Below are 113,569 nucleotides of genomic sequence, written 5' to 3'. Positions count from 1 at the left end.
CCCTGCCCCACGCGGCTGCCCTCTGCCCGCCTCTCGGGCTGACACGCAGCCCGGGCTCCATTTTAGCTCGCGCCGCCGTGCGCTGCCTGCCGGGCTCGGCTCCGGCGCTGCGCTGCCCCCGCCCGCGGGTTGCGCCTCGGGCTCGCCGCGGCCCCGACCTCCTGACCGCCGCGCCAGGAAAAGTCGCGGCCTTCTCCGAGCGAAGGAACAATCGCCTGCATTGTGCGAAGCGGGCGCCGTGTTTATTTTGTTTCTTAAATGTACGGCCTCATTTGCGGTTCTTTTGGAGGAATTTTTTAGTTCAATTCACAAGAGGTGTTTTTTTTTTCTGATGTGTGAAGCATGCTCGCTGTGTCCCATGCTAATGCTACTTCTTAGTGGGTTGTATTTATTTAGATTTATCCTACAGCTCGAATGCATTGAATTAAAAGCTCTCCTTTGACAAAAATGTGGTAATAATATGTTGGATAAATAAGGAAGAATTGTAGGAATACAGATGGCCTGAAACCCATTGCACTCAGTATGCAAATGCTATAAATAGTGGGTTTGGGGTGTTTTTTTTTTTTTAAAGCAATGTGTTTCTTTAATGGGCGTTTTGTGTTTTAAAAAAAAAAATCTTATAATTCCTGGAGGTTTTAGCCATGCTTTTTTTTTTGGTTGCGTATACTCTTTGTTTTTAAATGTTAACAATAGCAATAGAACGGGGAGCATGCCGTGCATATCCACAGGGGGATGGCTCGGGTTGTGTTGAGCCTTAGCTTTGCCCCGGCGTGCGTATGGCACTGTGCTTCAGTCCAGAGCTGTGCCACAGGTTGGTGCTGGTGTGGGAGTGCTCAGTGGTGCACTCAGTGCTTGTGTGCCTACTTTTGGCGCGTATGGCATCCTACTGCACCATCTCCTGATAGTTTGGATTCTTTTGCAATGGCTGGGGAAGCAAGTAAACACTGTTACAATAAGCAACTTAGTAATGTGAGAGTATAAATAGGCCAATGTGTGACATTGTGGACTCTACAGGAGCTCAGGTAGAAAGTGTTGTAGAAAGGTTTCAGGATATCCAGGCCTGATTTCATTTCTTGTAAGTTGTTGCACTGTTGCTCAGTGTGGCCCTGATTTTACATTTCTGTATATTAGACGCTTCTGTCTATTGGCTTCATTGGATAATTTCTGTAAATTTTGAGGTGATTTCCCAAAAGAAGATGATACTACTAAAACACCTGTTCCAGTAAAGAAATTTTTAGAATTAAGAATTTGCTAGAAATGCAAGAGACTATTGTAATGATGTACCTTAGTTTCAAGGGAGTTGCAGGATGCTGACACTTAGGTGGTTGGAGGAGAAGAAGAGTTGATTTCATTAGATGCATTAATACCGTTTGCTTAAAAGGGCAGAGTTAAGGTTGAGCTCACAGTCACTGGAGTTGTTTACAATGCGGTTCAGTTTGGAAGGGTCCTTTGGAGGTCGTCTGCTCAAGCTCCCTTCTCTCAGCAGGGTGACCCACAGCTTTCGGTTGGGTGGGCGGGCCATAGGAAACTCTGCTGAGAACATGAACTGTAACTGGAGATTCTGCTTGCGAAGAAGTATAATTTTCTGAAATCTTCAGTCACGGATGCTAGTGGATAGTCTTCACTCACATTCTAAAATACAAGTGAAAGTGTTTCCTTTTTAACTTAAGGTACCAGTTCGTGAGGTCAGAACTTCAGGAATTCTTGGATAGACAACGGCCCTTTCATATCTAAATAAAATACTGGAGCGGCTCACCTCAGTTTGCACCGAGAGAGCTTCATAAGTTAAAAATTTACTCAGCGCACGTGTGTATCGTGAGTACTTTTGGATGCACCTAACTCAGACAAATCAATTCATTTTCATTAGAATGCTTAAAGGAATTTTATTTGTTCCTTACTGTGTTGTAGACAGGTTTTTTGGTGTGTTTTTTTCTTTTCCATTTCAGCTACTTCAATGCTTGGGTCTAAATAAATATAATTTTTCTTTTCTTTTCAGTTAGAATCTTTAAAAATGCCTTTAATCTCTTCTTGTTATCCTGATCACCTTACATTCCATCCTACCTCACACCATTACTTCCTTTTCTGAGTTCCTCACCTTACAAACGTGACTTGGAAGAGATCAGCCTGACAAGTAAAAGTTTTGGGAAGTTTTGAGGTAGCAGGTAGACGTTTAGGATCTAGATCACTACATTGTCTTAAGCATAGCAATGAGTGCTCCTCGAGGTTTGCTCCAGTCTCAGAAGTTTGCGCGCAATGCAGTTCATGAATGAATGCCACATACCATTTATACAAAGCTTGTGTTTGTTACGTCAGACAAGCAGAAACTGTATTCACTACTTCTTTTTGAAGGATGAACTTCTGTTGGCTGTCTTTTGTTGAAGATGGAGATAGTTAAACTAATATTATATCAGTGCTCTGTCAAAAGCTGTATTTGTGATTATGAGGGGATATAGCTCTTCTTGGTTTTGTGGTCAAGTTTGGTATAAGATATTCCAGATACTGTGTTGAACTTTTCAAATGTGTCTATAAAAAAAAAAAAAAAACACAAAAAAAACCTAAACCCTCAAAACACTATGAAACCTTTTATTATATGTCTTTTATTGCAGGATTGTATCATCAGAGTGTAAAGTAAATACTGATAATGAGATAAATTAGGAGAGATTTAAAGCTTCCTCCTTTTTTTCTGCAGCTTGCTTCATTTGATACCTTCTGATAGCAAGAGAGGGTTTGGGGATGGGTTTTTCAAAATACTTCCCAGTGTCAGAAAGCCCTCGCCAGCATTTGAGAGTTTCCTTTGAGACAAAGGGCTTTTATCAGGAACAGGAATCTCTCTTTTAATAGTGTTTATTATCTTACTAGCAGGCATTGCATGTACAAGGGGAAGCTTTTAACGTATTTTCTATTTACTATTTTTAACCTCTCACCACTGCAGGGATCATGATATAGCTTGTTGTTGACAAGAGGATCCACGTAGGGAAAATTATTATTCTTAGTATGATTAGGTTAATAATTTCATTGCTATTATCATCGTTGTCCTGGTGGTACTGTAATGTACCTCCTAAATGAACAGCGGCGTTTTGTTGGATGGAGCAGCATCCACATTACTCCATCTGAAAACACTGTTCTTATTTTGTCCCGCTCATTGTAGCAAAGTCATTATAGACTTTTCAGAAATAGCTTCTCTCTTTATGGGGATTGTTTCTCGTGCCTGAAATCTCTGTCGCTTGTATCAAGTCATTCGATGGTAGACTCGTAGTGTTGTCTGATAGTACAGAATATTAATGGATCGCACTCGGGTGTGAATTGGACTAGCGAAGAATTGATGTTGTGCTCATTAAGGTATTTAAGTTTTTAAGCTCTTATGGATTAGATTTTGTAGAGGGCAGAGGGACAAAAAAGTGTAAAACACAAACACAGACTTTTTAGTTGGCAAAACAGGAGAACCCACAGGTAGAGCAGTAGAATGGAAAATGAAAGAACATGTAGACAGAAAGCATTTTTGATTTTTAAGTTCTAAAATGGACAAAGAAAGAGCACAGCTTTATCTTTGTAATAGAATGATTATTGTCTTTTTCATATGTAAGAAGGCAGAAGTAGGAAGAATTAAGTTTAACAAAAAAAAAAGAAGAGCCAGGAGGAGCTGGCTGTTCAAAGTGAAGTATTAGTAATTTCCTATAATTTAATCAGACGGGATCCCAGAGCAAGATAATGAGAGCATGACCTACAAAAGAGGACTTTTTGGAAGTTAAAAGGGCTTCTAACATGAAGCTTTACTAGGTATGTGATTTGTCATGAAGCACCGTATAGAGAGGACCATTCTTCTTTCGCGTTGCAAAGCAATCATAATAGGGATGTTAGTTCAGATGGTTAGGGAGAGCTAATTTGGCTTGTGTCCAGAATCCTTTTGCTGTTAGAGCTGTTAAACTACTCCAGAGTCTTACTTGAATAATTTATCTTCTAAATAATGTTTTGTTCTTGTTCCTGATGTATCATTTCTTTTCTTGCCTAGTTTGCCAGGCATGATACTATGATTTGTGTAATTCAGATTTACATATATAACCCCCCTTCATGGCATACGGAGTCTGAAGTGTCATGTGTTTCGTGAAAACAGTATGCGGAAATCCTGGAGTTCAAATTAGCTAGCACTATGTAATGGACATCAGTTTTCAAGCAATTCTCTTTTTCTGTCCCCCTGACATTTTATTTCATATTTCAAAGTTGTTTCTATGAAGAACAATAAATGATGTGGCTCAGTATGGGCTGAAGGAGTAACAACCTCAAGAAGGTTACTATCCCTTTCCCCAAGGATTTCTTAAAGAATTATTTTAATTTGAATACTAAAACTCAGGCTTAACCCAAACTTCAGTTCAAAGGAATTGTGTTGCAGGGTACAGTCAGCATAACTACACACCTGTGCATGCACACGTGTGCACCCCCGCAATTGTGGCTAATTTAGTGCAGGATTCACTAACGTGTATCCAGAAGTTCACAGAAGAGATTCTCTTCCAGATTTTGTTTTTGGAGACTAACTCGGGGTCATAGTTACGGAACCCTTATGCTCCCAAAGACAGTTTTTCTCACGTGCCTTCAGTAGTGTTTACAACCTGGGACTCTATTTGGCCTAGACAACAGACATGTTTGGTCTGAGCCTGTAGGCTTAAGTAGTTAGCTCTACTGCTTAAAGTTTCTCCTGCCTTTCCAGGGATTTCATGTTTGTGGTGTAATTACAATGAACAGGAGAACCCCAGCTTAAGCCTAATGCTCAAACTAACCTGTTACATTTTGCAGGTTTAGAGAAATTTTTTAAGAGTTCACATGGAGTCCAAGTTCAATTAACTGGGAATCATGGAAGGGTTATGATTTTTTTTGAGAAGCATGTAGTAAGGGGAGAACAACCGGACTGCATAAGTAGTCATTTCCCTCATTCTAGGAAATAAGGATGGAAGTTGGGGCTGAAAGGATGGCTAATGCTGATGGTGTGATAGACCAAGAAAAAGAAGTTATTAAGCAAGACTACAGCTTTAGCTGCTGCTTAAAATATGTTGCATTAAAAATGAAAGGGTTACCAAGCAGTAGAGGTCTTGTAGTGCGTGACTTAACCAGTTGTTTCAGAGAGTGAAGTTAGGTTCCATACATCTGCACTGTTTAGTTTGTATCTTTTGCTTGGGATACTCACTAGGATGGAAATAAATTATTCAAAACAACTCGAAGCAAGCTCCTGTCATCATCCCTTTGGATTCTGCATGGTTTTACTTGTGGGGACTCCCTCCCTCAAGAAGGGTTTGTAACTGCAGGCCCTCATCTGAGATTTGCTGCTTGAATGTCTTTTCTGCTATGACAGGGCTTTCTAAGCAGGTACACAGAATTCTCTGCATGGTCTTAAACGAGGAGGACAGAAGTTTTACCAGAAAGTTTCTATAGTGGAGAAGATTTGGTAAAGACTTGCTTTAAAATTATAGCTTCCTATTTTAAGTGGGGTTTCGGATATGTCCTGGATCTTGTTAACTATTAGAGTTTGTAAGATGCTGTATCAGGGCAAAAGTGGGAATTCTCTTGAGTTCTTAAAAATAAATGTTGAGTAACTCTTGGAAAAATGCTCTAAAAAATTGATGGTTTTAACAAGTGTGAATTTTGCTTAATGGATGATCCTCATATGTGACTTTATTAATGAACCGGAATTCTTTGCAAGCTGCTTCATTTTGACTTGTGCGGTACAAATAAGCAATGATAATTCATCTTAGGTGACTTTATTTTCTCAAAAATTAAAATAGTAGCAGATCTTCTACATCCTAAATAATCATGGAGTCAAGAGCAGGTAAGGGAAAGAGAGTGATGGGCAAGTGGATCCAGCTAGCAGCAGGTGTTACGGCTGTTTGAGTTTGCTTGCGTTCCTGAGGCACAGGCAGAATTGCTCTCCTTATGGGCTGCTGTGTCAAATGTAGACCTCACAGCTAGTGCCTCAGGACTCATTTCATCTGTGTTTGAAGCAGATTCTCCACTTGTCTACCTTTGTATTTCTACCGCTTTGAGGCCACAAGGAGCCCTTCTTAGGCACCAGTGTAAGCAGAACAGCCTAGAGTTGCTCTAATTTTTGCTGCCTACAGGCTCTCATCCTGCTCCTCCTTCTGGAGGGGAAGGGCTGGCATTATCCTTTTCTCAATTCTGTGTTGCCAGAGGCAGTTCTGTGCACAGAGAACAACTCTGAAGGGGGCTCTTCTGCCCACCTTGAGGTACTTTTACATTGCCCATAAGGTATAAATGGACCTTGCCCTAATTGCTTATATGTCTTCCTGCACAGTGCTATGTCACATTGAGATAACAAAGCAAGCTCTAATAAAGCTACCTTGTGTATGGGAGGCAGTTATCACAGCAGTCTACTCAGGTTAATTCAGCTATAATACTTCTGGGTATTCTCAGGCCGGTTCAGATATCACTACATAGCACTGTGTTATTTAGTATAGACGTACTCTCATGAGAATCAGAGTTGCTGTCTTTGAAGGCATTTACTGGCCTGCATAAACTGTTGGTAAAGTCCACAGAGTCTTCAACCAAGGAAAAATCAAATCCCGTAATCCAGTAATGGACTGGAAGTAGATGTGAAACATCCCTTTCTCTTCCACCATTCCTCTGAATTTTAGGTGAATTTTTGAGCGGAATATAGAAATGGGCCGTGCCTTAAGTAGCCATAGCGTTAGTTTCTTCTAAAATGAGTTTGGGACAGAATCCTAAATCTCCTTAAATAAAATAAGCTTTGAGGAAGGTTCACTCTGTATTTGGTTCTCGCACAAGAATTGTGTGATCACTAAGTTTTCTTAAGGTTGAAAGCTGAGGCGGTGCCTTAGTGCGTCAAAGAGTAAGGAGTGCCTATTCTACATGGGAAGAACTGCTTCTGTGTGTTAGCCTACCCCTACAAGTAGCTTTCTAATCCTCTCTTGTTTGGCTTTGCTTGTTAACCCCAAGCAATCCTCTCAGGGGCAAAGAAAGCAGCTGTCTTTGGTAGCAATCAGCATGACAAAAACAGTTCTTGAAGCTTCCCTTAGATACCGTGATATCATCCTTGTGGGGGGAATTAGAGAAACAGAGAATATCATTTGCCATGTTTTAATCTGACTTTGGGAGAGAGGAAAGAAGTAAATTATAGGGAACGAGATTCCTGTGGCATTTATAGGAGGGAATAATTTCGGTATCTAAACCTTAAACCTTTTGTTTCTGGGCCAGTCAGACAGCTAATGTGCATAAAGCACTCCATTGAGTAATGGAGCAGAGTAAAACTTTAAATCGGGGGCACGTTATTTACCAAAAAAAAAAGATCTGGAGAATCTGCATGTATCAGAAATAAACAGAAATTAGTTAAAAACAAAGGACACCTTTGTTAGATTACCTGCTGTGCTTGAGCATTGACATGCATACAGTTTGTGTGCTTCCACTTTGTGACTCCCTGGCAGAGGTTGTAAACACAATAGGGGTAGTTGAAGACATTGCAGCCACTTGATCTGAGGCTTCCTTGGTTTTCGTTATTGCAGCTTACATACTGTGGTAACATAGGAATTTCTGATTGATTTTGTTGCTACTGATGAACAACCTTCATAAATGTGTTCTAAAGCAACAATTAAGTCTATTTTAACAGCATTATTCTAGGAGTCAGTGTTTTGAATAGTTACCATAAGGTCTTCTCTTTCTATATTTTATAAAAGGGAAATAAAGTTCACAGTATTTGCTGTCACAACCTTCCCATATTCAATGTTTATAATAATCTAAGATGACTTCTCTGAGTTCCATTTAACTTAATTTTGAAAAGCAGAGTTTAGTGCTTCTTATCAGCAGTGGACCACCTTTGTAGATTTGCTCTGATTGTAGTGTTGGGGCGGTGCACGTGTTGAGCAAGTTGTCTTGGCCTTCCCAGACGGGGTTCTCATTGCACAGGGATGTTCCTAAGGGGAAATAATGCTGTTGTTTCTTACATTTGAATATCACTGAAACTTAAAATAGACTGTGAATCAGTGATGAAAGGGTCAGCGATGGAAGCAGAGCTAGAAAGTACGCAGACATAGTTATTCTTAGTTAACAATCATTTCCAGCTACTGTTGATGAGCCAGTTACCAGTTTGTGTACTCAAACACAAGGGAGAATCTGAGAGCTGTATTCCTCCTTTACCATGTTCTTACAGTGCCACATAAGAGAAAATCTGGTCCTGGATGTAGACTGAACAGAAGCAGCTGGATTACTGAGCATGTATCTGTAGTGACTCTTCTCAGCTGAGTGGAAGGATTTGCTTTTGCCTTTGGGGCTGTTGAGAAGTTGTCTTATTTGTAGTCAGAGAAGGAAATACCGAGCTGACCAAAAAGTCAAAGCAAGCACAAGTCAAAACGTACAACAGAGGCTGGTTTCTTCTTCCTTCCTGTCATGGTTTTATGATTTTTGGTTATCGGTATTCCACATCATAACATCGTGTAGTGCATTGGAAGTTAAAGAGTTAATGCTGCGGTTCCGTGGATCATGGATAGTTCCGGGTACCTGGCCCTCAGAAGAACTACATTTCCCAGTGGACTTTGCTGCTCTGTTACCATTTCCGTTCAGAGGGAAAGATAAAACTGTTTGCAGATCACAAGATGCTCTCTTCTCATCACGTCTCTCGTCCCGGCAGCATCTTGCTCCCCAGCCGTCTCTCCTTCAGCAATTAGAGTAAAGCCTACTTTAATTTTGGACAATTTTTCTCTCTGTATTGGATTTATTAGCTTAAATTTTAATTATATTGTGTTATTTTGCATTCCGATATCTTATTTAGTAAGTTAGTTTGTTTCTCCTCAGATCATTGCCGCTATTTTGTTTTTAGGCCCATCTCCCTACCCTTTTCTCCCTTTTCCCTTTCCTGGGGCTTGGGTCCGTGGGTCCCCTGCCCCATTTGTCACAGAACCGGGCCGTACCAGCCCTTAAACCATTGACACTTCCTTAGAAGCCAGCTGGGTTAATTGTGTGCTCAGGACATGAAAACCTGCCTTTAGCAAGCAAGAATTCTTCTCTTGCTGTTCTCCTGGTGTGTATGTTACAACTATATTGCTTGTAATGGTTTTTGTATCTAAGAGATCTAGACTCCAGTGATGGAGTTTTCTGGATTGTTTCATGTTTGTGATGGTGTATGGAGGCTCAGTGGGATGGTTTACAGACAAAAAGTGTTCAGCTTTTTGGAGTTCTTGCTTCTTCCTTTTTTTTCCCCTTTTTTCCTATAGTTTAACAAGAAGTTCTCTTCAGAGATTCTTCATACCTGTTGAAAGAGAACTTCACAGACATCTCTTTTTTTTTTCCTCAGTGTAGCACTACTACATTGATGAGGATGAGTTTTTCTCCTTTTTCCTCTAAACCACATGTGATGTAAATCACTGCTTTGATCACTGATGATTCTTCCTTTTTTTTTTTTATCCTTTGCCAGTCTGTATTTATGGTAAGTTTTCTTGATCAGCTGGAGAAGATTAGTCGGCCTTTTCATGTATGCAGAAAGGTAGAGGAATATCCATTTTTCATTTTGGTAATACTACTACTTTATCAGTGTTGTTGCCTGAAGACTACTGATGATTGCAGAATATAATGAAAAGTTACTTGGAACTGGTTCAAGAGAAAACATGCTATGCCTTTAACCCCTTGAAGACAAGAGGAAAAGTTAATGCTGCCATTTGTATTATTCCAGATATTGGTGGCCTTGCTTGAGATATTAGAGCCAGTGGTCTTGCAGAAAGCAGACTAGAAGTAGCATGTTTTTCTGTTGGACTCAAAGTATTCTTTCACTGTTCTGTGGGCGTCTGCTGGATTTCTGTTTACTACAGTAGTGATGAGACATCTGAAGGTGCTCTCAAGAGCTACCTTGTGCATGAGAGACAAGGAAATACTGTTTCCTTCTCTTTTCTTGTATTGATATAGTACATAGTAGTACAAGCCAGCCAACCTGTTGTCTTCAGTATACGTGGCCTGACAAAAATTAGTTTCAGCCTGAAAGCGAGCTTCTATTCAAATTAGATGTATTGTAGGAAAGATGCATATAGCAGTTTCTCAGGGAAACCCAGGCACCAGTGGCTGAAGTCATGCATGTGGATAGCAATTTTCCCTCTAAGGAAGCGGAGGTAAGCAGAAAAAAGTAGAAAGCACGCTTCTTGAAATGGCTAGGTACATTCTGAATGTTGCTGTGTGTTTTTTTGTGGTTTGTTTTTTTTTTTTTTCAGCGATTTCAAAACCTTCTGAAGAGCTTTCCACAAATACTGAAATTATGCTGGGCTTACACTGTTATATCTGGTGGGATTTCTCTCCTTCTCTATTTCAAAACTTGACTATGTCTTTGAAAAGATACAGGAAACCAGATCTGTTGCATAGTCCTCTGTACTTAATAACTACTGTATATAGAGAAAGAGCGTAATACCTCATTTTCATTTTGGTTTCAGCCTCTTGTGTCTTTAGTCAGGTGTTTTCTGTTCTTTTTTGGAAATCTCTTGCTATTACCAGTGAGAGAAGAGGTATGCAAAGGGAAATTTTACCTCAGATCACATGCATCCATCTTGCTGTAGATTTGGTACTCTCTGTTGAGCCTAAATGAGCTCACTGCTTCTAGGCAAGAACAGTGGCCTTCTGTGATTTTCTCATGCTTTCCTTGCACCTTAGACGTGTGGATGTCCAACCTCTTGACTTGCCTGGGCCCCGTTTAAAGAATAGAAATTGTCTCGGCCTGCATATACATAGACCACTCCAAAAGTAATGCCTCCTATTTATTTATGTGGAAATGACAACGGATACAAAGAGCAAGATAACACTGGTTGATAGATCAAATTCTCAGCTACAGAACACTGTTTTTCGGCATAGTCTCCACCATTAGCTATGCATTTTCGCCATGATGAACAGAGCCTGCATTTCCATGCTTATAACAGTTTGCACCAGCAAAGGTGACCCACTGGCACTGCTGCTGAAACACATCACCCACTGCCTCACTGTGCTCACATCCACAGTTTGGTCTCTGTAAACATTCAGCAAGCGCCACTGAATGTCAGTGGCTGCCATTTTTCTGCATGGAGGAGTTCAGTGACACACCTTTGCTTCATACGCGCTTCCATGTCGGACACTATTTTGTCAGACTGCCCCTCTGCTGCCATCTGTCACACAGCGACAACGTGTAATGAGATGTTGTTGAGAAGGTTCAACCTCTGCTGCCGTACCACCATTATCTGCCACTGATGTTATGGGCCAACATAATAATAATAAAAAAGCATTACTTTTGGAGCAGTCCTCTCAAAATATCTGATCTCATTCATATATAAGTAGTAAAACAATTTAAAATATTTCTCTTAAAACATTAAAATTGATATGTTTATATCAACTGAAAATGGTCTTGCAAATATAAATTTTTTCTTTATTTGACAATCTTGAAACCCTAAGCTCTGGGGTGCAGTCAGTGCGCCTGAGGGATGAGATGCCATCCAGAGAGACCTAGACAGGCTTGAGCAGTGGGCCTCGGAGGACCTCATGAGGTTCAACAAAGCCAAGTGCAAGGTCTTGCACTTGGGTCAAGGCAACTCCCACTATCAATACAAGCTGGGAGACGAAAGGATTGAGCACAGACTTCCTGAAAAGGACCTGGGGGTACTGGTGGATGGCAAGGTGGACATGAGCCAGCAGTGTGACTTCGCAGCACAGAAAATCAACCATACACTGGGCTGCATCAAAAGAAGCGTGGCCTTCAGGTTGAGGGAGGTGATGCTGCCCCTCTGCTCTGTGCTGGTGAGGCCTCACCTGGCGTACTGTGTCCAGATTTGGAGTCCTCAATACAAGAGAGACATGGACCTGTTGGAGCGTGTCCAGAGGAGGGCCACAAAAATTTTCCAAGGGATGGACCACCTCTCCTGCAAGGAGAGGCTGAGAGAGACAAGAAGTGGTTTCAAACTTAGAGGGGAGATTTAGGTTGGGTATAAGGAAAAAGTTTTTTACAGTGGTGGTCATGAGGCACTGGAACAGATTGCCCAGAGATGTGGAAGAAGCCCTGTCCCTAGAGACATTCAGGGCTAGGCTGGAGGGGCCTCTGAGCAGCCTGATTGAGCAGTGGATGTGCCTGTTCATTGCAAGGGAGTTGGACTAGATGACCTTTAAAGGTCCCTTCCAACTGTAAGGATTCTATGCTTCTGTTTTCAAATTCCTTTATCAAAGCGGAAAGCATGACAGAAGTAAACATGGAGTCACTGGCCTCAAATAATGATAGTGGGGGAGCTTTATTTTTCTGGAGTTTTGGCTTTGCTGTTCAGAGTCTTTTTTTTTAAATAAGACTGTTTTAATCTTATTTGTAGTAATTAAGGATTTCCTGCTAATTTAAACGGTTGGTTTTGGCATTATATAGATCGTCTTCTCATATGTACTGGTTATAGTAATGAAAGGTTAAAAAATCTACACAAGAGTAAGAGTCAAGGAAGCAGATAATTCACTGATTTATCAACCTTAGCAGACTTTTTTTTTGTTCTTACAGCATAGTGGTAGCTATGGTAAATTTACTCTGGATTGCTTAAGGGTACCGATTCTATATGGTGTGTACAACACATGAGGGCACCTCTTTAAAATGAATGGGTGAAGGAGCAGGTAATCAGCCAGTGTGGCTTTGGTGCCTCGATTAGCCTTTTGGTCAATGGTTTATTCCTTAGGAGAGTTTGAAATTGCCCTGCGCAGCACAGCTGAGAGCATAGCTGCTTTGTGGATTTTCCTTGGTGCTTCTAGATAAATTTCAGTCTTTTAGGTGTTTTGAGAACTTTTCGTAAACTTAGCACCATGTGTAAGCAATAATGCTAAATTACTGTTGTGATCTGGGAGTTATTTATTTTGGTGGCACATTGTTCATGTGCAACAAAGTGGCATGCTCGAACACTTTTCTCTCTTTGGTCAGCCCATTTTGCAGGATGAATTGGCGCTTGCAGCTTCTCATGCACTTCCTTTCCAACTGTAAGGGTGACTAAAATCATGTTGTTGTGGTGACCTTGTCAGTTTTAAATGAATAACCATGCTAAAATGAGCTTACATATTGAAGAGTAAACCAGTGTTATAATAATATACACCATAAACCGATCACTTTATTCTTGTCTGCTCAAAACTGCTAGGAACATGTAAAGATTTTTGTGCGTGCTTTGTGTTGCTGTGGTGGCGTCTGTGCTGAGGCTTGCAGTACATTTCAGGCAATGAAGATGCACTCTGCTGCAGTAAAGAATTGAGACAGCTATCACTGCAGCCAGTTCTGGGAGGTGGCAGGTCAGGTGCAGGCCTTAATTAAGATGAATTGTTAGTTGATGAAGGCACTGAGTGAATAAGAGCAGGCAGTTTATAGATCTGATTCAAAAATGAAGGACACGGATATGCAAAATAGAGTGAGCCACCAGTTTTATCTGTTACCAAGTTAAATGAAGATTAGAAAGCAAAGATTTCCAGCCCTTTTGGGCATCTAGATCTTACATAATATGATTAGAGAAACTGTGCTATTCGTGCTTAATGTCCTACTTCAGTTTTGCTATAGCTACTCGTGCTCACTGCATAAAGGTGACACTCATAAGGGTGCTTTTCCGTATTTTCTTGTTTGCCAAAACCTTGTGGATACCACTGACAACCAAGAAGTATAAAACTGCTTTAAGATCATAGAATCCTTGGAGTTGGAAGCGACCCTTAAAGGTCATCTGGTCAAACTCCCCTGCAATGAACTGTGACTTCTACAGCTGGATCAGGTTTCACAGAGCCCCATCCAGCCTGATCTTGAATGTCTGCAGGGACGAGGCATCCACTCCCTGTCTGGCAACCTATTTCAGTGCTTCAGTACTCTTATTGTAAAAAAAAAAAACAAAAAAAAAAAAACCAAAAAAAACCCACCTTTTTCTTACATCCAATCTAAATGTCCACTCTTTTATTTTGAAACCATTTCCGCTTGTCCACTGCTAAAGAGTCTGTCCCCTTCTTTATTGTAGCCCCACTTTAGATACTGAAAGACCCCCGAGGGTCTGTACTCATCACTGATCTACGTCCAGACATTGAGCCACTGATGACTGCCCCCTCAGTATGATCTTACAACTGGTTCCTCATCCATGAGTCACCTATTAAATCTGTATCTTTTCAATTTAGAGAGAAGGATGTTATGGGGGATCATATTAAAGGCCTTACTGAAGTCCATATAGATGACATCAGTATTAGCGGACTCTTTCCTTGTCCGCTAATACAGTTAAGCCATCATAGAAGGCCACTGGCTCGGTCAGGCAGGACTTGCCCTTGATGAAGCCATGCTGGTTGTCTCATATTAGCTTCTTGTCTTCCATGTGCCTTAACATAGCTTTCAGGAGGATCTGTTTCTTGGTCTTTACCAGCACCGAGAAGAGGCTGACAGGTCAGTAGTTGCCTGGGTCATTCTTTCTACCCGTCTTAAAAATGGGTGTGACATTGCCTCTTTTCCAGTCACCGGGTACTTAACCTGACTGCCATGACTTTTCAAATATCATTGGGAGTGGTATGGTGATGACATTGGTCAATTCCCTCAGGACTCTGGCATGCATCTCTTCAAGATCCATAGACTTATGGATGTTCAGGTTCCTCAGGTGGTCACAAACCTAATCTTTGCTTACAGTGGGAAGTATATTGCTCCCCTAGTCCCCACCTTCTGAGCCGTTTGCTTCAGGGTTGTGTGAAGAGCAGTTGCCAGTGAAGGTTGAGACAAAAAAGTTGAGTATCTCAACCTTCTCCTTGTCGGTTGCTACCATCCTGCCTGTATTGTTCAATGAGCGAGAGGGGGGAAGTACAGCTATGTAGACTTTTCTGGTTGATGTACCTGTAGAAGTCTTTCTTGTTCTTCTTTGCATCCCTTGCCAAGTCCAGTTCCAAGTGGGCTTTGGCCTTCCTGACCCCAGTCCTTCACAGCCTAGCAGCATTCCTGTATTCCTCCTAGGCTACCTGCCCCTGCTTCCACTACCTATGCATTTTCTTATTGCTCTCCATTTTGACCAGCAGGTCGTGGTTTAACCATGTTGGTGTCTTGCCATCCTTTCTTGTCTTCCTGCATCTCTTAAAGATTTGCCAGCTCTGCTCCATTCCCTTGTCCTTGAGAACAGTTTCCCAGGGGGTTTTGTTGACTAACTCCCTGAAGAGCTGGAATTTGGCTTTCCTAAAATTAAGCATCCTGATTTTACTCTTTGTCTGTCTGATATCTATCAGGACAGTGAACTCCACCGCCCATGATCTTTACGGCCCAGGCAGCCTCAGAACCTGAAGTCACTGATCAGCTTACTTGTGTTGATGAGCAACAGGTCCAATACTGCATCCCCCCCTATTGGGGCTGTCTATTACTTGGGTCAAAAAGTTGTCCTCAATACATTTCAGGAGCTTCCTGGATTGCCTACCATTTGGTGTGCAACTTTTGCTGCAGGTGTCAAGGTGGTTGAAGTCCTCCTGCAGGACAAGAGCCTGAAATTGCAACACCTCCTGTAGCTGGAGGAAGAAGGAAGGTTCTTGTCTTTCATAACACCTAAACAAAATTGTATGATGATAGGTTTGAGAATGCTGATGTATTCCAGTGCTTGAGCTCATGGTGATCACTTAATCTGACCGTAGTTTTCCCTCCTTCTCTCTTTTCTTTTGTGAGGCAAGAATAAGTGCAGCCTCATATCTTGTCAAGAAAAAGGTGTATCTTGATTGTGGTGTCTTCAATCTCAAAAATACAACAGAACTCTATACCCTACTACAAATCACATTAATGACCTGTCAAAGGAATAAAATCTCACTCATGGAGTTAATTTTCATTCTAGGATGGCTATAAAATATTATGGATTCCTATACTGACCATTTGGCGTTTGTGTGATTATATCCCACAATAATTTGGTCTTTCTGAGGTAGGCTGGTGCGGTAGGCCTTGACTCTTTATACGCTAAGAATAATATAAGCATTAAGAATAATGTTTAACTCTTCTTATTTTGGATGTTTCAGCATCTCAGTTACCTTTTGGTATTCAGTACTTTCTCACCGAAACAGCCTATTGCCATAAACATCTATCTAGAGCAAAACAAATGAACAAGCAAATGAATTTTTTCCAACTGGAAATAATTGTAAGGAATTTTAAAACTTGCTTATAACTAAGAAAAAGTAGAGTTTGTAATCACTGTGCTGAACTTACCATGTAAGTGAGCTCACTGAGGTAAATGTGTGCTGAAGTAAATGGTATGCGGCCATTCCAGGTGCAGGAAATGTCTCTGGGTAGGTTTGCTCAGGGTCCACTGGAACCATCAAAGATTATTAAAGCTGATTCCCTTTTCAAATACAGCTGTGGAATGACAGTTGATCTCTTGCATATTTAGTTTGTCCTCACATTTGTAATACTCTGTCAGAGTCTTACTCTGGTATCATGGTTGTTTTTAAAACATACACGAAGCCTGAAATTCGTGATTGAGGGGCTTTTGAATCTGACTCAGAACCTGGTGGCTAAAGAATTGCTTAGTTTTTTAGCAAATGCTTTATCACAATCTCTTTTTCATCAGAAAAAAGAGGTGTATTCCTTAGATATTTTAATGTGTAGACTTTAGGTTTTCAGTTGGCCATGCTCCTTCAGTGTATAAATCAGTGTGATCACAATCTCTAGCTTTATGAAACGTGTGTTTACCCTCAACTACAGGTTATTACAGGATGTTGATGAGGGGCTGTGGAAGAACCTTTCAGTAAGGCTGGCTGTGGTACTTTGCTTAGTCTCTGTAAAAGTGTTACAAGAACATAGGTACCATAAAATATGTTTTGTAACGAACGTGATTTTCTGTTGTTAGACTGACAATTCATGTGCTTCAGGAATGTGTCTTGGGGCTACTAACAAAGCCTTTGCAGAGTAAGCTGTCTTCAGGAGTATTTGCTTCTTCTAAAAACCTCATTTATCAAAATCAATTGTCTTTGTCTACAGTCTCTCCAGGAGTTCTAGGTATTGGTCAAGTCAATGAAAGCTCTTTTCTGGGGGTGCTGCTTGAGAAATGGTCTTCAAAAAAGGTTCCTTTAAAAGCCACGCGTGTTCCATTCTGTTTCGTCCACACACCTTGAGTGCTTTAGCTCACTGAGCTTCAGAGAGTGGGGAAAATCCAGCTAAAACAGTCATTTTAAATTGTGAGGAGACAAATATTGCACATGCATAATTATACGTATATATGTATTATACTTACGTGTGTTATTGTTATATATTAACGATGTAAGACATGTTGTTCTGCCCACGTACTTCTCAGGGTCTTCTGATTACTAGGCCTTACTGTTAAAATATTATTTTCAGGTCTTTAAGGCTTTTCTTCTCTCACAAACACATTACAGCTCAGTTCTGGAGATAAATGTTTTTAGTTAGTATTAGAATAATCTTTGGTGGGTGGCTCAGCTATAGATGTCCCAGATAGGACATTTGAAGCAGCCTTCATGAAACTGACTGCTGTGACTGACCTTCTCACAAGGACCAGGTCCTCTCTGAGAAGTGTACTGTGAAGATTTGTGATGAGAGGGAGAATTCTCTGATGTTTTTTCTTGACAAAACGTGATGTGTTTTGTACTGCAAAAGACCTCAGGGAAGACATGGCTCAGATTATTGTCTAGTGTAAGTGCTTTCAGGCCACCAGCTCCAGTTTGACTTCCACATTCCTGCTTCATTCATGTAAGTTTTACTCCAGCTTCTCGGCAGACTGAGTACTTTTCTGCCAGAGTAAGTGAGTTGAAACTGGCTCACCAAGCAGTCAGATAAAGAACTGAGCAAATGTAAGAGTGAGCACAGGACCACCATTTCTGTCAGTCATGAGGTTTTGTCACCTTGACAGTGTATTCTGACTGCACTCTAAGGCAGTGCCTGTTGATTTGGTGTTTAAATCTGACTCCTGTTGGATGCAACGCTCCTCAAACCAGATCCTACAGCTAATAACTATAACCTCTTGCCTAGAGCAAAAGAATTGTGAATGTTGGGGGTAAGATGAACTAGCAGTAATCTTCTGAAGAACTTGATGTTTTTGGGAAGATCAGATTTGCTACCACTGTAATGTCCTATTTTGTGGTTTGTCAATAGACCGGAGAGCCTTCATTAAGTGGTGACAGCTCACCTCAGGAGAAACCATCTATTTCTGTCCTTTTTCATGGATACCTAGATAGTAACAGAAGGATCTTTTTTTGGCAGGTAATGAAACCCATTTGACACACTTATTTTAGGACATTAGCCTGAAAATAAAAGGTTACTGTCCGATTCCCATCTGTGACAAAATCCTTCTCCTTTGAGGGAAAGGAAATAAAAGTAGTTTTATGTTGGCTATGATAAGCTTTTTCGGTAATACATCCCAACTCCCTCTTTCCTTGGAGTCCATAACACCAGGATTCTGTCTTCAAAAGGAAGTTGTGCTGTGCATACATTCCGACTTTCTGGAGTTGGAGAGAGCAGCTGGTAAACCTGGATTTGTGTACAGTCACTGTTGTTTGTGCATAAGGGCAAAGCATCTTGAACAGTTCCAGTTACTGTGAGGTAATTAACTTGTCTTCCTCTAATCTTTTTCATCCCTGAGCCTTTTTTTTTTTTAAGTGCTAGCGAAATTGCTGGATGAGTATTCTGAGATATTTCTTGCAAGTACATTTTTTTTAAATTCACTTTAAGTTAGGGATGAAAGCAGAGGATATATGTCCTGTCTTTAAAGGCTGTGCCTTGCTTTTCCCCTGTTCTCCTTCCCTCCAGTTAGGTAAATCATTATTTCAGGAGATGTGGAGATGAAATAGAGAGCTCTACCTAGGGCTTCTTTTCCTGTCTAATTGTGTGAATATTTTCATACATCTTAAACACAGGGGTGAAGGACAGAACAGAAGAGTTATCGCTTTTTGGCAGTTCCTTCTTGCAGCTGTGCTGCTCTCTCTGGGTCAGCCTGCAGTAGAGAAATTTGGTTCAAGCACCAGCAACACTGCTAAACCATTTTCTGATGAGGTCAAGAGTTGAATAATCATCCCGTTGATAAGTGAGCGAGCCAGAAATTCTGTTGAAAGAGGACAGTGACTTACTGTGCTGCTTACCTATTATAGGTCACAGAAATGATGAAGGGAAAATAGGGGACTGAGGGCACTGTAGCACATGACTGTTTATGTAACTGTGACTTCTAAGTTTTATTTGCTGCTGTTGATGTAATAAAAGAAGTTAAGGTAGGCCTTTGTGTCTTTATTAGAATCGTGATTTTCTTGCAAGCATCCCCGTGGGAAAATCAACAGTGCTACTGCTCTGGATGTATAGCCTAATCAAATGTGGCTGTAAATGCATTTTAGAGGTGGAGCTTTGGGTATGTCAGTGCCCAGCGCACCCAGCTTCTCTGAAGTAGTCCTACAGACTGAACTTCTACGTAACCTGGTGGGTGTGGGAACCCACAGTTTGTTGAGACCAAAGAAAAGACAAAAACACTTCTAAAAAAATTAAAATTGAAATGTTTAAAAAGAGAGCCTGTGTACAAAAAGGGTAGTTTGTAGGGAACTGGATGGAGTGATTTGTATAGGGCACACCAGAATCGACTTCCCAGATATGGCTGCCATTTTAAAGCTTGTCAGTATTGCTTTGGGTACTACCTGACTGTGTAATCAGCGAGGATTTCTGTGAATGCGAGATGATGTGAATTAGAAAGTTAGGTGATACTAGTAAGTGATCTCTTCTCATTATTATTTCTTTTCAGTTGCTAAAATGATGCACTTAACACAGTGTACATAATTTACCTAAAGATATTTACTGTATTCAGTCCTTAGCACCTTGATTCTATTTTCAGGTCTACACTAAATTCTGCCATGATATTTTTGTGGCTGGTTGTTCTCATTGAATATTCTGTTAACAGTGAGGACTTCAAGTTCCTCTTCTCTAATTTTATCCTGGATCTTCTCCAGTATGGCTTCTACTTTCCATATTTCACTAAAACCGTTCTGCCCAGGGTGACTAGCAACCACTCCGACAAATTTCAGGTTTCTTTGCCAGTGGTACTTACTCAGTTTGGCTGGAGGAAGAGAGCATCCTTATGTACTCCAATTTTAAAGGGCTGGAGTATGTAAGTCAACAGCTGATTGACTGTTGCAGAGCTAAAATGGAGACTTGGTAGATCTGCATTCTCCTCCTGAATGTGCTGCCATTGTATGATGGGGAAACTCCTCTTACTTGGATATGATGCTGGTGGTGATGGTTGTGATGGAATCTGGATTGTGGCACCTGTGAAGAGTGTGTTTTGCAACGGACTGCCAGAACTGTGCTGTTTGGCCTGTGGCCCAGTCACTAATCCTTGTTTGAGGGATCTGAGAAAAGGAGACAGGAGAGAGTGGGACATGGTGGCAGTTGAAACCTTCGTGGAAGCCAAATATGAGCACAGAAATTTACTTTCTGTCTCACCTCTTCCTTGTCCTTGACTAGATAACTGCCTTTAAAGTTATCTGTGCCTTCTCAGTTCTCAACTGCTTCTCCTCCTCATTATGTTTCTCCCTTTTCTTGCTGTTCTTGATAGAAGGCACATGAAGCCAAACTCTAGATTGTTCAGTTGTTGTTTGTTTTATTAAAAAAAAAAAGAACTTCTTTTTTATTTGACTACTCATTTAAGTCACTCTGTGGTTCCATAGAACTCCTCATGGATGGCTTTCTGATTTGCTTAATGCAACCCTGTAAATTCTTTAAGCATCTTGCAGGGTTGCTCAGTCCCCTAGCGTATACCTATAACTTAATCCTACTCGTTCAGTAGACCATGGTATAGTAGTTAAGATAATATATAAAATGGTTTATGATAGGCATTACGGATGGAACAAGATATGCTGTTAAACTACTGCTTAATCTAGCTTCAGTTAGACTAAACAAAAGCTGCAGGGGTAGGAAGATACCAGAACCAGAAGTGTGTTGGAGCAACAAACTAGGAAGATTACCTGGGTGCCAGATAGCCAGCAAATGCAACTGTAACTTTATTTAGACTGAGACAAACTTGAACGATCATATCTGCAATCTTTATATACATCAAGATATTTGATATCAAGACAATAAGAATGAAGTCTTCTATCGCTATTAAGTCCCAGGTCTGTAGACTCCCAGACTTTTCTTGGAGCATAACTACTGAAGTTAAGGCAATCTTACCTAATCTGTCTCATCGGCAATTTTCCTGTGAGCATTTCTTTGAAATGATTTGACATCTACCTTCTTTTATATTTGTTTTAATTTTCATTCTGTAATCCCATAATTACGACTTCCATATGTTTTGTGTCACTGTAGTGTATGGAGGACTATAAATATCCATATGCAATGTTAATTCTGTATTGAAGTTCTGTTAACTTACTCATTGCACTGAGTGATTAAAGTGAAGTTATGTCCCTGTTACAAGGAAAATTCAGACTCTTTGGGGTAGATTCCTTAGCTGTAGCCATTTTTTCAGATAATTACTGGTGGTCCACATGGTGTTCCTGTAATCATGCTTTCACTGCTGACGTCTGTCCCTCAGTGCCATAACTTGAAGACTCTGACCTTTTCCTTGCGTTGCGTAGACTGTTCCTACATGTAGCCTGCTGCATTCATATTTCTCTGCTCCAGGGCCATACAAACTGCCATTGTGGAACACTTGCTGCTTTTCATGAGTTGCACCTGTACCATTACGTTACTTTGTATAAGGGATAGTTAGAGTTTCCCTCATTTGAGTTGGATGGCTTAGTATATAAATCAGTGAACATGTTTGGTTTTTTTTTTTTCAGTTTTCAGAGACAAGTAGTTTGGGCAGTTAATATTTACACCATTATTGATATCACAGTCAAGTTCTAATCAAGATTCTATGTAAAGGAGCAGATGCTCTCAGTGTGAAATAACATAGTTTGGGATTAATAAGATTTGTGTGTCAAACTGAACTCTTGAAGGAGGGAATAGAACTTCTCTGTATTTGAAAACAAGCAAATGAGTAGGCAAGCATGGGAAACTGGCACTTCTTCAAGCAGTGCTTTTGCACACATTTATGACTTTGCCAGAGATCGTTTGCTATTGGGCTACATCAGTGGCCCGGCAGTATGTTGGTGCTTTTTGTTGATGCTGACAGGAGTGGAGAATACTTGTTTTGAGGTTCCTGGGTGCAGTGTGATGGTGCATTCCTGAAGCGTGCAGGACACCTGTAACTGTACCAGTCTCTGCTTGAGAAAAGTGATTTGGGAAGCAGATCTCCCTCACAAACTGCTATGGAAATCAGGAGAGAGAAGTGCTGACAGGTCCTGACTCTCGAATCATGTTGAGAAGAGCCAATCCGAGGAGCAGTCACTAGCTAAGTGTGTTGGCAGGATTCCCAGCAAGGTCTTGTTCTAAATGAAGTTGGTGAGAATGTGTCCCTAATTTTTAAGCTACCTTTCCCTATTTTGCAATTTCCATGTGATTTCTTACCCACGTTTAGCATTTCAGACCTAAATAAGAATTAAATGTTTGTAGCTGAGCGTCCATTAAGTGATTGTGTAATAACAAACTGTAGTATGTTTGTTGTGGGGAGAAGAAACTTAAATGTAGGGTTGCATTTCTACTCAGCTTGGCTTCTAAGCTTTCAAGAGCTTCTCACTGGAGCTCCTTAGTTGTGTTGCAAGAGGAGGGAAAAAAAGTGCCATGCAGACCTTTTGCTACCAGTGTGAAATTCAGCTGAAATTTCTTGACAAGCACGTGGAGATTGGCTCTTGTTTCGGTTAGACTTGGTCTGGGTGTCCCATGAACTCATCCCCTGAGTTCTGAGGAAGGTTTTATTCATTTTGAAGGTATGTGAGTCGATGGGTTGGGCTGACTTCTGGAGTTCTCAAGCTTGTTCAAAGGCTTGCAAGTCTATGTGAATTGAAGTCCTGCCCTAAAGACCTTGAATGGTAACTTTACTTAGAAGTGAAATTGCCAGGCTGCACAGTTATGCTTCTAAACCAATTCACTAGTGTTTAAAAGGGGACTTGAATGAGTTCATGATAAGACACTGATGCTGGCTTTTTCAGCATTAATCTTATAGCCCTGAAGTACAGTGGACTTGATACTGCAGCTATAGTGGGAATTACTCAGGAAAAGAAAATTAGAACTGTGTCAGCAGTTAGAGGCCTGGTTTTTGTGTACTGAAAGACACTGTACTGGCAATGGAAAAAAAAAAGTCCAGCTGGATTTTGGGATAGAGATGCTGCAGAGGAAACTTGCCCAGTTTTTGTACAGACCACTTGAAGTTTTGAGCAAGCTTGAGTAGATCCAGGCAGATGAGCAACAGGAGGGGGAGCTCTCTGTGCGCTGCACAAGGCGAAGGGAATTTCTGGCCTTGGTAACAACCCCTGAAGTGAAGAAGGTAAGAGCTTCACTCCTGCAGCTCCGTGTCAATAGCACGTTGGTGGCTGCCCTTACTGTGGGCAAGACCAATGGAAAACGTGTACATCTGGGAAAAGAACGAGTTGTGTTACTGTCCCGACTGCCTTTGCTGTCTTTTTTGGTTTCAGATATTGTGTAGTTGTGTTACTGTCAAAGAAGGCTGTATTGCGGCCCTGCCAGAGTAGATGTAGTTCCTCACCCCACATCCTTACTATCAATTTGCCAGTGTCCCTGCTGTGCGTATTTCCTGGGTTATCAGCCGTAGAGAGGAGAACAGATAGTGAAAATATATGTGGGATGTTACTTTTATGATTAGTGCAAAAACTGATGCAGGTGAGAGGGAAGAAGTAATTTCCAGTGCATGTAGAATGAACAAGACTTTTAAGAATAGTGTTATTTAACGGGTGTTTTAAGGGACTGGTTGCATCTAGGAAGCGTCAACATAAAGGAGAGGTACATGTCAAGGAACAGAGAAATTTGGAGGTTTATTAAATAGGAAATTTCTCTTAAAAGAAACCTACTTCTGGTATAAAATATCCCTCAGACTGTAATTTTTTGATGACTGAGTGAAGGGAAATGCAATGCTCCCTCATTATTTATGGACAGGGAATAGACACAGAGAGAGAGGTTTTTGTGTGGAGAGGATGTTGTAGCACAGGCAAATGTAAACATACATGAATTTAAGTGGTAGGATGGAGGCAGGCTCTGGCTCCATAGCTGTGCGGTGGTGTCAGCTCTGTGCTGTGCCCTTGTCTTGGTCTGTCAGGTCAGGGAAAGTGCCAGCAAGATGCTTTCTTGGCCCCCAGTCCAGAATTTGCTTGTGTCAGGGATGGGTGGACAGATCTCTCCTCAGGCTGCACCCAACTCTATAGATATCCCTCAAGTTAGTTAGTAGCACTCTCAGGATGAAGAGGGAACACGTTCAGTTCTCCTACAACCTGCCTTGAGTGCTGCTCAACTGTTTAGCATGTATCTTCTTCATTTGAATGTACCTGCTACTGGCCTGTGTGCCTAAGCTGTTGTTAACATTGCTGTGTCTGTGATGTTAACTTGGCTAGTATCAAAATAATTTCAGATAAGTGCTTTGGGTTTTGCTTGGCTTTTGTTTTGAATAAGAATGATGTTAACCCTCTTCTACTTAAAATACTAATCTAAGGAAATGGAGTCATTTCTCTATGGGGTCTTACAATGGTGAGGAAATTTCGAGACCTTTTGAGTCAAAGAACCTTACACTAAGAGGCACTATTCCTCATATTGCATGTAATGCTTAAAAATAAATAACTTTGCCTTCAGATTGTATGCTGTTATCTCTACATTTAAGATGCAGTTGGCTGGGTTTTTCCTTCTTACATTCATTGGATCAACGTAATAATATAAATATAAGATTTTATTTATCAGCTTCTCTCCAGGCTTTGTAATTTGCAGGAATTAAATAAGGAATCTGGAAATAATACATGATTGCAGGTACAATACAAATAATGCAGGTTTATTTCCAGAATGTCAGTGGAGGGTTATATTAAATCCTTTTGTTTTGCTGTAGTGTGATTACAAAGATTGTTTTGTAGCTAGGGCCACTGAGTCTGAGAGCAAGAAATGTGAGAGGTATCTGGCAAGAGGTGATAACACGAATTCAATTCTAGCACTGCTGTTGTTCTTGACTATGTTCTGACTGGCCTGCAAGATCTGCAGAAAAAAGGCCTAAATTACTTTACATACGTTAGAGGAAGAAGAGCAACCTAGCGACACAGTTCTGTAAACACTGTCAGTTAGGTCTGAGGAGAAACTGCATGTGTTGCGGTTACCCAGAAGAGAGAATATAACTAAATGCATTGAGACTAACACTTTATATTTAAAAAAAAAAAAGTTTGGGGTGGTATTTGAAACTTTTATGTAGGGTGTCAAGCAAATGAAAAACAAGTAGTGTAAAAAAAATAATTTTTTTTTGAATACATGATATTCCTCTCCCAAATAGTTTGAGAGATGGGAGCCTTAGCTGGCATTCATGTATTAGACATCTCAGCTATTCAGAAATGAAGCGTGTATTATTGGTACAAATTTTATTATACTTTAGATAGGGGTCACTGCAGGATTGGGCTGAGATTTAAAGTCTCTGGAAGAAACTTCTTTGAATAGCTGTACACCTGATCTGCTTTTGAAGGCATGCCTATGTTACCTGTACTGAGACTCAAGTATCCAGTACTTTCTGGGCCTATTCAATCCCTGCTTTATACCACAGAGTTTGTAACATTTTGCAGGATGTGCAAAAAATTAGAAAAAAACTGCAGTGTATGAGTGGTGCCATGCTATATATTGGTGGTATATTTATATCGCTGCAGTTTTAGCTGTTTCAGTCATGCTGACTGAAAGATGACAAGCTTCCATGGTTTTGTCTTCAAATGAACCCTTTTTCATTTTCAAAACACTTTTTCCTGATCACTTAATCCAGGCTGATGCCAAGTCCATGCACTTCAGAGGGATGTTAGGTGACTATTCAGGAGAGTTGTGCAGAGCCAAATATACTCTACATTAAAGAGTTATTTTGCACAGATTTGGAAATAATACTGTTATTCTTGGTTCCACACAGATGGTACCAGACAGGAAGAAGTGGAAGGAGAACTCAGTGAAGAAGAACGCTGGTTTGGAAATTCTTCAGAGACTCCTTCAGAAGCATCATATGGAGAAGTCCAGGAGAACTTTAAGTTGTCTCTTGAAGACAGAATCCAAGAGCAGTCCACTTCCCCAGATACTTCTTTGGGAAGTGCAACTCCTAGCAGCAACGCAGCGGAGTTGGGAACCATTGAAAATGAAGCACTAAGAGAGACGTTACAGAGCAAAGAGCACCTTTCTCCTGATGCATCATCTCTGTGTGAGGAAGAACCTCCTGGTTCAAATAAGCCACTGAGTAGTAACCTGAGGCGGCTGTTGGAGGCTGGCTCCCTCAAGCTGGATGCTGCGGTTACAGTCAATGGCGGAGTTGAGTCCCCTGTAAATCTTGGCTCAAATCTTTCCTTCTCTCCACCTGCTCATCATGCCCAGCAGCTCAGCGTGCTTGCCAGAAAGCTAGCTGAGAAACAGGAACAAAGTGACCAATACAATGCAAGTAGTCACTTCATATGGAATCAAGGTAAGTGGTTGCCAAACTCAACCACCACCTGTGGTTTGTCCCCCGATTCAGCTATCCTGAAACTGAAAGCCGCAGCCAATGCTGTTCTGCAGGACAGATCGCTTTCAAGGACTGAAGATAATATAAGATTTGAATCCTTTTCCTCACCTTTTAGCTCTCAGTCTGCCAGCTCTACATTAGCAGCTTTATCAAAAAAAGTGAGCGAAAGAAGCATGACTCCTGGGCAGGAGCACCCGCCTCCGGCTAGTTCTTTCCTTTCTCTGGCTTCTATGACCTCTTCAGCTGCCCTGCTCAAGGAGGTTGCTGCAAGGGCTGCAGGCACCCTGTTGGCAGAGAAGAAGAAATCACTGGTTGCTGAGGATCCCCTGCAGCTTTCAGAGATGAAGCAAGAGAAAGCAACTCCACCACAGTCTTTGGAATTATTGTTACTGCCGGTCCCTAAGGGAAGAGCATCCAAACCCACTAGTACAGGTATGGATATGCTTTGAGCAACTAAATAGAATGTGTTTGTTTTTCCACAGGCTTATGTAGCATCTCTTCAATGGATCTGGATTTGTTTTGCTTCCATGTACTATGAGAACAATAATTAGGTACTGTAGGGAAACAATAGAAAAGCTTTTTAAAATACCAATTGAAGACCAAACTGTCACAAATGTTTCCATTCTTTGAAAGATATAAGGGTCCAGTTCAGTTTTTTTTTTTTAATTTCATACAATGGCATTTCCCCCTCTCACCACGTTCAAAATAAATCCACAAAAATATTTAATGGAGAAGATCAAAGAATCCCTGTTAGGGAGCTCACAGTATCAGTGAGCATATACAGAACTAGTGCTTTTGAAATTCTGGACAAGGAAGAATTCTCCCTCCTGCTGTCTCTGTCACAAATGGACTTTTGTATAATCGCTCACTACCCTGTCCTAATTTACCAGAGTATATTATTATGTTGCCACTTTTCATTAAATTTTTTTTTGCAGTGTGAACAAATCTCACATGTTCAGTCTTTTACAAAGCTTTGTCATTTAAAAAAAAAAGTGAACTGCCTTTCTCTAATTTAGCTCAACAAGAACCATTTCACACTTTCCGTCCACCAGTTCCAAATGTTGGCATTCAAGGAACTCGGCTTTTAGGGAATAAGAAGAAATAGTCTTGGTAACAAGCTTTGAAGAACTGGTAGACCATGCAGGAGAACTTAAATTATCCATCTTCAAAATAAGGAAAAACAAGATTTCTTTCACCTCTTTTTATAAAATGTTCACATCAGTAATACATATTTCTAGTAGCAAATGCACGCTTTTGGTGTCTGATATCAGTGTTCTCCCTGCAGTGGTATTCTCCTGCAGAGGATAAGGAAGCGCATCAGGTATCTTCACAGGGTGCTCAAAGTGATTCAGTACATTAGAGTTGTGTCAGACTGAATTTGTCTGGAACGTTAGCCTGACTGCACGAGTGCAGCAGATCAGCTGGGGAGCCTGGCACGGGCATTGTAGGGAAGGGATCCGATGAGGTGCAGCTGAGAGCGGTTTTTTGCTGTGAGGTGCGAGTGTTCTACAAGGGCTTTGCTGGTATATTTTGCCAAGGCAGTTAAAGTGGCAAACTGTTTTTGCAATGGGTCTTGGCATAAGATTTCCATGAGTTGAAATAAAGTCCTTTTCAGAGTAATAGGAGCTAAACCAAGAAAAGGCCCCTTTGTGTTGAACCGGGAGTACCCACACTGGCTACACCGATGTAACTGTGGGCATTAATTTAATGCAACTTTCTGATACAGACTGGTCTTCATACTGGAAAGGCAGCTATAGGAAGGAGAAAGGTTAAAATCAGTTTGTAGCTATTAGTTTGTTTCTTGCTGGGAAAGAAGCCTTTCTCCCTTTTCACAAGGGAAAGGTGAATAGTTGTAATAAAATCCAGGTTCTGCGTTCAACTAGCAAACCGTGCACTTAGTGCAGCTTATACTAGGGGAGTGCTCTGGCATGTGTAAGTGCTCTGGTAGTACCAGCACTTCATAGACTAGCTCTGATGCAGCAAATTCCTAGCAACTGTTCTCTTTGCTGAAGGCCCTAGCTCACTGTACTGCTGAAAGATAACAATAGGGGCCGACTGCCTCAGGTCCTTGGTAACCGAGGAACAACTATTCATTTTTTTATAACATATGGGACTAGGATCCCAAGAGGAAGGGTGTTTCCTTTAAGTTTATATGCGCTGGGCCAGTGCCAGTTGGCATCCAAGCTGACTTCATAGTGTAATGTTCATAACAAAAGATCTTCTAAGTCCATTTTCTTATACACAGTTAAGTTTTTCCTTTCTAAATAATTAACCAACTGAAAACAAAAAGCAAGCTGCTGGTTAGCATATCTGGATGTTGATTGCGGGAAGCCAAATTCCTTGTTTCCTTTGGCCATGGAGGAATGCAGCTTGCAGAAAAGTCACTGTTAGTCAAAAAGATCAGAAGTGACCTTTGATTGGAAAAGTCTGTAAAAGTTGCGTAGGGCAGCAGAGCATGTATATTTTTACCACAAAAATAAATGTCACACAATCTCAATTCCTTTTGCATTTATGACCTTATGGCACTAAAAGCAAAGAACCAATATTTCACTTATAATGTTGTATCTGTTTCTGTGTGTCTGATTGTTTCTTGAGACATGGGGTTTTTGGCTTGTTCCCAGAGTTAAATATCTCTGACCAGTAGGCATAGATTTTGCTCCCCTTTCATGCTTAGAGTACTTAAGGTGCTGGTGACTTTACTTTGTTGTTACAAATCTGTTTTGCGTACCCACCAGCAATGTGTAGCTTTGTTTATAAGATCAGTATTCTGTAAGATTAATTAGATGTTGACATGTGAGAAACAGCGAAGATGGAGGCTATTTAGAGGCATATGTTAAGAGTATTCCTGCTGCTCTTTTGCCTATGATTTTGAGCTGTTTGGTCAGAATTATTTCAGGCAAGAAGCTGGAGCTGTAGCTTACAACAACAGTATCACACTGATGATGTTGCAGGTCAGGTTTGGTGGGCTTGACCATTGCTTGTATGGATTGGAGTGAAACGGTAAAGAGAGGGCTAACTTTTTGTTAGCAGCTAATTTGCTAGTATTGCCAACTTTATTAAATGCTTACGTGTTTTGGATGAAACTTAAAAGGAAGTCTGTAATCTCTGTTAAAATTCTGATGCCATTTCTGAAAGAGTATAGGTGGCAGACTCTTTTTATTGACTGAGTACTTGCTTGGTAGTAACTTTTTGTCTGCGATGCTTGCAGTTTTGTTCCCGAATTTTCTTCCTGGCTAATTCTCTCTTCGCTGTACTTGCTTTTTCCAAGTAATTGATGCTGTGTGACATAAAATAGATGTCACTGTAAATGGAGGAAAGCTCAAGATGCCATTTTTTTTCATTTGCTAAGGTATATGAAGTATAGTAAAGAACTAACATGGCAGAGCTTTGAACAGGGTCGACGTAATTCCCATTTGCCATTAATTGACACTATTATTGGTGAAGTCACAGAATTACAGAATCTTAGGGGCTGGAAGGGACCTCTGAAAATCATCTAGTCCAATTCCCCTGCTAAAACAGATTTCCTAGAGCAGTTTACACAGGAAAGCGTCCAGGTGGGTTTTGAATATCTCCAGGGTAGGAGACTCCACAGCCTTTCTGGGCAGCGTGTTCCAGCGCTCGTTAACACTCAAAGAAGCTCTTTCTTATGTTTGTATGGAGCTTCCCGTATTGAAGTTTGTGCCATCGCCCCTTGTTCTGTCACTGGGCACTGCTGTGAAGAGCCTGGCCCCATTCATTTGGCTCCCGGCCTTTAGGTATTTATATGCCTTGAAAGCCCAGAAGCTGAAGGAAGGCTGAGGTGGGCTGCTGCTTGCCAAAGGTGGTATCTCTAGCACACTCGAGCCACTCAGGACACCTAGTAGCAATGGTGGGCTACCACTTGGCTTTACCATTACTCACTCCCAAAAAAACCACACATAGTACCGTATCTTTACAACAGACTGCAACTCCACTGCCTGCCACCATGCCCAGCCTCCGCTCCTCACCCTGAGGCCTGCTCAGGGAGCAATGACACGTGCACGACCTGCCTGCCTCCCTTCTCACCCAGCCACTCAGCCCCTCCTCACGCCACTCAGGAAGCAGAAGGCATTTGGTCCAGCTCTTTTGCCAAGTGCTAAATTGCTGTTGGTTCATCTTGGTTGCAGATTTATTTTTAATGGGCAGGAAAAATAGTAATACAAGGCTTGTTACACATTTCTTTTCTGAATCTTTTGTGGTAGCCAGATGCTGGAGAAAAGATAACGAGAGAAGGAAAATAAATGATAGGAAAAAATGCTAACAATGTGTATTTCTTTGTATTGTCTTTCTCCCGTGTTTTGTGAAGAAGTAAGTAAAAATGCTAAAAAAAGTCAAACAGGTAATGACAGCACTGGTTTTGGCATGCTCTTTAGAGATTCAGAGAGGGAACACTTTGATAATAAGTTGAGTGTGATAGAAAATTTCACGAGTAGAATTTCTGAAATTGCAAAAGTACATGCTTTGACAGTATCTGTTTTTTTGCACTTAGATAATGAATACCTAATTGGTAGAATTATAATCTTTGTTTCCTACTTAATAGAAGGAATTATTTTTGAGGATATGATAAATCTTTCTGGAGGTTTTTACTACTTATTTCCTCATCAAGGGAATTTGGTGCTTGCTATATTCTTATCAGTAGGAAATAACTGATAAAAATGAGGTGAAATATTCTGAGAGAAATTCCAGATAACAGGATAGGCGTTGTTGAGTTCTGGATATTTGAAAACAGTCTGGAAAAAAGGCTTCAAATTCTGTGGTAATTCTAGGCTTTTGTAATAAGCAGAGGAAGCTGTGGTGAGGGGAAGAATGGATGGTTAGTTGCGTATAGTCAGCAGCAAGGAATTTCTCTTTCCATCAACCTTGAGATGGTTCCACACTCGGTGGACTAACCATATTTACTTGACAAATGCCACCAAGTCCTTATCATAGAGCAGTAAAGCAGAGTGAAAATGTGTAGGAAGGCAGTGGATTTAATGCCCTGATAGCTAGCAGAGTAGAAGGAAACCCATGACCCTAGGACTCCTGATGGCTGAAGTTGCGGCAGCATCTGCTCGGGCCATAGTTAAACAATTCTCCTCTTAAGTATATCTGAGATGCAATGCCAACAAGCTTATTGGTTAAGCTGTAAATTTCTCTGTGTTTTATATCCCCCAAGCTCTCCTGGCTAACCACTGAATATGGGAATGGATCATTTTTGAACAATTAAGCGTATTTCCCATACCCAACTACAACTGGCATTTGATAGGAAATGAGGCTACAGAGTGATGATTATGAGAGACATCCATCTCAGTTCTGTTAAATTATAAGGAGCATTAGCACCAGGTGAGGCAGAATAGCATCCCCTACTGATTAGCCAAGGGATGTTTGGGACATTAACCTTTATAAAAATTATTGTGACCTTTCTTAGAGGGAGAATAACTAGATTAACTGGGAAAGGGACACGCAGGGGGAGGAACTGAAATTTCTGGTACGTGTTGTTGTTTAACTGATGTGTCCCTTTGCAGATGAAATTCTAGCATTGAAAAATGGTATCTTGAGTACAAGAGAAAAGCGTTCAGCAAGTGTCTGTAAAGGATCCTCTCTTTTTCTTCCCCCTTCTGCTAAGCCTCGGAAGAAGAAGGAGGAAAACCTTTCCAGTGTCCAATCTGTGGTTTGGTTATCAAGAGGAAGAGTTACTGGAAACGGCACATGGTGATTCATACAGGTTTGAAAAGTCATCAGTGTCCACTCTGTCCATTTCGCTGTGCGCGCAAGGACAATCTCAAATCACACATGAAGGTAAGGGAAGTGTTTACTGACTGTCAAAACGTTTGACTTGTCAATCAAAAAATGATCGTGCAACAAACATACTTCAGTGGCATTTGCAAGAATAAAAGTTCACTGTCAGTACTACAGTTATGTATTTAAATAAAGACACCATAAATAGATAAAGAAATAAACTGTTTTCCTTTGCTTGTCTTTCTATTTTATGTCATGTGAAAATTGCCATGGGCTATGTCCACTTGGTGCAGCACAGGTTCTCTGTGATGGATTTAGTTTTGGACCTGAAACCACCAGAAGCAGGGATGTTAGCTGAGATGTGACACCGTGCAGCAGTAGTGCTGCTTTCAGGATGCACGCTAATATCTCTCTGCCATTGCAATACACTAAGTGAGCATAGCAACTTGGCCTACACCTCTGCAGTTTTAGTTTTATTTTTGCCATGGTTTTTAACTGCAGATACTCCAGATATGAAGCATCAAAAATGGTGAAAAACAGGTTATGCTGTAGTGTTTTATTTTGAAATGTTTCTACTAAACTTAAGATATGTTTTTAACTGAGCCTACAGTTTAGGCTTCAAAAGAAGGTGAATCAACATTTGTGTTGATATGGAGAAATATAAAAATGTAAAAGAAATTTAGAAAAACAAGTCTATTTAGCAGAAGTACTGCATGACTGGAAGATACAAAGTACCTGATCTTTGCATATGGCCGGGCATACTTGGTGAAGTAAAAACGGTACCTGGCTCATTAATCCATGGATGAAGGAGCTGAGGGGGTAAAAAGTTCACTTTGTTAAAGGAGTTGAGCTATTATACTATCAATGAAATGTTTTATTACAGTTTGTATTTTGTTTGTGTTGGAGAACAGGTCTCACAGTGTAGGGGTGGGGACAGGAATGTTGGTTCAGCATTTATATGCTGCTGTTGCAACACCTGAGATGGCTGGACAGGAGTCCTGCCTTGCTTAGGCTTGAGTAACTGTTAACTTAAGTATAAAATCAGATGATTCCATTGATCACAGTAGCAGATCGTGCTGCATTTCAGGTCCTTGCTAGGTCTGAAATCATCCTCCCAAAGTCTGAAAGCTCACTGCTTACTCCTCCTAGTGGGAATTGGTGCACTGTTCACAGGCATCCTTAGTGTATTATAGTGTATTATGCTGAACCTTACCAGTTCCAGGTAGGTTTGGTGTTTGCAATTTTTTTTTTTTTTTTAGGACTTGGTGCTCGGTGTTGACTAGAGGGCTCAGGTGGCATTATTAAGTAGCAGACAGGAAAGAATGAGAACTAAGTATAATAAGAGAAGTTTTTTCTTTTCAGTTGTTGACAGTCTGCACAGAGGCATGCATCACCTGAAAGTTTGCTCTTCTGTGGTAGAGGCCTGTTATTGTTCCCTGTTTTGTGAAAGACATCCCTGTTACTCCCTGCAGAAATTCTTGATCTCTGCATTTTGTACCTTTTTGCAATTATTATTTACAGGGTGAGGGCCTATCCCTTACTTTTTCACATGGTGATTTCCATAGGGGGTCGTAGGTAGGATGCTGGAGGAAATTGGGACCTTTTCCCTGTCTCTTTGTGCTAGCAGATTAGTGGCTCTCTTGAAGCCCTTGCAGTCTTTCCTGCTTCCTGCCTAACATATACCCCTTCATTAGCTGAACCCGTGTTGTCTTAAACTCCTGGTAAAAGCATGTAACAGTAGTATTTATTATTTGTTAGTGTGGTGATTATTGCTTATTTTGAGCTGATTTTGAGTCTCCTTTAGACTTACTGTGTAGGTAAGATTCTAAGTCTCCTCAGTGAATGCAGTCTAATCATGCAGGTCATGATGGACTCAGGTCTTTGCTAGTAAAACTGCTTTATTTAAGATGAAGCCAACTGCTTTATAAAATGAATTGGCCTGTATTTGGTCTTTTAGTCTTGTTACAGTCTTATGGATAGATGCACAAGAAATCACAAGTACAGGAATTTGTAAGATAATATTTTACCTTAATTTCCAGGGGTTTCATACACATTCCTCATTCAAGTAGTCCATTCATAAAAACATTGTCTGTCAGGTCAGAATTTGTGTAAAATTGAAATATTTGCATAGTAGTAGATGAATGAAACATAGACATTTTAGTCATTTGTTCAACAGTACCAGATATATTTTGAGTTCCCTTTGATAAAAGTATAAATTGGTACCAAGGCTGAAAATAAAAGAGCTTTCTTTTCTCATCATAAAAATGTGCTGCTTTTAAATCTGTATGTAAGTAAACATGAGCTTTAAAGGCGTGCGCGCGTGCACACACACACATATATATATATGCTAACAGTGTTCAAAATTGAATGATTGTGCATCAGAAATAGTATGGCATAGCTGGGCTTTAGGATGTAGTGTTCTGGCTACTTCAGTTGCACATTCCAGTTCTCTTCATTGTCCCCAAATCCTCTGGGAGCTACCTGGTCTTATCTCCTTCCTGGCAGGAATCCCATGAAGGCAGAATTGCCTTTATCTCTCCACTCCTCTCTTTCTCCCCATGAGTCAACAGCAGCTGCAGGTGAGACTGCAGAATTACAGTGCTAGGATGGTGTTTGTCATTATAAGTCAAATTTTTACTTTACTATGTTATCACAAGCTAAGCTTTTTTTTATGTTGCTTTTTAATTTTAGGTTTTATGTTCCATTTATCAGGATGACAGATAAAACCTGTTGAGATGTTTTGTCCAGTTGGAGTCTTCCAAATCTGATAGTATTGTCTTAATTTCCTCTCAGGCAGCATAGCTCTGAGCTGGAGTACCTCCTCTTTTTTCTATGTTCTTGCAGGCATTTTCCTGAATTTGAGAGTTTAGAGTTTAATTTCCATTAATGGTTTGTGTGTGTGTTTATATGGGACTTCGTATTCTGTGTATATTTAGGTTAATGAATAATATCTACGTAATATAAATAATCCGTTATTTTCCAGCAGTTATAACACACCAAACCCATTGGCCAAGAATATAACATTGCTAACATTTTTGATATCTTGTCTCCTGCTGAAGAAAATCTTAATAGAGTTAGAATCATAGAATCATAGAATTAGCTAGGTTGGAAAAGACCTACAAGATCATTCAGTCCAACCATCCACCTACCACCAATAACCCCACTAAACCATGTCTCTCAACGCTATATCTAAATGTTTCTTGAACGCCTCCAGGGATGGTGACTCAACCACCTCCCTGGGCAGCCCATTCCAGTGCCTGACTGCTCTTTCAGAAAAGTAGTATTTGCTAATGTCCAGATATCCAGAGTTGGATAGATTCCAGCCCTGACCATACTCAGATCTACATGTGCTACCCACCATGTTGATGAAAGCTTTCTTCCAGTAAGGGCACTTTGCCAGGACCAGCTCACAACTGGAGGTGAGGAAGTGAAAGGCAAGAAGGGAAGCGGAAGGAATGTTTCCATGCAGTGAACAAGAGAGACTGAGTGAATTGCCTTTTAAGGCATGTAGTTTTATCTATAATTGTTATATGGTATTTAAATTCCACAGTGATAGGCACCTTAGAAAAGTCCTAAAATAGACATAGTACAGAATTTTATTAGTCTGTTTTGGAGACAAATTATAGTACTTGCATAACCACAAATTTTGGCCCTTTTTCCTAGGAATCTGAGGGGTAGCATCTCAGGAGTTGATTCTGGTATCATAGTGTGGTTTCCTGCGGCCCAAGGAATACTGAAAGTGAAGACAGAAAAAATGAACGGGCATCTGAGAGAGGTGTCCTATCCTGGCAGGCAGTAAGGATTGTCTATGAGTCTTCCTCTCCATTTATCTAAACGTGTACTCAATTTGAGCATGTTACTTTCTTTTTGAGTGAAAAAATAACTTAAATGCTAATTCTGAAGCTGCAGAAGGCAACAGAACGGGGTGGTGTAATTTAGCAAGGTGTTTTCAGGCCTTTCTGTTTTTACTTGGGGTGAAGTAGGAATTAAATTTACCTCAGAGCAATACCACAAGCATCAGTCAGATTTTGGCCAATTAGTATCTCTGGATCATGTACATATCTTCCTCCAGCAATTGGTGGAAGGTTAGGCTGTGAGATCATACAGATACGTTCCAAGAAAGCAACAGGATATTAGCCTGAGTACTTGGAAAGGGGAACAAGGAAGAGGAGCATATGGCCAAAAATAATACCTATAAATGTTCCTTGTGCTGCTATATAGACATAATGCAGAAATGGTTGAGCCAGCTCTTCTAGCAGTGGAAAAAAAGTTTGGTGTTGTGAACATGTGCTGAAGCGTGATGTTATGACAGAAAATGAAGAAATGGAAGATTAAGCTTAACAGAAAAGGCAAATGCAGTGGCAGGCAGATTGTGAGATGCTTGAAAACAGTGTCTTCCTGCTTCTGTTTCTTGTGAAGGACTATGCAGTGTGATCTAAGATTAATACTTCTGACATATTCAGAAGATTATAATCAACCTGCTGATTAGAGGGGCTCTTGATTTCACAATAGTGGGAATTAGGAAAGACTGAAGAATATAAACAGGTCCTTACTACCCTTCCCCTCCCGCCTTTCTGACTTGTTTTTCTCTTTTTCTTTCTTAGAGAAGTTCAGAAAACAGAAGGAATATTCATAATCCATTTTAGTGAAAGACAGAACAGGTTACTTTAAAGCATCTTCACCATATTGAGGAGGAGACTGGCTGTATTTTATGTGAGAGTTTTCTGTTTAGTTTTGTTTAAGCTAACCTTAAAGAGCCACAGGAGGCTGCTTTGATTCCATTACCTCACCTCAGGCGAGGGGAGGTAATACAAACTTGCACAGCTTTTCAGCAACAGAAGTCTGTGCCCTGAGACCAGGATATATACCAAGTTACTTAAAATACTTGCCTTTTAATCTTGTCACTTTTTGCATACAGTGCAAGAATAAGACATGAAATGCATTGCTGTCTTAAAATCTTACAGATAAAATAATTTTATACATGTTATATATGTATATTTATATATATGTATTTAATATGTAGTCCAGTCTTGCAGAAAGGCTTTTTTCCTTCTTTTTTTTTTAAGCAAAGCAAGGAAACAGTTTCAAAAAGAAAGTACTTTATAAATAGTGTATGTATCCTGAGGTGAAGGATCGTACCAAAACTAGTGTCTTTTAAATGAACTTTTGAAAATGCAATATTTGGAAAATGAAGGAGCCTATCAGAAATGAAATGGTAGGGAGCATTTGATTGATGCAAAATATAGACCTATCAAGCTTACCTGAATGCAGGCTTAGTAGAAGGCATTTTGCTACAGGGTTTGATAAAGAACCAACCAACCTACAACAAACAAATAAAAAAAAAAATAGGTGGGGAGACAAGTATGGGTAAATGGCCAGGTTGTAGTTGGTGTTGGCTATAGTGGTTGCTTAAACAGATATCCCTCATGAAAATGTTAGTTTGTATCGAACAAAGTAAGTGAGAAAAAGAAAGCCTATAGGAGGTATAGTCAGAAAGTAAGAGTGAGTAGCCAGAAGCAAACATTTGTGCTCCCTCGCTCAACATCCTAATTTTGCTTAGGGATTAATATTCATAGGAAAATATATCTTCTTATTCCAAGTATGGGAGAAAAAAAAACCAACAAAACAAAAAGCAAAAAAACCTCGAGTCCTGCAAAAGAAAGATGAATGCCAAACCTTACCTTCTGTGCTTCATAAGTAGAAGAGAGAGTCTGTGCAGTAGCATTACCCCAAATTTAAGGAAGGAGACAAGAGAAAGATCTACCTGATGGGTGCTAAAAAATCTCAGGAGTAGCCTGTGTTGCTGTGTCCCTCACCCCTACTACCTGTTTTTCAGGTGGGATCACATCACTTTAACTGGCTGGTAAATTGGCCAAGATGTTGCTTTTAAGGATGAAAAGTTGATTTAACGAACTGCTTATGATACCAGAAATATTAGTATGTTGACAAAAAATGTAACAAAATATACAATGATATGAATGATGTGATATGATAAGGACACGTGGCTTCTGTAAAAGAAAATCATGTACTCTTCCACTAAGATGTTTTCAGCGTGTCAAGAAAATCATGGACTTGAGAATCAGCTGAGATTTATTTGGCCTTTACAAAAGCCTTTGGCAAAGCTTCTCACTGAGACGCTGCCAAATAAATTAAGCAATGCGATGTATTGTGGCAAATTAGAAACTTACCAAGAGATGGTAAAACAAAGGGTAGGAAGAAACTAGCAATGTAAAGCATGAAAAAAGGCTAACAGAGGGGTGTTCCATTACTAAAAGTGGAATTGTGCATATTTTAACAAATGCAATCTGTACAAAATGATGGCTGTGGAGTAAGAGAATTGTAAATGATAGAACCTTATATACGTGAATCAAGATTAGAAAAGGCAAAACTTGAAAGGGAATGAAAAGAACTAGCTGGCAGACAAATGCAAGGGCAAATGAAGTTATTGTTGACAAATACAAGGTAGTGCACCTTGGAAACAGCAGTCTTAAACTAATCATGCACTTGACTGTCTTTAATATAGTGAACTGTAACTACTCAGAAAAAATAGCTGGATATCATTGCAGACTGCTCAGTGAAAGCCTTTTCTTGGCATATGCAGCAATTGTTTAAAAAGTATGTTAGATATTCAAATATGCGTAGAATAGAACAGAAATGACACTGAAAATATTACAATGCAATTATAAATGTATGGTGTGCTGCCACTTTTGATACTCATTTCTGATGCACATAGTGTATCAAAAAGATATATTAGTGTTAGAAAGGATTTTAAAAGATGGCAGTGAAATGATTAGTGGGATGGCAAGAACTTTCTTCTCCCTTTGAAGAAAGAAACTGAAAAGAATGGGACTAGCCGGTCTAAAAAGAAGATGTGGTCAAAATAATGCATGTGGTAGGGAAGAGAAATAGAGGTGGCTCTTTTTTATCATTCTTAACATGTGAGACTGAAAAGGCAGCAAGAGAAATTAAAGAAACAAACAAGATTTTCTTTAACCAACTTGTACCCAAATTTCCAAACTACGTCTAAAGTTTGTAAGAACTGTGTAGGCCTTACATCAAGTACACACAATAAAAGCTGTAGAAACACAAAATATCGTTTGAGACTAGGAAGACTGCAAGGTTATAATAAAGATATACTTTGCACAGTCAAGGAGAATATTACACAGTTAAGTGTGTAAGTTAATTACGCAGTTAAATGAAGTAAACTCAGAAGGTAGAAGTCCATCAATGTTTTGACATTGGGACTCAGATGAAAACTTTTCAGCTGCCCTCATGTCCTCTTGCCTGTAGTTCTTGCTGTCATCATGGGGCAGGAGTTGGCTCAGGATGCAGTGATTATCCATGTCAGAAGTTATCCATCTCCCATTGCAGTAGCGCTGCCACCACTAGCAGTAGCCTAGTTGAGGCTAAAAAGGATATCTGGTGGCTTGGGTAACATTAGCGTAGTATAAGAGCCATTTGCTGGAGGGAGAAGGCAGCCTGTTGGGCTGTGTGGCCTGGATCTCTCCAGTGATTGTCTTTCTGTGTAGCTAGCTCTACACGGTTTCGTACTTATTCTGCAACAAGTGGTTGCTGCCTTGACTCTTATCCTAGCACAGGATGGCAATTCTTGGCTCTTTTAGCTGCTTTTGAATGAGAAAATAAAGGGTAGATTTTCTTCAAAGGAACTTACTTCTTAGTTTCTATTTCTAATAATGTTCTTATTTTAAAATAAATATTATTTCATATTGAAATTAAAAAAAAAAAAATTCTATAATGAGTGTGTACCCAGGACATTGAGGGTTAAATACTGTGACTTTTATTGTTTCATATGTTTTGTCTTTTTGTTTGTTCGCTTTTAAGGTCTAAAACTCTTCAACATTCTAAATCATAGAATGGTTTGAGTTGTAAGGGACCTTTAAGATCATCTAGTTCCAACCACCCTGCTGTAGGCAGGGACACCTCTCTCTAGACCAGGTTGCTCACAGCCCTATCCAGCCTGGCCTTGAATGCTTCTAGGGATTGGACATCCACAACCTTGCTGGGCAACCTGTTGCAGCGTCTCACCCCCCTCACAGCAAAGAATTGCTTCCTAATATCTAGTCTAAATTTACCCTTTTCCAGTTTAAAACCATTTCCCCTTGTCCTGTTGCTGCCTGCCCTTATAAAAAGTTCCTCCCCATCTTTCCTATAGGCCCCCTTCAGGTACTGGAAGGTTACTATAAGGTCCCCCCGGAGCCTTCTCTTCTCCAAGCTGAAGGGCCCCAGCTGTCTCAGCCTGTCCTCATAAGGGAGGTGCTCCAGGCCTCTGATCATCTTCGTGGCCCTCCTCTGGACCTGCTCCAAAAGCTCAAAAATCTTTGGTTTTGAATTCTGTCATTCCTTGGCTACAAGCTATAAAATACTTCACTACAGGAGAAGTTTGTCGGTGACGCTGCTATTGTCTTTGGACAGGAGAGAAATCCAGTTCAGATGAATAAGTCTCCCCATGCTCATTGATTCTCAAGAGATATTGCAAGGTGTCATGCCAGGCACCTGGGAAGAGAAGGTGGCTCCCACACAGACTTTTCCACCAGCTGCAGCAGTGACAGCCTCATGATGGCATCATATTGATGGTTCTGATACAGGGCCTCCAAAAGAGGTGGTTAACTATGTAGGCAGGGAAATGTTGATTGGTGGAGATCCTGGAGACAAACTCTGGCACACAAGATCTCGGTGGGTGTAAGAGAGAAAGTTGCCATGGTGAGAGTGCTTCCTACCATTAGTACATCTTGGTGCTCTTCGTGAAGGAAATTGCTTAAATACTGCTGTGCTTACAGACCATCCAGTTTCCAGTAGTGTGGACGGTCAATCTGGTTGGCATTTCCATTGTAATTTATTAATGTTTAGAAATTATTGTGCTGCTGTTGTTCTGCAAGTTTATTGCTGTAAAAGCTAATGCTGACCTAAGACAGTTTTAATTTTTTTGTTGTCAGGTGCAATTTCAAGATTCCAGAATTACTTTGTGTAAGCATGACATTTACAGACAATAGTGAGAATGTCATTCTATAAAGAGACAGACCAAAAGAAATTCTCTCTAGCTGTTTGTTTAACACCTAATCTCCAGAGCCCTTGAGGGACCACTGAATGCAAATTTACAGAGCACTAGTGAAATATGCTTTCACTGAATGCCAAGAAGACTAAAAGAAGGTCTCCCAACTTCACATTTTTGGAGACCTGTGTTCAAGTCCGCTGTGTGTAGAGCTAGGAATGCTAGATGTCATCTTGTGACTGAATTCCTCTTACTATATAAAGAATTAATCTGGCAAAATCTTTTACTGTGGGAAACTTCTTCCAATCAGAATTTTGACAAAGTTGTATTTGGAAAATACTACAGCTACGCCCACAGCCTGCACCAGGACTCTCAGGATATTGGTCTCAGCACTGTGGGAAACTAGAAAACACTGAAAGCCTTAACTAGAGCTAGGCCTTCCAGGCTCCCTCAGAAAGCTGAGTTTTGATTGGAGCTCAAGTTCTTAGGGCTTGTAGACTCCTAGACTTCAGCAGCAAGCTTTGATTCTCTGGCATGTCTGCCTTGAGCCAAGCCCGGAGAGTTTAGAATAGAGTGCCACCCAGCAAGGTAGGGAATGATGTCTGATTTGCTAAGGGTTCATTGAAGCCTTCCGTGTTTCAGGTGAAATATTTTGCATTCAGCAAATAGCCATTTTCCAGCAAAACTTCTGTCTCATTGAAATGTTTCCAGCCATCTCAAGTCACGGGTGAAAGTGAATGGAGCTCAGTCTGGTGTGGAACTCAGTCTGGTGCCAATTTGTCCTGATAACGTGTCATCTGTTGGTAAGGGACAAATACCTGTATTTGCCGGTCTTCCTAGAGGGAGTAGCCTTGAGCACTGCTGTGAAGGTTTAAAATTTATTTCTGAAGCTATGGAGAAAACTTTTCCATGCATCAATCGCTGTTACGCTGAGCTCAGTTATTCCTTTCATTAGTACTGTGCTAATCAGAAATCGTGTACTGTACAATTGTTTATACGTAGTTCATATTAATGAGTGTATCTGTTTAAATATGAGGGATGCTCCAAAAGTAGTGCCTGCTATTTATTTCCTTGAAAACTACAACAGATAGAAAGAACACAACAACGCTACTTGATACAGCAAATTCTCAGCTACAAAAGGCTATTTTTAATGTAGTCACCATGATTAGCTATGCATTTTCACCTGCAACGAACAAGAGCCTGCATGCCACACTTGTAAAGATCTGCACCAATAACGACGATCCACTGTCAGTGTCGCCACAACTGAAATGCACCACTCGCCACCCTAGTGTGCTCGCATCCACTGTTTGGTCTCCATAAACATTCACCAAGCATCACTGAATGTCAATGGGTGCCATTTTCGCTGTATGGAGGAATTTAGTGACACCTTTGCATCATATTTCCAGCATTCCATGCTGGATGCCTTTTTGTCAAGCTGCCCCTCTGCTGCCATCTGTCACACAGCAAAAAAATGTAACGAAGTATTGTCAGGGAGCTTCAGCCTCTACTACCATACGACCAATATCTGCCTCTGATGTCATGGGACAATGTAATTAATAGTAATAGGAGGCATTACTTTTGGAGCAGCCCTCATAGATAATACATAAACCATTGCAGATAGACGGATAAAGTTCTGTTTAACAAGGTATCGAGATGAGGCCTGAGGATTCTGGGCATTGTAGAGACCGCGTGCTCTTACGTGACTACATGAGGCAGAGCCTGCAGTCAGAATATGAGGACGGTGGGATTATCTGGTTTAATGGATTGATAGAGTTAACTGACAAACACCATCTCTCCTGTTTGTATTTTATCATAACAGAGCAGTTTATTTTCTAGTAGAATTAATTTGCAGTTAGTTCAGTGGTGCCTAGGTATTGCCAAGTGTTGTTTTTTTTTTTACCCGAACGATACATAAATTGATAGTGGATGTTGCTGTGCAGATGGATGGTTTGCTGGGTTACTCTGAACAGTTTTTATTTATAAGTTACACAGAATGACCATGCTTAGCAGTACATGTAATAAATAGGTTCTTCTGGAGTTTCTTTGTTTAGTTTTGTTTTTAATCAAGGAAGTTGCTAGTTATATTTTGAAAGTTAAATACTGACAAGTCATCGGGATCTGTTTCACCCAAAGCAGGCTTCATCATTTCCATGATACAAAAACAGGTGTTTCTTACTTGCAAAAGAATCCTACTGTTCTTAGTATCTGACCTCTTTCCAAGTGCTCAGAATGCAGAGTTCGCTCATTAGCTAAATATTCTTGTTTTAAAACAGTGAGGAGTATGGAGCTGAGATTTCTATAATGCTAGTAAACTACTCTGCTTAACACATGCTTTTATCTTTCACCTCTTGAACCAGGTTCATCAGCACCAAGACAGGGGTGAGACCTTTCAATGCCAGCTATGCCCTTTTACCTCCTCCCGCCACTTCAGCCTGAAACTCCATATGCGTTGCCATCAGCATTTCCTCAGGACAGAATCCAAAGTGAAGGAGGAAATACCAGAAACTGAGGTGAAGGGGTCACCACAGCTAAATAGTGACTCCTGCCCGGGACCACAGAGGGAAGGAGTTGGACCTGACCTTATGGGATCAGCATCTGTATCTAAAACATCTGATGTGGCTGGGCAGGCTAGTGGAGGTATTCCACCTTTACTAGTGAAAGAAGAGCCCAAAGATGACAATGGCATCTCAGCTGCACCTTTTGCTCTTAGCACTGTTGACAGAGCCCCCAACAACACAAAGCTGAAAGACTCTGACTTTGTGGCCAGTACAGCATCAGCACTATTCAGCCAAGACATCTCTGTCAAGATGGCATCAGATTTTCTTATGAAGCTGTCAGGTAATTGAGCAGCAGCAGCAGCTGCTCCTTCTGTGGGCTAAGAGACCCTTTCCCTTGGGTTTGCTAAGTCATTGAATTTCAGGGAGCAAAGCGTTGCAACTTAACTTGTAATTTCTTGTTTCTTTGGATAAGAAGAGAAGTGCATGATGGAGGGAAGAGGGGAAGAAGTGGGAGAAGAGAAAAAGAGAGGGATTTTCTGTTTATTGAAACCTGGAACTGGGAATGAGAACTTCTTTTCCAGGCTTTGATGTTCACTGACAGTTATCTCAGCAAATCTCATTTGGTGTGTTTTTCAGGTATGCTAACTACTCGTAGTTCTGGTTTAAAATCACTGAGGGCCACAAGCACCCAGCGTGTTAGAAAATTCAGCTCTTAACTTCTTCTCTGCCTTACCCATCTGTTAAATAGGAACAGTCTGTGAATGGTGACCTTTCTTTCAGAGTAGCATAAGATATCAAAATAGTCACTGCTTGTGAAGTATGAATGTTACTGAATTTTTTGATTATTAACATAAAAAAGGTAGTCCTAGAGATTCGTGATCAGTTTTTAATTTTTTTTTTTGCTATTCTAATTGAAATCCATGTCAAATGCGGAACAGTTCTTTTTCTTTGGTTGTGTTTTTTCCACTGTCAGTTTATTGCTATGAGAATGATATTTGTATTTGAGAGTCTGAAGAGGAGAATGTGTTTAGGAAAAATCTATTATACTTTATGTGCTTTCTTATTGATTTGACTGAATTCAGAATTATAGACATCCTGTTGTTGATGGAGTTGGTCTACATATTAAATGTTTTATTTTAATTGGCCTTTAATTTTTAAAGAGAAATCAGGAAAAATGTCACTGAAGAAACTTCTGTTTGACAAGGAGATGTCAGTCCATGCTGCAAGTTCTAGACTTGGAGATAGAAAATACCCTTTTCAGTAGGAATAAGTGGTCACCTTTTTCCTTTAAATTGAATCTAAGTTGCATTCTAGTAAAAATTTTTGTCAGATGCATTAGGAAATTAGCTCTATTCTCATTCCCCTGTCAAGGTGAAACAGCAGCATTTTGTTGTGGTAGAAAGGTTTGTTATCCTCATCTGCCCAGATCTCTGGGATAATAATGCTGAGGGGAATAGAATAGAGTGGAGAAACAGCAGAAATCAAGCTTGAGGCTTCATGCAGCCAGGCACAGAAAGAAAAAAGAAAGGACTGAGGACAAGTAGGAAGTACAGTGGGTTAGTGCAAATAGTGTCTTGAGTGGTTTGGAAGAAGCCACATAAACCTTTCCTTTAAAAAAAAAAAAAAAGGAAAAAAGGAAAGAAAGAAAGAAAAGTGTTGGTATATTATTATGATAAAAAAAGAGCAAGGATGAGCCTGTATGTTTTTTTTAGTTGAGTTTCAAATTTGGACCCTATGAAATCCATTTCTGGTGTTTGACAGTTGTCCCCTATGTTGTCCTTCTGATGTCTATTAAATTTGTATTGTTTTACACTGAGTGACTCCGCGTCACCTGCCCTGATCTGTGGATGGTAGTGCACATCAAGGCTGCATGTAGCAAGAGTGAGAGCAGAAAGCAGGAGAGAGGAGGGGAAAGCCTGAATGCTGAAAAAACATACAACATTTTGATGTGCTGTTTTTCGTGTAGCAGTTGATGGGGAATTGTTTTCAGTTTGGCAGACATTCATGTTTTCAGTGTCTGATCTATTGGCATTAGAAAAAGGATATAAATGTACATTATTCATGCAAAAGACCTGTGCCGCTATTTTATGGTGACTTACTAAAGGTCTTGAAACCTGACTTGTATGCACTGTTACCTAGCAACATGTTATAAAGTCACTGGGGGAGTGAGATGTATCTGTAATTTTGTATGTGTGCATATTTGGCTGAAAATGTACTGCCAGTCACCAAGTTTACTACACAAGTAGAGCAATGTTAAAAGGAAAAGAATTTCTTTTCTCCTGAGATTTATATTGTTTTATACATTTAGCTCATGCTTTCCTCCATAGAGTGTCCATAAATTTGAAGTAAAAGTAATTCTCTTTTAGCAAGTTGGCTAAGTAATAGCTGCATTTTTTTAACTGCTTGCTGTGCTGAACCAAGTTCCTTTGAGTGATTTCTTTATTATGACACTCTCTTCTTAGGCCCATCAGAACTTCAATTATTGGCCTTACCTTTTCGTCGATATAAATCTTTTGACATCACAAATTGTATATGCCAATTCTAACAGCCAACACAGATTTGTCGAGACCATATTATGTCAAAACAATCTAATTTTCTTCTCTGACAGGCCTTGTGGCTAAAAAGGAAGCAGTAGAAAGATATCTAGGTTTTTAGAATTTGGCATTTATTCTTATTGAATATTGATGGTTTAAATGAACATTTATTTTTCCTTGCCAATGGTTATTGCCCCTCCTCTTCTTGGTTAGTTTGAGTATGTACATCTCTAGTTCCGTGGAAAACCATAGGGAGCTGGTTGGGTTTCATTTCTGGGCAATTTAAGCCCCTTTTCCAAGTGTCTGTCCTGGATGCGTGCTTGCCCTCCCTTCAGAGCCAGAGTTGTGTTTTCCGGTGCTATCTCAGAGCAGAAATTTAACTGGTATGTCTGAGATGGAAGATGGTACAAAATTGGTGCTTATTAACTATTCCTAATTTTAAAATTGAATCTTTGTAGGTGTGTATATAATCATGACTCTTAATATTATTTCTAATTGTGCAATGCAGTACTTTTACAGTCTGTGAAGCTGGTATCAGATGACTGGAATACAGTTTGTAGAGAGTAGGTTGCAGTCAAAAGACAAGGGTCACAGACGGAAGAGGTCCAGAAGAAATGGGAAGCTATTCAACAGACAATTGCAAGAGTACTCCATCAAGAATGACTAGCTAGTGAACAGTCTTGTAGGAAAGAAACAGGAGTTAATAACACCACGCTGTTGCTCAAATGTTGGTCGTTTGACCGGGACGTATAAGGAGTAAAAGAGCCCCAAAGAAAGGGCTGCTCTTTTTAGTCTTGCTAAAGAGCATGGACGATTAGAAGGACTTCAGAGGAGAGCAGCAGAACTGACTGGCGGTTTGGAAAACATGTCTAGGGAGGATGGGTGAAAGAGAGTGAGGCTGTGGAGCCCGTCAAGAAAACTAAGGAGAGTCATTAGTAAGCCTTTACTGCATTACAAAGTTTGTTGAAGGGGGGAAAGAGGAATAATCTGTTGGTGATTCATGATGACTGGGACAAAAAATAACAGGTTTATATTACAGTAGGTTTTACATTGTCATTAGGAAAACCTTTCAGAACTTGAGGTGGTTAAACGTCCAACTGACTGGAGAGATTGCAGCATCTCCATCACTGGAAGTTTTTTTAAAAGATGGTTAGATAACTTCCAATTAGATATGGTTGGTCAGGTATTAGGCAGTAGTGAATTATACGAAGTGAGAAACAGTTACAAGAAATTCAAGCTGAACAAGTAGTGAGCTGCAGAGAAGCAAAGGGGGGAAAAATATACAGATGTTCAAAGTTGGATCTGATTTTGAGATGGCCGTAAAAGAACTGTGGTGATAGTGCTCAAAATAGCTTCTGAGTTTTCATTTAGAAAGGCTTAGGGGGTCTTCAGATTCAGAGAGGTAGAGAAATGCCAGTATAAGTGATCTGAGATCTTTCAGCTGTATTTTTCTATTTTTATTTTTTATTTTATGCCGTTACTTGTCACAAAAGTTTTAAGATGCATGTTACATGAAATAAAGCATAACAAAAATCACAGATTGCTGATCTAAAAATAAAAACAAACATAGAAATCTTTACCAGATTACATTCTTTGGGTCCTACTTTAAGGTAGGAGATGCTTTTACATTCACAAGCAATTTAAAAGGGTTCTCTGAAATTCTGTTCAACTTTGAAGGGGTTACTGCTTGCTTGTAAAGAGAATTAGCTGATTATTTTTAATGTAAAACCTTATACTAGAAGAATATTCAAGCATGGGCATATCATTATGTTTAAAGCTCCCCCCCTCTTATTTCAGTAGGATTGCCTGTATGCTTTAAGTTGCCCTTTGCTGTTTCAGTGCTTTGCCAGAACGTTTTGTTCCCTCAGTCCACAAATTCTTTGTAACCACATTCATGTCTTAATTTGCACAGTATTTGCTTTTCCTATTTTAAAAGTTTCAGCGATAGACTTTATACAGCACATCTCTTTAAATTCTGATGCCCTTCCACCCACTTCTAAGGCTTGTTTTCTTTTTAAATAAAAAATAGCTTTCACTGTGATCCAAATTACCATGCCTGCTGTACTCAAGTGAAGCTGTTACTGTGCCTATGTTATGTGCAGCAGTTTCTTTTCATAACATTCGAAAATAAATGGAACCCATCAAAATGAATGTGATTCTTACACTATTGATCTCGAAGGAGTTCTGTGTGGAAACAGTAATTGTAAGGCATACTTCATTCCCAGCCTTTCTCCCCAACTTCTCTGTGTTCAGGAAGTGCATTACTGTGGAAAGCACATCTCTTCATCTTCTGACGTTGTGTGTCATCACTTGTGCCCCACTTCTACCATTCTTTTTATGTTCCCCTAGTTACTTGCAAAGAAGAACTTTAATATACAAAGGCAGAAGGAGAGAGAATAGGCATATTGCATTTGGGACTGTCTGTGTTAAGCAGTGAGAAGCTGTGGTTTCTCCTAGGTTAAGTCATGTCTGATGTCACTGTTGTGTGACGAGTCAAGTCTTTATTTTGGAAAGTAATGCTGCCGTGGGATTTTGGTGACTGTCCAAAACACTTAGATTCTACATTGATGTTTTCTTAGCTGACTCCATTAATGGTGCAACAAAATTGTAAATCATCAGCTACGTACAAAATATTAGTAGATAATGGATAAACTGATTACTTAGTTTATGTTTGCCTTTTGAAAAGTACTGCGTTCCTTAAAGGTAACACAAGTAACTTGAAATGTTGCAGCACTTGTCATTGCCTGAGCTGGCTGGCTTGAAGACTCATGTCATAATTGATGTATTTGTGTAGCAAGTTCCAAAGAGAAGGCCATGCTGCCTATTTTAGGATTCAGTTTATGCCAGAATGTAAAATTTCAATTAGATTATGTAAGCGGACAGGACTGGCAATTATTCAGCCATATCCTTACCTTACGAATACTGCAAATTCCATAATGTTGCTATTAGAGCAGATACCCCTGATGTCATCAAGATCTCCTTGAAGTGCCTCTCTCGATTAGCATTTTCATACGTTTCTGTATGGACCTTTAATTTAACATAAAACTGAAAAAGGACAATAGTACAACTAATTAAAACCTGGGCAAGTAAAAGCTTGTACTAGTCTTTGCCACTGATACATCAGCAGTTGCTGAAAAGGCATGATGGTGGTCTTAATACCACAAAATTCATGGATGTCTTAAAATCATATGCACCTTATTTCATATATTGCAGAAATACTTACAGTTTAGGAAGATAAAGTGTTGTAGACTATAATTCAGTTGTTTAAAATACAGTACAACAAATTGCTTTTATTTTTCTGGGTACTCAGCCCAGTACAGCTTAAAAGAAGACGTGAATGTGACTGGACTGGACCAGTTCTGTGCTTACAGTTTTGTTTTAATATCTACACAAACTTCTGTATTCAGGGACAGTTAGACTGATGTGTCTTTTGCTTTCCTGATTGCACCATTACTCTGGGCTGAAGTCTTAGCTCATGAACCTTCCTGTGAGAGCTATCTAAAATGGGAATTGATGACATTAGTTCAGTCATCTCTGATTATTTGTTTCATTTGTTTGTTTTTTTTAATTTTCTTAAACAAATATAAAGGCCATTCTGGTGGCATTTCTCTTTTTCTCTGTTTCTGTTCCTTGGTAGAGAGAAGAAATTTCCATAGTGCAAAGAATTATTTCCTATCAGCAACAAATTTTGCCTTGCTCTTCCCATTCTGTTCCTTTTCTCTTCTCCTGCTCCCCCAGGAGTTTACATATTCTGCTGTTATTTGGATTTTTACCCAGAAAGGAGAACGTGGTCTTAGATATTGCAGTCTTGTTTAGCAGGTGGGTCTTTGACTGCCTGGGGCTGTGCTCCTATAGGTACTACGGCAGTTTGCCAAATTCCTCCATTCCTCTTGGCCTAGGACACTGTAATATTCTGAGGTGACACTAACAGGTCTGGTCTTTCTCCAGTGCTGCGTCTCATTTTGTTTGACTGTAGTTCCGTAAATGCAAAGCAGCTTTAGAGAAGATCAGGATTGCTAGCTGACCTTTTCTGAACCGCTGCTTACACAATTTCAATATACTTAAGGTAATTTGGAAGACCTCATATTTAAGTGGTCTCTAGGAGCCCTGAGCTGGCAAATCTTGATATCGTCATACTTCTCCTGATCATCTATTCTGCCATTCCACTGCTTTGATAAAAAAGCAATGCTGAATGTCCTTGAGCCGTAAGTAGCTTCTCATTCTCTTCCTTGGAGCCCGGTATGTTAGTTTGAAACATATTTTGAAACATCATTTGGTTGAAAGCAGAGCAGAGGGCCTTGCAAATGACATGTAATTGAGTTAGCGCTCCCATGAGTGCTAAATACAATGAGGTACTCTCTTGGACAGATCAGCGCTTTGGGCAGAAAGCGCTAACAAGAAATGAGAGACCAACTAGATTGCCCTGCTAGAAGAATAGTATTTCTCCTTTTGAGCTGTGTAGTCAGCCTCTACGTATAGTATGTTGAACATAATTTATCAGCCCATTGGATTTTAGTCTGGAGAGTCTCCAGCAGATTCCATTTGCATAGATTTTTTTCTTGCAAAGCAATTTGCTCATCAGTGACTTCTTCTGCAGCATTTGTACCCCTCGCTCAGTTCTTGTGCATCCTCAGACAGAAGCTATAATCTCTATGCAGAATGCCTCCACCTAACTACACATGTCAATTATTAGAGTGAAAATAGAAGAAGACTCGAGTCATAACCTTTATAGACTGCAGCTGCCTTCAAGAGGATTGATGCCCACTGTCAAGGAAGTGTGTCTTTTGAATGCTGTAGAACTGATCTAATGAAGGCCCTTGGCTCAGTGTGTCATTGAGATGCTCTAGCTGCAGTGGGACATGGATAAAATTCTGTTCCTTCTTCCTCAGATAGCTGTGCTGTGATTCTCTTTATGGTAGGTCTGACAATCAAAAAAGTTCACTTTGGAGTGCGTTTTGGAATGTATCCTCCCTTTGCCCCCCTTTTCTTCAGTCATGAACGTCCTGCTGTCTCTCATCTTTGTATGAGGGATCACTGTGATGGTGCAGCAGAGTACAGTGGCATTAGAAATTTTCAGCAGAGGTTTTGACTCAGACTGCTATGGCCTTCTCTTTTGTTCTAGCATTTTGTTGTTGAAATTTTTTTATTTTTTCTCTTTTTTTCTTTGCTCAAATGGAAATGTGACCAACTCCTTGCTGTTTGTAACTTGCAAATGAAGCAATCAGCCCATATTTCCTTTTTCAATTAAAAACATTTTTAACGTGTAGAAATCCTCAGTGAGTGGACTGATGGAGTTAGCAGCTTCTATCAAAGTTTTTCAGATTAGTGGCAGATGCCCATGGCTTTTCTAGTGGCATTTGGCAGTTTGAGAAAAGTGTTAAAACTTAAATTTTCTGCTTCACCAAATGGATCCAATGATCCCAGTTTCCAGGCAGATAAAAACCGTAAACTTGGAATCTTCTTTGATCTGTTTTTTTTCTGGATATGGAATGAAATGGAGTGAGTGGGGAATTATCTACCCTGCTCGAGAGACTGCTGCCTGCTGGCTGGGTTTTCTGTGTTGTTCACCCCTCTCACTGTGCTTTTCTAAATTGAATTACCGCTTCAGTCTGCAGGCAGTGCATCCTTCAGTCTGTTCTCATTGCAATTCAGGATGAATGTAAGTTAACTACAAATTAAGTATATGTACATGTGTCTATTTTTGTATGTAGATAGATGATGTTATTCCTTCTGGGGAGTAATAATTTTGTAGTTCAAAGATGCTTTAATAGAATTCAACATCATCTCTTTAATCATTGTTCCAATTTTCTGAAAGATCTTTCATTCAGAGGGTTGTTCTTTTTTAATGTTTGTTTTTAAAATTGGTCTCAGTCAGTTTGTTTCCTTTATTTGCAATGATTTTTTCTTACATCTGTTTACTGTTCTCCCTCACATAACCAGTGGATGCGTCATTGTTGCTGTTACCCATTTTTTAGGAACTCTGTACGTAATTGTGGATCCAAGATAGGGTAAAAGCAAGGTATGTGCTTTTTCGTGGTTCCATCTTGGTTTTGTCTCTAGTTGTAATGTATGATTCTGATAGACTAGGCAGCCTCCCCTCCTTATTATTTATCTGTTCAGGTTTCATTTACTTTTTCTTGAACGCATTTCAAGAAAAAGGTCCCATGATTTGATGCAATAGTTTTGAAACTGATGTAGTAGTTGTCTGGTTTTATTTGGTTTTGTTTTCCTGGGAAAGAAAAGTGAGGTTAAAAAGAATTATTTTTTTTTTTGGTGATTCATCTACAACTTAGACGTTCGAATTTTTTGAAACTGTGATCACATAAGGGAATGTGCTGTCAGTTAACAAAACAAAAATTGACCTCTTTCTTAGCTTATTAGTTCTGTCTTCGGTCCAAAGCAAAGTAGCACAGGCAGAACCAGCTACATAGATAAGAACATTAGACTTAGGTTTCTTTTTTTCCTCAGGTAACATTGCCAAATATTCATCATTAAAAATTCCTCTGGACTGTGGACCTTGACTGCATTTTATATTTCTCATAGGTGAGGTCTGGTAGACATGCTGGGACAAATTGATTATACACATCTCGTGAAGAGCTCATTTAGACTTTGAATTTTGTACTGGTAGATCTGCTGTCAGTGTAGCTTTAGCGTTGATAATCCTGCACAGTGGTTCAAAGATGTTCGGGAGCAGTGGCTCATGGCATTGTATGCTGTCAGAGTAGGAGAACTGATACGGGGTAGGGAGAGAGGAGTGCAAGAGGAGGGAAAGGAAGGAAACTTGACACCTTTCCAAAATTAGTTTGGGTATGTCACTGTCACAAAACTGTTCAAGCTCTGTAATGACCTACCTTGACTTGCTGGTTCTCTGAGCTATCAGAATTTGACTTCATCCTATTGGAGTTTGAGAATAGCCCTGGGATGAAGGACATGGAGGTACCACTTGACATCTGCTTGGGTTCAGATAGCCCCTTGAGGTTTGGCTCAGTGCTAAGAGTATTTAATAAATGCTCATTTCCTCCAGGAGTGCCCACTTTGTTTCTTGCGCTACTCTCTTTCTGATGGTGGGGGTTACTTTCAAGCCTTTATCACTGCAAACTCTAGGGCCTGACTGAAAAAAGTTCCTAGCTCAAGTCTGTGATATTGTGTAAGCTTAGTTACAGTGGTTCTACTTGCGTGTAGATGTTTTATGTTAAACTTTATGTGGGTTTTGGTGGACCATGGTGAGTGGATGCAAACTTACTCTGATCTATGCATGTATGTACGTTCAGTATCACCTCTGTATTTTAAATAGGAAAACTGTCTGCTGGCCAGTTCTACAACGCTTCCTTTGGCTAATTTGTTTCATGGGCAGAAACAGCAGTCTGCCCTGGTCAGGGATTGTTCTCTGTGTGTATTCTTTAGCTATTCACTCAGACTCACGCTTCCTTTATTTTCTGCAACAATTGAAATTAATGCCTTCTTGAAACAAATACGTTCAAAAGATTTTTCTCCAGGTTCTCTGAAAGTTCAGGAAGAATGCTCTGTAACAGTAGCACTCTGCTCCTGGTGGAGACGTTTTTCATATTTGTAGCAGGTAGAGTGGCTTATTTTAAAGAGGAAAGATTGCAGAAGGTAGTGCAGCAGAAAAGGGCTGGTTTTAGTTTTTCCTTGGTGAAAATTCTTCACATCAGGTCAACCTCTGGAACAGACTGACCTAAAGAGAGAATGTAGAAAGCAGATAGACTTTTTTTTTGTAAGTACCTTAGTAAAGTTAAGATTGGCTTGAGAGCCGTAATATATATTTTGATGAATTAAAACATGCTTTCATGTTTCATATGTCTGCTTTGCTATTTTTATTATTTTTTTTAGAAGGGAAAAAAAAATTCCTATTACTGGTAAAACTGCTTATTGTTCATACTAAAAACTACATGTATGAACTGATTTCACTTCTGAAACACTGAATAGTGCCAGTGCATGTGTACATGTTGCATATGTGTATGCAGTTCGTACCACTTTAATCTTGATGGTGGGCATTTTAATGGACTGCAGGAATTCAGATATTCTAGGAATCAGATTTTGGGGGAACTGCTGAGAAGGAGAGTATCTTAAGAAACAAGCCAGGAAAGTGAGAAGTCAGAGAGTAGATAGGAAACGGTGAAGTGGAAGAGGAAATAGATCAAGGGCTTAAACCAGTGAGCTTTGCCAGAATATGAGTTGATATGACCTGTTGGTACCCTGAGCCTTCTGTTGGGTGTTACTGTCCCTGTAGTATGCTGTTTGCTCAGCTTTTACTGTCCGTGCCATGGGTTTGTCAAACAAACAGCTTCCTGCAGCAGGCAGTGTGTGTTGACTTCTGATACCCTACTGTGTCCAGTAAAAAATATTGTAAGGTGCTTGCTTCTTGTGTGGTCTGAGTGAGGTTTGATAGGGCTTATCTGTAAGAGTCATGAAGGTAGAGAGTGGAATACCACATGGAAGGAAGAAAATATGTAGGAGAGAAGAGAGAGGTAGTGAGGTGGATGGTGAGAGAGCTTAGAGAACAAAAAGGGGATGATGCTCAATCATTAGTATTTGTGGAGATAAAAGTTTAGAGAGTGAGAAAGACGTAAGCTCATCAGTTTAGAGCACTAAAGGAGTCATCTGCCATGCGTTTCTGGGAATTTAAAGTGAAATTTTGTACAGGAAAAAGCCACTAACAACTGACAGGAGAGGAATTGTCTCTTCATGGTCAGAAATAAAGAATTAAAACAAAAACTAGTGAAAAATAGTGCAACTTGCTTAGCCTCCTGTTAGTCATACAGTCAACTGATGAATCTATTTTGTGTGGTTTTGAAAGTATTGTCTAAGAGGTGTTCTTGGTTTTATCCCTTTGACCAAATGTAGTGCAAAGGATCCGTCACTACGTAGTAATAGCCAGAAGACAATTCAAGAGCAACAGAGGTGGGTGTGTAGATTTTAAACACCCACAAGGTTTCTGTATTCTTTTCTGAGGAGCTGCTCACATGGAGTATTTGAAATGATTATTTTGAACTTGCTTTTCTTTTCGTAATGGATGTAGAACTTGAAACAGTCCTCTGATAGCATCTACCAGTGGAGAGTTGTCTAATAAATATTCCTCTGTTCTTAACTAAGATACCAACTTTTAGGACTTAGGATTTTGTAGTTCTTTTTCTCTTCATACCCCTCTGAGTTTTCTGATATTTCTACCTTCATCTCTTGTCTCTTTTTGATACTCTTAAGATCTCAATATGGAGTACCTGCGGGCTTTGCCAAGTTTGCCCTTAAGTGAGATGATATTTGAACTTCCATCCAGCCTCTAGAAGGCGTACAAACCAATGGCCTGGTGGGATGCTTTTAGTTGGAGTAGGGACAAAAGAAAGTGAAATGCTTTCTTGAGCTCTGGTAACATGCAGTTTTTGTTTCAAAACTGTCCCTTGGTACGAAAGATGCGGGTGTTTACCTCCTTGAAGCATCTTTGAATGCTATTTAACATTCTTGCTTCCAGTACCTGCTCTAGCATTTTTTAGGTTGTGGTTTCTTCCTGCTACTGGTTGTTCTATGATTATGTATTACATACCTTGTTAAGTCTAGCCTGTTTCCTTCTTCTGACAGCTGCAAATCAAAAAGAGCCCTTGACTCCAAAGTTTAAAGTGAAAGATGAGCCTAAGGATGAAGAAGCTGCATGTTCAACCTTGTCTCAGTCCAGCTATGTGTTCAGCCAGGAATCTGAAGCCTCAGCTCCCAGTGTGCCTAAGGAGAAACTCAAGCCACAGGAAGCACAGGCAAATATGATGAGGCAGGACATATCAGTCAAGGCAGCATCTGAGCTCCTCATGAAGCTCTCAGGTAGGTATTTAATAATATTCAACTTCCTAATCTTTTTTTCAAGTATGCTGACTGGCTTACTGTGCAGAAGAAGTGGTAAGCTTTAGTAGCAAGTGAAGGAACAAATGAATATGTCTATGTACGCAAGTTCATATACATAAGACAACTCAGTTTGTTCTGTCACCATAGCGTCTAATTATGTGTTCTGCACGGATTTCGGTGGTCTTCAAATCAATGACTGTGGGATAAGTCAAAAGAAACTATGCCATAAAGCTTTTAGATGCTGTCACTTTTAAAATGTACCAAAACACGTTCATACCAATTTATTCACGTTTGTGTCATTTCATTAACATCGTTAAAATGTGTGTTGGTACTGAACTAACTGAACTATATCTGATATAGCTTTAAAAATGATAGGCTTTTAAAGCCTTCTGTTTTTTCCTGACAGTATCTTGTACTCAAAATTGGGAGGAAAAAAAAAATAAGAAGTGAACTGAGAACACTTGCACTTGCCTACATTGCCTTAGTAATACAATATTTTGTCAGACAGTTGGACAGTGTGCATGTGTATACATGTAAGTACTTTTATTAATGAAGGGAGTCAAATAAAAATGTATGTTCTGCTAATTATGCTTTATCTAATTGTTAGAATGTTAGAATTGATGTTTAACTTCAAGGAAAGTAGAAGGTTTGGATTTATACTGGCTGGGAACAGGTTTTCAAGTAAATGATGAAAAGGATTTGGACTTCTAATACGCTTCAGTATTTAGTACCGGGAAATAAATGCTGGTCTCAGAGGCTAGGATTCATACTTCCCCACCTAAACTGGATCAGCCAGCTTTTAAGTCTTACCCAGAAGTGCACATGGCTTTTTTTTCTTCTTTTTGATTATAACTTCAGCAACTTCTGAAATCTCTAACAAATCTATCTGAAATTATTTGGCTTTGAGCTCAAATTTGTACCTGAAAGACAGTGCTCTCACAGCAGAACATTATGGCCTAACGAATGTTAACTGGTAACTTTATTTTTCACGGTTCATTTAAATTAATATATATATTTCCACGAAGGAAAGAGCTCCATGACTTAATGATTTTTCAGGTGGCTCAGAGACACTGTGGTTTTTGACTCTGAATGTTGAATTCAGTAATAGGCTGCATTTAGTTTTAATATAGACTTCATTATATTAGAGCATTAATGGCTTAAATATCTGTTCATGTGGGTGAAATCTGGCATATATTAATTCTTGGTCAGGTCTTCTGTCACTTCTGCTGGAAACTCCCAGTATTTAAAGGTTCTAGTAAGAAATAGACGAGTATAATATTTCTCTTACGATCTCTTTGTGATTGCGCACTTTTTGCTGACAGTGGTTAATCAGTAGATTGAAAAGGAAAGAACTAGGGTTTACTCAGGCAGTATTGCTGAAATTGACATTCCAGAGTCAGCCAGTGGGTGGAGTTGTATTAACTTTATCACATGTACTGCTTTCAATTTGTACTTTTTTGAATTACCGTCTAAGACAGAAAGTGTAAAACACTAGTATACAGTTTAACAGTTTCAAGTCCTTCTGGACTCTGTACATAACTCTAGGTAAAGATTGAATGGATTATGTTCTTGCCTTGTTATTTTCAATTTCTTCTATGCACTATTAATTAAGAAAATCTGTGATGTGTACAGATTATGCAAGGGATTTCCAACATAATGGTAGACATCCTGACGTACATGTTTCTGTTATTCTGTAGCAATAATATTGCCAACTGCTGACAACTCATGGAAGTCTCTTGGGATTCAGGCATGTATCTTCCATGTGAAGGATGCACTGGCTTATATTTTTCACCAGAAAATCTCTTTTCCGGAGCAGTTGTACTGTGTTGCTAACTCTTAGCTCAGTTTGTACGGTTTGTGGAAGGCCTTTCTGGCTCAGGAGCCTACTTCGTGCTGGTAGATGCTACAAGAGGGACTCATTTGTACATCACCTGTCTCTTGAGAATATAATGCAGAGACTTGTCCACCACCTGGAAATTATTCTAAATCTAGGAGGAAGTTGAAAGAATAAAAACATTTTACTGAAATAGAATTTTAGTATTGAATGTTACTAGTTGTCACTGTGGACATAGAAGTACAGAAACGAGCAAAAATTCACACGTGCAGCTGTCTGTATTTCAGTTCTACTGCATGGGTTTCCTCTTTACTCTGAAAGCTAAGATGCTGTCAGGACACTTGCGTGCTTCTAGGAGCAGACAACCAGTGCTTAAGGTCAGGCCCTTATCCTGGATGTTACTTCAGTGGGGCTGAACCTTGTCTGAAGATGTTATGCCCTTTTATACCAGTTTTCTCCACTGTGTTCCACTTGAATTTAGATCTACCTCACAATTCGTAAGCTTGATGCCTAATCAAGACATCACATTTTGAACACTTCTTCCAAAGAATAATGTCATTTCTAGGGCATATCTTGGTAAAACTCATTTCCATCCATCCAATCAAAACAAAACTTCATAATGACTGATGTGTAATGTTAAAATAAATAGAGCCCCCATTTGAAAGAAGTGGTCTCTGTGGGTTAGCAGTTTCAGCTTAAGTACAGATCTTCAACGTACATTTACAGAAGAATGGAAAATAACTACCGTGTTTTATACAAATGTATGAAGGTGAGCTGTAAATGCAGTTTGTTCTGAGTTTTCACTGAGATAAGACAGACTGGTACCCTGATTGATTTGAGAAGGTAGAGAAGTGGAACAAATCGCTCTCATCTCAGCCTAGTAGAGTATCGTTCCTGCATGGTTTTAAATTCATATTACATATTGCACAAAATCACTTATAAGAAATCGAAGTAATGTATTTCAAATGCACCTAAACCAGCTTTCTACATTCTTACCAGTTCTCTTTTATGGCGAAGCTAATTTAATTCTCACATTGTTTAACTAAGTGATACACCCAGTGATCTCTGATCAGTTTTATGCTCTCGGTCTTGTAAGATGAATGGTAGGTTCCAGAGGAGATTGAAATTTAAAATAAAAGTTTGCATTTACACGCTAATGTTATAGTTTAGAAGCTCATTTTCTGTTGCAGTAGTTGTGCTGCTAATACGTTTGGAGTACATATTCAGAAACGTATATTCCTTTCCCTTCTTTTCCAAAAAGGAACGTGTAGCTGGAGGTATATAAATTCTATTCCAGGCACTAACATCTTATAAGTAATATTTTACCCTGGTGCCTTGAACTGTCACGTTGGAAAGTCTCTGTCTTTCCTAGAAATGTTGTCTGAATCCCATTTGCCTTAATTTCAGCTGTGTCTTCTTTGTGAGGTGTAGTCATTTGGCATTTCTGTAGTAACCTAGGTCCTTTTGCTCTTCTTTAAGTGGATCAATTCCCTATATATTGTAGATATCCTTGTTATCAGTACCAAATCCATGACCTTTGTACTACTCAGTTCCTTTGGGTTTTTCCTCTATTTCAGTGCTCAGGTCACACAATGTCTCTTGTAATACACCAATTTACTAGTACAAACAATGTGTCATAATTTTGGGGTTATCAGTAGTTGAAATTAATGCGTGTTTATTTCTTCACAAGGTTGTGAAATAATATCTTGCATACAATTAATTCCAAAATGGTCTTTGATCAACTCTATTTATTATTACCTCATTGGACAACAATTCAACACTCTTTCAACACAACTGCTTGTTGTGGGTTTTTCTTTTTCTTTCAATTGTTTACACTAATTTCCTCTTTGATGCCTCATAATTAATTTTGTTTGCCACTATATCTTAGGTTTAATTGAAACCACACAGATAGAACCTTTATTAAGAAAAGTGGTAGAGAAAAGAAAAATAAAGAAAAAAGTATTGTACGATTCTAGCATAAGTTGAAGGCCAGAACACTCTGCTACTATTCCCATTCCAAAAATGACCCGTTGGGTTTTAGGATGCAGTATAGTGAAGGACTGTCTGAGAAGGTTCTAAACTAGCTCGTACCAAAGCCAGTCCAGTCACAACAGCACAGACTTAAAGAGGAGCTAAATGACAATATCGTTATATTTTATTTTTTATTTTTTTAAGTAGGAGTGCTACATTGTGCTTGTGTGGCTCAGCAGTTGATGTTAGAGATACCTCATGTAAGGCTTAGGTAGCTTTATGCTTAACTATCATCAGCAGTTTGAATTAGAAATAATAAAAAGGAGTTTGTGTCTGGTAAGATAGTTTTCTTAGCAGTAACAAAATCTTCCCAGGTTCAGAGCGTTGTGTTGGGGGGGTTTTTTTGGTTTATTGTTACAATGGTGAGGAAAACATACATTATTAGTTTTTTTTGTGTGTGTGTGTATTAGGTGGCACAGAAACTAGTTGTCCTATATATATATATTTTTTTTTCTTAACTTGGTGGGCTCTTTTGGGAAGTGCTTGTATGGAGCTGGACTGCTGTCTTTGGAGGCAACTGTTGTCAGGACTTTTGAAGTGTGTCCATCCCTAGATTGCAGGGGAACTGTTGAGCACTTTCATCCCTGCTCCGAATGCCTTGATAGTAGAGGTAGGAGTGAAAACTGAGGGAAGATTTTTCTTGCTTGGTCTCTGAATGGCTTGTTAGAAGGCTTTGAGCGGCAGCAGGTCCTTCTGTAGAAGCCCAGAAAAGTAAGCAGAGAAGTGTCTGACCCCCAAATAAGACTTTCTTAGGTGTAAGCTAGAGATGGCGTGGTAAGCCACATAACCAGACTGAAGTCCACTACCTTTTTGTGTTTTTTTTCTTTTCTTCCCCCCCCCCCCCCCCCCCCAAAAAAAAATGGGGAAATAATGTGAATGGTTAGAGTGAAGCTTTATTTTAATAAAAGTATAGAATAAAGATGCTGCTTTCTGCAAAGGTACAGCTTGCTGCAGAAATACTAGACTAGATCTGCGAGACTTTCATAAACTGGGATATGCTGTGAAATAACAATTCGTTGCACATGCAGATTTCTGATCAAATTGTTTTTGATTTACATTTTGTGAACATGTCAGAGGGCTGAAGCAGCTCTCCTATGAAGACAGGCTGAGAACTTATAGCCGTTCTTAAAGTAGGCCTACAAGAAATCTGGAGAGGAACTTTTCACAAGGGGGTGTCGTGGTAGGACAAGGAATAATAACTTTAAACAAAAGAGAGTAGATTTAGATCAGATATAAAGAAGTAGTTCTTCACAATGAGGGCGGTGAGGCACTGGAACAGGTTGCCTGGAGAAGCTGTGGATGCCCTATCTCTGGAAGTCCAGGTTGAATGGGGCTGAGCAACCTGATTGAGGGGGAGGTGTTCCAGCCCATGAAGGGGAGGCTGGAACTAGGTGGTCTTTGAGGTCCATTCCAACCTTAACAATTCCGTGATTGTATGATTCTTGAACATATGAGGGGTTGGGTATGTTCTGCAAGTAGGTTCTTTCAGGTAAGCACCATGCTCCTGACATCTGAACAGAAGGAACAGCAGATGCGTATTGCAACTTCACATTTGCCCATTGCTTTAATTTTATCTTTCTCTTTTGTTTTACATTTCTGTGAAAGTGAGCCTTTAGTTGCAAAATTCTGTAACGTAGGTTTTCTGAGTTCCACTTTAACAAATATCAGCTGTTTTTTGATGTTTTTTTTAATGCAGGATCATCTTACATTGATTCAAGGCCTGTTGACATTGTCTTATATAAAACAGCAGCTTGAAAAAATAGTAGCAAAATAGAGCATCAAGCACAGCACCCTAGGGAACGTCAGACGTTACTTGTTGTGTCTGTAGCAGAACCTTCAGGGCTCACCAACTGTTCCCTGCCTCTAAGGTTTTTATTTAAGCTGTTTTAGGGCCTGTTTATTTCTAGCAAATCAGAACAATTAGCATAACAAAATGCCTGATTCTTCATACTGAAAGCTTTTGAAGTCAGTACAAGTTGACCCACTGGTTACCCTTGTCTGCTTGATTGCAAAAACTAGTGCATGAGTCCAATTTATGAGACATATGGGAAAGACTTTCTTTTCTAAGTTGATTCATAAAGTTGATGTGTAAAGCTGATGGACATTTCAGCACATACAAGTATCTTAGAATTCTGGTGGTAAGATGAGGTTTTAAATTGAATGATCAGAAGAAGCATGAATGATTTAGCAATGTTTCACTTGATTTCAGGAATGGAAAGTCATTTGGCTACTATAGTATCAGCAAAAATGGATTATTTTTGTGTTTTTTATTAATTCTATTTGCTTGATTTTGACTTTTATCTCAAGGTGAAATACATACTGTGCTGCATTTGAAGAGCACGCTTAGCATATCCCCTGCGTTTAGGGCCAGTTGTGGTCTGCATGTAGAATACTGTACTAGTTCGGAGTTCTCTGCTGAGAATTCATAGAGGGTCTAGAGGAAGGCTGCTAAGATAATTAAGGTTTTAGGATTCATGACCTGCAAGGAAGTACTGACAGAACTGAGCCTGTTTAGTCTGGTAAGGGGAGACTAAAGGCAGATCTAATAACAGCCTTCTGGTACTTGAAAGGGACTTAGTAAAGTAAAACTTCTGCCAGTAGTGGCAGATGGTAAAACATGGGCAACAGTTACCAGCTGCAGCTCCAAAGGTTCAAATTGGACATTAAGAAAAATTTTTAGTGCAGCACTAGAGCAAGTGTTAACCGAGATGTTGTAGCTTTCTCTTGCTTGGAAGTTTTGAAAGTTCTGCTTGATAAAGGTGCAGCTGATACCATCTAGTGCTGATCGCTCAAGGAATATTTAAGTTCAGAGATAGCCTCCAGAGTTTATCTAATCCAAGCCCTTGCTTATTGCAGATCCAACAATACTGTGCTGTGCTTGGGGTCTTGTTAAATTTTGGATATGTCCAAGAAGGGTGAGCTCAAACCTCTCTTGGGAATATGTGCCAGTGTTTGACCATGCTGACAGTGAAAGATTTCTTCCATTTATATAAAAATGAATTTCCTGCCTTCCAGCTTGTGTCTGTTGACTCTCATACTATCACTGCGTGCTTCTGAGACAAGTTTAACTCCAGCTTCTCTGTACCTTCCCTTTATTCCTTAGAGTTGCAGGCAGCAATAAAGTGGCTCCCAGTTAAGGCTGAACAGATGCAGATCGCTCCACTCTTGGCTCTCGCAGCCACCCCCCAGCCATCTTGCTAGCCTTCTACTGAACACACTTAAGGATGTCAGTGTCCACTCAGTACTGGGGAGCCTCAAGTGCAGCCTTGTAAAGTGCAGAATACAGGGTAAGAATCACCTTCCTCTCCCTAATGACTTCCAATTCTAATATATGGCCCAGAATACAGATTTAGCAGCTCTGTATTTATCACGTGCTTTGATTCTGTTATAAATGCAGTATCTGCGTTTTCCTTTCTTGAACTTCTGAGGTTTGTGTCAGCTCATTTCTCTGTGCTGTGGAGGTCCCTTTGAAGTGCAGCACTGCCCTCCAGCATGTCCACCACTCTCCCAGTCTGGAATTGCCTCTGAACTTCCTAAGGAGTGCACCCTTCTGCGTCATCCAAACTGTTAACGCAGACGTTAAGGATCCTTCATTCTGAAGGACTCTGGCTGTCAGCTAGACTTCATATCACTGACTGCAGCCCATTGAGGTTAGGGATACAGTCGTGCTTCTGCCTGTCTTGTAGTCCATATGTCTTCCACTCTGTCCATGTGTTACCAGTTTGGCTATAATGGTAGTTTCTAATGATGATGCTAAAGACCTAGCAAAAGTTAAGGTAACAAAATCTGTTGCTGTCAGTCTGTCCACGTAGCCAGTTGTTTTCTCACAGGAGACAATCAGGTTTATCAGATATGATTTGCCATTGGTAAACCAATGCTAGTTTTTTCTAGACAGTCTTGTCTTTCAAGGGCCTGAAAGTGGCTTCCTGCAGGATTTGCTCTATAATCGTTCAGGAGGCTTAGGTTAGGCTGACCAACCTCTAGACTGAAGTAAATGTACTGTTGTCAGTAATAGTACCTGGGGGAGGTCATGACTAACAATTATTTGTCTACGTTTTAAAGTACAAAACAGTACTCATATACAAATAAACTTAACTACTGCCTTTTGCATCAGTGAAATGTGATCTTACTAGACCAGATATAGTGCCAGGGACTCATTGGTTGTAGGGGTACTGCGATGGAGATGCACTCAGTATCTTATCCCACAGTCCTAATCCCAATTGTCCAAATCAGAGAACTTACTGAAACATGCTGCAGGTCGTCCCTGGGTATCATGTTCCCAGGGATGCAGGGATGGTGTATACGGAAGTCTCTTCATGGCATATAGTTTGTTAGTTTGTATACCGAGTGACCGGGATGGCTGGCATACCTTGTGACAACATCTGCTTTGCAGTGAAGATTTAGGAATATTCAGTGTCTGCTGTTGTCCCTCCCGAGTTCTAGCCCCGTTTCTACAACTGTGAGGCAGATTGAGTCTAATCAAAATGCGTAGGATTCAGAAAGCTTGCTTTTTCAAGTGTATTTTGAATCATGATGTGTTACTACTAGATGTCGTTGTGCATATTGGTGTACATCTGTGTAGCAAATGCAGATGTGCAAATGAACATCAGTGCTCGTAACTTCAGCAGGTGCATATTTTAAAGTTTGTTATTTCTGTTTCTTGTTTTGAAAGACAAGTACTGTTTTTACATGTCTTCTAAAGTGCTCTGGAAGTCTAGAATTGCCAAGTGTTAAATACAGTTAGTAGTTCCTTTACTTACCATTGTATTACAAAATGTACTTGGTTTTAAGGTAACTTGAATTGCAAATCCAGTAAAAATTGAAATCTTTTCCCAGTATCTCTGTTTGCAGTGAATGTTTTAAGTCCACTTGCTTGCTATGCTTCTATTTTACCTTCTTTTTTTCTGCAAAAAACAAAGGCGTATTTGTCTTTACATCGGCAACTTCTTGCACGTGTCCTGAAATCATCAGCAAGGAATTCCAGTGATTTTATTCTCACTAGTTTCACTTGACATTTTTTGCGTTGTTTTTTTTTCATGAGCTGAGAATTTATGAATTAGAATCTTGTCTATTTTAAGGTGGTGCCGAAGCAATGAAATGATTTAACTTGTGGTGATTTGCTTTGGAAATATTTCTTCTGTTTGTCTCCTTTCCATTTTCATGTGTCTGATAGAGGTGTTGGATTCTGGTTCTCCCAGCTTTGGATTGAGTAACTTGAATGAAGTTTTAGCTCGTTCTAAAACTTGGCGATCTCCCTCTGAGGCTGTAGAGAGGCATTGTACGGGGGTAAATTTCATAGCCACTTTTATTGCCACGCATACCTGAGGTAACATTGTCAGGCCTTCGGGGCTGAATATTGTACCCTGAACTTCTAGGTAGCACAGTTATTGCTCTGTAGGGTTGTTTGTTCTGTTTTATTTTGAACAAGTTTCACTGCTTTGCCATTTTTTGCACCTGTCAGTGCCAGAGAACCTGGAAGTTGTGGAAGAAACTACTTCTTCCTGCAAGAAGCCTGTCCAGTACTGCATTTTTGCATATCTGATGTGGAAAATAGTCTCACTTAGTCTGAATAGTTCATTGAGACTTTTGTAAATCAGCTGATGAAAGGTCTACTGTAAAGAGCATCTCTGTAACTTCATAATAGTACATCTATGTATGCAATAATTTTCTCTAATTTTAAGCTGCTTTTGTATAAAAGCAAACAGCAGAAAAAAGGGAAAAGGTGTATGAGGTCATTCACTTCACCTGCTGCCAGAGGAGCAGCGTTCTCTGCTGTGTGCTGTACTGTTGTTCTGAGCTTCGTCCAGTTTAGTCTGAAATGAGTAGCAGACCATGTTTAAATCAGTAGCGCACCAGGTCACAGTCCAGATACTTTAAAGCTGTTTGAATTGTTAGTCTCTGCTGATTTTTTTTTTCTGGGAATTGGATGTCTCTACTTTTACAAAAATCTGGTGAAGAAGAGGACTCCTGTGTACTAACTTTGTATTGTGATATAATGCAGTTTATTTAATCTAGTCTCTGTGCTCAAGGAGAAATGCAAAAGTGGGAAAAAAGGCAAAGCTATCATGGCTTTAATTATTTGAACAGAGAGACTTTTCAGCGTACCCATCCTTGACTTTAAAATCATCAGCTGCACTATGACCCGTGAGATACCTGTGAGAGGAGGTGAGGGTTATCTCCTTACTCCACAAATGAACAGAAGGCGAAATAATCTTCAAGAAGTTACAGTTTGACTGCCTGTACAATGAGATGTGTATGGCCATAACCTTAATTCCACACAAGATCTAGCAGAGCTGGATTGCCTGCCTGTGGCTTGTGACACGGCTCTTGCTCATGGGACAAAATTTCTCTTTAGTTAGCATTGTTAAATTATCATAGAGACCCTCCGTGCCTTCTCTCTTTGCTTTTGGGAATTGGACTATGATAGGATTCACATTTGTCAGGCGCATTCTGCCAGGTCAGAAGGGTGCAGCTGCAAAGGTAAAGGTCAAAGGAAATTATCAAATATGTAAATTTAGGGCTATTTGATCGCTAGCTGATTGCGTGGGAGAGAAGGTCATTGGTATCACTCAGCTATTGTCTTAGTTGGGTTGTATCAGTTTCTCTGATTGAAAAACATTTGTGGGACAGGGAATTCAGCTGTGTGGGGCAGGAACAGAAATAGAAAGAATATTTTAAAAGCAGAAAGAGCAACAAAGGTCAGCTTGACGCTGCACCTAAATTTGGCAGCTGGGTGCAGAGCTCAGTCTGTAAGACATCTAAAGAACTCGTTTGTTTGTGGAGTTACCTGAGCTTTTATTGACAGTGTTACCTGATGCGTTACTTTGCCATTCTGCGTGTGCTTTCAATGCACAGCATGTTATTTTTTCACTTCTCAACATAGATGCAGTGTTCTGTAGCTTTATAATAAGGGACTAATTTAAGCTTGAAAAGAAAAAAAAAATAGTTTAACAGGGGAAGAAAGGCATTACATAATAATATTTTCAACTCCTCTTCAGTTGAATTCTCTGAAAATTTCCATATGTGGTGGATCATGGTAGATGGTAAAGATTTTTCTCAATGTTTATATGTTTCTTTGAAAGGTCAAGAAATGTCATAAGAAAAGACTGAAAGCACTTAATGTAAATCACTCCTGGAGCATATCCAAGTAGCTTTTATCTCCTAGCTTTGATTTTTTTTTTTTGTTTTATTTTAAGATCTGCAAGGAGCAAAGCCATTTTTTCTTCCACTTAAGGACAGCAGAGGAGAGAGATAAACCAGGGGGGTGATAAAGTGGAACACGTCCATTTAAATTGATGTGAGATGTGTATGCCTGCATACTAAAAGGATTCTGTTCCTCTTGGCTAGAGGCAAGGAGATGACACCAACCAACTGGCTGTCCTGAGGATGTTGTCGGGAATGACCACACTGTGTTTTGGTGCCCCTGAGTATTATCGTAGTGTTGAGTAACTGAAAACAAAGGGTGGTGTTTGAAACATTTCAACTTGGAGTAAAATTTGTGAGGCTGATACATTCATATTTGCTTTAGAGAGGAGGGAGAGGCAGAGAGGGTAGCAACAGATTAATTTATCGAGTGAACTTAGTGGTGATTTTTTTTTTTACTTTTCTCTCAGACCCCAATTTGATAGAAAATACTGCTTATGGGGTTGGGTTTTTTTTGCATTTTTTTTGTTTTTCTTACAAACTGATTTCCATGTACTTATTTCTAATATCATGTCTTTACAAGTTGTAAAATTTGAAGGAAATCTCCATGTGAGGATGCTCATTGTACAGAATGCCTCCATCAGATCTGAACATGTTTCCCAGCCTGAACAAGGGCCAGAATGCTCTCTCAGGTCTTACTCTTCTCAGCATTTAAGCTGTGTGCTGCTCTGGCTCTCAGTGTGCTGTGGTATGTCTCTGTGCCTTAATATGGCCTCTTTCCCTGGGTGTTAGATTTGCCTTTTCTTCCTTTGGGTCATGAAGTCTGAGCAGTTCTAAGTCATGCTTTACCTTGACACCACCTCTGGAGGTTACGTAGGCTATTTTAGGGCATGTGCCCTAAAGTAAACAGAATCAGATTTTTCTTAAGGTCTTGAGTATCGTGGTTAGAAGCAGAAGTACATATACAGGTTTAGGAAAAAAGAATAAGTCCCTTGGATGTTTTTTTGAAATGGCCATCCTGCTACATAACTATGTTCACACATTAATTTATTTCCTTGAGTCTGCCTTTCTTCTTAGGCTGCCTGTTTCCCAAGTGTATGGTCAGCACCCAGATGGAAGAGGCAATGCACCTGGTTGGGCTGTTCCACTATTATATATACACACGTCCTTTCAGGAGCACTCTGAAAGAAGATCATTAGAAAAACTCATCATCTCTCTCTGAACTAACAGGTCTTCAGCTTCTCTTTTCACAGTTGAAAGTCTGAATCAAGGAGTATGTAGTGGGAGTGTAGTAGCCCAATTACCTTGGGGCCTTGTTTTTGAGATTTCAGAGCTTTTCTTCTGAATTAAAAACGATCGCTTACCTTGCAGCCAAATCAGAGCATTCAGCAGCACCTGGGAAATCGCAAGTGTAGAACATGAACTACACACAGGCTTCTAAACTACGGTTTTCTTTTTTATGTTTAGTACACTAGAGAGGGAGGTAGATAAATGGAAGCCAGTCATCAAGGTTATTGGGTCTTGTAATATCTGGGGGAATATCAAAGATTGTTACATGGTAGAAAACTACTCATCTTGTCTTGAGAAGAGAGCAGAAGATGTGAGCAGATGAGGTTTCTACCTCCACTCCTACACCAGCATTTCCAACTCTCTGTGCTGGTACTTTTCTGATAGAGAGTAATTAAGAATTTGTAAGACAACTTCAGTGCCCAGCTTTGAAGAGCTGGTTTTTGGTTGTAGCTCCATGTAATAAACAAAAGCAAAGCTTCACGAACTGGGTTATGATTACACAGTGTTCGCAGAAAATGATGTAATTCTCAGATTTGCAAATATGCAGTTTCTGCTCTGCAGTTTAAAGTATTATTTTCAGGAGATTTCTTCTATTTATAAACTCCCAGAAGAACATTGTAGCAGCCAGCTGCTTGCTTCTCTTACCATTTGCTGTTTTACGGTATACAAATTAAACTTTGTAATTGAGATTTCTGCTTTGAGTGCTCTGAAAAATTGTAGCCTAATTAATTAATTGTGGTGGCTTTTTTTTTTTTGAATACATACTTGCAGCTGAGAGTTACAAGGAAACCCAGACTGTAAAGATAAAAGAAGAACCAATGGAAGTTGACATTCATGATTCGCAGACTTCAGTGTCACCCAGTCAACCCAGCCAAAATGTTGGCTACAGCACTTTATTAGGGCGAAACATTAGTGAACACATCCAGAAGGCACCAGAAGGTCGTGTGCTCCCAGAACGAAATCTGTTCAGCCAGGATATATCAGTGAAGATGGCATCTGAGCTGCTCTTCCAGTTATCAGGTAAAAGCAGTGGAAATAGTTGAAAGCAGAATTTAACGAGCCAGAAGAGAACATGTACTATCATTTAGGTGCTATGAATGTGTGAGATTGCTAAGGCTGAAGCATAATGGGAGGTAGAGCCCTTCTACCCTTGCATTTGAAATACAAAAATTGCCAAATGTTCCCTGTGGTTAACATATGTTTTAGAGCACTGTGGCAGTCCGATCAGGTTCATAATATTTGAACTGAATTGGAAAAGCCAGAGTTCAACTCTTGTATTTTTGAAGGCCAATTAAATAATTAGTGACAGCTGATTGATTGAGAATACAGGAGAACATATAGGTAGTTACTGTCATAAATGGACAGTGGCTGCAACATAAAGTGTTCCTGAAGTTTTGTTCTGTCTGTTTCTCTTCACAAGGAAGGTGAGCATCAGCTGTTACATGCATGCAACGATTTGAGCTCTGTTTAATGAAAGCTTGTGGTGCACATGGAGCTCTAACACTGAAATGTGAGGGTGAAAAAAACTGATATGAGTTACATTTAAAAAAAAAAAAAAAGCTGTGCTTATTCTGAAATCATATTGTAACCACTTCCCCTTAAAATATTCTGGATTAAGCTGTTATCAGAAAGCATTAAAATAGTTCTGCTGAATAAAATTTGATAGGGAAAATATGATATATTCTATAATTACAAAAAAAATGTACATTCCTCTGCAGAAAAGGTGAGCAAAGAGCACAATCACAATAAAGATAACACCATCAGAACTACAGTCAGGTAAGCACGGTCCGTTGTTATCCATAACACTGTAGTGCAAATGGCATTGCTGAGTTTTGCCTTGTGAACTTGGATATGTTTCGCAAATGTGACCTGGTATTACAAGTGTCAGATATTTTCTTGTAGTAATGGAACCTGTATGAAAGAAATGACACCAATAGATATGATTTCTTGGTGTGCATGTTGCAAAAGGCCTTTGGGCCAAAATGACTGTTCTCCTCTGATCGAGTATTCACACTTGGTTTTAAGAATTGTTTTCTTTGTGTGTTTTTTTCTGCAAAAACTGAAGCTTAATGGAAACTGCATAGTACATGCAGAGCTTGAGGGAAGAACAGGCTGACAACTGGATTTTAAGACATGGACCAATGTAAGAAGAGGTGTTGTGCTTCAGTCTTCTGTCAAACTTGGATTTCTTGCATAGAATTTCAGTTTAGTATTTCTATATCCTCTCAATGCCTTCCAGAGATGAATTTTTAAAAGACTGTGCTTTAAAAGACAATGCTAATGAAACTTTTGTTCAAGATTACAGTCACAGTAACACAGTACGTGAAATTATGCAGGGATTAAAAATATGATTCAGTTAAAGCATGCGTTGTTAAAGAAATATGCCCTTTACTGTATTTTGGTCGGGAACAAGCTCACAAGTTCATTAAATATGTGAGCAGCAAAGTGAGGTGTCCTTAGGGAAAAACTGAAAGCTGTTGTGTAATAAGTGGCAGCTAGAATTGGTAAAAACTTAGAAGCCCGTGGTTAGGAGTAAGCAGGAATTGTCTTTGGCTCTCATCTAGCCCTGGAGATGAGGATACATACACTAATTTCCTCCATGAAAGTTCTCTGGTCATTGTGCGTGGTTTTGGAGACTGACCGTAGCTGAAGTGTCAGAGAGTTCCTTCAAATACGGAGTGAGACCTTCAGTGTCTCTGCAGCCCCTTCTGCAGAAATTCCCAGCATGTGCAGTGCTCCATCACTAAGGCGCAGCTTTGTCTAGACAGAATTTGAAAAGCATTTCATTTGCAGAAGAACAGATCTCTGGAAAGTGCTCATGTTAAATTCCTAGACCCATCCCCTTTTTTCATGGTAACTGTAATAAATTTGTTTTTAATAAACTGAACAACTCAGTGAATGTCCATGAGGGATTTTTTGATGTTACAGGTTGAAAGAGAATTAAATTGAGCTTTTAACTTCTGGTTATTGTGAATGCTCTTCATATTTGCTAGTCCAGGAACTTGTGGGATATGGAGACTGCACAGATGTGCCATTACTACTTAAAAAGCAGAAGCCTGAACGATGCAGAGTTGAATGCACGTATTGTCCAGCTACTCATTAACCATCCAATGTGTGTTGCAGGGAGAGGTGACAAATTGTTGGTAGAAAATAGACTTTAGTGTCTTGTGATATTACCAGCAGGACTGGTGTGAGAATCCAGAGCTACTTTTGGATCTATCAAAAATAGTTCAAACTGGAAAGGTTGAGGACAGTTCAGACAGCCTTCCCTCTTAAGAGGCTGCTGCCTTGTAAGAGAATAGTGCTGTTGGCTGTTTAGCTTGCACTGAATTTTACTGAAAAGTCCTGGTAATGGCTGCTACCCGTCAGTGCATGAAAAGCAGAGTGCCCGATTGAATTCTTCTGGGTGCTTTTCTTGTCTTACCTATCTATCGACAGAAGTCATGAATAAGGAGAGCTTCTTAAGGACAAGTGAGTCAGTCTACTAAATCCTGCGAGTTCTAACAGATTGATTCAAAAGACCTTGCCAAAAAAAGAAACGAAGCACCCCAAACCAAGCAAACAGCTGGAAGTCTTTACTGGTAAGAGTACGACATCTCTCAAAAATAGAATGTGATGGAGCAGCCAGTGGAGAATAGAGGCACGAAGGCTGCATTAAGAAAACGTGTAGTGTTGCAGTTTGGCTCACCAACCTACATCTGGAGTCATGACAGGAAGGCACTGGAATCACAATTGTTATGTGAAGTTTGCTGACAGCTGCAGAGTCAAGGTGAGGTCAGTGTCGTCCACCTGTGAGTAATGGGGCAGTGGAGAGATTCAGCTGTGTCATTGGTGAGAGTCTTAACTCAGCAAACCCCGGCACGATAGGGGTACACAAGCACTTCTTTTTTTTGTCTTATTCCATATTAACATTTCTGTCGCCCGTCTGTTGCTATTCTTCCTGTGAGTACTCCTGGCCTGTGTAAGCATATACTTCCATATGACTTTGCTCAAGCAGCCGAAACTGGCAAGGATTCCTCACAGTTCAGTGGCTGAGTGAGATGGTAGAACCTGCCATCTGTGATAAGAAGAAAGAAAGCGGGGAAGCAAATGATCTGGAAGTGAGTACGCCAGCATGAGATGCCAAGACAAGTTTCTTTCATCTAGAGAACTGTGTAGACAGAAAACTGGAAAAGTGCAGCCAGAAGAAAAAAAAACCTAAAGCTTAATCTTCATCAGAAGGGACTTTACGTAGTGATTGAGAACGACGTATGTAGTTTCTGTGTTGCAGAAACTCTCCGTCCATGCTTTGAATTGGGAATTGGAGGCCATTCCCACTGAAATAAAAACAGTAATAGGGCTGACACTGAAGAGTCTCATCCTCCATTCTAGACAAAGGTTAAAAAAAAAAAAAAGACATATCCAGGGATGGTTCTGTAATTCACTGGAGGCCGATGGCGAAGAGGGGAGATCCTTAAGACACCAACGCAATGCAGTCTTCAACAGCAACCCGCTCAGGATTTATGTCCTAACCTGAAACAGATGGGCTCTGCGTCATTCACTTGATCTAGAGCTAGCAATGAACAGTGAGCCAGTGACTGAACCTAAGACATAAGCAGGCAGTGCAGCATGGAAACCCAAGTGGATTACATGATTTTGAAGAGTTACAACAGTTACAAAAGTTTTTAAATTGGTTGTGTTTTTTTCTTCCAAATCATTATTAAGCCAGTGAGAGGAATGTTGCAATGAATTACGCCATATTTTTTACAGTGTCAGTCTGTTTTATATTCTGTCACTCCTGAGGGGAAGGGTGGGGGGGGCAGGTGAGTCTTGGAAAAGTTACCTTTTGCGCATGTGGGCTCTTCACTTTGTCCTGATGAATCAGGTATCTGCATACAATGAACTGCTCAACGTTTGGGGCAGCTTCGTGCTTTTCATCCGGCCCAACCTGTATGACTCTGCGTATGGTTATGTTCAAACTTCTGCGGAAATACCAAAATATCCCACTAACTGCCACATACAGAACAGCAAAAAATAAATAGTAGTAAAAAAACAAACAAAAAAAACCCTGATTTCTCAGCCTGCTGAGGAATCTCAATGCAGTATAGATCAAATTTAAATTAGATTTCCTTTTTGCTTAGAAGAAATTCATCCTTTGTATGCAGATGGAATATGGTACCATAGAAAAGAGCTGTCCAACAAGAAGTACTCCTGTCCATTTTTGATTTTTTATGTACTTCTTACAAATGTGTGTATTGTGGAGAAGGGATCATTGTTTCTGTTATGACATTGAATTGAGCAGAAAACAAAATACTTTGGCAGAAATGCCCATTCACTATTGGAATTAACTTGTTACCACCTGTCAGTTAAAACCAAAGCGCGATATACTTTTTACAATCAAGTGGTTGGTGATTCATGCTCTATTTGGGAAGTCACCATTCAGTTAGCTTCTGAGCTTTCCTGCTCTAAAAATCAAATTAATTGAGTTAATTTTGTACATGGAATGCTCTATCAGTAGCGAACAGTTCAACATCTCGACCTGAAATTTGAGAAGTTTTATTTTGAATGTAATTACTAGATTCCTCGGGTTATTAAATACTTTAAAATATTTGATATATTTTCCACATTATGGGATTTTTGAAACATTAATTTTCTTGATCTATATTGTGATGTGATATAACAAATCTGAGTTGTTGAAATGCTGTAATGAAAAGCATTTTGGGAGGACTTCAGTTTTTGCTCCATGATGCAGTTTTCCCAAAGCTTGCCTCTTCTCCACACCTTGGCTCACAGTCTGGATATCTTTCAGCATGAGTTCTGTAAATCAAACAGGGCTTTTACCAAGATGATACTTAGTATATTAAAATGTTAAGGTCAGAAATAATGACTACTTTTTCTTATTAACTTACTTTACTTATTAACTGCTGTTTTGTTTACCAAAAGATGTCTTATTTCCCCCATAGCCCTTACTTTTCTGAAGACACATTTAGACAATCACCATTCACTTCCAACTCAAAAGATCTCCTGCCTACTGAAACTGCTCTTCATGGAAGGACATCTGCACCAGGTCAGACACCTTTTTTTTTTTCATTAGTTCCTAGTTTTTTTTTTTAGTTCGTCATTTTTAAATTATTGTTATTGTCTTACTGTAAGCATCACCACTTGGACCAGTGCTCTTAAAATGTAGCTGCTTTGTCAAAGGACAACTCTTCCCGTCACAGTAAATGCTTACTATTAAGAAGAAAAGGTAAATGTTGCTGAATTATTTGTATTAATTTTTTCTGAACAACTATTTCTGTGAATTGTAAAAGGACAGAAAGTGTATAACGGGCTAGATACAGCAGTATTAATGGAGGTGGGGTTTTTCTGTGCGTGTGTCCCATATTCAAAGGAACCTAGGTCTGATTACAGCCTGCTCTTCTCTTGTTACTTGTTGTTTCCATCTCTCACAGCAGAGATGAAACGTTTGCAATGTATGTACCAGAATGGCTGAGCGTGGCAATGCAGTTTTCCTGCCTTTAGCAGTTGTTTAAGAACCCATTTGGAAAGATGTGGATTTCTTACAACATACTGAAAGGCCTCAGTATCTGCTGTGGGTGCATTCCTACTGATCTTCTGTACTAGCTGACAGGCATTTTATATCCAGATATAGCCTGGGTTATATTCTTAGTTAAAACAGAAAAGACAGACATACGCCATTACCTTTCAGGGTGGTGCTGAATGTAGGCACAAACTTGATACGTGCCTTTACCGTCCTCTTGCAAAATATTTCCTTTGCTAGTTCACTGGTATCTGTTCTTAAATTAATAGCTCCTGGGTTCTAAAGGTCAGTAATTACACAGCCAGCCGTAGTGGGGGTTATTCACCTTTTCTTAGCAATCAATAAAGTTTGGGGCATGTTACTGCTAATTTTCAGCTGTAGACTGTCATTTAATTTACAACTTAACAGACCCCTCATTTTTTTTTAATGCTTGAATAGTCATTTGACAGCTTCTGAAGTGGCAGATGAGGTGAAGAGCTAGATGTTGTCTAAGGGTAAATATGCGTGGCAGAAGAAGAATAAAATTTGTAGCATAAGAACAGGGATCTTCAGGCTGTCCCCAGCTGTGCTTTCTCAAGGAGGCAGTGGTTTCTGTAAGCCAGGACTAGGAGAACCAACGGTACTTTTAAGTACTAAAATGTAAACCGAGTTAGCACTTCAGTTCTGGCTTTTGACAGTGACATAACATAGAATATTCATATACCCAGATGACAGACAAGAACTCTTGGACTCCTCAGGCAGTGCTCAGTACCTCAGAAGATGCGGCCTGTAGCAGTAATGCTCTTACGTCGTGCTGAGATGGATGCGTAAGAATTCTAATTCTCCATAAGACTTTAAGTGAGGCCATTAAACCTACAGATGGGTTTGGTGACGCGTTTAATCTCATGCTTAAAAGATGTAAAATATCTAGTTGGTTAGGACATACTGGAGTGTTAAAATGGCTGTTGAGGAAATGTTCATCGTATGTTTGTGTTTCTTGGTATTCTACTTCATGGAATATAAGCAATAACTGGATGGGTCTGTGAATTGTAACACATACACAGTGCTCTGCGGTTATTATTACATAATATGTGTAATAGCAGTCTATATACAGAAAATCAAAAAACACCAGATTCTGCTTCATCTTTATTTATTTTTATTTGTTTTTGGAACAAATGGCTATGATGTACTTTCTCAGCTTCATAAAAAAATGATCGGACCTGAACAGAAACTTCACAGCAGCATCAGGAATGTAATTGAATTTTTTTAAATCAATTAGAAATGTGATATTCGTGTAAAAGAACAGCAGAATACCCACAGATAGATTTCCTCTTAGTTTCGGCCTTGCAGGAAGGAATTATCTAGATGGGGCTATGGATAGCTCAGACAAAGCTTAATCCCTGCCGAGAGTAGCATAAAGGAACAACAGGATGTAACAGAAAATGCTGTGGAAATGTGTACGTGCTGTCACGTGGATAAATGTATGCCTTCAGTTGAGATTAGTTTTATTTCATCTCAGAAACAGGATAGTAAGAACTAGAAGAGAACAGCATACAAAGTGACAGTTAGTTCAGCTCATCCATTAAAATGCAAGCAAATTAACTGCCAACAGCCAGCAGCGTTCAGTAAGCAGTATCCAAATCCCGCATCCAAAAATGCCAGTCTGTATCGCTGTCACCAGGACTAATGGGGGCTGATGAGCAAGTGTGGGGTCTGAGATGCTGCTGTGCTCTCTGTGACCAGACATGACTCAAGCAGGCACAGTGGCATGAGGAAAGAAAGCCTTTGCTGCAGGCTGGTCTGAGTGACCTTGGTGGAACCTCACGCACGTGCCTCTCTTTGAGAGAGAGCACCAATGCGAATGGTTGTCTCCCCAGACTCCTGCACACTTTCTGCATGCGGTCTTCTTGGCACTCTAGCTGAAGAGGAATTGGGAAAAGTGACAGGAACATAAGACAGTCAGGTATCTCATGTGTCAAGTTCAGTTCTTCTTTGTAATAGGTAACAACATCATGTAGTATTCATTTATTTATCAAGCTCTGTTTAAAATCTGTCATCCTTACTATTTGTATAACAACACTGTTTCAGAAGCTCCTTCATTGTGAGAGCTGGACCACCCTCGTCCAGAATTCACTCACAGCACGTTCTACTTTTTTTCTTCTACCAATGCTGTCCTTCAGCTGTGATAGTTCTTCCCTCTTGTGGGCTTATTTGATACGCTATTTTATGTCCCCTTAATCTGGTCTTCATTTTTGGAAAAGTAAGCTAGTCAACATCTTTCATTCTCTGTTAGTATCATGGAGATTCCATTCCTTGACCAACACCATAGCCTTTTTCTGCCCCCCTTTAGGGAGATTAATTTATGCAAATATGTGTAGTCAAAACTAAATATGCTATTTTGTAGAAAGTCTTAGAAATTACTTTCTTCCGTGGCATGAAATCATCTTTATGTATATTGGAAATACCTCTCTCAATTAATCACCATTTTTAACTCCAACACACTGATGACTTGCAATTTACTAATCAAGTACTAACAAGGTTTTCTTTTCCCTTGTATTTTCAGCTCATGATTCTGCAGCTTGTAGGAGCAGTTCTTGTTGCTGCTATATAGGCATATGACCTTTTATTTTGCATTGTTCGCTTTTTATTGTAGCTGTCAAAATTATTTAATACTCTGAAATTTCTGCGTGTTTCTGCCTTTTGTTAATGCAATGCTGGTTTTGCATGTTGAAGATACTAAAGAGGATTTTTAAGTATGGTTGGGCCGCAGTTCAGTCCATCAGACCAAGCAGTAGCAGCCCTTCAGCCTAGTGCTTTCCTTCTTAGTGCAATCCACTTCTCTTTATAGCCAGTTTATTAGGAAATTGCAAGATCAGGAATTTAAGGGGAAGAGCACTCTTTGTAGGGCATTGAGTATATAGGGTCCCCAAGGGGTATGAAATAACTAGGGAAGACCTATTAAAAGATGTGTGAAAGCAGTGCACAGATTGGGGCACTTACGGGAGGAAATAAAGGCCTGGGATAAAGGTGAAGTAATCCTGATCAGCAGCAGTATCGCAGGCAGGATAAGTAGTTAGCATGAAGCAGCTTTTAAGTCTGGTAACCAAGGAAAAGAAATTTCCCACAGCTGTCAGGAGGGACTCAATGGTCCAGCAGAAGTAATGATAACTCCCTGATAATCTGTGGTGAATTGTTAATAATTTGAGAAGGGAATACAGCAATTTCTTTAGTACATTGTTCAAAAGTATTGGATAGATTTAGGGAACTACTCTCCTTCCTTTCTGAAGTGTTTTGTACCTTAATAAGCATACAGAGTTAGTTGCAGATGTGTAGACTTTTCTGGATTGCTATCGCTATCCATATGAGTTCACTTTTGTTCAACAATTAAAGTAAATATAGAAATATTGCCCATGTCAAACACAGTTTGCCCAAAAATTACAGTAGTATCAAAGCTGCAACCCATGCAAAGACACATTCAAAACAATTCAGTAGCTTCAGCCTTTCCTCTTAGGAAGAGAAAAAAAGACCTTTTTTGGCTCAGCAAAATGGAGGGAGAAGGAATGAAGACTTTCTAACAGTTACTTTAAAAGGGCATTTTTATCTCTTGTTTTATATGACTGGTTCCTTTTGACAGAAAACAGATCGGTTATAAGCCAGACAATGTAGTTCAGTCCAGATCTCTAGATAAATTAAAGACTTGATCTTATGCTGGTGTTCCTGACCCTTAGCCAATCTTTAATGTGTTTTAATAGTTTTCCACTATCTCACTGACTCATTCTGTAAATCAAACCTGCCTTCATGAAATCCAGATGGGTGACATTCACGATTCCTTTTCCAGTGATTCATTAATATTGTCCAAGACTCCAACCATGGGTTTGGGGAGTATCTTTTTCTCCCCGCAAATCTGCATGTAGTGTAAGAATATTTCGTATTTTCTCTGTTTCACCAAGAGACTTCTACTGTCCTTCACTTACATTGCCAATGTGAAACAGTTGAATCTATAGGTAATTGTCTAGTCCTACACAGTAGGGTTCAAGGGTGGTGAATCTTCTTCTGTCTCCCAGTCGCACCTCCCCTGGTCAGCAGGGATCACTACTGCGATGGAGTCATCCAAGACTCACTGGAATAATACACATCAATTTACTGACAGCTTTCTTAACAACAACTTAACTCTACTTGGAGGTAAAATTGGCTAATTTGCTAATTATGATTAGTAAGCATTACAGGTAAGACAATATTAGGCCACAGTTACTACAAAGAGTAAAAGAATAGAAGAAGATAAAGAGAAATGATGGAAGATGGGGAAAGAGAGGCAGACAGGTGTAGACACAGCAAAGCAAAGCGGTTCACCACTCCACGATCCAGCGATGTCTTGGTGTTAGGTGCTGATCTTCAGTAGTGATGGGTTGCTGGCTGTTGTTCAGTTGATGACTACTCAAAATGACAATACTAACTCTTACTTATAGATCAAAGCGATCGAGCCTGCTCTTTTGGAGTGACAGCTTCTGGCTTTGGGATCTCAGTAGGAACTCCTTTGTTCCTGTCTTCCAAGCTGTGCAAATTTAAGTCAATAGATAAGAGGAAACAGGGAGAGGCCAGCTTGTATCTTGCCTTCACAGGATACAATCTGCATCATCTCCCAGTCTCCTGTATCAAGCTACTTTCATTTGCTCCGAGGCCAAGTCTTCAACCAATAAACACTCCTGGGCCCTCTCTTTCAAAGGCAAACAACTCCAAAAAAATGCTTTCAAATGTAAAACTGTCCACAAAGTGATGCTGATCACATGTTGATTTGACACACTCCTTACCGGTCTCAGACAGTATTTTTTTATTCATTCCATTGTTTTGTGGAAATGTACTATGACTTTCGAAATGGTAATTTTACTTGTGGTAAATGAATCTCATGTGAGTTAAATAGACTTATGGAACTGGAAGGTGTGGGTTTTTGGGTCTTGTGGTCCATGAATAGCACTGACTCTCTGAATTCCATCCACTGGTGCCAGAGCTGTAAGATGATAGACAGCCCATGCTTCCTCCTCAGAAATGCTGGTAAGCTAATATTAAATCAGTTGCATAGATCAGTAAAAATAATAATAATAATTGGGAACAGTGTAACAGTTTTGTCAGTTGTATTTTTACTGATAATGCAGTTAGTGGAATAATAGTAATATGTGTAACAAAGATTCACATACGTTTACAACTACAGAATGTTTTTTCCTGTTCCCTTCATGCTCACACCCTCCTATTTCTTTGAAGCAGCAGTTCCATACTAAATTTAAGAAACTAAAAGGAGCAAATATGCCTGCTCCCTGGGCCACATCTTTGCACACTCTCCAACACAGTGGTACCAACATTTATGTGGCCACCTTGTAAGCTGGATCAGGGGATCTAGTAGGCTAATCTCTTCTTTCTCTAGTAGCTTGTGGGAATGTTGGGATCTGAGCAGGGTGAAGGCAAGTCCATATCTTCCAGCTATGTGAAACCTTGCCATTTAACTTACCTTGACATGGCTCTGACTACACTTATTTTTTACTGTCTTCTGTGACTGCAGTTGAAAATGCCTCTTGAATGTTTAGAGTTTTAATTTGAATGTGACAAATAATTAAGCTTGTTACGTTGCATAGGTATTGCATTCTTTAGAATGAAATAGTTTGCATGTTTCTTCATGCCTAATCCCTTCTTTAGCACGCTTTAAGGTTTATGTTGTAATCTAGATGTTGTGATCTTGCATATGTGGCTGTCCAACCTACTAAATGTGCCCATTCATGTATTTGTGCTGTGACTGTGGCCTCCTCTGCTCTGCAGCAAACTGAACTTCTGCATCCATTTATTGCAACTAGGTCTGAATTTTGGGTAACCTCTAGGTTAGTTAAGACAGTCAGGATTTTAATAAATAGGACTTGAAGTTAGAGTGAACCTGGCTATAGTTTCCATTTCTCCTTAAGTTGCCAATGACTGTTTTCCTGCTTAGTCTGCTGCCAGACTTTCTATTTTTAACTTAACTTGTGTTGTTCTGGAGACCACCGTACCTGCACTGTAGAAAGGAGACCTCAAGGTTTTGATTTCTGTGGCACTGCTGTCACCCTGGAAAATGTGCTAGCCCTTAGGGGACTGTGAAATGTACAGGCCCGAAGGATTTCTGTTGAAGCGCTTGACAATGAAATGCTGGCATTTAAATTGCCACTGTGTAGCTTTCCAGCTATGTGCCTGTGGAGTTAATTAGAACAATTCACACCTTCTTACAGTTGTTTGCTTACATCTGCCGAAAAGCCTCTAACTTCACATTATGGATAATCCTCTGTTCACTTTATGAAGGCTTTTTTCACAGTCCTAAATGCCAGAATGTTTAAAGGAAAGCTAGGAGTTAAGAGTACAATTACAAGCTATCAGTTTTCTTGCACATTCACAACAGTAGAACCTCTGGACTATTATTTTTGAGGGGAAACACAGAGTGGTTGTGGTAAGAAGAGACCTCTGGTGATTATCTAATTCAACTCTGCTGCTCAGGGCAGTCAGCGGGCCGTTAAGGACCGTGCCTTCATCTGCTTTCCACTAGTGCGGCCTCACCTCAAGCACTGCATGCAGTTTTGGGCACGGCAATATAAGAAGGACATAGAGCTATTAGAGAGTATCCAAAGGGTGCACTGAAGGGTCTGAAGGGCAAGCTGTATGAGGAGTGGCTGAGGTTCCTTGGTTTGCTCAGCCCAGAGCGGAGGCTGAGGGGAGGCCTCATGGCAGCCTACAGCGCCTCACAGAGAGCAGAGGGGCAGCGCCGAGTTCTTCTCTGGTGGCAGCAACAGGATGCAAGGGAATGGCATGCAGCTACGTCAGAGTGCAGTCAGGGTGGGGATTAGGAAAAGATTCTTCACTGAGAGGGTGGTTGGGCACTCAAACAGGCTCCCCACGGTAGTGGTCACAGCCCCGTGCTGCCAGCGTTCAAGGGGCATTGGGACAATGCTCTCAGACATAGGGTTTGAATTTTAGTGGTCCTGTGTGGAACCAGGAGTTGGATTTGATGATCCTTGTGGGTCCCTTCCCTCTCAGGATTCTGTGATTCTTTGTATGAGCAGTTTTTGAATTTCTCCAGGGACGGAGACTCCACAAGCTGCCTGTGGAGCAGCCTGTGCCAGTACATGAACACTGTGGCACAGTAAAAAATGTGTGTTTTTTAATTTTTAAGTGGGATTTCCCATGTTCGAATTTGTACCTCTGCCTGTTCTCCACTGGGCACCTCTAAGAAGAGCCAGGCTTTGTCTTCTCTGTTCCCCCCATCAGGTATATATACACATTGAAAAGATTCCACCAAGCTGTTCCCTCTGGGCTGAACGATCCTGGCTGTGTCAGGCTCTCCTTGTATGTCATGCTCCTATCCCTTAATCATAGCAGTACACTTCAGACTTCCTTTATAGTTCAATTATTTCAAGATCCTGGTAGCATTTTCTGGTCCTGTGATGGAACAGCAATTTTTATTGCCAGTATAGTTGCAGAGGAAGGGTATTTCTACATGAATTGACTTATATAGAGGTTTTTTTTTCCCCTGCTTTATTCCATTATTGATGCTTATGATCATTTCATTTGGTTTCAGTTTTGGTCTGAGTTATGAGCTCTGCTTATCCAGGATATTTGGCAACCCCTTCAGTTTCGTGATGATGAGAGTGCCTGACCCTTGTTGGCTTCCTGACAGGGTGGAATAATGTAGAGTGGCACTTAATTCACTGTGCAGGGCTTTCTCCACCAGGCACTTGGTCCTGTTACTCATTTCCATCTCAGTATTATTGTGAAATGCTCTTGCTGAAAGTGATGCTAGAGGTAGATGCTGCGCTGCGGTCATCGTTGCCTGCAGAACACAGTGTTAGGTACTCAGTAACCCTTGAAAAATATAGTTCTCTTGGTCTTGAAAAGCAACCATTTAATTTCATTTCTTTTCTGATACCCATCTAGGGTGAAATTCAACGAGGTACTCTTTTTTGTGTATGTGTATGAATTATGCAGGTACGTGGAGATACTGGAGAGATCCCTCTGACAAATCCAGACTTTGTGGCGGTGTCATAGATGGTAGTAACACACTTGTGACAGAGTGGCAGATTGATTTGAATAACTAATTGAAGTGCCTGATCACCAGTCTGCATTTTACTTCGATTCTTCACAATCAGAAGTGTGTCGCTTGGGTACATGTTACTCGGTGTATGGTCTCTGTCTTTGCACACTGTAGAAGGCTAAGGATTGTCAGCACTGTGGCTGCTCTCTGAAGTGTGATAGCAAGAGACAGATAACTGACAAGTTGTAGAAGGTGATTCTAGGAAAGTGAGATAATCGAGCTGCTGCAGAAGTGGGTAGTGCTTGGCATAGCTCTCCAAAGAGAGACAGATTTTAGTTAATTTGTTCAATATAATTCACTGCTAAACTGTGTGACAGCGGTTCTGGCTCTAGCATGCTTTTATCTATAGCATCCTGCCTTCAGATTCCCATGATCATCTGCCTGGGTGCAGCCTTCTTTTGCTGTGCACACAGCTACCTTGAAAACCAGCTTGCACCACAGCCCTGGAGAAGAGGGGTTCGAAACTTCTGGTTCGTTTAATGCAGTCTTAACCAAACCAGCTGCAACTGGTTACAGCATTACATTTCTCTTCCAGCTTTTTCTGGGTCTGCTGCCAAGCATATTTGCATCTAGTGTGTTGCAGATCTGTGATACAGTACTGGTACCCATCTCCTGAGAAGCCATTGCACTTCTAACTAACAAGCCCCCTTTCACAACAGAAAATATTATTATGCAGAACAGACCATTTCAAATCATCAAATCTCCTCTTGGCTAAAATAGGACAACTGAAGTATGTAGCATGTGCCAATATGTACGTGTTCAAATTTTTCTTAACAGTCATGACTTTCTGGCCAGTCCCACAGCAACTCAGGGCAATGTGATGGGATCCTTCTGAGGAACGCATGCTAACAGCAGGGCCTTGCAAGAATTGCCATGGGCACACAGGGCTACTTCTTTTCCTGGTGAAGTCACTGCACTAATTACTTTGCCAATTACTTACAGAACCTTCAAGATGAAGAGAGTTAATTAAAATAGACCCCCCAAAAATACATTCAGGTCCATGTCTAATGGATATCATATCTTTAAAGGCACTCCTATCTGAAAAGTTGTGATCCTTGTTTTATTACGGGTTGCCTTTATACGTGGTAATTTTTTCCCTCTTACACTGCACAGTCTTCTCATGCAGACAAAGCATTTCTTTTCATTTCATTTCATGTTTGTTCCTCTTGAAGCAGGGTCGGCCTCATGGTAAAGGACAGAAGAAAGTACTTTTACTCAGAACAGTTATCTTCTGGTTTCATTCAAAATAATGCTAGACCTCATTCACTAAATCCAGCAAAGCAGAAACTCTTGATTTCGTAAACATCAAATCCAAGGCAGAATGGTCAGAGGCGACTGTTTCATCCCACATGGAAAACAAAACTTAGCATTTGTTTTTCTTTACCTTTCGAGTAGGGCAGGGTTTGGCACCTCTTAATATTTTTGGATGTGGTTCCTGAGTCTCTCAGTTATTTGACAGCAAATGTTTGGTTGTTGTTTTCTTTGTTTGTTTTGTTTTTTAAATAAAATAATTGTAGTTATCAGTGTTTTTAAATAAATGTGCAATGCAAGTGGAGGTCAAATTTGAGAAGGGCTGGCTGAGCAGCCTCACTCATTCAGAGCACAGAATAAGAAATGTGCCTAAGCTGTCTTCTGGGAAACCAGGTCAGGACAGCTCAAGGCACTGCCTCCTGTAGCGTGCACAGAGCAACCAGGGAGACCTGGGGCGGGTGAGGCTGTAACTAGTATAGCTGTCAAACTCCAGGGACCAAGTGGCATTCTGCAAGGGTCTGCGCTTGCTCTCACGTTACTTAGTTCTTTCACTGATGTTGTGGGTGATGGAAATGTGTTCATTAAATGTCCTGGTGACACCATGCTAGGAGGTGCCATAAGCACTGCAGAGGACAGAATTAGAGTTCTGCCTTCTCTCAAGGAAATGAAGGACCCATCTGGAAGACAGTGGTCAATTCAGTGAGGAGAAATTCTATACTTGGGTGAATGATGAGCGCCACAAAGTGTGGGGGGAGATGAACGGCCAGGCAGTGCAGCTTAAGGGAGAGATCTGAATTAGTCTTGGTCAAACACCATGTGTGGAGCTGACAATGTACACATTGCAGAAAGGGCAATATCCCTCTGAGATGTTGGAAATGCTGTCCATAAGGCACACGTGCTACTTCTTGTTCTGCAGCTGGAGCCCTGAATCCAATTTTGTGCTCTGTAACCCAGGAACAATGTGCGGCACAGCAGCGCTCAGGGGACGGGAAACCATGAGCTGTATGTAAAGACTGAAGGATTTGTGTTTGTTTATTCTGGAGAACAAAAGAGGAGGGACAAGGTAATGGTATTCAAATACATAAAGCTTTCAGAGGAAAGGAATAAATCTTGCTGATGTTCACGTTAAGATACAGAATCATGGGTTTAAATAACAACTGAGGAGATTTAAGTTAAACAGCAAAGTAAAACTTCCTGGCCGTGTGGTGATTTTGCACTGCAGCAGAAGTCATGGGAGGCTGTGGAACCTCTGTATCAATAGAGAGTTTTAAAAAAAAAAAAAAAGCGTTGGACAAGCACTTGTCAGAACTGATAGGTATGTTTTGTGTGTGGTGGGTGTGCCTTTGGGTGAGGGAAAGAACAGACAGCTTCCTGAAGTCCCTTCCAGCTCTAATTCTGTGATATAAATTCAGTAGCAAAGCTGAATTAAATAACCTCAGAATTGATAGATCAGGCTTCTGGCTAATAAATACTCAGCATGCTATGTTTTAGACTGTTTGTTTTTCAAATCCATATGAAGTCTCATATTCTTCTTTGTCTGTCTTAATATCAGAATATTTTGTAGAAGTGAGCATCAGCACTGAGCCAGATCGAATATGAATCTTTTCTGAGTACAGACTTAACATGATATAGGAAGACAGGTTTTAAAGTGACTTGTTCAGCTCTGAAAAAGGAATTGGAACACATCATTCCATGACATTTCTTTCAGCGTTACCTTAGTACTCTCCATCTTCTTCCATCTTATCTTGTGCAAGGTTGTCTTCTACAATATTTGTCTTCCTAAGAGAAAATCAAATGGAAAATCAATCAGGTATTGGGATAGCTTAAAAAAAAAAAAGACAAAGAAAAAGAAAATTAATTTAAACAAAGCTGAAGATAAGGGATTTTTTCTTCTACAGCATGATTTCAGTCAGGGCACAAATTCTCCCTCCTGGTTCCCAGGTATTCTGGTCGAGTCCAGCTGGGGCAGTCACCTCGCCTACTGCCCCAGTGCCCGACATGCAACCCAAGCAGAGGCAGAAGGAAGCAGAGACCGATCTGCAGGTAGAAACGTGTTTACGATAGGAGTTATGATAGGAGTTATGATAGGAGAAAGGCAGAGGAGCAATTTAAGGGCTTCAAGGAAATGGCAGATTGACTGCTTATGACTCAGAGAATCTGCAATAAAAGCGATGGAAACATTTTCTTTTACAGCAGCAACCACGTTTTGTGGAGGGTGGCGCTTGTCCCCGGGCAGCTTGCTGAAATGAGGCAAGGTGGCTTTTGCAGAATGTTTGCGGTGACTTCCACCTAGTTTTGAATCTTAATTCTGTCCAATCAGGAAGAGATACTCAGTCTGTGCTTGAGGCTGTATTTTGCATTCCTCCACTGATGTTTCTGGTCACCATCTCATAGTTTCCTTAGTAAGGCACCTTTCAGTCATCTAGAAAGGATTCGAGGAGCCAAAGAGAAAAATGTAACCTAAAGGCCAATTTGCCTTTATTTGTATCTGAATCCTGGCTGGAGAGTACTAGTGTTAGGCTCTGCAAAGTGCCCTGTGTTATTACTTTCTCTCTATGGAAGAAATGCCCCCCTGCAAACAGAAATCGGCAGAGTGACCAAAATAAAAAGAAAAAAAGGAAGGTTTATACAGATACCATAACGGTCCTAAATGTGCACGCCAGTCTCTGAGTAATTTTAAAAAGGGCTTCTTAGGAACTGTGCTTTAAACAACTGTAGGAAAGAGACTCAAAAGGAAGAAACCTATTGGCATTACAAAAAATAATTAATTGTATTCTTTAACAATAGAAGCAAATTATACTTTCATAAGTTCATTTGGATTCAGTGTTGTAGCAACCAAAAAAAATATTACAAACAGCATAAGTGGATGAGCTAACTGTGAGGGGCACCTGCTTGGGAAGGAGCTGGATGGGAGCTTGTGCAAATCCACCATGGCGCCTTGTACAGCCACCATGGAGACAGTTGCCAGGGAATGCTGTGGTATTATACTGAAATAAAGCATGGCATGCAAAGACAACAGAGAGCACATTAGCAACTTTTTATCTGACAACAGATACAGATTTTATTTTTTATTTACAATAGCTATTATTTCTAAACAGCAGAAGTTATTACGATGGAGCTTTTGCTGCTTAAGGGACTGACTGTCCTCTTGGATGACAATGATTGGATAAACTTCCAGAAATATGTTTGGGGGGAATTTGTTGGTACTTCATATCCCTTTCTTGCAGTGTCTCACATTAGTCTTAAAAACAGATCATCTGCATTATTTCCTGTATAGTCATGAAACCAACCTTTTTTTCGCTGTAATAGCTGTGAATGATAGAGAAAAGACAACTGGAACCTGTGCAAGGAGTTGGAGGGACTCTTCCACTGCTGTCTGGTCAGTGAGGTTACAGCTCAAGGCCTTACTTGCATGCAAGAGGAATGATACCTTATTGTGTATGAAATGAGGTTACCAGCAAGACAACCCTGTTTATGCTTTATCCTATAGCAAGACAGTGGGTCATCGAAGTTGGATGGTGCTGTCCAGTGTTATCCTCAACTCGATGTTGTAGTGTACATTGTTATAAAAATAACTTCTTTCAACGAATGACTGCAAAACTATTGCAGCTCCAGCCACCTTCCACAGAATTTACAAGCATAGACTGATTTAAGTTTAGAACTGGAAGGTTTTTGTTTTCTTGTTTGTTGTTAAGTTTTGAGTTTAAAGCAGACAGGAAAAGCAAATCTGAAAGCTTTATAATGCAGATGGAGGTCATCACAGACCTCACTGCTTAGTCAGAAGTCCTCTGTTTGTATAAGTGAAGTTAAAATAGCTGTCAATTTTGAAACAAAGGAGGGAAGCAGATTTGTCTTCTGAGGTCACTGAATCAACTACCTTATCTTTGCCCTGACTCAGGCTTTAGTTTTCTCACCCTGCGTGTGATGTCCGTTTTGAGCAATGCACGCTCAGTATTAGCAGTGAAGTGGGCTTCGCTCTTTTCCCCTTTCCCTCTACAGAAGTATCTTTAAAGTTCATCTTTTATTTGTTTTTACTCTTTTCACAAAACCCAACATCTTTATCACTTCAGTGACCTTTTTCTTGATGTTTCTTTTATAAAGAGCAACGTTAGCACCACATTTCTGATACGTAAAATCATTTGGGTTGTATGTTCTTCCGTATCAAGGATTTAATTACCATAACTTCTCATATCTGATACATGCTGTGTTGAAGAACGTGGTTTCGTAGGCCCTTCCTTGTTCGCACAGGGCCCTGATGCCAGCATTAGGTGGCTCCAGGCTGGTGCAGGTTCACCCCTGGCCAGGCCAGAACACAAACAAGGGGACTCGAGTCCCCTTGCATACCAAGGGTATGCAAGATAATATCGATACCTTGTACTGGTATTGCAGCACTGACTGCTTTTAATAGCTACAACAAGACAGTTAATAACCCACAAAGAGGTCGGGCAAACCAGCTTAGAATTTCAGCTGAAGCTTGGGTTTAAAAAAAAAAAAAGTCTTATTTCTTTCATTTTTCTGGGGAATACAGAAATATTGTTATGCCAAAAAGCAATTGCTTATCACTGGCTAATAATGGATGAATATGCTCACAGTAAGAGAAATCTCAAGATAAGACCAGACGGGTTGCTGTGATGCTGGCAGTGACAGATGAAGGCTGCAGGGCCACTGAGGATCACAGACAGCCTAGATAACTAGTAAGACATATCTTACTGAAGAACTGTGGTATCTGGAAGAATTCCACTGTTTAACCGACTTACTAGAAATGAGAATTCTGGTGCCACAAATAATGCCTTTGTGAAGGTAAGTTGGGAAGGGAGTAAGATATACAGTGTTCGGAGTGCTGCAATTTCATATAGTCAGTATATTTTTGAGCTTGCAAGCCATTCTCAGGCTTGCAGCAAACAGGCTTGCAGCAAAGACTCAATTACACATTCCAGAAAAGGAGTGCTCGATTTTTAAATATACTGTGTGTTTGCAAGAGGTGATAGATGAACGTGTAAGTGGAAGGCTCCCATGCAATAAAGTGCATCTTCGATGATGCAGAGTGCAGGAAGACATTATAGTAACATAGATAAATGCAGAGAGAAGAGTCTGCAGCCAAAAACATGTTCTTAAAGCAGTGTTTGCACGATTGCCCGACCTGAATACCTTGTTTCCAAATAAATAATTTCTTGAACTTTTTTTAGATGCAACAAAATGGAAATAACCCTAAAAATGGAATGGGTTCTTGTGACATTCATACACAACTGCATACAATATATTTACCTCTTGGGTAAAAGCAAGGTGCTTGAGGATGACAGAGGACAGGTTAGCAGCTATCCACTTCAGGCTGGTAGTACCCAAAGTTATCTGCTGACCGCTGAACTTCCAGAGTCTTCCAGAGACATTACTCATTTCTTGTGAAGTTCTTCTATATATGAGAACTTGTAGCAGTCACAGTGCCGATTTAGTGACTCAACAGTTACTTATGTATTCAGGTCACGCTTTGTTCTTGTGTTCACAAACAGCTGCTTCAACCAGATGGGGTATCCCCTCTCAGCTTTTGACAAAAGTCAGGCTAAGGCTTTTCAGAAGGGGTGGTTGATGTGCTCTCCATATTGATATTACCAGTTTGAGGAGAAGAAAAACAAGTTCACCACTAAGTGTGAAAACTGCAAATGCGTATCTGTTCAGAATTGTGTCTAACTGCTTAGAAAGGGGCAGGCAGTAGTTCTCAGGCCAGTGGGCTTTGTCTACCAGCAAGCAATCTATTTGAAGGAGCAAGTGGAGGGATGGAACAGTGCTTCTGCAGTTGTTGCCTGCCTTGTCCTCGCATCAGAGAAACATCAGATGGGGACAGTCCCAGCCCTTTCTAACCTGCCTTGGATGAATGCGAGCCTTAACACGCATGCTTGTTACCGGGTTGACTTGGGGTTGATAGGGAAGTGATACCAAGTGACGTACAATGGCAGGAGTGTTGACCATAAAAATACATGTCACAAAATTTCACTGAGAACTACGTTTTACATTAAAAAAAAAAAAAACTCTTAAACCATTTATGCAAAACTAAAACTATTCCAAAGTAATTTCATTACTAGCCATTAATATACTTGAACTTTCTGTTACTTTTTAATGATGTACTGGAGAACTTAGAGGCCTTTCATTTTATTGAGTGTATTTTCTTTTAAACTCCAAAACCTATGTACCTTATTGCTTAATCATTTCAATATTATTTGGTCATATTTGTTTTTTAACATAAGGACTTTGGAGTTTGCTGAATGTTTGTTTAAAGCAGAAATCTTACATCAGGTTCTTTTTTTTTTTTAGTATAAGGATGTCTTAGTGAAAGATGGATTTCTATGAGACATGTCTCACAGTGGTGATTCTTTTATTTAACATCAGTTGGTCTCAGTCCATCTTCCTTCTGGCCACTGAATGACCCTCTGTGTGAGGTATTCTTTAAAGATAATGATGCAGACCGATTGGTAAAGTGCACTGGGATACACAGAGAACAGGGTGCATCATACGGTGTTATGGTCTCAGAGTCACTGGACCATTCCCTGCCTTAATTAGAGGCGGAGCCCAGTGGTTGATTGTGGATGCTGACTCACCCAATTCCTCAGGCCGCTGGGAATGTCACTTACTGGCTAGGTTCTGGGGGAGATTTGTGGACTACTGTATGGATGCAGAACTTCGGTTTCCCACGAACTGCTGAGGCTCCTGGGGTACCAGAGACCAGCTCTGTTTTCCTGTGACCAAGCTAAGAAACCTGCTGAACAGAAAAATCACTTGGCTATTGAGAGAAGATTCAGTAGAAAAAGAAGAAAGAAGTAGTGCAGTTAGGACTGTAGGAATAAATCTTTAAAGTAAACAAAACACCTTCAAAACACCTACGGTATCCTCTTTTGTATCAGTGTAAAGTACGTGGCACCTTTGCAAGGGACTAGCTTTCCCCGGCTTGAGATAACCGGAAAGTTGGTGGTTTTCCAACTTCCTATGGGCTTCCCAGAACTGATAGCTGTATATGCACAATAGGGAAGAGGATATTTCTCTTTCTTGAGATAAAAGAGCTGATGACTAATGCTGAAATGAATTGTTAAGAGACATATTTACGTCTAATTGTGCCAACTTGTTTGGTATGTGTCCCAATTAATTCATTTTTGTTGTGAGCATATTGAAGCAACCTGCACCCTTGTGACCTTCTATTATAATTATTACCATATTCCTTTTTGAAGCACTGTTTTGATTATGTACTCAAGAAGCTCTGCTAAAATAACTGTAACATTAGTACAGAGTCATATTTTTCCACTGTTTTGAACTCGAGGACAGTAACAGAATTATTCTTTATTGAAGATTTTGGAGGTTAAGGGTCACAATCCCTTTGGGCAGGGTATTCTTTTTTTTTTTCCACAAAAATGACTATTTTGAAGAGGCACAACTTGTTTCCCAACTAGAAATTCTGTAAGAAAAAATGTGTTGTTGGACGGCAATACTCAGATGTGCCTCGTAATTCCTCTCTTGAATATTGTATGCAGGAGCTGAAAGGGGGCTGGAAAGTATGACTGTCCCTAAACTTGCTGAGATGGCTATGTGGAATCTCTGCCGTAAATGAGGCATTGTATTTATTGTTGTTTAAATTAATTACAGTGTTTGACAACTATTTACCTAAATCACACTAGAGCCAGCTGGGTGCCTATTTGTCAGCAGGACTCTTCCAGACATGCCTGCCAGATTTGCAGCGGTAGGTGATCCTTTGCCTGTGCAAGTGGGGCGCTTATTCCTCAGTGTTTCACTGGATGAAGATTTTGCTGGTTTGTGCTAGACTCTAGGATAGCAACTTAAGCTGAGTAAGATGTTTCTGCACTCCTGTCCTCAGTTCCTCTCCTCTTGTTTACCTGAACGTACCAGCCAAATGCTTTTCTTCAATCACACGCACGGGGGGAGCTAGTTTTTTTTGGGCAGTGGTGCCTCAGGCGGTGCAGGATTAGAGAAAGGTGATGTGCGTGTTTCATCTTCCATCCTGCTGGAAATAGGAGGTCTTCTAGCAAAAGTAAGTCCTAAGCCAACCTTCCCGCTCCTTCTGTCCTACGTTGGCTGTTGTATTTAGGAAGCTGCTGAAAGCCCTTGAGTTTTCTGTCACTTACCTACAGTGGTCTCTTCCCTCAGGCACAACAGAACACTGGCAGAAAATATTTCTTTACACAAGATTTGCTGATACTCTTTCTCATGTAGGTCTGAGTAGTATCACTGCTGTCCTCCATCTATACTGATCTTTTGCTGCCTTCTGTCCAGATGTTTGTATACCTTTTTTTCTTCTCATCCCCTGTCTTTTCCTCTCTATGTCCTCACAGGGTGTCTTTATGACCGTGTTTTATGCTGTGTGGAGTATCTTTTTTGTACAGCAGACTCTGTTCTTGGAACAACAAATAACACTTCTATAAAGATAAGATTTCTCAAAAGGTCTTAGTTTTTCAATGGACGGCCCTCTGGGCTGCCTGGGATTTTGATGCCTGCGGACAGAAGTTACCAGTTAGAGCTTACCGCAGATGCCACCCACTTACTGGCATGCTGAGCCCCTTCTCTTAACTTTCATCTGAGCAATCTTCCACTCTCCTTCAGTGGAACACTGCTCATGTAGCAGTAGTTTCTACATCAGTAGAAAAGATTTGGAGGTCTTCCTTCAGTCATGAATAACAATCCAAAGTAAAATTAACCACCATCTCAGACTGGGTCTTCATGCACTGGGTGAAAGCAGGTGAGTGAACAAGCCAAAGGAATTGTTTCTCCACAAAAACAAATTTAGAGTCTAAAGCTTTGCCCTGCTCATTTTTGAGTTTCTCTCTTTATGCAATCTCTGACTGTGTCTAGCTGGTAAGTGTTGTGCTTTTATATATACAGTATATATGGAAGATTGTGTATGAAAGATGTATTTCCTTTCCGTTATTAGGAAAGTTTCCTATTTTCATGAATTTGTGTCAGATCAGCATGCAGCCAAGGTGCTGTGTTTTATATCATGCCTACAGGGTTATGCTGAGTGAAATCTGAGTCTTCCGAGTTGTGAAAATACGACTTTCTGTTTGCGTGTATTTTGGCATAGAAACAGAAAAGCTAGGGTTGGAGACAGGAAATGGATTGCCATCTTGGAAATTCAACGACCAGCTCTTTCCCTGTGAAGTGTGTGGAAAAGTGTTTGGTCGACAACAGACTTTGTCCCGACATCTCTCCCTGCACACAGGTAAGCCGATACGTTGTTATTTTTCAGTGCTGAGGAAATCCTTGCGTTTGTTGTAGCTTATTTAAGCTGGATGGGGAGAAGATAAGCGGAAGCGTGTGTGTAGAAGGACCTTCTTGCTAGAGCAGAGCCAAGACCAGAAACAGGCCAGAATGCCATAGCGGGGGTGCTCAGGGACTTAGCTCACACAGTTCTGAAGGGAAGGCACAGCCTTTGTCTGGCCTTTCTTACATTCACTCGATGAGCTTCTTTAAATGTTACTGAACAACAAAAGATTTGGCTTTGATGTTTCAGATATGGTGAAACTGACAGGGTTTAATACCGTCGTTCACCTTTGCTCTTATCATTTACTTATTTTAAGAGGAACTGTTCAAGTCTGTATTAGCTCCCTTAAAGCCAGTGATTCAAATCATCAGCTGAGACAAGCAGAGTTTTTATACGGAAGATGCACTTTGTCAGCCTGCTGAGATGCACTGCACAAAATAAGACTTGAAAGCAAGAATTTCTAATGCAGTGCTGAAAAATATTGTTGGTATAATGCCAGTGTATGTTGTGTCACTTAGTACAGCCATGCTGGAAAGGTTCAGATGCTCTCGTTCCTTGGCTTTGTGGGTTTTTCTTAATCCAGAACTGCTCAACTGAATTTCTTCCCCCTAACACTTGTATTATTATGTTTCAAATTTAGAGCAGCAGCACTTCAAAGGGGAAGGCTGTAAAAGCTGATGTAATGTTTGGTTGTTTTATTAATCAGCTCTTCACAAAATGAAGCCTGGCATGCACTGAGAAATTGCTGCCAGGACTTAGAAATGTTAAATATGAAATGAAATGGTTTTTATTTTAAAAGTTGTGAAGCACTGAAACTCACATTTAATTTCTTGTAATTGTTCTTTGAATGTTGTTTTTTTTGTTGTTGTTCACTTCTGTTCCGAACTGCCTAATGATGCGGCGTTCCCTTTCATCCCTGCCCACCCTCAGATTTTAATACAAAACCATCAACTCTGCAAACAATCATATGGGCAACCTCAAGAATAAGTGGACCCAAAATTCAAATAAAAGACACTGGGTAAAGGAATTAGTTGCAGATTATTGACCTGTTTCTGTACTGGCTCTGCTGCAGCTCTCAGAGCAGCAATTACCCCAGTTTTCCAGTTGATAAAGTTTTATAATATCTGACAACAAATGGTAGACCATGTTAAAAAATCCAGCCCTAAACTACTTCCAAATGAGGTGTTTTTTTCTGAGTAATTGCTGTGAATTTCTATAATTTTCCAAAATGTCTAGCTTCCAAAGTACCTTATGCAGGAATTTGCTCAGAGAAACTCAAAAGAATGCGTACTTGGGTTACTGGAAGCTTTAACAATAGTTTGCTTCAAAATGAAGTATTCATTGACTGTTTTCTGTTTCTTTCTCAGAAGAGAGAAAATACAAATGCCACTTGTGCCCCTACGCTGCTAAGTGCCGTGCTAATCTGAACCAGCACCTGACCGTCCATTCTGTGAAGCTGGTGAGTACAGACACTGAGGACATTGTCAGCGCTGTCACTTCTGAAGGCAGCGATGGAAAGAAGCACCCTTACTATTACAGGTGAGGACTCAGGCAAGAGCTGTGCACCAGGCACTGGAATTTGTCTTAGCTGCCTGCATAGGCTGTATTACAGGAGCTCTCTTCTGGTGGTTCCAGGGTGGAACTGCACTGAAAGTATTTGCCTTGCCCAAATCCATCTTTGAGCTAAACAGCAAAACCAACTGGCTGCCTCAAGCTGTTTGACTTGGATAGCAGTCAGGAAGGACAGAGTTCTTTGGCATGTGTGGTTTTGCTGCTGCTGCTGTTGTTGTTGTTGTTTTTTAATGGTTCTGTGAGGCAGATGAACTCCTAGAAGCCTCTCTAACTTTTAAGTTTTGCACTTGGGAACTTCCCGTTGTTTATGTAGATTCATGGCGAATCTAAAACACTGTTAGCTCTATTGTTTTCAACCAAATCTATGAAATCAGAATAATGTATTAAAATAATTACAATCTCCACGTACACATTTTCCCATTTGCTAGAGGTAAATTGTGACCAACATTGTTGGGGAAAAAAAGGCTTTTAGGAGAATGAGCCAGAAAAATTGAAAGGAATTGCCCAGATGAGATGGCTATTTGGGCATTCTCCTTTTTGTATGCAGCGCTGTGTTCTGCAAACTGTGCTATGCACCCTAGTGGCCAAGCAGAGCACAAAATCACTCTCGGTTTCAGTCAAGAGTGCTTCAAGCAGATTTAATTACAAAATCATGTAAGTAAAAAATTAATTAAAAAAAATCCTCCTGGATTAGATTATGTAGTCCATCCCTCTGGGAAGATAAAGTAGTGCCCTAGAGCGCACATCTTTTAAAATGTTTTTAGCTTGCTTTAAATCTAGATGGCCTAAACAAAACAAGAGGAGGATTGCACAGAAAGTTAAAGGGTCCCATCCGCTGCCTCTCAGTATCACTCTGTTTACGCATTGGCTGTGAAATCTGTCTCCCTGTTAATTATTTGCATAGCTGATGACTGCTGTTTTCTAGTCAAGCGTAAGAAATGTTTGAACCCATTTTTACTTGCTTACACTGAAACCGCCAGGCAGTTTTGCACAAGATCCCAGTTTGGCATGGGAACCATTCCAGGGCTTGAAAATAACTCCTGGAGTGTGCAGCACGCGTTCCGTTTGTCAGCGTATCAGCCCTACTAAACGTCTTGGCAAAGCTGCGGTGCCTCTTATTGCCCAAAGGAATCGGCTAGGTGATGTGCAGCATCTGGAATCTGTAGTTTTTAATTAACTTTATGATTATCTAGCATCATTATAGCATGTACGGGATTGTTGCATTGTGCCTGCCCTTAATCACGTTGGCATGGCCATCAGTTCAAAAGCAGTTCAGCAGACAAAGAATTTTCCAGTGAACGTTCAACAGCGAGGAAGAGAACTGTGCAGTGAGTTTTTTCTTGCAAAATGAAGGGAAAGATAATATGCTTCTGTTTGTGCTTTATTTTTTAATGCTTCTTACTCTTGAATTCCCTTCTGCCTGCAGCTGTCATGTGTGTGGGTTTGAGACGGAGATGAATGTCCAGTTTGTCAGTCATATGTCCCTCCATGTGGATAAAGAGCAGTGGATGTTCTCGATTTGCTGCACAGCATGCGATTTTGTCACCATGGAAGAGGCAGATATGAAGGCTCATGTCAACAGCAAGCACACAGGTGATGATCCCCATCTCCCAGCTGCAGTGATCTCTCTCTTCCCTGCTTTTTAGGTGCAACCTTCACGCTTCTCATTAGCACTCTCTTTACTTTCACTGAAAAGCTTGCTAATTAAGGCCCGATCTCTCAAAGCTGTAGTGAAGCCAGGCAAATAGTCTGGTAGTACAGATCAGTTTTCAAGCATAGGGGACAAATGAAGGGCTACTTTTCCTTCCTTCCCCGTGCCCCCCGAATCTCCTCCCTTGCTGAAGTTGACATACGTTGTTTGTTTTTCTGACTAATTTACTTTTTCATCAAAATCCTGGTCTGATCTCGGTGATGATAAGGCAACTTTGAGCACTAACTGTGCGTATCTGGCTTTAAGATTGTAACATGCAATATACTGAGCTTTGCTCTCGGTGTGTTTGGAGTTTCATGTTGATGTTTCTTTGATATTGTGACTCAGAAATACTGTAAATGTGACTTTAGATTCAGAACCAGAACAAGTCCTCCATCTTCTCCCTGGTCCTGTTCTTAGTCACTTAACAGCCGAAGATAAGAGCAGCAGCACTTCTTCAAACAAGTTTCATATGCTTAGTCCAACTAATGAAGCCCGGCATAATTTAAGGAGAAGAAAATTAGAACACTTTCAGTTAATTTCTTTTATAACACCAAGCAGAAGGATTTTGCTGTCACAAACTACTAATAATTGCATTGACAGTACTGAAGCTGGACTGCATCCAGCACAGTTTTCCAATTGTTAAATTGCTCTTTGTGTCTTACCAAGGGTAAAACTGGGAAGATAGGAAGGGTGGAAAGGGAGAAAGGAGAGGAGAATGTTTGTGCTAACGGAAGTTAAATGATTGGAATGCCCTCATAGATTTTTGTGCCAGTGTAGCTTTCAGCAACAATTCTGCTCCCATCTCCCTGTGCTCACACTGTCTTTACCCAGTTTTTTTTACCCATCTCCACAGGTAGATGGAGAAATGCCATCCACAGCCACGTGAAAAGTTTGCATCAGAGCTCAAAAAAGAGCTGTACTTGAATGTATCTTCCTGTTGTGACTAAAATATTGGAGGTGCTGCTTGTCTTTTAATTACCTGCTCTTCATTCACTCTGTCAAATTGAGCCATTCAGCAGGAGATCCCACCAAATGCTTACACATGGCACGTATTCGGGGGGGAAAGGCAGGATGGGTTTCTGGGTCACTTGCCTCCAGTCCCTGCTCTGTAAGGTTACTGAGTCATAAAAGGCCTGTTTGCAAGGCTCTTGGCATATGTCTTCAGGCAAGTAGAATTGTTTCGGACCAACTATCCCCACAGACAGCTGCACATTTTCTGGTATTAAAGATGAGGGACCTTTTTAAAATTCCCAGCACGCGTCTTACTAATAATCTGGACACACGTACATTCTCTTCTGCCAGAACGGCCTTCAGTCTGAAACATCAGCCCACCTCCCTCCACCTTTCTTCTCCCCTCCCACAGTATTTATTCCCTTCGTGTATTTCTGGAGAACAGCCCTCTCCCATCTAACCGTTCATTGAGCCTTTTCTTACATGAAATACTCTTCTCAAAGTACCAGTCCTTCTCTGTGTGTGTTCTTGTTAGATCCCCATTCCTGGCATACACAACCGTGGCTGCACATGGTATATTTAGTTGAAATTAGTTGTGGTGGCAGAGTAAAACGGCAGCAGTTTCTGGGAATAACTCGCACAGTAATATTCTGTGATCGTATTTACCTTCCTTGAAGACTTTAACATGCTGATAGCTCATATTCATCCTGTGTTCTGCTCAAATTCTTTTTTTTTTTTTTAATTTTATTTCCTTGACTGTTTCCAACTTAAGCACTCCTCATTTGTAGCAAAAAATTCTTGTTACTGGCCCTCCAGGTCATAACCTTGTACTCTGTACTATTAAATTTCATTCCATTTTTATTACTCTAGTCCCCAAGGTCAGTGAGTCTTTCTGTATGATATCCCAGTCATCCTTCCTATTGACAGCATGGGTCATCAGATTTCATTAGCGCATTCCTACATTTTTATCTCGACTTAAAGGTGCCACTTCTGAGTTTAAAGCTAGGTACATGCTGCTGTTGGCAGAGGCCTCAGTTGGAGGACTTACTTTATCACATAGATAATATGACATTTTAGTAAAGTCTGTTTTTAACACAGCTCTGAATAAACTGTGACACAGATGGGAGGAAATAATTTGCCCATGGTGATTCTTTGGCTCACAAAGAATATATCGGATTAGGCTTATATGAAACCTCTCACTCTTGCTCATTTCTGGTGTGTGATACTATTTGGGATTCAAACTGCATACATTTATTGCACACATAAGGCAACGCTGAAGTGCTATATAGCTTTAGATCTAGTTAAATATGTTTTGTTCTTTTTCATTTAATTTTCAGTGACAGGTCCTAGTAACAACAGATACATCTTGAGACCAGGCTGTTATTTCTTACAGTCATTATTGAGGCTGCATCCTCAGTGCACAGAGTGAGATTATTCTCCTTTACCCTTCCTTTCAGAGCTTCCCAATGGACAGGCGTAAGCAGAAAGGTGGTGGAAGCATAGTTCGAAACGCTAATAAACTAGGCCATCAACAGCACCCCAACCTCCATTTGTGAAAATTTCACTTTCTTTCTCAGTGACAAGTTCTTGATTGTCTGAACTAATCAAAGCGTGTGCTTGGGATTTTTTTTGGCCTGATAAGGAATTGCATGCTTCCTTTCACTGCCGTGACAGACAGAATACCTTTTAGGATATATTACTGTAAACGCTTATAAAATGGAAGGATGTGAAATTACGATGCTTCCCTAACCGACCAGTTTATTTCAGACTTGTTTATAAGAAAGTTTGAATTAACTTTAAATGACACTCATCCTGAAATTTAAAACAGGATTACTGAGATTGCATCTAGTCTGCTGTACTAGCTATTGCTCCTAATTCCAATTTTTCAGCTGAGGAGAGGAAGACACCCAGTGAATCTAACAGTCCATCTTCATCTTCACTGTCAGCACTCAGTGACTCTGCTAACAGCAAAGAAGATGCAGATGTATCTCCAAAAAACAAGGGTTCAAACAACCTGCTGGTCATTTCTGTAGTGCCTGGTACTCAGACCTCACTGAATACTGAAGAGAAGTCAGAGAAAGGTAAAAACCCTGTTAAACGAATACAAACTGTCACCTTCTATGCAGTAGATCCGGCCACGGTATGCAGAATGCATTTTCCTTTTTTCATTTTTCAGGCTTTGAATGCGTTTTCTGTAACTTTGTCTGCAAAACAAAAAATATGTTTGAGCGCCATCTGCAAATCCACCTGATCACACGGATGTTTGAGTGTGATGTGTGCCACAAGTTCATGAAGACACCTGAGCAATTATTGGAGCACAAGAAATGCCACACTGTCCCCACTGGTGGGCTCAAGTAAGGAAAGCAAGTACACAAACTTTTACTGCGTTAAGCACCTCTAATACTGTGGGGACAGGACAAAAGGAAGTCAGCTAGAAAGGATTAGTTCAATGCCTGAGAATCCAGATTTGGGGCTTCCTTTATTTAGCTATTGAAAGCCCAGTCCTTTAGAGTTGCCTTAACATGGGTTTGCACCATTATAGTAAATAGTAGTATATGTAGTTTCCACTGGTTATAGAGCCGTAACAAAGTATGGCATTTCCCATTTCAAGTCAAACAGGAGAAAGTACGTGATGGGTCCTAAGAGAACGAGGCAGTACTGCACGGAGGTGCTGTCCAGCTAAGGTTTTTTGAAGGCATTAGAGCAAAGGAGAGCATGCACCACATTCTCTATTCTGCACCTAGCTCAAAGAATCTAAATCCTGTCCAGTCTGTGCAAATAAGTATGAAGTCAGCTTCTGAAAACCAGATCTTTCAATTGCTTTGTAATCCTTGTAGATTCTAACGCAAAGTCAGTCCTCCTCAGCAACTAACTATTTTGATCCTTTACTGCCTTTCTTTGCATGCTTGGAATAATCACTATAAATTAACATGTAACAAGCAATACACTCTTTTAAGGAAAAAAAACCTCTTTGTCTTTGGCTAAGGTGCTGTCCTTTAAGATCGGGTCTTACAGACCAATGTTTCTAGTGAGTGAGTGTGCCCTTATGTCAAAGTCAGACCCCTGAAGGGAGGCGTGATTGCTGGGGCCATACGCTTGCTCCCTGTGTGCAGGCAATGTGATGTTATGCAAAATGTATGTCCCTGGTCTCCGTTTGTTCCAGCTGCTGCAGGAAAAGAGGCGGGAGCCACTTCAAGCCCAGCTAGGATTCAGCAGAGGCCTCCCTGCTTGCATTGCTCTTGCTAAACAAACTAATGTTTTCAGTGCACTGTAACTGTCAGGTAACTAGCACACCACATTTACTGTTACCATGAGTAGCAGCTCTCTCAGTTTGCACTGCAGTTTGTGAAAACTGGTTCTGTTTGCCAGGCAGTGTCTTGTTCTGCAGCTCGGTAGTTTCCCAAATTTGAATCTGTGATCGGTTGAGATATGATGACTGAATCTGGGAATAAGACCAGGCTAGGAAACAAGTAGCGTGCCAGAACGATGGGATGTCTGTCTTGGATGCATGGGCCAGTGATCTCATGCGCTCTGGGTTTAAGCTGCACAGAATCTATTCTATTTACCGAGGAAAAACCATGACCTATGACTCAGACCTTCCTGACAGAATGGGCTTCTCAGTCTACATAAGTTATTCCTGCCCTACTCAAGTAATAATTAGGTACCTTCAAAGCTGCATCTAAGAAAAAGCTCTGATTTTTTTTTTTAAGGCATCCAGAAGAGCCTGAAGAGATCTAAGTAAATTGTATTTTTCTGTCTCCTGTTTGCTGTGGGGGAAGAGAAAAATTCCTCCAGTTCCAGATCAAAATCTGAGAATTCTGATCCAGAGAGCACCCAGCTCAGGAGAGGTATGTGTGCATAGACGGCTGAGTTCTCTGTTGCAGTACAGCTAACCACTTCAGCAGCCTCAGTGCCAGGTTCCCTCTCTGGATCAGAGTACTTGATGCTGCATCAGGAAAAGCGTCTGGCTATTTTACTTCTGTTTGTTTGTCCTCCTGTACAATTCGCTGCACTCAAAAGTCTCTCAATTATTAGCAAGATAAAATTGAACCTGTACATGCAATCAGTTGTTGTGAGTGAAAACAAAGTGAGAGGATCTCTGCTTAGAAGAACCTTAAGTGATAAAGCGCAACTGTCAGAGCTGCTAAACCGGTGAATGCAGATCAGCAGGCACTGGAGATGTTCATAAGATAACAGCCGGGTGCATTATTTGTATCTTTTTACCTAGGCTTGCTCTTTTAGTTCACAAGCTAGATCTGGAAGCCAGTGTGCTTTGTTCAGTGTAGCAGAGATTCTGGGCGGGTAGCTGCCTTCACCAACTTTCTCTAAGCCACATCAAGCAGAGTCTGGTGCATTTTAGTCTTGATGGTGTCCAGGCTTGTTCAGCTCAGCCTTTCTTCCCAGCTTTCAAGGCTCCCTCCTCCAGCCTTCTTCGCCCTTCCTGGTCCAGGAACCAGGGCTGAGGCCCTTTACCACGTCCACCCTGGTCCGGAAGCTTTCTGCTGTGAGTAAGCAGAGCCCACATCCTGTTCCCACACTGGAACAATTCCTGCCGTGGCAGAGGTGGCTGTAGGCAAGCATTGCCGAGCACAGACTAGCTCATCTCCCAGCAATGGGAATCCCTACAAATCATCTCCAACTTCCAGCTGTTTCTAGCCGGATACCCAGCAAGCTTATTGTTGAAAGTCACATAGAAGGAATTTCCTAAGCTTTTGCTGTACACATGGTATTACAAGTTTATTCCATCTTTACTTAAACAGCTGCTTTCATACTCATCTGTAAACACTCACTTTAAACCACTTCTGAATGGAGAAAATGGCAAAAGTGACTTTGTGCAAACACTAGGAATGTCGTTACCCAAAGTACCTGTGAATCAGTCACCCACTGCACAACCTGGCCTGCTTTGCAGAACCTGCCCTGCAAAGGTAAGCTAGAAGATTAAGGGGATGCTCCTTTGGTGCCTTCCTAGGAATGAGCGAGCTCTACTGCCGTTAAATGGGCAAACGCACTCTAAGTAGAGACAGAGGTCAAGATGAACCAAACATAAACAGACCGTACAGGGAGGACTAAGTGCCTTTTCTCCTGCTTCAGTAGGGCAGAGATGGGCTGAATGAGAGGGTTAACCCAGTAACGCAGAACTTCAGGCCACGTGACTTCTCTTTTCTCTGTGCCAGGTGCCCATTCTGCATCTACTCCACAAACCGCCCTGCAGCGATGGAGTGCCACCTGAAGACTCACTACAAGATGGAGTACAAATGTCGGATCTGCCAGACAGTAAAAGCAAATCAGCTGGAGCTGGAGATGCACATCCGAGAACACCGCCTTGGCAACCATTACAAGTGTGACCAGTGTGGCTACCTGTCCAAGACCGCCAACAAGCTGATTGAACACGTGCGCGTCCACACTGGTGAGCGCCCTTTTCACTGTGACCAGTGCAGCTACAGCTGCAAACGCAAAGACAATCTCAACTTGCACAAGAAACTGAAGCATGCTCCACGCCAGACTTTCAGCTGCGATGAGTGCCTGTTCAAGACTACCCACCCTTTTGTTTTCAGCCGCCACGTGAAGAAGCACCAGAATGGGGACTGCTCTGAAGAGGAGAAGAAGGGCCAGTATTCAACCTCTAAGGAAGCCAGTCCACTCCTACCAGTGAACAGCTCCAGAAACCTCTTGTCACCCCTCTCAGTTATGTCTGCCTCCCAGGCTCTGCAGACAGTGGCTATGTCAGCTGCGCACAGCAGCAGGGCAGAACCAAACTTGGCAGTGAAAGCCTTGGCCATCAACGGCACTTCCCTGTGCTTTGATAAATACTGGAACTCAGAGTTTGCCCACCTTATTCCTTTAACAATGTTTTTCCCTCAAAACCACTACAATCTCACATTCCATCCACCCAGACCTCAGACTGCACCAGGAGGTGCCTCTTCACCGAAACACTCCTTCCTTGCCTACCTTGGACTAACAGAAAGGGCAGAAACTGTCTGAGGGCAGTTACGTTCTGTACCAAAAATACCCCAGCAAACCCAGCAGGTATACATTGCTGCAAACTGTAAACCGAAGAGGTAACGAACATTTGTACTATATCAGTAGTAAGGTTTAGAAAATGGCTCTGTGTATACTTATTGCGTTGACATGAAAGCTGCTTTATTAAATCTTCAAGAGGTGACCTACTGCATACTTCTACCTTCAGCATGTTCCCAGTACTCTTATCTAAGAAACTATTTTGTCTTGTTAAGCTGAAAAAGAGTGTCCTTACTGGCAATCAGCACTTGTAAGATTTCATACTGATACTTTTTTTGGCGGGGTCTTTGTGTGTGCGTGGGTGTGTGAAAGAGAGGCTGTAAGCGTGCCACGACACTGCTTTTGCACATCCATTATATTGGTTTATTTATCTGTTATTTTTCCCCTTTGAACACGCTCGTTCCCTCCCTTCCCTCTGTATCCCCCCTGAACTGTAGAGTTGTGGTGGGAGTAACTCTTGGTCCGGGGTTGACTGGTGTCATTATTTCAGTGCTGCGTGCAGCATCGTTTAGTTGTTTGATGCCTTGTATTGAGTTGTCAAGGTTTGAGGATTATGGGTAGAGCTGATAAGGAAGAAGTGGCTTTCAGCACTGCAGGATGAGAGTGTAACAATGAAAATGTGTGTGTGTATATACCCACACAGCAGGCTCACTTCTTCTTAGCTGTTACGCAGGTGCAACAAACAAACACCTGAGTCTGGGCCATAGCATACATCTTTTGTTTTAAAAGGGCATATAAATATTATATATAGATTCATATATGCTGTATTATGCAGTGGTTACCTTTTAGTTTGCAGGAACAACTTGTATAACTAGAAATCTATGGTGGAAAAAAATCCAACAAAGGGGATTTTACAAAGGGTATGGATAAATTCTGGGTATAAATACTCAGACTAAAAAAAAAAAAAAGGCAGATTTGCACAGTGCTTTAGTCTTGCACTAGTTTGTTTCTCAGTTGCAAAAAAAAAAAAAAAACAAAAATTCTGCAGGATGAAAGTAATAAGCCTGTATGTTTGAAAAGGTACCAATAACTTTGAAATATAAAGCTATAAAAAAGATACTGTTTGAAAGATACAGTTCTCTTTTATATCCTCACTATTTCAATTGTACTTGCAGATTCTACAGTCAGTCCTATCAATACCCTCCACGTTGTTCATAATACTTTATTCCTTTCTGATAATGGCTGATAGAGCATACACTGCTAGGAAGCTAACTTTATACTTATTTAATGCTCTTACTTTGTGGTCATTAAAATGATATGTTTTATGTGGCACTTTATTGCAGGAAGAAGCAAATGCAGAGCAGTTGTATAACCTTCGTTAATCTCAAAATGCCAGCAGTGATCTGAAAGAAAAGAAACTGTCTGTTAATTGATTTGTTCCTTAGACAACTTATTTAAAATCCAGGAAGAAAGCTCAGGATGAAAAATCCTCTGCATTAAAATTGGAAATACAAAACATGAAACATTTCAAAATTGTCACAGGACTTACAGGAATACTTTCTTACTGGATTATTGTTTTCCATGGTGTCTCTTGGAATTAGATCTTGCTGTCTTTCACCAGGTATTGGAGATGTCTGACCTCCTCGCTCTTTTCAGTCCTCCTCTCTCTCTGGCCAAGCCTCTGTAAGCGATGCGCTGAATCACATCTGATGTGCTGCTTACCCACTCTCATGCTGTTCCAGAGCAACTTCTTGTGCAGGGTGCTGTGCAGTGGAGGGATCCCAGCAGAGCAGTTGGAGCCAGCCCCTTGTCTGGACAGCACTAAGGCAGTATCCTAGTTCAGGAAGGCATTTCTGGTCCACAAAGGCTCTGAGCCACACGCACAGGTAGAAACATAATCTCAATCTTCTTCATTTCTTAAATGAAGCTTATATAGAATATTTTTTTTTTATGCAGAACTTGCATCGTTTTATTTATTTGGAAGATTCCTACGTTTGTTTTGCACTGAGATGGCCAAACACTCTCCACAGGCATGACCAAAGTCTTCCTGTTCAGGGAGGACATCCTCAATTGTGCACTCCTGTTTAACATCCTCAAAGCTATTTACAAAGGGGGAAACATCCAAAATAGGAGCAGGTTATTATTTGGAATTATTAATTAAAGGGCAGAGAAGTCCCACCATTTTGTTTACATTCCAGCAGAAAATGTTGGTTCTACTGAGCATATGGCAGTTCTGTCTGTCTATGCAGTAGAGAAAAGCCATCTGTTCCAAAGTAAATAGAACGTTTTTTTTTGGTAACAGCACAACTCAGGGCCCTCTTTGCCATGCTTTACTCCATCAGAACTCCTGGTAACCCCCCCCCCCCCGGGAGTACAGACAAAATAGAAAGCAGTGTATTAGTAAATACGCGAAGTATAAAAAACCGAGTATCTTAACAGCATGAAATATGCAATCTGCACCCAGAAACTATACCAGTTCTATACGATACACTCAATGCATGTATCTCTGATGCCACCATAGTAGAGCAAACACTTCCAAATCAAAAAGCTTTTTTTTCAAACCACCAGGGAAAGTACGGCGGTCTAGGAGGAAGTACGAATAGTACCAGGATGCTTTGGTGTTGTAAACCAAACTCCAGTATAAATAGGGCTGGAGCTTCCAAGAATGAGTTGTCAGCACGCAAATGCCACGCATTCAGCAACGTTCCATTGTACCAGTACCTGACGTAGTAATGTCTAATATACCTGGGAAGTTTGTTTAGCACTTTGGAAAGGATAAATTCATTCTTTCCGGTACGTTACAGAAGTTTTCTCTGTAAGGAAAAGTGTGTTAGGAGGTTTTTATTTTTTTAAGAAAAAAAAATACAGTATTTATCAGAGCTCATGCATATTGAAATAATTGGTTTGTAGTTCAAGACTAAAGAAAGGAATGTTCTCCAGAGATATCCCCTACCTATTAAAGACCAACAGTTCTGAAAAATTCCCCCCACCATAAAGCTAATTTCATAATAGTTTATCCCTATGCATTCTTTAATGAAGGCTAGTGTGATTTTCCATTCAGTACTTCAGTTAAAGTTCTGAGCACTTTTTTCTTTCTTCTGTATTTTTTTTTACTTACTTGGTGTATTATGTTCAAATATCATTCTGTCAAGGTCTGTGTACATTATTAAAAGTTTGTATTGTATAAAGCTTTTTGCATTATAAGGCTGTACAGGGTCATTTTGACAGTAACTGGTATATTCCTTTGCATCTTATGTTGCATTGCCAATTTCTAGTGTATCCAGTTTGGAAGTACAATATACTCTAATTAAAAAGGTTGGCTATACCCCTCGTTTCTTTTTGCTTTTTCTTCCTCTCGTTTCACCTTGAATAGATTTTAAGCTTGATATGGGGGAGGGAAAAGTATACTCCTGCAAGACAAGATGCACGGAAAAGAGGGAAGATATTATGAACAGTTCAAATGGTAAAGGAAAACTCTGGTTAAGCAAAGGTAGCGGTCCCACTGAACATGCAGAAATACCTAACATCTTAAAAAAATGCATTTGTAAATACTTACTGGGGGGGGGGGGGAAATCTAGGTTTGCATTAGATAAAAACTATCCTCAGATAAATTAATGTGAGCATTAAATACATTTGATTGTCTTTCGCCCTCAGTTGGGGCCATACGAAGGTCTAATAATCTGAAAAACTGTTCTTCTGGGATGGAGTACTAATTTTCAGGCTTCCTATCAGTACCTTGTAGAGTATGCAGTGCACGTAACAGCTCATGTGTTGAATCCACTCTTCCTCCTTTTGCTGTTATACGATGAGAAGGCTTCTCTGTCTTCGACATAAGGATGGTAAGTCGTGTTCAAGAAGAGATGATAGTCTTTCTCTTGCTGTACTGTAAAAGGAAATGTAAAAGTGATACTTTGGCTTGTTCTGGGTTGGTTTTTTGTGTTCTCTTTCTGCATTATACATAGTTATCCTAACAATTATTTATCAATCGTGCAAATTCTCCGGTTTAATTTTGAAGGATTTCTCAGAGATTAATCTAGCAAGCCCTGATTATATCTTGATGGTTTTAAAACAGTAATTGCAAATTCTGTTGTAAATGATTGTGGCTGTTCAGCAATAAGAAAACGGTTTAAGATGCTGGTTCAAATGTTCAGTCCAAAAAAGCAAGGAACTCATACAGAGTGAGCCAAAGAGAATCTTGGCTGGCAGAGAAGAGGGGACACGGCTGCCACAGGAAGTGAGCGCATCCCTATGTCCCTACATGTTCTAGCATGCACTGCTGCAGAATTTGATATTTTCTCAGCCAAAGAGAACAATTTCTCTAGGAACGGACAGAGCAGAGGACTGAATTGCTCTGCCCATATACAGAGCCAGCTGGCAATTAAGTCCTTTAGAAGCAGCTCCAGCCATTGAATCTTACTGTAAACTTTTCTAAAAAAGATCAGGCCAAACCTCAACCCAACTATCAACTGCCCTCTTAAAAGAACACCCCCCAGCCCAACATATTTCTGACAGGGGAACTCTATCTATACCCAAACAGAGGCCTCTCTGTCACATACTTACGTGACAAAGCCATTGTCCTTTCGAGGAAGTGGCCATAATGTGCTTGTAGACCCGTGCAATTTTAATCAATTAACTCGGGTTTCCCTGAACTGTTTCTTTCTGGTACATAAACCAATATACATTTGTATGTATACAGAAAACGGCTCAGTTCAATTGGCAATGACTGCCCTGCTTTCAATCTGCAGGTCTATTTTGAATATATCATCAACATAAAAATAATAAAAGTGGATTTTTTTTCCTAGAGCAATTAGTTCTTATAATCTTGCACTTGTCACAGTCAGCATGAGCCCAGCAAAGCAGGGCTTAAGACAGAGACTTTGAAAAACCTCAAAGATATTCTTTAACACAACTGTAGAGAGTGATTTTTTTTTTCTTTTTGTGAGAGATGGTGTCATTAATGCAGAGCAATGCTTTAAATACATGTTGTGTTAAAATATATCAGTTGTGTCCATAACAAACAGACATCTGCATTATGTCACCCACCATCATATCTGCTGCTAATTGGTTTCCTTGTTGACAAGTCTCGGCAGAAAGGTTAAGTACTGGCTGTAAAAGCAATGTAGCCTCTTGCCCGAGGGGTCACTGCACAGGCAGAGCGTGCAGGAGCCTGCAAAGCCTCTTCTCTGCTATATATTTTCTGAGAGCTAATAAAACACGGGTGCAGTCACTCCAAACCAGAGGTCTGCCAACCACCGCAATGGCAGTAAGCGGTGTGTCATCTTCTCATCACAGAGGCACTCAAGTACCCTGCAAGGGGAAGGTGCATGCTCTTTTGCACTGAAGTTTTAGAAACTACCATCGACACATCTCAAAATTTCACAAGTGACAGCTAATCTTGGGCAGGAGGAGGCTGGTGTCTGAGTGCCCAGCAGGAGCCCCTGGAAAAGGGACAGGGGTAGCCTGAAGTCATTACCCCCTGAAAGTCCAGTAGTCATTGTTAAAAATCTTGTCTTTGTTCACCACCTGGGCCTAAAACACCCGATGGGAGGTGGCAGGGAACAGCCTGCTGCCCATTTCAGCAGGAGCACGCATCGGCAAGAGTACAGTGCTGCTGGCATCGAGTCAGTTAGGACTGCTTAGAAGCCGCACGTGTTCTGGCAAAGCCAGGCTGAATTAACAAGCTACATCTGAAACAGAGACCAGAATTTTATTTGGCTTGTGGGCTCGTTGTGTAGCTCTTGAGAAAATAATGCTTTGTATACCAAGAAGCCAGACAGTTGCTAGATGCCAGGCAACACAACAGAAATGCAGCTGTTGTGCTTCCACATGTGTATAACAGCTATCCCTGAAGAACTCAACTATAGATATACTCACTGTATGACTCTCTTAAGGACAATTTAAAAAAGAGAAAAAAAAAAAAAAGGGAAGATGATCTAGAGCAGGCGCAGAGCAGTAGCAATGTAGTACCAACTGGAAATGTTTCACTAAGTTAAAAACAAAAAATAACACCACCAAAGACAATAAAATCCAGCTGTGGATGGAAGAACATGGAAGAGTACAAAGTGATAATCTGGTATTTCTTTACAGCCTTGTGTAGCCAAGTGAAGGCTCTGCTGCCTATTTCCCTACTTTAAGAATATACAGGGGAGCTTTTTGTGCCAGCTTTTTTAATTAAAAAAATTCCTTATTGATCCATTCCACTCTTCCTCAGCAGTAATTAAAATAAAACACAGGGCATGACTCTGGGGGAAAAAAAAAATAAATCAAATTTAGGATACAGATGCTGAAAAAGACTTGATTTCCTATAGTATCCTCTATTGTTTGCATGTATTTCTGCTCTGCGTTACTCTTGAAGTCTCTAATTTCTATCACGTACCTTCTTTTGCAGCACTTCTGAGACGGCATTTCATTGGAAGCTGCAGACTTCGGACTGTTTCTCTGCTGGGAAGGTGCCTGTTTAAATAAAGAATAGAAAAATGCTATCCCTGAACTGCTGGGACTTCATGCCAGTGTTCAGCACAGCCTAATGTGACCAAAACCAAAAATAGGGCTCGCTTTCTGGCCAGTCAAAAATAAATAAATTAAATAAATAAATAAATAAAATGCTTTCTTGAGTCTTTCCTTGTCTGTTATTTAAGACTGGAATTTTCATTCACACGTTAGATTGTAGACTATGCTTTTTAACAGATTTAACAGGAAGCCAGTTGGGAGGGTCAAATATATGACTAATGTGCTTGTGCATATTTGAGTAGGACTTTAGAACCTATTTATGTATATTGTGTGAATGAGTATGAGCATGTTTTCCCTGGCTTGCTCTCACTGCTTTCTTAAGCGTATTGCCACAAATAACCACACCAGCCTTGTCTAGCCCCAGTTCAGAAAAGGCAAGCTGCTGCACTTGTGACAGCAGTGGTACCGGTGCAATGTCCAGCACTGACTAACTTGCTACAAAGCCAGACCCTAAGGGCAAGTGCCAGCTTCAGGCACCCCCACCCAGTGCACATCTCCCACTGCGTAGGGCCGAGCGCAGTTTGTCTGGGCACTGAAAGCAACCTCTGCTTGAGGAGAAAGCAGAATGTTGCTTGGCTCCCCCATAGGAATAATTCCTTTAAAACTGTGTGCATAGATTAATACAGAATTTCTTGCTAGAACAAGCAAAATAAATTATGGTAAATTACACACGTTTTGCAATATTTGTATTGTAGGGATTAACGTTTTTCTGACATCTAGACTTTCTGGTACACAGCATACAATTGCATTCCATTACAGTTAATGCAGCGGTCATTTCAGCAATAAAATTATGGTATTTTTTTTCCCTAAAATTGAAGGAAAAAAATGTAAATGGCACGGGAATGTAAGTAAAAATAAATAAGGGCAGGAGTGCACACTCCATCAGTGTGATTCAGAAATAATATGCATAGCATGATGTGTGTCACTCATGCCTATGACACTTGTAGAATATACCAGAATATCTCTCTTTGCGTATGTTATCTGTGGTGTCAGTTTGCACTCTGAATATTTAGTAAGCAAGTATTAAGGCTATGCATTTTTATATCTAGCTACCTATTTTTTAATGCAACCTCAAACCTAAAACATTATGAATAGATCTGAATACAATGCTAATGCAATTTAAAAATAAGCACAGAATCTTTTAAGCTGACATTTCAATTAAAAATAAAGAAGATTCACTTATATGATGATACTATGCCAAGATTCTATTTTTACCAGTCAAGTTTCATTCAAAGTGACAGATTTCTCTAAGATTGAGACAGAGTCGGGAAGAACAGTCCTCCAGCCATTCAAACCTGGAAAATATAAGTAAGGGTACACTTAATCACTTCCCAAAATTCAGACACTTTGAGACTCCCTGTGACTAGTCTACTAAAGCTAATAGTTTCATAGTAAAATCTAGTCCGCATCCAATTTTAACGAGAAAACAATGCTCTATACACTACAAAAGACTATTAGACACTTCTGCATGTGTGTACCTGCTGTTTAAAGCACCTTGCGTTAACATGGCTGCAGCAGTCCTGCTTTATGTCAGTAAGCCCTGCACTAGGTCCTGCGTGGAAGATCTCGGCGTTTGCTGCTGAGCTCTGGCTGCTTCACGGGCACACTGCAGTGACAGCAGCACCTGTGCTGGGAAGACCCATCTCCAGGGCAATCCTAGCCTGGCTCAACTTGTGTAACAAAGAATTGAACGGGGAATAAAAGAATCCGGTCGTATTTTCTTCTAAGGTGTATTTAGTTTACTAAGTTTCCTTTGGTGCCGCTACAGTAATTCGTATCTGAGGTCTTCCTAATGCAACTGCCCAAGTACTTAAGATACAGAGGCAGGGCTGTCCTGCTCTGAGTTTGGTCTTTTCTTTAAACCTATTCATGTCTCCAGCACTGAGTTCCACAATTTACATGTAAACCCCCCTCTGTGAAAAAGTACTTCGTTTGCTGCAAGCCTGCAACCCAACAATACCGTAAACTGCCCCCTCAATACTTGCATTACAAAAATGGTTCCCGATTAGCCTCGCCCCAGCTATTTCATAGCAGCCTACTGTAGACACTCAAGCTAGATGGTCCCATTCTGTTTACTCTCACCACAGATAGACAGAGGTCATTTCTCACTTGCGATCATCGCCGCATTCTCCACTGGACCTCAGCTCTTGCATGACAGGCTCACTCTGCTCACAATTGGCGTTCATATGTGGCGAAAGGGTTTACCCTGCTAGATTGACCCATCTGTTCCTCAATTCTTGCCAGTATCCTGCTCTCAAGGTAAATGCTACTGACTGACACTTCAGAAGAAAGAAGAAAATAATCCAGAAATTGGGATTACTCAGAGGTTTCTTCCAGTCAGATGCTTTATGTTAGACAAGTTTTGAAAGATACAGGAATTTCCTGAGGAGTAGAATTTGTGGTTCCTGACGAGCACTACCAGCCATGTTCTGACTGACTGCCTTTGAATTCAGCTCCCCAAATCCTTCGTACAGAGTGGTTTTCCCAAGCTTTCCTTAACAATTTCTTTTCCACTAGAATTTTTGACTTTGTCACTGTAACAGCCAATTTCTCAATTTGTACACTTGTTATTGACAGCAGAAGTCATGCTAGACCTGTCATTGGCTTTCTGTCACCTAATCAATAGTTTCTCGAGATCTGGGCTCTTATTTGGATACTTCAAGAATACTCCACATTTTAGGGAAGGAAAAGAAAATGGGTGGGGTGTTCTTCTGGATAGTTCAGAATTTTTTTTTCCTAGGGGAGTCGGGTATTTTTAGCTTCCTCGGATACACTAACGAAGGGATTGAGACACCTAACTTGACTTTTAATAATCAAATAAAAATAAAGCACATCACCAAAAAATATCATTGGCAGCCACAGAGAGAATGGGACTCTTAAGTCTCCAGCAGATACGTTCCCTAGCTTCCAAAAGCTTACGTGGTTCAAAGCTCATTGCTGGCACTGCCAGACGACTGGGGACTACCTCCTCCCAAGCCACCTGCCAACTCACGACAGGGCAAAAACTCAAAGAAATCCCTCGGCTTTGCATCTCGCTCTAGAAACTTCAAAAAGAAAGGCTATTTACCTCTAACTCCTCTGACATCTGCTGTCTGTACATGCTGACATTGAATTTACTGTGCAAACATTGAAAGCCAGAGAACTTCCACCTGTGCAGTACTCACAGAAGTGCACGTACCTTGCTTCTTGCTGCACTCCTGCAGAGGGCAGGCCAACAAGTTGCAGTGTCATGACAAGCTCAAAGCAATCATCTTGCACATAGACTGCTAAGTACCTCAACTCTTCTTATCAAAGGTCCAGTCGTGGAAGTAGGCTTTCTGAAGACGTCTGTCAACACAAAAGGAAAGAACACCTGCAATGCCCAGTCATGCATGTA

General features: G+C 40.4%; 1 protein-coding gene and 2 long non-coding RNA genes across 5 annotated transcripts; 1 reads left to right on the top strand and 2 right to left on the bottom strand.

The window, feature by feature from the left end:
* Positions 23,345–107,008, top strand: ZNF827 (zinc finger protein 827). Of its 2 annotated transcripts, none has more exons than XM_021395445.1 (14): positions 23,345–25,800; positions 25,902–26,912; positions 32,104–32,276; positions 43,584–44,064; positions 55,853–56,086; positions 69,177–69,425; positions 70,124–70,181; positions 74,348–74,451; positions 93,330–93,467; positions 94,877–95,048; positions 96,508–96,674; positions 99,615–99,806; positions 99,902–100,079; positions 102,900–107,008. In XM_021395445.1, the coding sequence occupies exons 1-14, from the start codon at positions 25,698–25,700 to the stop codon at positions 103,705–103,707; spliced, it is 4,068 nt and encodes a 1,355-aa protein (XP_021251120.1). In that variant the 5' UTR covers positions 23,345–25,697; the 3' UTR covers positions 103,708–107,008. The 2 variants fall into 2 exon arrangements, with proteins under 2 accessions (XP_021251120.1, XP_021251118.1); XM_021395443.1 differs by lacking the exon at positions 23,345–25,800 and having other exon boundaries at positions 26,302–26,441; positions 26,596–26,912.
* Positions 75,698–90,056, bottom strand: LOC110398095. Of its 2 annotated transcripts, none has more exons than XR_002438196.1 (3): positions 87,142–90,056; positions 85,968–86,032; positions 75,698–84,184 (listed from the first exon to the last, which is right to left on the bottom strand). It is a non-coding gene; the product is annotated as an uncharacterized LOC110398095 (long non-coding RNA). The 2 variants fall into 2 exon arrangements; XR_002438197.1 differs by having other exon boundaries at positions 75,698–82,741.
* LOC110398090 lies at positions 107,162–113,365 on the bottom strand. The gene is made up of 4 exons (XR_002438189.1): positions 112,303–113,365; positions 111,409–111,488; positions 110,060–110,136; positions 107,162–107,566 (listed from the first exon to the last, which is right to left on the bottom strand). It is a non-coding gene; the product is annotated as an uncharacterized LOC110398090 (long non-coding RNA).

This window comes from Numida meleagris, chromosome 4, assembly GCF_002078875.1.
Source record: "Numida meleagris isolate 19003 breed g44 Domestic line chromosome 4, NumMel1.0, whole genome shotgun sequence".
NCBI classification, from domain to species: domain Eukaryota; kingdom Metazoa; phylum Chordata; class Aves; order Galliformes; family Numididae; genus Numida; species Numida meleagris.
This window is presented reverse-complemented; position numbering and strand designations above follow the sequence as displayed.

What these genes read in the sequence shown, in the direction of transcription:
- ZNF827 (XM_021395445.1), top strand. Translation starts at nt 25,698, where the DNA reads ATGGTTTTGTCTTCAAATGAACCCTTTTTCATTTTCAAAACACTTTTT. An exon ending in TGAAGAGAAGTCAGAGAAAG is followed by an intron (nt 99,807 to 99,901) that starts GTAAAAACCCTG and finishes TTCATTTTTCAG; the next exon opens with GCTTTGAATGCGTTTTCTGT. An exon ending in GTCCCCACTGGTGGGCTCAA is followed by an intron (nt 100,080 to 102,899) that starts GTAAGGAAAGCA and finishes TCTCTGTGCCAG; the next exon opens with GTGCCCATTCTGCATCTACT.